Here is a 144,179-nt window from a genome sequence, read left to right on the forward strand (position 1 = left end):
GCAAGGACATTAAATGAAAAAAAGAAAAGCTTGAAAAAAAAAATCGAAAAAAAAGTAAAAGAAGAACGAAAAGCACAAAAAGATTTTGTTATAGTTGTTTTTTTCCCTATTTTTGTTATTTTGTGTTAAATAAGCTTGGGGAAATTTATTTTATGAGCATAGTTGGTATTTTTGTTTTGGATTCGTTTGGATCTTGTGGAAAAAGGTCCACCCGAGCTTCACATGTAGGTTTACCACCAATTTCAAAAGTTTTCCACACCTTTACTCTCTTAGCCTGTATATTACAACCTTGAAAGTCCTTTTGATCCTAGAGGGCTAAGTCAATTCATAGTGGCGGGAAATAAGAATCAAGCCTATAGTGCGAGTTTGCATAGCCAAGATGTTGGGTAACCTTCTCATGTTTTTAATTTCTTACTTATTTCCCGGTTCCTTCGTGGAATCATGAGAAGCTAACTTGAAAGTGGATTTGAAACTTGTAGAGAGGGCGTGGTTTGATTGGTTGGAACAAAAGGTGGAAAGTGTTTCCGTTAGTTCTCTATGCTTAGCATATATTATGCTTCAATCAACATTGGACATCTTAGAACGTGCATACCTTTATTTTTTTAGAAAGATTAACAATCTTAAGTGCTTATTCCATCATAAAAGTCCACTCAAGAACGCTTGTAACCTCTCTTTTACTTCGATTTTATTTTATTTATTTATTTATTGCTTTGCCTTGATTTTTGTCAAGAGTTATGGGTTAAACTCTTAGGATACCCTTACGAGAGCATACTCGTACTCAAGAGCGATCTAAGGGGTTTAAAGTGCTTGATGCATACGCTAAATGTATTCGTGATTCCTACGAAAGTGAGTTAGTGTATATTCTTTCTCTTCTAGTTTTATTTGTTTAAATAAAATACATCGTTTTCCCTTGTGTTTGTTTTGTTTTGCTCGAGGACGAGCAAAAGTTAAGCTTGGGGGAATTTGATAAGTGTCATTTATGTCACTATTTTTTAGGAGTTTCTAGTTAGTTTTTCATTGTTTTGATATCTTTTTACTTGGTTTTAATAAGGTTTTATTTCATTTGTCGTGTTTGCATGTGAAATGTCATTGTTGATCAATTTTGGCTTTTCTTGCATATTTTTGGTTGCTTCTTGCATTAGATTAAACTTTATTAGTTTATTCTTATGTTTAGGAACACTTGGATAAGTTCATTGCCCAAGATTGAAGAAATATAAAACATAAAAGAACAAGTAATGAAGAAATGTGCACTTGATTTGCAAAGATCGAACTTCAAACGCCTATATCTTTTGATCTACAAAACATTTCTGAGTGATTCCAATTGGAGATGAAATCTTATCTCAAGAGCTTTCCAACGACAGGTCATATGCTTAATTCTGATGTAAAACGAGGGAGTTATATTCGTTTGAAGTTGAGAAGTTTTGTCCAGCGCGCAGTCTAAGAGGAGCGCCCGCTCCAAACTTTTGAGAACGATGCTTCTCACTGTTGCAGCTAGGAGCGCCCGTGCACTGACGTTGGAGCGCTCGCTCCTATACGTGCTGCTCGAGTTTTTGCGGAGCTTCCTAGGCAATTTAGTAAGGGGTATAAATAGATTTTTTGCTCATTTAAGAGGGAGAATATTCATTTTTTCAGTAGTTTTTTTAGGTTAGTTTTAGGTTTTTAGAGAGAGAAACTCTCAAGGAGAGAGAAAGTGAGAAACACAATGGTTTTCATGGATTTTGGATAATCAAAGGAGGAATTTGATGATTTGAAGATCTCCATTTTATATAAATGAGCATTTCTTACTCTCTCTTCTCTTTATGCTTTATTTAATTGCTTTCACCATATTTGAGTAGTTTCCTTTCTACTAGGTGTTGAGTGAAGCTTTGTAATGATTAATTGAGTTATTTTAGATAAATTTGATGATAATTGTGTGATTAAATTGATTGAATTGATGATGGCATGTTGTTTCTTTTAGATTGGATTGATCTCCCATGATAGCAAACTTAATTGCATATTGGTTCTAGTTTGACAAGGGATTATGAATTAGAATTGATATATTTGATTGCATTTTGGGTAAATTTCTTCTTTGCACCTAATCAATGAGGGATCTAGGCTAAGAATTTGAGAGATTACTTTTGAGTGTAGTTAATTCCCATTTTAATTCTTTCTTTGCATGATTGATTATCAAATGGATTCTCATTTGCTTATTAATTGTTCAAAGTGGATCTTTTCCCCTAGTAGACTTTATCATACCTTGTTCTTTATGTGTGTTTTAGTGTAGTTGTAGTGTCCTCTATCCATAAACCGACTTCGGCATAGCTTAAGCATTAGGTCAAGAACAATCTAGCATAACCGTTCCTTGTGGTTCGACTCCGAACTTACCACTAGACTTGTTTAGGGGTTAGATTTAGGATTTATAAATTTATTTGACCGTTAGGAGGTTAGTCAACGACCTAATTTCCCCGCTTTCAGAGACTTATAGTCTTTTGATGACTGGATCTAGGTTCCAAATGCCAAACTTTGTTTCTTTCAAACTCGTTCAATCTGCCTGCATAGCATTAATCCAGTCTGCATCAGTCAAAGCTTCTACATGGTTTCTAGGTTCAACGGAGGATATGAATGCATAGAGTGCACAGAAGTTCCTAAGTTGAGCTCTAGTCTGAGTTCCTTTACCAATGTCACTTATGATTGCTTCCACTGGATGAGAACTTTGATGCTTTCAAGACTTAGGTTGAAAGTCTCCGATGGAATACAACCTCTCTTGTGTAGCATTGTTGACTGGTACTTCTGTTGGAACTACTCCTTGAGCTTCATTCTGAACTTCTTCAAGAACTTCCACTTGCTCTTGCTCTTGTATCTGGAGTAGAGTTCCTTGTGCTTCCTCTGTTGCTTGTCCCTCGTTTGCTTCACAATTTGTTTCACCTTCCTTTTCAGAGTGCTACTTTTGCAATGATATTGATTCTTCATCTGGATCATGTTTCGTACAAGTCCAATTTCAAAATCATCATCACCTTCCTGTACATCAATCAATTGTTAAGTTTCATCAAATATAACATGTACAAAATCTTCAACACACATTGTTCTTTTATTATAAACTCTAAAAGCTTTACTGTTTGAGGCATATCCTAAGAATACGGCCTCATCACTTCGCTCATCAAACTTTCCCAAGTTTCTTTTACCATTATTATGAACAAAACATCTACAACCAAAAGATCTAAAGTAAGAAATATGAGGCTTTCTCCCTTGATGAGCTCATATAGTGTCTTGTTGGTGATGGCTTTAAAAGTGACACTATTTAGTATGTAACATGTTGTATTCACTGCTTCCACCCAGAAGTTTCTAGACAAACCATTGGAAATCAGCATTGGCCATATCCTCAAGATTTCTATTCTTGCGTTCCACCATTCCATTTTGTTGTGGAGTCCTGGGAGCAGAGAAGTTATGTTCCATTCCATGTTCTTTACAGAATTCATCAAACTTATAGTTTTCAAATTCTGTTCCATGATCTGATATGAGATGCACTAATTGGTTACCTGTTCTTCTCTATTCTTTCTTCACAAATGCAACAAATTCATCAAATGTTTCATCTTTGCTAACAAGAAAGAAAACCCATGTAAACCTTGAGAAATCATCAAATATCACCATAACTTATCTTTTACCACTTCTGCTTTGGATTCTCATAGGACCACAGAGATTCATATGAATGAGTTCCAAAGGTCTTTTGGTGCTAACCATATTTTTAGATCTAAAAGAAACACGAGTTTATTTTCCTTTAACACATGCATGACAAACTTTATCATTTAGGAACTTTATAAAAGGAAGACCTTCCACAAGTTTCTTAGATCTAAGCTTATCAAGTAAGGAAAAACTGTCATGACCAAATCTCTTATGCCATAGCAGAGGATCATCCTCAATGACACTAAGACATGTCAAACTACTATTTTGAACCTCGTTGAGATCCACTGTATAAGTGTTCCCTTTGCGAGTTCCTTCCAGTATACTATTCCCAGTGTCATTGTTGATGATTCTACATGAATTAGAAGTAAAGCTAACAGAGTTACCTTTGTCATAGAATTCTGAAATACTTAACAAGTTGTGTTTCAGACCCTCGACCAAAAATACATTATCAATAGCATGGGAACTTGACCTTTCTACTTTTCCAATGGCAATAATTTCACCTTTCATGTTATCTCCAAAGGTCACAGTCCCACCATAGTAAGCGTCCAGAAAGAGAAATCTTGATTTTTCTCCAGTCATGTGCTTAGAACAACCACTGTCGAGGTACCACGTATTGTTCCCCCTCACTGAAACCTGCATGAAAAATCAAACATTAGTGTTAGGAACCCAGATCTCCTTGGGTTCCCGTGTAACAGAGGTAGAACAGATTTCCTAACCCATATCTGTCTAACATGATTTTCATTCTTTAGAGTGCTCTTATCTTTCTTAGGATATTTGTTTTGCTTATGTCCTGTCTTACCACAGAAATAAAAAATAATACTACTAGGCAAATCAACATACTTCTTTTCTTTCTTGAACTACTTCTTGTATCCTAGACCTTCAGTTCTTTTGGCTTGAGCATTAGCAATCCATTCTAGTACAGTGTACTCTATGGGTTGCTTGCCCTTCCTAGCTCTTTCAAGTTCCCCATCAAGTCTTGCTTTATCTAGTTTCAATTATTCTAAATCAGATTTCAATTTTTCAAAATTTGGATATTGATCAAGAAGTGGAACTCCAGAGTTAGAAGTAACACTACAAAGTTTCAACAAGGAAATTTCCACATTTATAAGTATGTTATCATGTTTTAATCGTTCAACAGTTTCTTTTAACTTAACGTTATCATCAAACAAATCAAAGAATCTCTGTTGAAAATCAAGTCTCATATTATCCATCCATTCACTGTGTTCTTTGTAAGTTTTAAGTGCCTTGTCACTTTGTGCCTTTTCTACATATAAGTCCATTAAATCACCTTGAAACTCCAAAACAACATTAATCGATTTGTCTTTAAATAAATGTCTTAATTCATTAGAGTAAACCATACCTCAGCCTCTAGCACCTTTAATTTGGCTTTTTATTTGTTTTGGCAACCAAACACGGGTGTGATGATCCTTTTGAGGGGTGTTCTTCTTCTTCTTCTGACTCCGAGTCTACCCAAGCAGCTATCATAGCCTTCCTTACATTCTCCTTTGAAAAGGATGGCTTATAGGCTTTTGAATCTTTAGCTTGGTTCTTACCTTTGAGCTTTGATCTATCATTTTCCTTTAGAGGACAGTCTCTAATAAAGTGATCTTTTGAACCACACTTGAAATAGGTAGTCTCTTTGGAACTTGAAAATTTCTTGTTCCTATCAAACTTCCTATAACCAATCATCTTCTTGAATCTTCTCACCAGCATGGCCATCTCATCTTCATCAACTTCAAATTCATTCGAGTCCTGAGCTTTTAGTGTAAGACTCTTATTCTTGGAACTTTTAGCATTGGAACCTAAGTGAAGTTCATGAGTCATCAAAGATCCAGCCAGTTGTTCCATGTTGAACTTTGTGAAGTCCTTGGTTTCTTGCAATGCAGTCACCTTGGATCTCTAGCGTTCATCTTGAGGAAGACTCCTTAACACCTTTCTAGCCTGTTCATCTATAGGAATATGTCTGCCAAGGGAACCCAGTTCATTAATTATATCATTGTATCTAGTAAACATTTCTTCTATGGTTTCCTTAGGTAGCATTTTAAATCTTTCATATTTAGACATTAGTAAATCAATTTTAGAATGTTTTACCTCGTTTGTACATTCATGAGTAACTTCAAGCAGATCCCATATTTTCTTAGCAGACTTGCATCTCATGATTCTGTTATGCTCATGGGGTCCAAGTCCACAGTGCAACAATTTAATAGCTAAAGCATTCAATTCATTTTTTTGAAAATCCTCTTTTTCAAAATCAGATAAAGGTTTAGGACCTACCTCGTTTTTCTTATTAGCTTTGGTTACTTCAAAATCACCAGACTCAATAATGCGCTAAACTTGGTAATTTTCAGCTTTGATGAAAATCTCCATCTTGTTCTTTGAGTAGGTATAGAACTTACCATTGAACATAGGTGGACATTGGGTACAATACCCTTCTTCAAGCATCTCTTGATAGTTCATCTCTCCTCAAGAACTTACTCAGCAACGTTATTTGCTTATACGCGAGAACCAGTGCTCTGATACCAATTGTTATTTGAGACGAACACTAAAAGAAGGGGGTGAATTGTATATGAGTTCCTAGTGAATACTTTTGCGGAATTTAAAACAGATTATAAGAGGAACTTGCAATGCACACAAGATTTTACGAGGAAACCTTCTAGGGACCAAGTGGAAGTAAAACCTTGACCCTCCAAGGGATTTCAAGCACCAAACCAATTCACTATAATAAGGTAAACTCTCCTAGTTACAACCTATTATAATCGGAACTTTACTCACAAGTTCCAGACTAAACTTGCTACATAGTAGAACCCTATTCTACCCAACCTAAGTCCCTAACTTAGATTCACTCGGCACTCCCTAAATTCTCACAGACTCAGCTTCAACCTTAAAGCCTTCAATCTGTATGCAATATGATATACACTCACCCAAAACCAAAACAATACAAACTCTTGACTCTAATATGTGATTGGAAAGCTACACATGAAATCTGAAACTAATATGACAAAGTTTAGACTTGGCAAACTTACACTTTGAGCTCTCTTCAGATTCTTCACGCATAAACTCACAAAGTTGTGCAAATAATGAATTCTACTTTATATACAAGTTGTACTCGTATGTAAAGTAGGGTTTTCAAAAGATAGAAATTATAAAACTACCGTTTTCATAATCACAACTTTTATGTAAATCTTTTTAGAAAAAAATCTCTTTAGAAAACTTATCAAAGATATAATTTTATGAAAAGAATAACATTTTGTAAAACCGGATTTTATAAAATAAAATCTTCCAAAAATCTTTTCATGAAATTAATACTTATCTTTTATAAACTTTTCATTTTTAAAGCTTGCCAAGCTTAGTCACGCTTCTTATAAATTCCATGCATAAACTTTCCTAAAATATTTACAATAATCCTTAGAAAAATAAACTTAACAAAAGACTTATATTTTCTAGCTGGATTATTTCATCAAACGCTGTATTGTAAGGATACTTGGGCTTCACGCAGACCAGGACTAAGTTCCTGATGTCCTTCACTCTCTAGCTCCTTGCTGGAACTTCACAGGCCAAGTTTTTATAGAACTTGTTGTCTTCAATGCAGACCAAGCCAGTCTACTTAGCTTGCTGTCAAGATCCTATTATGGAACCTCTCTTAGCATTCCTGTTAGGGAACTCAGTTAGTTCCACTAAGGAACTCTTCTTCTACTTTCTTTAACATTCCTTTGGATCTCCTTGAGTCTTCATAAACAGGTTACTCTTCTACTTCCAAAGTCAACTTCACCTATTCTAATCAAACACTTAGAGAAATCGCATTAGTTGAAGTTTTCTTTTATTCATCATCATCATCAAAACTCTTAAGCTTCAACAATACGTACCTTGAATAATGCCTAAACTCGACCACACTCGCTAGAAATCACCTAGCTCGAAGCTTCCTACAAATAAAAATACATAACTATAATTAATCCACTATTCTCACAAATTTCTAGCAACTATAATATACCTTAAACCTCAATAATTAACCCAATTTAATGGTTTAAAAGCCTTAAAACATTTTCTTTAAGTGGGTACTTAAAATCCTTTCAAAAAGACTTAGTTTTCGTGACTTAAATAAAATTGCAGCATACTTAATTAATAGAAAACATCACTAATAGACTAGAAAATCATATTTAAATCATTGATAACCTTTTCCCTTTTATGGATAATCAAACCATAATAATTAAAAAGTAGTGTGTATAATTAAATTCCAGCATTAATTGAGGGCTTAAAACTCATTAAAACATGTTCTAATCATTAATTAAACAACCACGACAACCTAGAATCAAACTCTAATCATAAACATTAATTCCTAAATTCTAGTGTTTGTAAATTGGGGGTTTTAATTAAATTAAAATTTGAAAATTATAAGAATAAATTAACAACATCAACTACCCAAAAACAACATCAAAATATAATTAAAATCATGCTTTGAATTAACTAAAACAAGCTAGAAATTAAATTAGGAGAAAAGAGTTTTTTTTCCTTTTACCAAACCGCAAGGAGGAGGAGAGAGGGAGAAGGAGGTGGCGCACGGTTACGCTGTCAGTGCTGCCGCTAGCCACTAGTGGTCGCCGGTGTTGGTGGTGCCGGTGGCGCATAGGAGAGAGAAGGAAGAGGCGTGGGAAAGAGAGGTAAGGGTGTCCATAATTCGGATTAAAACCGAAATCCAATCCAATGCAAACCGAATTATTAATTCGGATCGGATCCGAACTTTAGATTGGATCGGATCAGATTGAAATTTTTTAATAATTCAAATTTTCGGATTGGATCGGATTGACCCTAATTGGATCCAAATAAAACTGAAAATCGAATTATTAAATTAAGCTTGTATGAATATAGATATCTTTGTTTTATGATTGGACTTTTGAAGTTTAGCCCAAATACTTTCTACTACATAAAATAAATTAGGGATATTTTGTATAATGACTTGATGTTGAACTATTTATTTTAATCATGATTTTGAAGACTTGTATTCATATTAAGGCTTTATTTTTATAATCGTATTGGGCACTAAAAATTAACATACTTTAATTTGGATTTTCGGATCGCATCCAAATAACCGAATTTTAATTCGAATTGGATTGGGAGAGAAATTCGGATCGGATCGGAAAATTGAAAACCGAATTATATTTCGGATTGGATCGGATTTGGCCTAAATCCAAACCGAAAACCGAACGGACACCCCTAAAAAGAGGAGAAAAAGGGAGGAAAAAGGAGAGAGAAAATAAAAGGAAAAATTTGGGATTTTGTAAAATCTGACAATTTGATCCTTGGTGTTTTTTGGGGTATTTATATCCCCTTTGAAAAACAAAAACACTTATTTACAAAACTGTCATTACTAATCATACTCCTCCTTGAATTTTCCTTTGAGACCAACTTGTTGGGCTTTAAAAACTCTTTGAATCCCAACAAGTTAGTCCAACAATTTAATTGGTGTTGACCCAATTGAAAACACTTTATTTCCCAAATTAATAACTCATTTTATTTTATACACACTTACTTTATATTTAAATAATTAATTCATTTAAAATGAAATAAATCATTTTAATTTACAAATAAAATAAATAATTATATACAAAATATTATAAAAATACGGAGTATTACAGTCTACCCTCCTTAAAAGAAGTTTCGTCCTCGAAACTTGAGCATGAAAATAATAAAAGTTTGTTCAAAACTTGTTTAAAATTGCATTTTTTCACCCACTTAGTAAAAAAATTTCTTAATACTTATAGTTGTTGTACTTTTTGTAACCTTTATTGTTCTCTTTCTTCCTAAACTTTGTATAAAATTGTGCAAAATATACTAAAAATGCTTGAAATGAAGGTAAAAAACGCAAAATTCTACCGCATTCTACCCCCTTAAAGAAGACGAGTTATGACCTTGTAACTCAACTAACTTCAAACAACTCTGGGTACTTTTTCTCGTTTCATCCTCAGCTTCCCATGTCGCTTCCTTAGTTCCTTGATTTGACCACAAAACCTTCACTATCTTTACATCCTTCTTGCGTGTACTACGCACTTTACTATCAAGAATCTTTACAGGTCTTTCCTCATAGGTTAGGCTTTGGTTTGGTTATATGGTTTCAGGTTGTAAAACATGTGACTTGTCTGGGATGTACCTTCTCAACTAAGAAACATGGAACGCATCATGTACCTTACTAAGGTCCAAAGGCAATGCCAATCTATAAGCAACTTTATCTATCCTTTGCAAAATCTTATATGGTCCAATGTACTTTGGACTCAATTTCCCCTTTGTTCCAAATCTCATAACTCCTTTCATTGGTGAAACTTTAAGCAATGCTTTGTCCCTAACTTCGAATTCCTCTTCCCTACGCTTCAAATCTATGTAGCTCTTTTGCTTGTCTTGAGCTGCTTGAATCTTAGCTTGGATTTCTCTCACTTGTTTCGTGGTCTCTTGATAAGTCCTATTTTGCACATGTTTTAGGTGGGTATCTAAGCTCATTTTATTACAAAATTAGAGATCTTTGGTGCATATTTGCATTATTTGCTTAAGTTGTGCTCTACTACTCTTCGTTTGTGTGTTTTGATGAATTTCAGGTGATTTATATGCAAATGGAGTATGGTTGGCTAATATTGAGTATAATAATCATGGAGTATGAAAACATATTGCTTAAGAATATCAAATCATGTGTTCGAGACGAACTTGAGTGAAAATGAAGCAAAACGTTGATGAAATACTTGACAAATATGACACCTGTTCACTATTATGCTCATAACTTTTGATATACAAATGATAATGGAGTGATTCAAATTGCATTGGAAAGTAGACTTGAAGACCTTTCCAACGATATATTACACGCCTCAAACAGAGCTCCGGATATGAAGTTATGACTGATTTAAGATGAGTTAAATACAAACTATTTGCTGCAGCCTCTACGTGCCCGATCGGGCATGGTCCGCCCGGTTGGACCGGGCACATAGGAGTTAGATGATTTTTGGTATTTTCGAAGGTAGAAAGCAATTTATGAAGACCGCCCCACGCGCCCGATCGGGCAAGGTCAGCCCGGTTGGACCGGGCACGTGGTGGAAGAAGTGCTACGAAGGAAAGCAACTCCGTACTCTCACCGCCCGATCGGGAGGTGCTTGCCCGGTTGGACCGGGCACAGTTATGCGACACTCCGTATTATTATTTTCTTATTTTTAGGTCATTAAGGGTATAAATACCCCTTGTAATCTTCATTAGAAAGAAGTTTTAAGTTTTCCATTATTCCTCTTTCTCTCTCTAGAGTTCTAGTTTATTACTTTGAAGCAATTTTAATTCTTTCCATTAGATTTGAGCATTGTTTTTCAACAATTTAATTCCTTTCAATTGAAGAATCCTTGGTATTCACTTCTACTTCATTCTCTTTCAATTATAATTGCTTTTCAATTATGTTTTCCATATTCATGATTGTTATTGTTTCTTTCAATATGTGTGAGTAGATTTTCTATTCCAAGATCTAGGGTAGCCCAATTATGATTGATGCATGAATTAAAACTTTAAATTCCCCAATAATAATCCCAATTGACATGCTTAATTGATTGTGTTTATGCCAATACTAGATTAGGAATAATTAGTATTGTTATCATCCCTTTGTTCTTATTGCAACGGAAGTTGGGTATTAACGGGATTAGGTTATTCCAATTAAGGGTTTGAAGATCATCACGGAAGTAGATGATTGAATAATTAGGAATCTAGGCATGGTGTTTAATGTCCCTTATTCGCTTGATTCCACGGAAGTAGGCTTGATAGTTAATTTGGGAAGCCATTGATAACTCGGAAGAGACCTTTGGTATTATTATTAGGGATTGCTTTTCTTCTTGTCAATTGATTTATATATTGGGGGTAGATTTATTAGTTTATCAATCATAATCGTGGTAATGCTTGATCTTGGATGCTTTAGTTTATTGATTAATATTTCCTCTAGTTAATTGTGTTATTTAATATATTAGTTGATTATTATCATCCATTATTGATTGGTGACGTGCTTAGTGATTAATTGAGTCTGATTAATTGAATGAACCATAGTCTCTTGGGATTCGATCCTTACTTGCCCTACTACACAGTTAGAAGGAATAGTTAGGTTATTTTTGTTAGGTACGCGATAAGCCTATCAAATTTTGGCGCCGTTGCCGGGGACTAACGGTTTTCATCTAATTATTTGTGATTCGTTTTTGCTAAGATTTTGGTTTGTTGCTTTGGCTATTATTAACTTCTTTTTCTCTTATGAGTTGATGATATACATGCCTTGGAGATGGATGATTTATTGTCACGTCTTGCATCTGGCCATTGTTCTTGTTATTATCTTTATCATGAAAACCCTGATTGCCCTTATAGTGAGTATTTTGTTCGAGCTCCGGATGATTTTAGAATCTTTCCATTCATATATGATTATTCTAAAAAACGGTTTGTTCTAAATGAAATTTATTGGAGGATTCATGATGAATATTATCATAATTTGTATAATACGTCGGAGGAAGAATCATTTGTTGAAGAACCGATGGTTAAAGAGTCATTGGTTATAGAATCAGTGGTTGAGGTATCATTGGTTCCAATAGAAGAAGAATCATTAGTTGTAGAACCATTGGTTGAAAAGTCATTGGTTGTAGAACCAATGGTTGAAAATTCTTTTTCTTTTGCTAATGAACTTATTCGTGAGCGTAAAATAATAGAGACGTTATTGGGTGATGATAAAGAACAAGACTACCTCCATGTTCGTTCTATTAATTCTAAATTTTTAGCGGAGGAAGCAGAAGGTTGTGGTGTATCTTCATCTTTTTCTTTTGATTTTTCTTTTTACCTTGAGTTATCTTTGTGTGCTCCTAATCTTTTCTATGTAAGGATTACTGTGCTTGCAATTGAGCCCTATATAGTGCTTAATGAAATGTTTGCAGGAGCGTATGATAAGTTACTCAAGGCGTTAAATTCTTCTGATGGAAGGAGAATGGTCAAGCTTAAGACCTTGATAAACTAGCGCTTTGCGGGAGGCAACCCGTATTTCATTATTTTTATTTTAGTCTTTTCTAATTTTTGTGTGTTTTCATTTTTCTTTGATTCTTAGAGAGGTAAGGAGAGTACATCTTATGCTTGTGGGAGTTCTCTTGGTGCAGATTTTGATCTAAAAGGCTGATTTAAAAGGAGAAGAATTCGCTGGACTGCGTTCGAGTTCGATCAGGAAGAGCTCGCCCGATCGGGCGCGCGTATGGATCAGCAAAACTGCTCAATTTCGACATGCCATAACTTTCTGGTTAATTATCGGATTTTTGCATGTGACCTATCGTTGGAAAGATCTTTAAGTATACTTTCCAATGCAATTAGAATCACTGCATTATATTTTATACATCAAAAGTTATGATCAAAACAGTGCACATGACTCAATTTTATTCTTTTTCCCACTAACACTTTGTTTCGTTTTTGCTCAATTTTGTTCCAAAGAGATGCATTGCAATCCTCGAGGCTTTGGTGACATTATTTTGGGTGATGATGAAGATGAGGTTTGACTACAAGTTTCCCTTTAAGACAATGAGGACATTGTCTGATTTAGCTTGGGGGGAAGTTCTTGTGTACACAAGGTACATCTTTCACTCTCTCTTTCTACTTTAGTGTGTTTTCACTAGCAGTAAGGTTTAATGCTTTCTTCTGGAAAAAGAAATGAAAAATAAAAGAATCATGATAATGAACGGCCAACGGCCATTGAACTACTTCCCTGTGCCCCTATCCTTTATGCCAAAAGGTTTTGATTTATTTTCGATTGAAAGACTTGCATAGTGGACTAAAAGATCATGATTTGACCTTGAATTTGTTGATCCCTAGTAGGAGTCAAGGTTATTTAACTATGTATGATTCAGGAGCTTGACTGTGTTAACCGTGAGGCTTGAGCCTTATATATTCATTCTTGTGTGTGTTTAGTTCCTGGTGTAGCATTGATCTTAGTTTTGACTTTAGACTCTTAGTAGTGTGTCGTAATGCATTGCACGTGCACATTGAAATGACGAAGGCCATGTTCATTAGGTAGCCTCCAGACAAAATTAGAACATCAGTTCCCTTCTTGCTTACCCATGTTGTAGCTTGACTATATTTTTCATTAACTCCACAAAAATTACCCCTTGGCCCCAATTTGATTACTTTTCCCAAGTCTAGCTTGGGGGAGCTATTTTATGCGGTATTTTTGCGTGATTCTGTTTCAAGTTGCAATTGATGCGAAAATATTGAAAAGAAAAGGAAGAAGAAGAGAAAAAGTGAGAAAAGGAGGTTTGATTGAATTACTTGAAAAAAAAAAAGTAACATTTCTTGAAAAAGAAAGAGAGAAATAAAGAAAAGAAAGAAAAATATTTGGAAAAAGTTTCAAATGAAAAATTGTTGGATTGAAATAAAAAAAATAAAAAGATAAAAAAAAAAAAATAAAGAAATGAAGCAAACAAGTAAAAGAAGGTTGAAGAGTTGAGAATGTAGGTGGATGAGATGATGGTTGTGTTTTCATTGTAATTGGGTTTGTGTTTCATTGATCGAAGTTGATGAATCGAGGTGTGACTCATCGCATTTGATAGTTCCCCCCGGTTAGACTATTATAGCTCTCATTCCCCAAATTATTGTCCTACCCATTCTTATTCCCGACCTACGTTACAAGCTTCACAAAGTCCTTCCGATCTTCGTGCATAGCATTGCGTTCATGTGAATTGAGTCTTTTGTCAAAATGCTGGAGTATATGTTGCATTTCAAGTCGACATTGACTAGGTTGAGCGTTATTATAACCCTCTAAACACGCGAGTGTTGTGAGATGGGGGGATTGCATTGTTGGTGGGGATGGTGAGAGATCGAGCTCATTTTTAGCTCGCCACATAAAAAGTGTGTTGAGTGACCACCGATGTGAGATACTCTAGTCTTCGATTCTTGAATTATAAATGGTTGGTCTCATTTGACGATTAATTAGGTGGATCGACGGTTTGAGTAATTTGATTGGTTGATTAGGATGCATGCTCGTTTGATTTCGATTTTGAATCCTTGTTTGATTTTGCATTATGGGGTGAAGCATGTTGTTTGGTTGTTGATTGTTGTTGATTATTGTTAATTGTCTTGCTTGAGGACAAGCAAGAGTTTAGCTTGGGGGAATTTGATAAGTCCTATTTTGCACATGTTTTAGGTGGGTATCTAAGCTCATTTTATTACAAAATTAGAGATCTTTGGTGCATATTTGCATTATTTGCTTAAGTTGTGCTCTACTACTCTTCGTTTGTGTGTTTTGATGAATTTCAGGTGATTTATATGCAAATGGAGTATGGTTGGCTAATATTGAGTATAATAATCATGGAGTATGAAAACATATTGCTTAAGAATATCAAATCATGTGTTCGAGACGAACTTGAGTGAAAATGAAGCAAAACGTTGATGAAATACTTGACAAATATGACACCTGTTCACTATTATGCTCATAACTTTTGATATACAAATGATAATGGAGTGATTCAAATTGCATTGGAAAGTAGACTTGAAGACCTTTCCAACGATATATTACACGCCTCAAACAGAGCTCCGGATATGAAGTTATGACTGATTTAAGATGAGTTAAATACAAACTATTTGCTGCAGCCTCTACGTGCCCGATCGGGCATGGTCCGCCCGGTTGGACCGGGCACATAGGAGTTAGATGATTTTTGGTATTTTCGAAGGTAGAAAGCAATTTATGAAGACCGCCCCACGCGCCCGATCGGGCAAGGTCAGCCCGGTTGGACCGGGCACGTGGTGGAAGAAGTGCTACGAAGGAAAGCAACTCCGTACTCTCACCGCCCGATCGGGAGGTGCTTGCCCGGTTGGACCGGGCACAGTTATGCGACACTCCGTATTATTATTTTCTTATTTTTAGGTCATTAAGGGTATAAATACCCCTTGTAATCTTCATTAGAAAGAAGTTTTAAGTTTTCCATTATTCCTCTTTCTCTCTCTAGAGTTCTAGTTTATTACTTTGAAGCAATTTTAATTCTTTCCATTAGATTTGAGCATTGTTTTTCAACAATTTAATTCCTTTCAATTGAAGAATCCTTGGTATTCACTTCTACTTCATTCTCTTTCAATTATAATTGCTTTTCAATTATGTTTTCCATATTCATGATTGTTATTGTTTCTTTCAATATGTGTGAGTAGATTTTCTATTCCAAGATCTAGGGTAGCCCAATTATGATTGATGCATGAATTAAAACTTTAAATTCCCCAATAATAATCCCAATTGACATGCTTAATTGATTGTGTTTATGCCAATACTAGATTAGGAATAATTAGTATTGTTATCATCCCTTTGTTCTTATTGCAACGGAAGTTGGGTATTAACGGGATTAGGTTATTCCAATTAAGGGTTTGAAGATCATCACGGAAGTAGATGATTGAATAATTAGGAATCTAGGCATGGTGTTTAATGTCCCTTATTCGCTTGATTCCACGGAAGTAGGCTTGATAGTTAATTTGGGAAGCCATTGATAACTCGGAAGAGACCTTTGGTATTATTATTAGGGATTGCTTTTCTTCTTGTCAATTGATTTATATATTGGGGGTAGATTTATTAGTTTATCAATCATAATCGTGGTAATGCTTGATCTTGGATGCTTTAGTTTATTGATTAATATTTCCTCTAGTTAATTGTGTTATTTAATATATTAGTTGATTATTATCATCCATTATTGATTGGTGACGTGCTTAGTGATTAATTGAGTCTGATTAATTGAATGAACCATAGTCTCTTGGGATTCGATCCTTACTTGCCCTACTACACAGTTAGAAGGAATAGTTAGGTTATTTTTGTTAGGTACGCGATAAGCCTATCATCTCTTCTATCAATTGAGGACCTTGAATTATCGTCTCACTTATGTCACTCCAACATAGTGGACTTCTACACTTCCTTCCATACAAGGCCTCAAATGGTGTCATGCTAATACTTGCATGGTAACTATTGTTGTAAGAGAATTCTACTAAGTTTAAGCTATCTTCCCATCCTCCTTGGTAATCTAGAACACACGACCTTAACATGTCTTCCAAGGTTTGGATAGTTCTCTCGGATTGTCCATCCGTTGCAGGGTGGAATGATGTACTCATCTTCAATGTCGTACCAAAGTTTTCCTGAACACTTTTCCAGAATTTTGAAATAAACCGAGAATCCTTATCTAAAACGATATCCTTAGGAACTTCATGTAGTCTCACAACATTTTTGATGTAAGTCTTCGCAAGTTGTTCCATTTTCCAAGTCTCTTTCATTGGTATAAACACTGTCGACTTGGTAAGTCTATCCACCACAACCCAGATGGTATCATTTCCGTTATTCGACTTAGGTAAACTAGTGACAAAATCCATCGAGATGCAATCCCACTTCCATGTTAGGATCTCGAGCGGTTGCACTGTTCCCTGTGGTCTCTTGTGCTCTATCTTAACCTGTTGACAGGTTAGGTATTTAGTTATAAACTCTGCCACTTCTAACTTCATTCTAGGCCACTAATACACCTTTTTCAAATCCTTATAAAGCTTATCTCCTCCTGGGTGTATTGAGTAGGGTGTATTATGTCCTTCTTATCAACTTCTTCTCTAACTCCTTACACTTTTGTGGCACACACCATCTCCCCTTAAATCGTATACTTCCATCATCATGGATTTTGAAATCATTCGCCTTCCCTTGCTTGATCTTCTCCCTTATGCGATCTAATTTCACATCCCCTACTTGGTTATCCTTAATCTCATCAAATATCGTTGGTTGAATACTTAAATTATTAAGCATTCCTTCTAACGCTCTATGTTGTACAACTTCAAGGTTCAACTTACACATTTCTCTACAAAGCTCATCTGCCACAACTAAAGCGTTCACCCCATGAGTTGCTTTACGACTTAAAGCATTCGCGACTACATTCGCTTTACCCTCGTGGTATTGGATGCCTAAGTCATAGTCATTGAAGAATTCTAACCACATACGTTGCCTCATGTTCAATGTTGATTGCGTGAAAGATACTTCAAACTCTTATGATCGGTAAATATCCTAAATAATGCCTCCATATTTTCAACGCAAACACTATCGCTGCAAGTTCTAGATCATGAGTAGGGTAGTTAACTTCATGTTTCTTCAATTATCTCGATGCATAAGCAATCACCTTCCCATGTTGCATCAAAACACATCCAAGTCCATTATTAGATGCATCACTATACACATCATAAGAACCACTCCCATCAGGTAAGGTTAACACTGGTGTTGTTGTCAAACTTTTCTTCAAGGTTTGAAACGCTTCCTCACACTTATCACTCCATATGAACTTAGATTCCTTCTTCATCAACGAAGTCATAGGTCTAGCTATCTTTGAAAGTCCTTCACAAATCACATCTAATATCAAGCTAGGCCTAAGAAACTTCGAATATCCGACACATTCTTGGGTGTTGGCACCCCTTCACAGCTTCAATCTTTGCAGAGTCTACTTCCACTCCTTCCTTAGATATGAACTGTCCAAAAATTCTACCTTCTCCAACCAAAACTCACACTTTGAGAATTTGGCATACAACTAGTTAGTCCTTAAAGTAGCTAACGCAGATCTCAAATGCTTAGCATGGTCCTCCTTATTCTTTGAATAAACCAAAATGTCATCAATAAACACTATAATGAATTAGTCTAGGAAAGGTTGAAACATTCTATTCATCAAGTCCATAAAGATTGCAAGTGCATTTGTCAACCCAAAAGGCATTACGGTAAACTCATAGTGTCCATACCTCGTCCTAAATGTCGTTTTCGGAATGTCCTCTTCCGCAATTCGTAGTTGATGGTATCCAGACCTCAGACCAATCCTAGAAAATACTGTTGCACCTTTCAACTGGTCAAACAAGTCATCTATCCTAGGTAAAGGGAATTTGTTCTTTATGGTTACCTTGTTTAACTCCCTGTAATCGATACATAGCCTCAAACTACCATCCTTCTTCTTTACAAACAATACAGGAGCTCCCCATGGTGACGCACTTGGTCTTATGTACCCCTTCTCCAACAAATCCTATAATTGTCCCTTTAACTCACTCATCTCTACTAGTGTCATCCTATATGGTGCCTTAGAGTTAGGTGTTGTTCCAGGTACTAAGTCTATGGTAATATCTATGGTTCTTTTTGGTGGCATACCTGGAATCTCTTCTGGAAACACATCTAAAAATCCATTCACTACTTCAATATCCTCAGCTTTAGATGGTTCCTCATACTCCAAGTTTCTCACACTACATAAATAGATCGGATTCCCTTTCTTCATATACTTTGACAACTTCATCACATAAATGATCTTAGTGTGCCTAGGTTTTCCATTCCTCTAATGGGTTACAAGCTCCCCCTGTGTCGTTTTCAAGTGGATTTTTTGTGACTGACATCGAATCATAGCATTATAGCGACATAACCAATCCATCCCTAGAATTATATCAAGGTCTCCTAGTTCAAATTCGATCAAGTTGGACATAAATTTCTTTCCCTTAATCTTTATAGGAACCTCCTTATAAATCCTAGTACAATGAACTACACCTCGAGTTGGAAGTTCTATAGGAATATTTATGTCATATACAGTTTTTTGGACAATACAACAATTTTGGAAGTATATCCTTAGAAATGAATGAATATGTTGCACTAGAATCAAATAAAACTTTAACAGGAGCTGAGTTTATAGAAAATCTACCAGTAATGACATCTCTCGCTACATCAGCCTCACGCGAACCCATCATATTAATTTTCCTTGGTGTTCCACCCTTTACTTGTTTGTTCCCACCATTGGTATTCTTATTCCCACTCTGAAACTGCGCCCCGTTGTTCACTTGATTCCCATTGCTACCCTGACCTCTTTTCTGCTGGTTTTAGTTCTGTCCATTACCCTTAAACTGATTGTTTCCTTGACCCCCTTTATTCTTAGAGAAACACTCATATGCCCTGTGTCCTTGCTTGTTACACAGGTTATAAGTGACTAAGTTACCCTCACGGTCTTATCCTGGGTGATTGTTAGAACATCTCTTGCAAGAGTATATCCTTTGATTACGATCTCCAGATTGGTTCCTATTTCCCCTAGGAAAGTTACGCCCACCTTGGTTGTTCCTATTGTTCTGGAATTTATTACCTTGGTGGTGATTAAACTTTTGCTTCTTAAAGTTATTCTGGTTCTTAGATGGTCCAGAACTAGTCATAGGCTCTTTTCTTTTCTTCCTAGCTTCCAACTCAGCCTTTTCCTTCAACTCCAACGCATGTAAATGCGTTGCCCTACCATACAACTCATCCAAGCTATCAAACACTTGCCTTGACAACTTGCCTTGGAGAGAAAGAGGCAATCCCCTCTCAAACCTTCTAACTTTCTGCCTATCAGTAGCCACACTATCTTCAGCAAACCTAGACAGCTCGATGGACTTAGTGTATTACTCTGTCCCCGACATACTCCCCATCTTAAGTTCCAGGAATTTATCCTTTTGCAAGAACATTGGGTAGAACTTATCCCTCACTTGCTCATTGAACACATTCCATCCAAAGTTAGGTAATGCTCTCACAGTTTGCTCATTTTGCTGCCACCACAAATCTGCTTCACCCCTTAAGTATTAAGCTGCACTACTCACTTTGGACTCATTAGGACATGCTACTGCCATAAACAACTTATCGAACTCTCTCAGCCAATTTTCAAGGATAGTTGGGTCAGGTTCTCCCTGGTATGTAGGAGGTTTGCTTTGGGTTATCTTCTTAAACAACTCCCCAATAGGGTCGGGATTGTTATTGTAATACCCCGTATTTTTGAAACGTATTTTCTAATTAATTAATTATTATTAGCCTAAAAAGGTTATTTTAGTAATATATTTTACTATTTGAATTTTGGAGCCAAAATGATATTTGAATTTTGGCGCCAAAAGTATTTTTAAACTTTATTATTTTTGGATTTTGAATCATCTATTTATTATATTTTAAATACCAAATTATTTATATATATTTCGGATAATTTAATTAAGCAAAATTATATTTTTTATTTAATTTAAAAAGGCCGAATTTCCCTAATTAATTAGCTAGGATTTTTGAATTTTCTAAGTGTAGAAAATCTGATTTTCTTAGTTAAATTAATTAGTGAATAATTGGTATTTTTCTAATTAATTATTTTATACAAAAATATATTATTTACACAATCATTTTTATTCCTTAAAAACTAGAAAAATAATTACCTAAATATTTAAAGGGAGGTCCGAAAATATGAGCTTAGGAAAACTCAAATTTTCGGCCACCATATTATGTTTTGAGCAAAATTATTTTGGTAATTTTTGTGTTTGAATTATCTTCCTCAATTCTATTATTTTCCTTAATTCTTATTTTCCATCTCCTAAATAATTGATCATCTTATTTCCCTACCTTAACTCATTCTTGATTATTCTCCAATCAAAGCCATTTACCATTTAATATTTCATGACTACATACTTACCTTATTTCTTCATTTCTTAATCACCATATCCTAGACTTTCCATAATTCTTTAGCTCTCTTCTCTAAGTAATTTCCTTAAACCAATTTACCATAATTCTTCCTACATTCTCCTACCATAATTCTTGCATGAGCTAGACTAAAAATACCCCCTCATACCTCTCATATTCTTCACACCAAAAACTCAATTCTCTTCTTCTCTCTTACTCTTATTTTCCCTAAACCTTTTCATACTTTTCTTTCTATACTCTTTTCATACATAATCAACCCGTATATCTTTGGAGCCAATTTTCGAGAACTTCTGGTCAGTTTTGGGGTTTTTCTATTTCACAAAAAATTGTTCCTCTTGAAAAATACTTGAGGTTAGTCTCAAGAATCACCCAATTAGGAGTTATACTGAAGGAGTTATGGCCTCTGCAAGTTCTGCTTATTCTTTCCAACGCAAATCCAATTCTCTCTAATCCTTTCCTTTATTTTCTTCATGGTTAGTTTTCTAAAATATAAATACTTATTTCAAAGCTATAATTTTATATTAAAGTATTATTTTTAAAAGAGTTTTATAGTCCATGCACATTAGATTTGGGTTTATGTCTAAAGATGTTGTGATAACCTTATGGTTATGTTAATTGCAAGGTGTATTCGTGATTGAAATTTGAAAGTGCAAAGTGTTGATTGATATTCGAAATCAAGGTACGTTTAGGTGGCTAGATACCTTCGAAAGTGATTGGTTTGAATAGCATGTTTTATATGATTTTATTAGTGATTGAATTAAATTGATTTGAATTAAGATTTATGAAACAAAGTATGGTTGGAGGAATTGATTTTTATATTTGTTTTAATAAGTGTATTTTTGAAGGATTGATTTTAATATCATTTTTTGAACGGTTTGAAACTATTTATTATTTTTAAAGGAATTTTGTTTTAAAAAGTATGTTGGATTGTTTTAAAGAGTTTTTTAAAAGGTTTTTCAAAGGAAGAATTATTGATTTTGAAAAGTTATTTATAGAGATTTAATTCTCAATTATTTAATAAAAGGTTGATTTTGAAAGCATGTTGAAGTAAATAAGGATTTTTGAGTTAAGCTATTATAAAGGTTGATTTATTCAAAGAGGAATTTTATGAGGATTTATTGAATTATTTATTAAAAAACTTTACAAGCATGGTTATTATATTAATTCCACTATGCGGATTCATTGAAGACTATGGACTTTGTATGACCTAGTCTTTCATCAAGAATAACCTTGAAATCGTAGGAGACTAGCTTGGGGGGTGTGCACACTTAGAGGGGAAATTGGGTTTTTGAAAAGAATTGATTTTAATAATCATTATTATTGAGTTATTGAAATTATTTTGAGAATATTTGAGAATTGGTTTTCAAAAGAGGAATTGGTTTTCAAAGGAGGAATTCGTTTTATAAATCGTTTCATCGAATTATTGAATTATTGGAATTGATTTGAAATCATGAGTTTTGGAATTCATTGGATTAATTATTGGAATTGGTTTTAAAAGCATGTTTGCAAATAAATTGAATTTACTTTTCTTGCACTTATCGTACTTAGCATATTTTGCTAATCCGTATTTCCTATTTGTTTTGGTTCGCCCTGTATACCTTAATGGTAAGCAGTGTTGACTATTTTCAGGTGGAGTCAAGAATTGAGCATATAGGAGTCCCGGGAATGTTCTTCACCTAGATTAGGAATGTTGGTCTTTGTTTATTTATGAGTACTCATGATGATGGTTTCTGTTTATAGTTATTATTAATAAAGAAAGAGTTTGAGTTTCCGCTGCAAAGTATTGGTTTTGATTAGTAGTTTGAGTAGCCTTGCGTAATCACGCGGTGGTAATACACCTATGTTTATCTCTACGGTATAATTATACGTATTATACTAGTATTTCCGTGAAGGGAGATTTGGGGATGTTACAGTTATTGTTATTCATTTTAGCTAACTGTTGAGCTACATCAGCTAGTTGCCTTACTACTTCATTCAGATCATTGTTATTGTTATTTCTCCTTGCCATCCTAGTCCTTCTGAATAAAGAAATGACTACTATGAGGTTGGTCACAACTCTCTATTAACTAGACAACAACCAAACTACTTTAAACAAGCACACAAGCAGTCATTTTGAATTATAGTAGAAGCACTTACTCATTTCTCCTACTAATAATTCAACACATTGTATTGGTTGTTATGCAACCATTTCACTTACGTAAGCACATCACAAAAACATTTTGAGTCATTTCCCTTGGTACCATTAACAAAAATAAAAGTAAGAAATGACACCTGATAGGCTTGGTTGAAGATTGAAATGAAGAAGAAAAGAATAAATGGTATTTTATTGCAATAATGAAAAGAAATGTTTGGAATATCCCAAATGTAGCTTTGCTACTTATTACTCAAACATAATACTTTATTAAACTGCAACTATAAATAAAGAATGAAATAAATGCTTAAAACACTAAGGAAAAGTTAGTCTAAGATCTTCAAATGTTGACATTGTCAATCTCGTCTTTTATCTCCTTGTACTTCTTTGGATTATACTCAGGATCACTCCCATCATCACCATCATTGCCATCATCACCATCTTCCTCAAGATCCATGTTTTCATCAAGGTCTTCGTCAGACTCGTCAGATTCTACATTAATTAATAATTACTGGAGGGCTGGGAGGATTTGGATTAGGAACTACTCAGCATGAGGTTTCATTATCTTGCTCCCTTATTGGCTCCCCTTGACTCTCATAAGTTTGTTCAGGTTCCGACTCAGACATCGAATCATAGTTTTCTGAAAAATAATAAGGTGCATTTTGTTGTGGAGCTTGTGAAGCATTTTGTTGAGGACTTGATGATTACCAAAGTTATGGTAAGGTGGAGGATAAGCAGCATATTGAGGGTTAAGATAAACAAATTCTTTGTGATCAATGTAACGGTATAAGTATCTCCAATGCGCTCCCCACTGACCATTAGAGTCTTTATATTTGGTATAATTAGCAACACTATTAGGCAAATGAAAATCACGAAAGCGACTCTTAATAGCTTCATAGGGAGGATAGTTAGGTAAGCAATGAACAATCATGGCAGAGACATAGTCAGGTTGGTCAAGATGATGCTCTCCAAACACATCAGATCTATAAGAACAGTAAAAAAGTATCCTGCGAATATAATCCCAAACATGCTCATAGTCTTACTTTGCTAAAGTGTCCATGTCAGTGAATCTACTTGGTAATTCAAACATCCTGCAAGGTATTTTGGGTCATGACTCAATAAAGAAAATTCTTTTTTAAACTCAAGTATACAGTTCCATGTAAAGATTTAAGTTTGGTGTTCAATCATACAATTTTGTATTAATTCACATAAACATGCTTTCACTTAAATACATATCATCATACAACATGCTTAAACACCTTGCATAAATAAATGTGCACATAGGAAGACATACAATTCTAGCCTATACTCTTTCTTTCCTACCCAATCTCACCATATGCTTTCAAAAGCAATTAACACATAATTATATACCTTAATTCCTTCGCATACCTGCACACATGAAAAGGAAAAATTGCTTTAAATAATACGAACTTTACCCCGTCTGCAAAAAACAAGTTAAACTTTTGTTTATTTCAGAATAATACGAACTTTGGGGGGTGTCCGCTTTAAACAGGTTATGACCTGTTGTTCACTTGATTAATAGATATATGGGACACGTGTCAATGTTTATTGGGTTAAATAATTTAATTTGTTTTTTATATTTAATATTTTATTTTTTAATAGGTAATAATATTGATTATTATTTTTTTTTTTTTAAAGAGATTATTATTATTATTATTATTATTATTATTATTATTATTATTATTATTATTATTATTATTATTATTGTAAAAAAAAAAATAACTCCAAGGATGGGTTTTTGGTGGTTTTGCGGGGAGGGAGGGTTATGGGGAAGGGAGTTCGGTGGTTAGCCACCGGAGCAGCAGCCCACAACGTCAGCCAGAACATTTCCGGTCGACGCACGAGTCCACGACGCCGCCAGCCAGAAGGTGGTGGTCGCAGCCAGGCCGAAAACCCACCACGACCATTTTCACAACAACAACAATAATAGCAGCGGCATCAACAACACCAAAACCACCACGCAACTCTCCACCACCAACCAGTCGCACCTCCGAAATCACCAAACATCGCAACTCTCCACCACCAACAAGTCGCCACCCACACAGCCCCACAAATCGCAGCAATTCGCACCCCAGTGCCACCCTTAAACTCCCTGAACACCGCGAAACCCTCGCCACCACCCAAAACACCAACCACCACAAACCCTCAACATACCAGACCCACTAACCACAACAGCAACAACACTCACAAACCACGACTCTCCCTCGCAACCAGCAGCGCCGCATCCCCTCCACATTCACCACCGAAATCACCATCCCCTAGTTTCGGTTAGGGCGGTTTTGGGGCTGGGTTTTGGAAAGGGGGGTTTTCAAATCAATTTGGGGGTTTTGTGGGTGAATTGTGAGGCTCCGAAGAACTTGTTGCTAATTGGTGGTGCTGCGACGACCGTTGGTGGTTGTAGTTAGGCTCTGCTGGCCGGAGCTTGCTGCTGCGTTGCGTGGTGTGTTGAGTGGTGGGGGAGCGGTGGTAAGGGAGGAGGGTGATGGGTGGCAGGGGCAGGAGGAGGTCAGGGGGAAGGAGGAGGGCCTGATATTTTTTTTTGTTTTTTTATTTAATTATTAATAAAATCATAATTAAAGTTGTTATTAAGATTAATTACATTGTTAAATGAATTTATTAAAAAGAAAAAAAAAATTAACCGGTTACTCGGGTTGTAGGTAAAATAACCTGTTTAAAGCGGACACCCCCCAAAGTTCGTATTATTCTGAAATTAAAAGTTCAACTTGTTTTTAGCGGACAGGGTAAAGTTCGTATTATTTAAAGCAATTTTTTCTTAATTTTAAAATTGAACTTTATGTGCAAAAACTAATTGCCCGAAATAAATAAATAAAATTCGGACCCCTCAAATAAAAAAAATTCGGACCTATTTAAAATAAATAAAAAAAAGGTTTTTCGGTCCTTAAAAAAACAATTCGGACCCCTTAAAAATATTTGTAAAACTATTTAAATAAGTACTTGGCCAATCTTTAAAAATAGGTACCTAAAAAAACGTTTTTGGCTTTAGTGGTAATTAAAATCCAACCAAAGCTCCAAGATACCACTTTGTAGTACCCTGGAAATTTCGTCCTTTTAAAATACTCTTTTACTCTAAATAAAACTCATTTTAGGAAATAAACAAAATATTACCGCCACCTTGATAACGACTATGGCTATTTTCAAAGTCACACAGCGAAAGTCTAAAACTAAAAACCAACTTTTCAAAATAAAACCTGAGTTCACAACCTCAAAACATAAGTAAAACAAAACGTTCACAAGTTGGAACCAATATAAACATGGCCCTTTCAAAACCAACTTAAAATAAAGCATAACAACGTTAGTTCATGAATAATAAATCAAACAATTCAATAAATAAAACTAAGAAAGCATAACAAGTAACTCTCTGCACACATTCCCTTCATGCTCTTCATGCTTCAAGTACCTGCCACTTTCTTTTTATTTCAACCCCTCTACACACCATATAAATGGGTCATAGTAGGGTCAATCCAAAGGAAATCCAAACACAAACACAAAAGTACGAATCAACAAAAGTTGAGTACATATGCACTACACTAACATGGATATCCTAGCATCAATAAATAAAACATGCTCGTCATACAATTCACAAGTCAACTTACCTTTGACTCATAACTAACAATATTAATTATTAATAAATAGCTTTGGATTACGCATTGAACAGGTTTCCTTCTTTAAAAATAGCCCAGTTAAATATTGAACTTCCAATTAGGGAGGTACCCCAATTGACACCTACAATGTCACCTTGTGACTGAATTCCATCGCATTAATAATAAAAGAAAGTACAGCGTCCTGTACCCCTGTAGAAGCTATGATCAAATATAAAGTCACATAACTCCCCCCCATGTGTTCATACTCAAGGTGTATACGTTCTAAGAGTTTTGGTACGTATCATCTTACATTTTACGTGATATACCAATTTAATCTGTGATGACTCCAACCAATCAATCAAGAATAAACATATATACTACTACAAAAAAGGCCAGAGGAACCAGTCATAAGGCACCATAAAAATCACTAACCCGGTTTCTTTGATAAAGGAACCATACATGAGAGATGTTCGGTTCTTAGGATAGTAATAGGAAACCATATATCATTAAAATCTGGTTTCTTACATCAAAGGAACCTTATATGAGAGATTACGGTTTCTTGGAGTCATTTAAAATCAGATTTTAAATTCATTTAAATATTTTATTCATACTTGTATTCTCCTAGGTTAATATATATAAAAAAAAAAAAAAAAAAAAAAAAAACTAAAACCCTGCCTAGTCTAACTGCCTCCCACTACTCCAATTCCTCATCCCCTCTAAACTCCATTCTATAACCTTCTTTGATTTCCTCATCATCTCTCTTATTCATTTTTATGTCAAAAAATGAATTATCTCCTTTCTTAACCTTTTAAAATGGTTTTCTTCTTCATCATCCTAATTGTCAACGTCTATTCACCGGCTCTACAATGACACAGCGAGACCGCTATTTAAATCCCTGAGTTTTCTGGCAATCTCAAGGTAAATCTATTCTAACTTTACGAAATTCAAGCACACACACCAGATCTTAAGTTTTCTTGAATAATATTTTTCGAAATTATGATTTTTTTATAATTTAAATTTAATTGAGCAATGTGTAAATGCTATTTTTTTATGTTGAAATTTGATTGATTTTCTATTTATTTTTGCAGTAATACGGCGTTTAGATTCACCAGGTCGCAATAGAAATGATAAATGAAGCATATGCAATTGAAGGAATTACAAACAAAAAACTCATTTGATTGAATCCAAGAATGAAGGATCAAATTGTAATTCGAGTTTTATGTAGTTACTAGAATTATATTGTAAATTTAATATATGATAGTTGGAGTTATTTTAATATGAATTTACAGTAAAAACAATGTAATTTAGTTTGTTAAGTACGGAGTATACTATGTTTATTTCGTCTGAGAGTTTTGATACAGTATACAATTTTCACTATTGTTCATTGCTATGTTTTAAATGTATTTTACAATTCACTATGTTTATTGCTTCTAATTATGAAAATTAGAACCTCCTGCATTATAATACTTTCACATGTATTAGATTAATGAGTACTTTTTATTAAGTCTTAACTAATTCATATGTTTTGATTATATTAGATAGATGCATAGATCTAAAATAAGTGATGATATACGCGTGAACACTAATCATGGGGGCAAAGCAACAACCACAAAAAAAAATTATATAAAAAATAACCAAAGAGATCGGTCATCTCCTTAAACCGGTTTCTTAGACTATTTTTAGGAAATCGATTATCCACAACATCCGGTGCCTTTGCCTTGGTTGTTTTATGGTCTATGAAGAATCTAAGAAACCTGTTGTAAGGTAGAACATATTTCTTTGCTTAATCTAAGATACCAAAAAAAATATACAGTCTCTTAGGCTAAGAGACCTACTACCTAGGCACCGGAATTTTTCCGGTTTCTTAGGCATATATTGCCTGGTCTCCTAGGCCATTTTTGTAGTAGTAACAATCAACACATACTTCCATTTCATTCTTGAATTAGTTAGTGAGCACAAACTATTTACTTTAATTAAGGTTCCTTGCCCGGTTTTGTGCACAAAATTGCACTATTACTACCTTAGTGCATAAGATGCACTAATAAACTTCCTTGACTCAATCTCAACTTACATTAGTGAATAAATAATTAAACTAACTTCTTGACTCAACTCCAATAATAAATGGGAGAGAAATAAAATCATGAATCAAGCTCAATAATTCTAACTTTAACTCTTTTAAACATACATAAGCAAGGCTTATTAAATTCATGCTTCCTTGATACTTGAAGATAAAACATACTTCCATGATTCATACTCGTTCAACTTGTATCATGCCTCAAATAACATGTTCACATGCTTGCACAATAGTTCATGATCAACCAACATCCAATTCAAGCATATAATCAACCAAACATGCTACTAATCCATCACTTGAAACATACTTTACATTCCTAGCATGATACTACGTATACGTAAGTATTTCTATGCGCATACGTACCTTGAATAGTGCCTAAACTCAGCCACACTCGCTAGAAATCACCTAGCTCAAAGCTTCCGACATATAAAAATACATAACTATAATTAATCCACTATTCTCACAAATTTGCAGCAACTATAATATACCTTAAACCTCAATTATTAACCCAATTTAATGGTTTAAAAGCCTTAAAACCTTTTCTTTAAGTGGGTACTTAATACCTTTTCAAAAAGACTTAGTTTTCATCACTTTAATAAATTCCAACATACTTAATTAATAGAAAACATCACTAATAGACTAGGAAATCATATTTAAATCATTAATAACCTTTTCCAATTGTATGGGTAATCAAACCCTAATATAATAATTAAAAAGTAGTATGTAAAATTAAATTTTGACAACCACAACAACCTAAGATCAAACTCTAATGAAAAACATTAAAATCCCAAATTCTAGAGTTCGTAAATTGGGGGTTTTAATTAAATTAAAATCTGAACATTATAAGAATAAATTAACAACATCAACTACCCAAAAACAACATCAAAATATAATTAAAATCATGCTTTGAATAAACTAAAACAAGCTAGAAATTAAATAAGGAGAAAAGAGTTTTTATTTGTTTTTTTCAAACCGTAAGGAGGAGGAGAGAGAGAGAAGGAGGTGGCGCACGGCTGGGCTGCTGGTGTTGCCGGTGGTGGTGGTGCCGGTGGCGCGTGGGAGAGAGGAGGAAGAGGCGTGGGAAAGAGAGGAGTAAAAGGGAGGAGAAAGGAGAGAGAAGATAAGAGGAAAATTTTGGGGTTTTGTAAAATCTGACAATTTGATTCTTGAGTGTGAAATCCTTGAGGTTTTTTGGAGTATGTATATCCCCTTTTAAAAATAAAAACACTTATTTACAAAACTATCATTACTACTCCTACTCCTTCTTGAATTTTCCTTTGAGCCAACTTGTTGAGATTTTAAAAACTCTTTGAATCCCAACAAGTTAGTCCAACAATTTAATTGGTGTTGATCCAATTGAAAACAATTTATTGCCCAAATTAATAACTCATATTAACTCATATTATTTTATACATACTAATTTTATATTTAAACAATTAATTCATTTAAAATGAAATAAATCATTTTAATTTATAAATAAAATAAATAATTATATATAAAGTATTATAAAAATACGGAGTATTACAGTATGTTCACAACACCTTTTTGCATGGTGATCTTGATGAGGAAGTTTACATGAAGCTTCCTCCCGGGTTTGAGAGCTCGGATCCTTTTTTGGTTTGTCGATTGCGTAAGTCATTGTATGCTTGAAGCAAGCTCCGAGATTTTGGTTTTCTAAGCTTGTGACAGCTTTGAAAGAGTACGGTTTTCTTCAGTCTTATTCTGATTATTCTTTCATTTACTAAGGCTGACATTCAAATAAATGTCTTAGTATAGGTTGATGATCTTATTATTTCTAGGAACAATTTCGCTGCACTTCCTACTTTCAAAGCCTACACTACTACAAAAATTCTCAAAGAGACCTTAAATAAGAGATCCATTAATTAAATAAAGGGTCTCTTTGTTTCAAGAGACCCAATATTTTAAATAATTTTCTCTTGGGTACAATCTTAGGGAGATGAAAATGAAGGAGATACCTCTTTTCTTAAATAAATGGTCTCTCTTTTTTTATTTATTTAATTTTAAAAAAAAAGGAGATACCACTTCTCTTAAATAAATGGTCTCTTTTTTTAATTAATAAAAAAGGAGAGACCACTTCTCTTACATACACGATCTCTCTTTTTTTATTTATTTAATTAAAAAAAAAAGAGACCATTTTTCTTAAATAAATGGTCTCTCTTTTTTTTATTTGTTTTTTTTAAAAAAAAAACCTAAACCCTAAGTTAATAAGCCCGGCCGCCACCCTCCTCATATCACCATAACCACCTATAGCTTTCTCTCTCTACAATTCTTCTCTCTTCTCCCACTGCTCCTCCTGCTCCCTCCCTCTCCCCACCACCGCCACCATGACATCCGAAACCTTCATCTACTGCTCTAATGGCGGCTTCTCCTCCACCATTGATGCATCTCTTCACTACTCCTCCGGCGAACACCACTTTTTCTCTCTCCTCTACTCCAACCCTTCCATCTTCCCTTACTCCGCCTCTCTCTTCCCCTTCTTCACCTCCTCCCTTCTCATTCCCACTCCTTCTCTCCTCACCTCTTCGGTCTCCTCACTAATAGAGACAAATTTAATTCCGATGAAAAGGATTTATCTAGGATTAGGGTTGGAGCTAGGGCTATGGCCATGGCGCGGGCGATAAGAAATAATAGAGATTCCGAATTTGAGTCCGATTTCGATTGTTAGTTGGAGGAGGTTGTGTTGTGTTTGCTGATTATTGATGCTGTTGAAATTAATTTTAATGGTGTTAGGGTTGGAATTGGGGTTTATGATTGCTGCTTCTCTATCTTGAATTAATCGTAGTTGTTCTCCGAATTCGTGTTTTCGGTTTGTTCTGGTTTCGGAGGAGGGTTTCAATGATGATTCTTTGTTGTCGTCGGCGGCAATGCGGATTATCCCTTGTGGTGATGCAGCTCATGTATTTGTTTTTTGTGTTTTCAAATTGAATTTTGTGTTAGTGTTGCTGAATTTTTTGAGATCTAATTTTAGTATTGTGTAGGGAATTTTTCATCTCCGCCCTACATGAAGGTTATGTTTTTAGGCATGCTAGCGCTCCAAGGAAAATAAGCTAGAAAAAGAGAGTCTCCAACAAGTTTTAGGAACTTGTAAACCGTTCACGATTGTGAAGGTTACACCCCATTCACAATCACAAACATTGATAACTCCAAAGTGGTCTAGAACCATGATTGAATATTCAGGGATGATAGTACGAACTTAACCTTAAAGAGGTCAAACCCGCTCTAAAATAGGTCTGTACTTGATTCTTATTGATATTCATGCACACTTTTCGATCAACATACATACATCAAATTAATCCTAAACCTGTTTAATCTACGTTGGTTGATTATTAATGCACAATTAAATCTAATACTTAAGATCACTTGAATTAAAATCATGTTAAACCTAAATCCGATTATTAATTATCTTATTAGGCGTGATTTCAATTACAAATTCCCTTTAAACCTTTATAAAAGGGCATGATCAAGCAATAACAATAAATCATTGATAATTAAGCAACATATAGTTATCATAATAATCATCATAAAAACATCGTTAGTAGCAAGATCCTAGGCATGATACTAAACAGATTAATAACAATCCTAGCATGTTACTAATAATAAAACCAACAAATAATCCTAAGCATGATTTCTATTAAGAAGTTATTAAATTACTTACTTCGATGCTTCGACTTTCTTGCTACAAAATAATACACACGTTAGTAAAGTTCAAGAAAGTAAAATCAATAAATTAAATAATAAACTAAATTAAATAGGAATAGAAATATAGATTTGGGTCCAAACCCTCAGAAATATCAACCTTCCACATCACGGTCGAAGACAACGTCGAGTATGGTTTGGTTTGGAGTATTCGAATCACGCAAAGGAAGTACGGTGAATGATTGGGATATGTTTAGGCTAAGAACATGGAATTTAGGAATTCTGGGTTGTGTATTGATAATCAGATTGTTGTGTGTTGATGATGCTTGTTGATGATTTGAATCGGGGAAAACGACCTCTATTTATAGGAAAAAAAAAGAGTCGAACGATTGGAAAAAGATCAGAAGTCTGAACTATGATAAAACTTCTTGTCGCGTCGCGACAGGGGTATCACGGCGCGATGAACCTGTTGTTTTGCGATGGTTCATAAGGATAGAAAAGTTCGTACAGAGTTTGGTTTCTAATGGGTTTTCTCTACAAAATATATCCGAACGTCTTTTGAAAAATTAAGGATTATCATAAGAATTCTATTCAATCTCAAACTCTTGATTTTTATCTTTTCGAGAAGGATAGATTAGAACCTTTTAGAAGATTCAAGAAGTCTTGGGTTAGTAATATGATCATATGGGGCCTAAATAAAATATTTGGACTCCATATAAACACTGGGTCGTACTAAGGGTGGACCTAGACTCGGTTTGGACTCGATTTAGTATTTTGGTCATATCTCACTCGTTTTAAGTCGGATTTGGGCTTATAATATATCATTGTAAAGGTCTTTTCGAGCCCCATCCAAACAAACAATAATTGGACTGCTAAAATAAACAAAAATAATCAGAGTGGACTTTTTTATAATGTGGGCACGAAATGAATGTTTTTTAGGATACGAAATGAATGTTTTTGGATTTAAGGACACAGAATGAATGTTTTGGATTAAAACATTTTGGGTAAGGTTAGAAAGATGGTCTAGGCTTAAGGAAACTTTGCGCGACCTTTCAACTCTTTTCCGAACTCGTCAATCAAAATGTGAAAGACACTCGTCACTAGGTTTGGTGTTTGGGGAGATACAATCAAGTGTCTACATGTTGCTTTGTGGTTTTTTATGCAGATGGAAGATAGAAGTGATAGTAATACTTGTGATTTGGCTAAAAGGTGATGAAACGAACAAGAAATTATTGATGTGGTGATCGATATGGGTGATATTCAAAAGGTGTTCAGGAAGAAATACGAGGTGGAACATGGAGATGCAATATTTTTAATTTTATTATATTTTTCAATTCGATATAATTGTTATAAATTTAGGATTAAATGGCGGTGGTGTGAGGTGGGGATTGGTGGGGATTGGTGGTGGCAGTGGCGTAGTGTGAGGTGGGGTCTTGCGGTGGTGGCGGTGGCGTGGTGTAGGATTAGGTGAGGGGAATGGTGTAGGTTTAGCTGGGTTTTGAAAATTTTTTATAAGAATATTGATTGTTAATGTTTGTAAGTATGTATTTAGTATGAGTTTTACATAAATTTCTTGCAAGTATAAACTACTTTTACCATCTATTTGAAATAGGTAGTCTCAGTTTTTTAAAAAACCAAGACCATCTATTCTAAATAAGTGGTCCCTCTTTTTAAAATAAGAGACCACTTTTGATGAAGTGGTCTCTTAGGCCAAAGAGACTTCTTAGCTAGAAACCACACCTAAAATGGTCTCTTTGGCCATTTTGAGATGGTCTCTTTGGACAATTTTGTAGTAGTGCTATCTTAGTGATTATTTAAAAATGAAGGATCTTGGTCCTTTGAAATATTTTTTGGGTATAGAAGTAGCACGAAGTTCTGCAGGTTTATTTCTGTGTTAGAGAAAATACACTCTAGACATGGTTCCTGAAGCAGGTTTGTTGGGGGATAAACCGAGTAGGTTTCCTATTGAGCAAAACCACAAACTCGGTATAGCTAATGGAGAGTTTCTTGCGGACCTAGAGTCCTACCGTCGTCTTATGGGTCGTTCGATTAATCTTGGTGTCACTCGTCCTGATTTGGCATAATATTATCTCAATTCATGCAAGAACCTTGAATCGCGCATTGGGATGCGACGTTACGAGTAGTTTGGTATTTAAAGGGCACTTCAGGTCAGGGAATTATTTTACGTGCTGATTGTGATTTGAATTTGCAGGGTTGGCGTGACTTAGATTGGGCAGTTTGTCCTCTCATTCGCCGATCCTTGATAGGATGGCTTGTATTTCTAGGCCAATCATCTATTTTGTGGAAGACAAAGAAGCAACATACAGTATCACGTCTTCTGCAGAGACCGAGTATAGATCTATAGCCGTGATTACTTGTGTGCTTAAGTGGCTTAAGGGCTTATTGTTGAGTTTGGGTGTGCAACATCCAAAGGCGATCAAGTTATTTTGTGATAGTGAGTTTGCATTACACATTGCAAAGAATCTTGTTTTTCATGAACGAACAAATCATGTTAAGGTTGATTGTCACTTTGTTCGTGATGCGATTGATGAAGGATTGATTTCTCCGTCCCATGTTTCGACTTCTTCTCAACTTGCAAACATTTTAACTAAAGCTCTTGGCAAAACCCAGTTTGACTTTCTTCTTTCCAAGTTAGGCATTTTGTAACCACATGCTCCAACTTGAGGGGGGGTATTGAGATAATATCGTATAATATATTTAAGAATATCTCGTGGTATATTTGTTAGGATATATTCGTGATATTATTATGTATTTTGGGTGATTATCCTAGTTTCCTAGTATATCATTTATTCTAAGGTTAGGAATATTGTAACATTATATTCTTTAATGAGCTAATGAGAGAGAAGAGTCAAAGTTTATACAAATTCTTCATTAGGACTATCATGTTAGTGTGCTAGTTCTGTAGATGTATATGTACTCAGCTTTTGCTGATACGTACTTTGTTGTTTCTGTTTGGCTTTTCTTTAAATTGACCCTACATTGACCCATTTCAATGGCGAGTAAAGGGGTTAAAATAAAGTGAAAACGACTGAAGCATGAATAATATGATGGGATGAATGTTAAGAGTTAATTGTTATGCTTTCATAGACTTATTTATGCTTTTGGATTATTGTTGATTTATTATTTGACTAACGTATTTGATTACTTACGTTTTGATGGTTGGTTTTATGGGTCATATTGGTTCTAACTTGTGAATGGTTTTAATTTATTTTGGTTTTGAGGTTGTGAACTCGAGTTATTTATTTCAATTATTTTTATTTGGTTTAAGACTTCCGCTATGTTACTTTAAAAAGCTATAGCTATTATTACGGTCGCGGTAAAATTTTGGTTATTTCCCTAAATTATGTTTTAGAAAAGGTAAGAAGGGTAATTCAAAAAAAGGAAATTTCCATGGTATTACAGTTGCGTGCAGTTACATTTCTCACGTGCCCCATTTGAAACTTTACATCTTTATAGCGTGGTTTAAGAAAAATATTTCCTTACTTTATATTTCTCAATATGACAACAATTAAGAATATACTTGTGAGTAATTTAAGGTTTAGTTAGGGATCTATTATGTTATATATGCGAATAAAAAGACAAAAACCTTATCATTATTCATTATACCTATTCCAAAATAACTACTTACGACAGATTACAAATTTGCCCTTGGATCACTAGCTTGCTTGAACAGATTTAAGAGAAAAGACAAAAGATCCATTTTTCCTATAGGAGTAGTGTCCTTCAGTCAAGTGTATTATTTTTATAAATGGTTCAGTTAATTGCGGAGTTAATTATTCAGTCAAGTCAAGTGATCGAAATGCTTGGTTGGAGGCCGTTTTCCATCACTAAGAATAATATAATTAGTCTCACATCTTGCTCTTGACTAAACCTATTGGATCACACCTTAAGTACAAATTCAACCCGTGAAAAGAATTGGGCCAAAGGCCCAAATATGTCTATAAATATAGTTTAGATAAATACATTGGAATTTAGACTTGGAAGCGTCAAAGTCCAAACGTATAATCGTTAAATATTTTCAAAGGAATTAGTTAACGAATTGAAATAAAAATCAAGTGACGCCTAACAAATAGATCAAGCACACAAGACCGAGCCAACGTGAGGCCTTGCGTGCGCCCAACGACGACCGACCGCAAGGCTAGCCTCGCCTAGGCACGCATGGGCAAGGCACAAGCCCAGCCACATGCATGCGCTAGCCAAGGCCTAAGCCTGTAACTACACGTAACGCAAGGCCCAACAAGCTAGCAGCATCGCAAGGCCAGGCTTTGCTGCTGCCTTGGTGTACAAGGTCCAGCCTTGCCACATGCCTTGGGGCACAAGGCATGGGCCTCACGTGCGTATGCATGTGCATGTGGGGTCCACGTGTCACTTCATGATTAATTGTACACAAATCTTATTCCTACTAGGTTTATGCTTTTAAAAGGAAGGAGATTATTTATTATAAATATCCCTTGATCATAAGATGATCATACAATTAATTAAGAGAATTAATATTGCCTCCTAAAAGTGAGAACCTAGATTACACATAGCCTTGAGGAATCTTGTCCGGTATTCTAAGCCAATACACTTTAGGAGGGTTTGATCGTGTTGTGGACTTTCGATAGAGGGATTGCACTTGCGGTTCTTAGGCTCTGTTCGTACTAACAAGCAAGCTTCAAAGGTATAATCTTTAGAAATATTTTATGTTTTAATTAATCTTTTGAATTATATATGGATCCGATCACTTGGTTGTTTCCACACTCATAATTAAATTAGAGTAAAAGTCAACATTCCCTTATTAGTATCTATGATAAATGTCCTCCCTTTTAAAAAAATGAATACAACACTATTTTCTCATATAATAACGAAATTTGAAATTATTATTGCTAGGATAAAGATCATATTATGTTTTATTAATCTATAAAATTAAACCGACTTTCATCACAAATATCTATTTTATAAATTTTAACATCATCATATTTTTATTTAAAAAGTTTCATGAAAATAAGATACATGTATTCATGCTATGTTTTAATTATTAAAAGAATAGGTCTTAATCGTCAAAAAAAAAAATATGTAATACCCCATATTTTTATACGTATTTTAATTTAAATCATTATTTTATGAAATATTTAAATAATTTGAAATAAATTATTTATGGTATTTTATTAATTTAAAAAGTTTTATTTTAATTAAAGGTCCATTTTTATTATTTAGAAACTTAGGGGCATATTATTTTATAAAAGAAAGTTTTAAAGTCAATGGAATTTTTAAAAGAAGTCAAATGACTAGTTTGAATAGGAGAATGGATCATTAAAGGTAGAAAGGGAATTTAAGGTTAGGAGGGTTTTGAGAGGGGGTATAAATACCTATCTTATGAGCAAGTTAGATCTTACCTAAGGTGGAGAATACCCAAAGGTAAACTCTCTCTCTCCCTCTTCTCTTAATTTCTCTCCCTTAATTTTTCCCCCTCCCCTTATTTTCTCTCCCTTAATTTTTCCCCTTCAGCAATAGCCGACAGCAGCCGTCGGCGTGGAGGGCGGCAACAGCCCCCTCCCGTCGTGCGGTTGTGTGTGTTAAAAAAATAAAATAAAAAAAACTCTTCTTTGTTTTAATTTTAATCTAGCCTTGACTTAATTATTATTTTTGGGTTCTGTGATGATTTTCATTATGTTTGATTATGATTATTATGTATATAATTTTTAGATTTAGTTTTTGAATTAAAAAGCCCCAAATTGAAAACCCTAGATTTTTAAATTAATGTATATTGATGGAAATTGATTGTAGTTGGTTGGAATTATTGAAACAGGTGTTTTTAAACATAATTACAGCAATTTTACATGTTTTTGTAAAGCTAGAATTTTTATATAAAGGTTAGAATTATGTTTCTTGAAAGGATTTTTAATTACCCATTAATTGGGAAAAAAAGTAGGGGTTTTAAATTAATTTTCAGCTTGTTTTAGAGGGTTGCTGAAAATTTATATTGAATAGGTATTAATGTCTCTTTGTAATTTGGGTTGTAGGAGATTTCCAAGTGAGTGATTTCGTGTAGTCGTGGCAATTTTGAGATCATATTCGACGTACGTTCACGTACCCGGTAATCATTTAAGTGTATAGAAGCATGCTAGACTTTGTTTAATTAATTCCGAGGTAGTATCATGATAGGTATTGGTTGAAATTGTTTATTGGATTGATGTTGTGATTGAGTTGTGAAGTATGAATTATTTGTGGTGAATTGATGATTGGGATTAATTATGTTGTCATGTTGAATATGAACCACACTTTTATTATTGGCATGATTTAGAGCATGTTTAATTAAACTAAATGTTTAATTTGGTTTGGAATATAAAAAGGGAATTTTATGATGGTTCATATAATTTTATTGATGCTTTAAGGATGGGAATTGAGCTATTAAGTGTCTTAGTACACAGGAGTAAAATGTATTGCGGTGCCTAAGCGGACTTAAGGTAACGCCGAGGGATAAGATTTGCGGTGCTTTATGCGCTTAAGGTGTTATCTAACGTCGTGGTAGTTTAAAAAGGGTTTCAAGAATTAAATTGGTGTATTTAATTGCTTGAATGATTTGTTATGATTATTGATTGTATTATGGTTTGAAAGTCATCACCAAGTCTAAAAATATGTAAATAACGTAAAGTGAAATCGATTACGCACCTTGTGTATATACCTTGGAACGTATATACCTTGTGTATGAACATATGGGGGGAGTTATGCGACTTTATATTTGATCATAACTTCTACTAGGAGTACAGAACGCTGTATTTTCCTTTATTTATTTTATGCGCAGGACGTCTAGTCACTTTCATGTGGCATTTGCCTACCCGGTTAGCTCCCGGTGTAGTTTACCTCAATTTATTTGGGACAGGGATTTGGTGGGAAACCTGTATGATACGTAATCAAATTAAATAAGCAATTTATTTATCTATTTGTTTATTGGCTGTGTCGTAAGCTTGTAAATAGGTGCAACAAGGTAAGTTGTGTGTTGATAGGATGAAAGCATGTTAGTGTGTACTATTTAAGTTTATGTACTCAGCTTTGCTGATTGTGTGTTTGTATGTTTGTTTGACCTTGTCTTTATCTTGGCTCTACGACGATCCATTTCTAATGGCGAGTAGTGGGGAAAAAGTAAAGAAAAGCTTTTCAGGTGATGAAGCATATTCATGATGGGCATGAGTGAAAAGCGAATCATGCTTAGTTTCTATAAGAATATGATGTGGTTTATTATTTTTATTATCATATATTTTGCTTGTGAGACTAACACAAAGGTTTTTAAAATTCGTTTTGGGTTTCGATAAGGGCCTACAATGGTTCCAAGTTGTAGGTTGACTTCATTTAACTTTGGTTTGACTTTACTTTCGTTTGGTTTGACTTTTTAAGTTAACTTGTTTTGAATGGTTTTTAAAGTGAGTCTTTCGCTGTGTGTCTTTGATAATTGCCTTAGCCATTTTCACAATAGCGGTAATGTCTTAGAATTTCCTACTTTGTATTTAAAAGGAGCAAAACATGTATTTTAAAGGAAATGAATTTCTAGGGTGTTACATAATAGGTCTTATGTGAATAGATTAACATTAAAAAAAATCATGTAAACCATTATAATACTTAAAATCATTCCCAGAAATTCAAAAATTCTCAATTAAATTTCTCTCTCCTCTCTCTAAAACCCTAGCCTCCATTGCTTTTTGTGTGCCTTTTCTCTTTGTTTTTGTTTGTTTTAGATTTATTATAACTCTTTCTCTTCTAAGAGGAAAGTTTTTCTCTTGAAAGAAAGGATTTTTTTCTCCTTCGAAAGACAAGGTTTTTCTTCTTTCTTTTGAGAAAGGATTTACTTTGTTGGTGATGGATTGCTGTAAAGTTATTTCATGGATAAAGATTTATGCGGGATAAAAAAAGAGGTTAATATTTTGATTACAATCAGACGAATCTGACGAAAATTTTCTTCACGGTTAAAACATCTCGAAAGCCCTAAAAAATGCATGGGGAAGAAGATATCGATAGACCCCCTTGTCGAAGTAGACTGTAAATCATAGCGATGCGAAAGAGGTTATGAAGAATCTATTACGATTTGCAACAACGATCGTAGCTTTGCTAAAATGATTTTTTTATTTGATTCAATTGTCATATATTTGTTAGATATAAATCTCTTTGTAAATGTCGTATGACCTTTTATTTATGAATCAATATTTATTAAAAAAATGACTTAAAATCATAAATTATCGAGCACTTCTTTTGCTGCTAATTATTTGCACCATTTGGAGTTAATGATTGCTAATGTATAAGTTTAATTAATTGCACCATTTGGACTAATCATATATGGTCAGTATTTAGAATCCGTTATGACTGTTAAGCTGTCGCTAATTAGCAATTGTTGCATTATCACTTAGTAAACAGCGACAAAGTGGAAAACGGTCGGCAAAACTATTTCGTTAGTAAAAATTTGTCGACAATAATACAATTGGTAATTTTGTATTTACCAATGAAATCTTTACTGGTCGTCTTACCTACAAATAACAGTTGGTAAATTAATGAATTTTCAGGTATTACCGATGTATTTGAGATCGGTAAAATGTTGTTTTCTTGTTGTGGTAGAAGAGTTGTGATGAGTGACATAAATGTCACTCTTAGGGGATAGTTTTAGAGTCATTTTTGTGCTTTTCTCTTATTTTTCCTTTATTCTCTTATTATTTTCTCTTTAATAAAGTTTCTATTTAATTTCTTAATTTTAGTATGTTTTAGTTTAATTTCTTTATTTAATTAGTTTTTAGTTTATTTTCGTATTTTATTTGCTTTGAGTTTATTTTATTTCGTTCTTTTTCTTTGAAAGTATTTTATTTACTTTTTTTATTTAATTAGTTTCAAGTTTATTTTGTTATTTTATTTGCTTGTATAGTTTTATTTAATCTCTAGTTTAAGTTTTATTTCTCCTAATTTTATTTTGCTTTATTTTCATTTTATTTTATTTTATTTTACTTCTCCCTCGCTTTTGGTTGTTTATGTAGATTGTGCTCGGAGCCTTGGGTCTCAATTCAATCAATTAATCAAGCAAACGTCATCCTAACACCCTTTGCTGCTACATAGCGCCCAACTACCTGCCACAACACCGCCAGCCCCACCAATTGCCACCAAGCGCAGCAGCTTGTCATGGGTCGTCTCCCTTACCAAGGATGGGCGTCAAGAGGGTCACTAAGCAACAAGGCAACAATTAGGGCTAAGGGACTTGCCTTGGTGCTCAGCTAAGCACTTCCCCCTATAGAGCTTTATATTGCTGTAGCCTTGTATTTCTAGTGAACACCCACTTGACAGTAACACAATAATGGGCCATTTGGACGGGATAATGGGCCCCAATTTGGGGGTCCACCATATTTTGGGCCAAGGAAGACCATGGTGGTGAGGTCCTGAAGTATGAGTTTGGGCAGCAAAGAGTCCAGAAAACGCGAGATACTTCTAAAAGGTTCCGAGCTTCTCTAAAGCGTTCTTTTGAGGGAGTATTCTAGAGGGTATGTCTCTAGAATAATCAAGGGTCATCTTGTACATAGTAGGAGCTTCTAAGGTCTTCTATGTATGTACATAAGTAGTGTACGTTCTAGAATTTTCTAGGGTGGTCTTCGACATTCTAGCTTAGGAAATATGTAGAACCTCCTTGTATGTAGTTCCTTTGGAGGTGGGAACGTTCTAGAGAGTAGTGAAGAGTTGTAGTCTAGAACCCTCCATTTGAGGAGGTTAGGAACTCTCTAGAATCCTAGGGTAGGAGCTTGGATGCCTATAAATAGGCCATCCCATTCATTTGTACATTTCAGCCAACACCTTCAAATTGTAAAGTTATCTCAAGTAATCAAAGCTTTCCTTGAAATCTCTTTCGAGCATCTTTCTTCTCTTATATAGCCAAACTCGTAGCACACTTAGCCTAGCAAAACAAGGGGGAGTCCTGACTAGGAGACTAACGAGTGTTGTCGACTAGTGGACCGCATGCGAGGGGATTTAGGCAAATAAGTCAGCACGTGACAAGCTGCTCCTTACATTCCCCAGCTCCAATTCAAACAACAGTAACACCTAACCACCTGACCACCTCCATGCCATCACCAGCAATAAGCCACACCAACCACCCCTCTCTACCGCATACTCTACCAATCACACCCCCACGCAACCAATTCCCCTTCTCCACCGCATCTCCCTCACGACACCAACAGCAGCCCGTAACAACCCCGCATCTCCAGCGCACCACTACTGCCACCATACAAACAACAACAACTTGCCGCACCACCTGTCTCCCGCACCTAACAGCCCACCAATTCCAGCCCTTTGTCACCGAACACCGCCTAGCTCCTCCTCACCACCTCACGCAACAATCACTAGCGACAGCCCACCAATTCCAGCCCTTTCTTCTCGCCAACAACCGTGCCCATTAACAACTCCCCTGCAATTGCAAAACAGAGCAAATCGCATATCAATCGGGTTTGGCCGAACTGTTGAAAAGTTCGGTCGAACGGCCAAAAAAGTCGGAAACATTGGAAGTTTTCTCAGTTTTTACAGAACCCACCCATGGTTCGATTGAACAAACTCATAGTTCGGTCGAACCTACCCTCGGTTCGACCGAACCGTTTTATGAGCTTGGCACGAGATTTTAATGATGATGAACAATGGTGATTGAAGATGATTATTGCTGATGATGGTTGATGAAGATCGAGCGGTGGTGATACATTGCGGAGTTGCGAAAACATGGGATTGAAAGAGCAGGGCAGCCAATTCGAAGAGAGAGAAAGGAAAGGGGGCTGACTTCCTCCTTGTAATTAATTTAGTTTTCTTTTATTTTTATTTTCTTATTTTCATTTCCTTTTCCTTTTATTTCTTTTTCTGATTTCCTTAGTTAGCTTTATTTTTTCTTTCTTTCTTTCTTTATTTTCTTTTTACCTTCCTTTTATTTATTTTTATTATTTTTATTTATTTTCTTTACTTAGTATAAATACCCATTTTTAGGTCAACAACTAGGATCAACTCTCTTAATTAGATATTTTTAGCTCTTTCTTTCTCTAATTTTTAGGATTAGCTTTAGGAGTAGTTTTTAGAGAGAGAAAGTGAGGAAATCAATGGTGGATTTTGGTTGTTGAAGATTCAAGAGCAAAGCTTGTATTTGAGCCTTCCATCATAAATCAATGAGCAATTTCTTACCTTCTCTTCTTTATTTTATTTATTGTTTTTAATTATTTTTTTGGTATTGCTTGTTAATCATGTTAATGCTTGTTAATTTGTTGATTAACCTTGTTGTTAGCATGATTAATGAGTAGTTACCCTACTAAGGGGATGGTGGTGGTGTAGTTGGATCTTGAGCATGTTTTAGGGTTTGAAATTGATTTGTTTGTGATTAAAATGAAAGGAATGGTGTCCTTCCAACAAGTGTATTCTTCCGATAGAGGGTTCAGAATTATTACGGAGCTAATTCTTCAGTAAGGTCAAGTGATCGGAATGCCTAAGTGGAGGCCGCTTCCGATCAGTACTATCGAGGTACAATTGATATTACAGCTTGATCTTAACTGAACCCTTCGGGTCGAACCCAATCGAATCACCGATCCGAGACGACGAATTAATCCGAAAGGATTTAATGAGTCGACAGAGTTTTACGAATACAGACGTCGGAAATCGAGCCTAGGGCGTCGAGACCGAGAGTCGCAAAATCACAAAGCGACAAGTACGAACATAGCCCTAGCACCACACTGGCCTAGCCATGTGGATGCTAGGCTAGTTCAGGCTAGCATGCACCTAGCACGACTAGGCGCAAGCCCAAGCACACTAGGTGTGCTAGGCAGCCCATCGCAAGTGCTATGCGCACCATAGCACACCATCGCAGCCCATCGCAAGCCAATGAGCATCACTAGGCGCACCATGCGTGCCCTAGGATGGCCTGGTGCCGTCGCGGCCTAGCACAATGCTGGGCGCATGGCAGGACCACACGCACCAAGCACAGCTAGTGCTAGGCACTGGCACATGCGTGATGCGTGGTGCTTGGCCGAGGCATGTGCGTGCATGGTGCATGGTGCATGGCCGAGGCTGATGCGTGTGGTTGTGCGAGTGTGTGCGAGGGGAGCTAGCAAGCTAGCAGCGTCAAGCCAAGCATGCGTGGCTTGCTAGCAGCACGCATGCTAGGCATTGCGTGCGAGAGGGGCTGATGCATGGCGCGCATGGTGTGCGAGTGTGATGCGTCTGGCTGGCGAAGCAAGAGGCCAGCATGCGTGGCTCGCTAGCAGCACGCATGCTGGGCCATGCGAGCATATGGTGCAGCGATGATGCGTGAGATGCTGGCACCAGCGCCAGCACGCACCAGCAAGCACCAGCGACAGCACGAGCAAGCACCAGCGCTGCTGCTGGGCTTATGCTAGCATGCTGGGCTAGCTGGCACAGCCAGCTGGCGTGCTAGCTGGCAGCTGGCCAATAGCCTTGGGTGATGCGGTTTTGTGAGGGTGGGACCAAGGCTTTGGGAAAGCCTTGGGGAGCAAGGCATTGGTCCCCCCACCTCTCCATGGTCCTCACCTAATACTCTCTCTCTCCCTTTGACACTTGTCGAATTGTGATTGCATTTATTTATTAATTTATTTTAGAAATAAATTAATTAGCAAATTATACATTCTCCCACATTGGTTGGGGAATGAAATGCAAGGGTTCATTTCCCTATAAATACCAAGCTTGGGTATTAGGAAATGAACAACCTTGAGTGGAATTAAAAAGGCAACTCTAAGAAAAAGTAAATCTTTGATTCGTAAAACTCATAGTTGATTTTGTCCGGGTCTTGACTAACCTTCAAGACTTAGGACGCTCGAATCGGGTCGGGGGTACGATCCGTCGGAGATCTCGTCTTTTCGGGATTTTAAAGTAAGAGCTCTTTGGGAGCGAAGCACGCGTCAAAGGTATAATTCTTGTTCTTAATCTTGTTTGATTAAGTTTATTATGCTTGTTAATTGCTTTAATTAAGGGGCGGGTCTTGGTGGGTTTCCTTCCGCGTAGTGTCGGGTCACTACGAAACCCTACATAAAATGCTTTATTTTCCATGTTCTTCCAATTATTTCATTTGAGAGGCCATCAATTGTTGTAGTTGGGTGGTTGAACTAGGTTATGGCGATAACGTGATCTAGGAACGTCCATTGAATGATTTGCTTGATTTGTACCTCGATTTGTGTGGCTTATGACGATAGCGTAAGTTGTGCTTGAGTTGAGAAATCAATTAGCCCCGATAGGTGGCTAGATTGTACTTTGAATCATTGAATGTATATGAGTTGCTTAGTTCACACTTTAATTCAATTTCATGCTTGATCGTGCTTGAGTGAATGCTATACCTAAACCATTTCCCTTAGTGCTTTATTTATCTTGATTCTAGCTTGTTTCATTTCTTGCTTTAGTGACTTTAGTTTACTTAACTTCTATCCCGGACTAGCTTGATTGTTGATAATACTTGGTGGCCTAGTGCTTAGTTGTTCCCTGTGTTCGACCCCTATGCTTACCTTATACTCATATTAGGTTTGCTTAGGTTTTATTAATTGTATTTCATTTAGGTGTATTCATTTGATGACGTGTTTATTCCCTTATCAAGCTGTCTATGGTTAAGTTGAATCAATTCTGTTAGTGTTTTGTAACATTTTTTGTATTCACTGGATATACATACAAATTTGAAATTGCTAGAAGAATGAAAAATCAAATACAAACACATATGTCAGATCAATCTCATAAGAATATTTAAAGCTTTACTATAATTGACAAAAAAAAAAAAATTAAAAAAATGCCTCGTTGCAGCTAGAAAATGGTGGTTACACATATATACATTTATTTAGAACTTTTATTTGATGATTATTGTATGCTTTAAGAATACCATCATTTGAAAACCTACTTAATGGAAGGCTAATAGAACAATGAAGGATGATATATACCTTTAAGCATGCAATTTAATAGGCCTCTAAACATCCTAAAAACTATGAGAAATCTATTTTTAAAAAATAACTTAATTGCTAAACATCTGAAATCAAGAGGAAAATGTTCAAGTAAACTTAAATAATTTGTTGAGTACCTTGAGAAAGAAGTAATTCTCAACGATCGTCAAACTTACACTCCTTTACTATGCCAATTAACAAAAATATTAACCTCTAAACCACGAAAATTAGGTCCCAAACATCACTGCACTGTACCATCAAATCTGCTTCCTTAAGCCTCAAACTTAGCCAAAGTAAAGCACATACATTCAAAGTGCAATTAGACAATGTATATACTCAGCTTCACAATCATAGCTTCAACCATTGATCCTACACCCACGATCGCAACCTTTCTACTTCCTGTGAACACTTTTGGCATCACCATTGAATTTAACCCATGCATAGACCTAAATTTAATCTCTCCTTCATTGACATCGATGTTGTACATTTTTAATCAATATTTTGTCTTTGACTGAAATTGAACTTCCATGGATATGAAATGGAGAAGCAAGGAAAAGTGAGAGATAATAGTGTGTGGTAGAAGAAAGGATAGATAAAATAAAGGACTTAAGCACAGAGTTCGATAACAGTGCGTAGTAGAAAAAAAGATAGAGAAAAAAACTCAAGCACAAATGACGGATTTAAGTTTACAATGGAAACTAACATAGGGAATATCGCATTGGAAAGTTAGTAATACGTAGTCAACTTGTTATATTATTGTTATTAAAGAAAACTTACCATGAGTTTGATTCATCGTATACATTATTGTCATAGTCTAAGTGAAAGACCTTACGAAAAAAATAGTATTTTATCAGTATTTGCCATACCTACTTCTCTTTTACTCCATGTGTCTCAAAATGATGTTTTACTAAGTTAGGTCCCGTGCAATGCACAATAATTTCACTACATTTAATTAAAAAACGATTTTTTTTCTATAATAATAAAACAAACATAATACAATTATAACATATCTACACTTCTATACTTTGTATTAAAAAACTCAAACCAGGAAAGATGCATGTCCCCATCTTATTACACATTCCCATATTCTCTTTTTCAAACCAATGTGCCACGTTACATTTTTAACTTTTAGAAAATCCCCAATAATCCAAACTAATTATACTTCATCTTCCACGCATACTTCATCTTCATCTCCCCTTTAATTTAACCTTTTCTTCTCTTTCCCTCTTTAATTTTAGTCCCTCCACCTTTTTTATTTTAAGGCTCATTTGAATTAAATTCCCAAAAATTCCTCATTTGAATTAAATTCCCAAAAATTTCTCAAGAGTAAAAAACCATGCCATGAGAGATGGAGGAGTCCAAAAATGAAACAAAAAAATAATGACATGAAGATGTGGATGCTATATTTCAAATAATGTGATTTCAAATAGTTACCTTAAACATGTAATCAATAATACTATTCTAATCTATCTTCCTAATTATCGATTGGTGTTCTATCCCATGAATTTCAACATAAAAATGTTATTACTTTGCATAAGAAAGAAAGAAATAGAACAAACTATTATTAAAGAGTCATAGTCTTATGAACACATTGATTGTATGAGATGCAAAACTAAGACTGCTTACAAAATAACTAATGATCAATAATCACCCATGTATCCATGCTACTATTTAATAATTGAATACACTACATTCAGTAAAGTTTCTTATCCCATTTACCCTTTCCAAATACAAATAACACTCAATATTTAAAATCACACACACACAGAAAAAAAAAAAAAAAACCCAAAGATAAGCCCGTTCGGTGTATGTAGGGATGTCAGTGGGGCAGGGCAAGTAGGAGACCCACCCCATACCCGCCCTAGTGGGGTGGGGATGGGTCCCGGTTTGGCCGGTGGTGGGGCGGGGATGGGGATAAAAACCATACTCGCTTTGGGTGATGGGGCGGGGGTGGATTTTAGGTTGTACTAGCCCCATGCCCGCCCCGCCCCATTTACCCCACTTCGTACCCGCCCCATACCCACATGTATATATTCAAAAAAAAAAAATGTATACTACGTAGTGTTTAAAAAAAAAAAAATCAAAAGTGTAATATTAACAATGATTTATTTATTTATTTTAATTTATTGTAATTTATACTTCTTATTTTGTAGTATTGTTGTATTTGGAAGGTGGGGATTAGGAGGATCTTAGGTGGGGGTGGATATCCAAGAAGGGGGTGGGGCGGGGAGAGTTTTGGAATTGTACCCGCTAGAGTGAGGATGGGGATGAATTTTGGACCCGCCGTGGGGATGGGGATGAGAATGCTAGGTGGGGATGGGGATGGGAAAGCCAACATCCACCCCGCCCCACCCCGTTGACATCCCTAGTTGTATGGGCCAAAAGCCTAATCGTCGTATCCATATCTGTATCCATTTTACTGCATGCAACATTATATAAGGAAGTACGATGTATCAATATCCGTCACCGTATCCATATTTGTCATCATATCCATATTTGTATCCATTTTACTACAACCAGCTTGAATACGGAATCTGATGTACCTTTTATAAAGATATACGACCTATCAATATCCGTCACCATATTCGTATCCGTATCTATCTTATTGCAACTAGCTTGAATACAGGATACGATGTCCCAAACCAAGTACCATGAACCATACGACGTACCAATATCTGTCACCATATCTATATCCGTATCTTACATTAGGAATTCCCCTTGTGAGGAGGGCTTCCTAATGTTTAATTCTTCTTACCTTTTCAAAATAAATAAACAAATAAATTATTTATATCCGTATCCATGTTCATTTTGCTGCAACCAGCATGAATACGAAATACAGATGTCCCAAATCACACAAATTCTCCAAAAAGGCGTGTGTACGTTAATTTATTGTAAGATGGGTTAAAATTATCTTAAAAGTATTTAAAGTTACCCTTTATACTATAAAAGTTATTATTTTTCTAATAATAAATTTTATCTTACAAAAAATTATAATGTATTAGATTAATCATATTAGCCTTTATATTATGTAATCATAAATCTATAGGAAATTACACATTAAAATAAAATGTAAACCAACAACAAATTAAAGGTTTTCCATAAAAAAAAATGGTTAAAGTTACCGTAATAAATTAAAATTACCCTCAACCTGACCGCTTTGTAATAAAATTAAGATCCACCTACCTTATACAAGACATAATGCTCAAACCAAGTACGAGTACCATTAACCATAATACTCGTACTCCCTCAAGTATGCTAATTTTCATTTTGTAAGAGAAAAAAAGACTAAAAAAAAGCCTTTTAGCATTCGACGTGTCCCTTCCTTTCATTCAGGCGCCCTCTTCTGAAACCCCTCTCTCTTTCTCTCTCTATCATTCTCTCTCTTCCTCCTCCTTCGTTCATCTTCTTCATCTTCTCCGAGGGCTCCGATTTCGAGGCCTCGAATCCCACCATTTTCCGATCTCTTTCTCTGTAATCTGCTGCTTTCGATTCTCTCTTCATTCAAGATCTGTTCATTTCTTGCTTTTCGCGAATTCATTTTTCGTTGAGTTGTGCGGAACTGAATCTTGATTTGGAATTTGTTTTGATTTTGGGGGTTTTAATGCTCGTGATTCAATCGTTGATTTGTTGTGTTGATATTCGAAATTGCCAAGAGATTTGTGGTTCCTCGCTATTGTTGTTGTAGCTGTTGTTCATCGTTTAGGGTTTGGCGATTTCATCGTTTTGCATGTTGTTACGTAGTTTTATTCAGAGATTGATCCCTGATTCTTGATAATTTTGTTAATGGATATGGATTTTAATGGAGATTTGGTAGCTCTTGATGCTGAACTCTTGCAATTGCCTGAGGTTTCGCCGTTGGCGCTTAAAGCGAATCCGTATATTGCACAAGACCTCTTTGAACAATGGCTTTCGCTCCCCGAAACCAATCGTCTGGTAAGCATTTCTCAAAATTTTGTTTCTTGTTTTTAGTTTTTTCTTGGTGTTGTGTGAGTATAAATCTTGCTTGTTAATTGCTTGCATTTACTTGTGTTCTGTTAGATTACGGAAATTAGATTCTAGGTAGGTTTGTTTCTTTCATTAAGTTATCGAAATGATCAATCGGAGGGTTAGATAAACTGTACACTGGAATTATGCTTTCATCTGAGGTTGTGGGAAGTTTCAGCTGTGTTGATGTTTTGGCAATGGTTCCCAGTATCATCTGGTGGTGAGAATTTTTGTATCAAAATGTTTATGGAAAATAAGTTTATCATCTGAAATGGTTTTTTGTTTCTTCAAACAAATGGGATATTTCTCTCTTCTTAACATGCTTCACACAAATGGGAAGTATCGTGTAGGAGCCTATCCGTCTGAATTTCCAGTGTACGCATATCTTTGTTATTTATGTATTGGGAAATTCACCGGCTGAAGGATCTTAACAGCTGGTCATTTTCATTTTGAGGGCAAATCACTTGTTTGTTGAGCAGTTCCTGATATTTAAAGAGAAAAAGTATCTTTAACACATGTGGGTTTCAAAAGATACTAGAAACGAAAATGCTTTCCTTCCTGAATCCAGTGGTTAAGTAATTTTATGTTTATAGGCATTCATTTGCTATTGGTATCGTCATCTCTACTTTGACCTATGGTTGGTCAGTGAACACCAGGGGCGGAAATTGATATGATTTGGGATTGTCATGTATTCGTTTTATTGATCTTCCTTTGTAATTACTAGGACTAAGATATTTTCATCTAAAGATGATGGAAGCTGTACTTGCAAAAGCCAGCTTAACACTAGTGGTTGCTACATGCTTACTGAACTCTTGGGATTGGCAGTTCGTGTACCTTGAGTGGTTGAAGGTCAGTTTTGGTTTAGATTTGATCAAGGACAACATACTTTGTAATTTGCATTTCAGCTGCAGAAATTAGCTGTTTGTTTTTATGAGTTTTATGAAAGTTGGTTTCTGTGAGATGTTGTTTACAACCTACTTCATTGGTGCTGAAAGTAAATACAGTTAATTTATCTGGGGTGTGCAAATGTATGATGGATGACTTAGTGATCAGTGTCTCGATACCTTGATATATGTGGAGAGCCTTTTCTGGAATGAGGGAGTTTTGGTGCTAGACACTCTCATCAACATCAGCTATTTCATTGTAATTGATCTATAAGGAGCATGGGCAAAATGTGGAGGACATATTTCTGATGAACTCTTTGGTAATGGCATTGTGCCATCACTTTTAATCGGTGCAAGGTCTTGTAAGGTTTGGAATCTAAACATTGACTAGACCTAGTTGCATAAGTCATGTTTGCCCTTTTCCAGGTTCTCTCATTCTATGATGAGCTGTGGAAGGGTCAATGAATAGCTCAATTATATAAGGTCAGCTTCTGAGATTCAGTTTTAACTTGGAAAATGGAATGCCTTTGCTTGTTATGAGAATTTCAAGCAAACTTTTCTTACCTAGTTTAAGTCTTGTAACTGAGTTGTAATATTTGAAGCAATGGCATTCTAAATTTGAATGCTGCTTTTAACTGAGGTTGTTCATCATCCAAACAAGCGTCTTTATAATCTAGTAGATGTTGGCATTCATGATGAGGTCATTATTGTTGGACAAACTTGCTTCAGATTGTCGTGAAGAAGAGTGACCATGAAAACAGGAAAGTTTTGTTTGTTTGAGAGATTTGGGAGAATATTTCTTAATTAAATGAACTAGAAGTATGTATTAATGTTGGAAACACTTGCTTCTAGCTGTCATGAAGAAGAGTGACCGTCAAAACAGGAAAGTTTTGCTTGATTGAGAGTTTTGGGAGTTTATATTCTGTTGATTAAGATATAGACTGGGGGGTGTGATGTAACCCATCCCACCCCCCTCCCTCCCCCCCCCCCCCAAAAAAAAAAAAAAAAAAAAAAAGAAAGAGAGAAAAAATCCCCCTTTATATGGGTGATGCACTGAACCCCCTTTTATATGTTTTTTATTAAAGGAAAGTAAGTCATGTACAGCAGTCTAATATGGAAAACTTTATATCCAATGTGTATTGTTCTTCAATTTGCTTGTAATTTTTTTTTTTTTTTTGGTTTGTTGGGGGATTTCCAGCTATGTCAAGTGCTGAGAGTACATTTCTGTTTGGTCCTTTTGTATGTGGGAGATATGTTTTGGTGTCAGCTTAATGTAGCTTCTCTATCCCGCCTGTATGTGAATCTATATTTTAGTTAGGTTAGTAGCTTGTTCTGGGAGTTTATTTATGGTGAATGATAAACAATTTGAATTTTGTAATAGTAAGCTTTAACGCTTTGTTGCCTTTGCATGAAGTTGCTACCTTTTTCTTCAACTTACCAACTTTGGCCCTTCATTATAGCTAAATTATTCTATGCGATTTTCATTTGATTTCTTTTGCTGCTCTTAAATTCCTGAGCTGTGGTATGTTGCATTTTTTTTTTGGTGTATGTGTGTCATAAAGTGCTTTGCTTTTTGCATATTAACTCTGGTCCGGCTGCAGGTGAAATCACTAGTCAATGATGCAAAATCTGGGAATCCTTTAAATGTCGCCGGAAATGCTTCTAGTACAAATGCTGCTGCTAGCAATTCAATACCATCCATGTTTCCTGCTGGGAGTGCACCTCCTCTCTCGCCGAGAAGCTCATCAGGTTCACCTCGTATTATGAAACAGAGGGCCGGTCCTTCTTCCTTAGGAAGCCCACTTAAAGTATTGAGCGAGCCAGTGAAAGAGCTGATACCACCGGTTTGTTGTCTTTGTCTCCATCTTTTTTTTTGTTGATTCTATCTTAGCCTTTGTTGTTCAAAAGAGCTTGCCATTATATGTGAGGGTCTTTATCGCGACTTCTATGCATACATTGCAGTTTTACTTCCAGAATGGCCGTCCAGCACCAAAGGAACTGAAGGAGCGGTGCCTGTTTAGAATAAATCAGTTTTTTTATGGTCATACAGAAGGCCTTCCAATGAATGGTGAGAAACTTAAATTAACTGTGGTTGATAGTTTTGTAACAGATCCGACATGCTCATTTTTTTTCTTCTGTAGCAGAGTTCAAAGCTGTTACGAAAGAAATATGCAAGCTCCCGTCCTTCTTCTCTACTGTCCTCTTTCAAAAGATTGATAACAGTGGCACTGGATTTGTCACCAGGTATATAACTAAATCCTAATCTATGTTATTTTATATCCTTTTTTTCCTTTTTGTGGGTATGGTTTTTGTCAGATATGATGTGATCAGTTGTCATTTAACAGCTATGTGACTCTCATTTTCACTCGTTTCTTCAATTCCGTCTTGTTTGCACAACAATGACCTTGTTACCTCTTATTGATCAGCAGTTCTTGCATGTATTCGAGACACCCAAGTTTGAGGCTTTAGTATTTGTCTAGATTCCAGATATCTGTAGTGGTGCCTATCATTTTGGATAGAGAATTTGATTTTGAATTTCAATTGTATGTGTCAAGAATTTGTTTTTTATTTTATTTATTTATTTATTTATTTTTTTGTTGCTGATGCTATTGGTACTTGTTGGATTGGCTGTGGCCTGAAGCACAGGGATTTAGGGTGGTTAAATGGAATTAATAACTGCTTATTAACTGAAAATTTTGGTTATGAGACATTATTATGGGCTTTTCATACATGTGCTTCATGCTGCGTAGAAGGCCTAGGGCTATGGAACTTGATGGAATAAATATTTTTTTAATTTTTTTTTTTTTTTTTTTTTTTTTTGCTGTTAAAGTGTCCCATAACAAAGGATTATTAGGTTTTTCTTTAAAGATTGTTTTTTCCATTGTCGCCATATGATTTATATTTTCCATGCATGTGTCACTTATCTAGTTTTTGGTTGATGCTTAAGTCATTTTTTGTTTCAAGTATTGCTCATTTTCAAAGGCCGAGAGCCCGAGACCTTAAACAGCAGTATTTGATTAAATTTTCCTATTAGCCTTATGAGCCTCCAAACTTTTTATTTTATTAATGTTTTAGCTGATGCCTAAGGGAGTACACTACAGCATCTCTGTCTAATGTATTAATTTGTATTGATTGGTATGTTCTGGAATTCTGCCTTCTGCCAGAGTACCTTTTAATTTTATCTAGAATAAATGGAAAGTATGTGGAAAAGGAAGAAAGCATATTTCAGAGAGTGAAGATGGGTATATGTGAGTCTTGTGGGCTTGTGGCTATCATTCAGTGATGTGTTTACCATATTATTGCTTGCATGATTTGCTACCTCCTCTCATGTGTCCTTACAATGAAAGAATATGCCAGTCTAAGAGAAAAATAAAGAGGAGTACTGGGATTTTTTTTAAAGAACACCGCATCAATCATATGGATTGTATGTTTTCCTTTTGCTCTTTTTATTTTTATTATATCTATTTGTTTATTTATTTATTTATTTTTATTATTTTGCCTTTGTGTTTACCATTAAAACGTTACCTTTGCGCTCTCTTCTGAATTGGTCAGTTTCCAGCCTTTCTTGTATAGGCTGCTTGAAATGTGGAGTTTGAGGTCTGTTTCAATTTTCAATGGATGTAATTTGTTTTAACCTAAGCATATCTTTGTAGGGATGCTTTTGTTGATTATTGGGTCAACGGTAATATGCTGACCATGGACATAGCTACTCAAATATATACTATCATGAAGCAACCGGACTGCAAATATATGACACAGGTGAATTTAATGATTCTTTTTCATTTCTTCTTTCTCTTTTTTTTCCCCCCTAATATGTCGAACAAGTTTACAATTTCCACTTCCCTTGAAGCTGTTACTGTATTAATGAAAGTGGAGATACATAGCATTCAGGACCTAAATTTTATTAGTTTAGGTTTTAGGTTTCAAAGTTTATAACTTGTGGTTTAAGGTTGTAAGGATCTGGCTTAATTTTTCATTTGAAGTTCACATTTTTCTTGTCTTTTGAATGCTTGCATTTTGAGTATTTTCCCTTGTAAATTAAGTGGCAGGCTTTGCTTATAAATCTTAGTTATCTCAATTCAGCCATGGTCATAACCCTGATATTTTTATTTCCACATCTATGTAATTTCGCGAATGGTCATTAAAACGCCAAGAACAGAGGGAGTGGGAAGAATGATAGAGCAAGACTAGCAATGGTGAAGAAGCAAATCAATTATTTATTAACCAGAATGTCCTGTATTTGCTGCATAAATTGGTCAACTTTGCTTGTAGGAATTTAAGGACTTTTCTAATGTGTGGTGTTCTCTGAGTTGCTGCCCAGATTCCTTATTTTCATGAGAACAGTGAAATAATAAGCACTGGAAGGGAAAAAATGCTGGTGTATTGTACCTTTGCTCATGTATCTTTGATTTAAAGATGATTTTCTTAAATATATCACAAATGAGAATTTTTGGGTAATTCATATTGTAGTTGCCTGTTCTCTTAAAAAGATTCTGTAAATTTCTCTTGATGGTGAAAATGATTTGCTCTCCATTGGGTGTGTTTTGAGTCATTGTTGATTTTCTTTTCAAAATTGAATGAGTGAGCCATAACTAGGAAGAAATCTCAGTAGGAAGAATTAGTGCCAAGGGATGATAGCTCAACAGTACATAAATATCAAATACATTGAAAGCAGAATAAGGTGTTTTTAAAAGTAACTGCTTCTTATTGTTTGTAAATGAAGTACCAAAAGCAAGGAACAGAAAACCCAAATATCTATTTAAAACTTTATATACCACATTTTTTACTTGTGACCCACAATGGAGGTCTAGAGTTCCATAATAAAATGCATAAAGCTGTTGTAGTATTGTTGTATTAATATGGTCAAAATGTACAATATTCTAGAATTTATTTCTTGTTTACGGATTAACATGGTTGAATTTTTACTGTAGGATGACTTTAAGCCTGTACTTCGAGAGCTTTTGTCAACTCATCCAGGACTGGAATTCTTGCAGAGTACGCCAGAGTTTCAGGAAAGATATGGTATTTTCTTGATTTCATTCTCCTAGTATATGCTTCATGTAGTATTCAGATTGAACTTCTCAGATTCATTTTTTGCATTTTACCTTATAAAAATGGTTTCACCTTTGTGTTGTTCATTTTGCTTCATGAAATGAAATCTGAAGTGGGTTAAGCTGGCAAAACTTTCTTGTTTTACTCATTTTTTTGGATTAGGTCGGTTTGGAAGTTATCAATTTAGCTTGTATAATTCTTGGCTGCTGGTGCCTTGTTGAAAAGGTGACATTGAAGCTACATTCCGATAGTGTGTTAGTCGCAAGTTGTAGCATTTGAGGATCTATAAGCTATTTTGGGGGTGTCTGATTAGAATACTTAAATTTTATTTTTAGCTGAGATCTTGAGGCTGATTGTGAGGATTATAATTACACTACTCTGTTTTTCCAGTCTGTACAGCTTCTTCAGAAAACCTCTGCTGATGTCTTGGTGTCCATTCACTCATATTTTGGATTCTCCTGATTTGATCTTGATTTTTTTTTTTTTTTTTGAACCATAATATATTTTTTTCAACATACACCATTGTCATATGGACTTATATGTCAGGGTCATACACAAAATGTGAATGCCAAATATATCAGCAAATTACGACCTCTTAGTTTGTAAGATAGTCCATGTTGTATATATCCATGTCAAATGGCTTCATCTGGTTTATTTATAGATTTCCTGATCCTGGAATGCTTTATCCAACAAGCCTTTTTTTTGGGAAGTATAAATTGTGTTTCGAACATCATTGATTGTCTTAGTCTCATGGTTATATGGACACTTCTGTAGTTGCCAATTTGGTATTATAAGCTTTTTTACTTAGATATGGCTTAAAGTATCCAACATGGGTATGTGTCAAGTGTCAAACATGGCCTTTTAATGAAAAAATTGCTGTCCAAAATGAAGTGTTCAAGTGTCATACCCACATCCACGTGTTGAGCATCCTACTCGGGTACTTGAGCTAAAATGAAGAGTCGGGAGTTACATAATTCATAAGTGAAAAATTGACTAAGCTATGAGATACCTAAAGGCAAAGCTGTTTATTAATCTTTTTCAAGGATTGAAGGGTGTACTGTTTTATCGTTCCAAACTTCCAATCTTCCTTTACGTTTGTTACTATTATTTCTTCTCGTCTAAGTTTATCAGCGTAAGGGTATTGTCTAGGTTGATGTCTGTGTAGACCTTGTATGAGCTGAATGTGTTGATTGGGTGAGTGCCATGCCCCTTTTACGTGTAGAGTATTTGACATAGGTACTTGAGTTAGAATGAAGAGTCGGAGTAACATATTATAAATGAAAATTGGCTAACTTATGGAATATTTATTGTAAGTGTTTCTAATCAGTTTCTGGGTTGAATGGTGTACTATTTGTGTTTCAAGCCTCAATTCTTCGTATTTCATTTTTTTTTTTTAATTTTTTTACTATTACTTCTTTGTCAAACTTTGTTTGTCTTTTTATTTTTTTATTTTTTAATTTTTTTTAACTATTGTTTTATAGGGCTGATGTATCTGTAGACCTTTTATGTTTTGAGTGTGTTGATTTATGCTTGATATGATGTCTTCTACTCTAAAAATATATCTGGCCAGTTGACCTTTTGAGTCTTGTAGACAAGTCTTTCACCAGCATTAATATATGAAAGGTTCTTAATTTTATGAAAAAAATCTATATTTTTGTATTTGTATTTTTAAACAAATCAATATAAACATCTACAAAATTAATAATCAAAATAACCAAAAATTTGATTAGATTTAACTAGGCTTCTTTTTAATTAGACCCTCTTGACTTTTCTCTTTTCCCCTTTGTGTCATGGTATATATTAGAGTTTTCATATATGTCTTTTAGTTTGTAATTTGTTTTCATTTGGTGATGGGACAGCGGAAACTGTTATATACAGAATTTTTTACTACATTAATAGAGCCGGAAATGGTCAACTAACCCTCAGAGAGCTGAAGCGTGGAAATTTAATTGCTGCTATGCAACAAGCTGATGAAGAAGAGGACATTAACAAAGTTCTGAGGTAGAGTTGAGCTGATTTTTTTACACAAGATACTTCCTCTGTTTTTTCTATACTCGCAACACACCTTTTTGTCACGCTATTTGAGTAAGTGATTAGAAAAGATAAATGGACTGATTAAGTTATAAAGTTTAAACTGTAACAACTTACCACTTTCTTTTTTATCGGTGGCAAAATATATCTTATTAATTTGTCCGTTTACCTAGTTAGTATCTTCCTTAAAGTGCGTGCCAAAGTGGTGTGTTGCAAGTTAATAATTGCAGAGGAAGTATATTTTACTGCAGTTGTAGATGGTAGTGTTATCTTCAAATTTTAATAGTGAATTATGGTGTCTTATATGGCATGTGTGATGGTGCCCATCGTAATTACGCACAAGGCTGTTAAGTGATCTCTAAGAGGTATTTTGTTATTGGATGCATGCTGTAGAAGGTTTTAACTTATTTTCTAGATCATGGCTTATTTTGGGATATTCTAGTATTTGTATGTCCTTAAGACATTATAGTTCTCATAGACTCACCATTTGATATGCTTCTGACAGTCCTTGTTTTTTTGGGTTCTTTGTTCTGTTGAAACAGCAGCAATTAATATATAGAATCTAAAGACCTCATTTTAGTTTCTATGCAATTTATAGTTTGAAAGATATGGGTTGTCATAATTATTTTTTTCATTTTCTTGTTGGTGGTGGGGGAAGGGAAACGTGTGGTTATCTTTAGGTGACTTGTTTGATCATATTTTGTCATTACTGTTGGGTTTTTAAACTTCCCATTCCAATGTAGTTTGTAACCCTTATTGAGCTCTCATCGTATGTTCCAGTTAGGGAACTTTCTCTTTTCTGCACTTTCTAACTATTGCAATGTAGGTATTTCTCCTATGAGCACTTCTATGTGATATATTGCAAGTTTTGGGAGTTGGACACAGATCATGATTTCTTCATTGATAAAGAGAACCTTATCAGATATGGGAACCATGCACTTACTTACAGGATTGTTGATAGAATATTTTCCCAGGTAAAATGTCTCAGTAGTTCTTTGTTCTCTGTGTACAAAACCTTTTCCCAGAGAAGGCTTTTACCTGTTTACACTTTTACGAACTAACTCCTTGTGTGATCTTCTACCAGGTTCCCAGAAAGTTCACTAGTACTGTTGATGGCAAGATGGGATATGAAGATTTTGTTTATTTCATATTGGCAGAGGAAGATAAATCTTCAGAACCCAGTCTTGAATATTGGTATGTCTAGTCAAACATATTTTTCATGCATCTTTTACAGTTTGGGTTGGCAGAATTTCTGGTGCCTTCAATTTATGACCTATGGGTTTGGAAGAAGTTCAAGTCGAGTATTGGTTAGCACCTTTATATTCTATTCCAGTGGTTTGGAGTTGGGGTTCCAATGCTCACAAAGGTTGATGTGGGAAAAAACTTGGGGGAGGGGGCAGTTGTTTAGTTTTGGATTCTGAGAGATATCATCAATCAGGAACTCATTTTCTGTAAAAAAGAACGTTACATGAAATAGTGATGGTAGATATTAGTTTTATTTATTTATTTATTTATTTATTTATTTATTTTATTTATTTTTTACTTCCTGGATCTAAGTATTGTCTTTCTTCTCTGGGTTTCTGAGTTTTTCCCATTGACAGGTTTAAATGCATAGACCTCGATGGAAATGGCATCATCACAAGGAACGAAATGCAATTTTTTTATGAAGAGCAGTTACATCGAATGGAGTGCATGGCTCAAGAACCCGTGCTTTTTGAAGATATATTATGTCAGATCATTGATATGGTTGGACCTGAGGTTTGTCTTCTGGCAATACTTGATATATAATTATAATTTATTTTTTATTTATTTATTTTTATTATATTGGATTGTGAATTTGTAGTGAGTGAGCTTGTCATACATGTCTGAATTTTTCCTGGTATTATTATTATTATTATTATTATTATTATTATGGCACTTTATTTTTCAATTTCCCCAAAATTTTGAGGATCTTTTAACAAATGAAGATCACACTTGAAGGGGAATATTTAAACCCTATCTTTGGTAATAAATATGAAAATTTTAAGGAATGTTTCCAATTATGTAGGGTGCTCCCACAATAATTCAAATTATGTAATCCAAAATAATTTTATATAGAAAGCGATTAAGCATGTTTAGTGGTATTTTTCGAAGCTCTGATTGGCCTTTCCCTCTTTGACAGCGACACTGGCAACCACCCTGATACCCCCACTGCCCACTCCACCATCCCTTCTCTCTGCTATCTGCAATCACCTGTCCTTGGGAGGGTGCCTCCTTCAATTTAGTAAAACTGATCTATTTCTGCTTATATATACTAAGATTTCTGCAAATTGATAGGCCTATAAGTAGTCTTAGAAGCCTGCCAGACTTAAAAAGCTTTGTAAGGGAAGGGGAGCGGAGACTGAGAGAAAGGTTGGAATTTATTTACAAAATGCGATGAGTAAAGTTGCTCGGGAAGGAAATTTGGTTGAATTTTGGGTGAAATTGGATACATGAAGTTTGTTGAGAGTTGGCTCAATTTCATATGATTTTAGGTAACAGCAATGGGATTTGGGTTATAGGCTTATGGCAGTGGTGGGAAGTTTAGCAAAGTGAAGACTGCTAGAGCTTTGTTCTTCATAGGTGCATTGTAAATTTAAAATTACAAGGGCGAATGAACTTAGCTGTAGTTTTGTGGTCGGTAGACATTTAGGCACATGAAATGGTCATTGTAACATTGCTTTGGTGATGGAATGAGAAGAAAAGGTAGAAGGATTAAAAAAAAAACAAAAAAAAAAAAAAAGAAAAAAGAAAAAAGAAAAAAGGAAAAAGAAACGATAAGCACAGGGCCTTTTTAACCTTATCTGTGATTGTATGAGAAAGTGAGTTGGGGAGGGGTTGGGCAGGAGGGAAGAGAGAATGCAAGAATTATTACATGCTTTGGGAGTTTGGGTTGCAACTTCCAACTCACACTGGATCATTTTGGGAAGGTGAATTATATAGTTGGGATTATTCTAGAATAACACACATCTAGGATTATTATTAGATCAGAGATACTTGAGGCTATAGCCTATTTATTATTTCTAATACAGGGTGTATTAGGAGTTATTCTCTTCACCTTATTAGATCAGAGATACTTGAGGCTATTGCCTATTGATTATTTCTAATACAGGGTGTATTAGGAGTTATTCTCTTCACCTCATTTTTGATCTGAATTTTAGTCTGGTCTGATTTATTTTTATGGTTTGAATCCATTGTCCTTAATATATTGTCTAATCTAGTCTAAATTTTTCTGGTCTGTTATGATGTTAACAAGAATAAGATGAAGAGAACAATGCCTAAATGTATAAACAGCTTGTCACTGGACACTAGTGTGAGACATATAGTGACACTTAAAGTCTACTGAGAAGAAACTATTAAGGCTTGAAACGGTGCTTGTATCATATATGCACTTTACTTATTTAATTTTTAAATTAAAAACCTCTCGGGTTGTTTGCATGAGCAAATCGTAATGCTTTGTATCATACTTGCCAATGCAAGATTCCAATATGTGATGTATTCCATATTTTATTTGCAGAACGAGAGTTATTTCACCATTCGTGATCTGAAAGGAAGTAAACTTTCAGGAAGTGTGTTTAATCTACTTTTTAATCTAAATAAGTTTATGGCCTTTGAAACTCGTGACCCGTTCCTTATTCGCCAGGTACGTCAAATGATCAATTGCTTTTCTACAATTGTGGATATGAGTTAGATATCATGGTAGCTTCTGTGCTTTTTTTATCTCACTAGACATGTAAATACTTGTATGTTTTAAACAGGAGAGGGAGAATCCAACCTTGACAGATTGGGATCGGTTTGCACATAGAGAGTATATTAGACTTTCCATGGAAGAAGATGTTGAAGATGCTTCTAATGGAAGTGCAGAAGTATGGGATGAATCTCTTGAGGCTCCCTTTTGAGTTGGATATGGTAATGTTACCTTTCAATTATTTGGGTTAAATTTTGTATATACATGTATTTGATCGCATGAATGATACAGCTGATTGCTCAATTATGATGGTAGACGGACTGCAAAGAGTGGCTTTTCTTAAGGTTGTGATGTAATTTGGTTTTGTTTTACTATATCACTCTTACGAGGGGAGAGAACTAGTAACAAAAGTATAAACCTAAGCATGCTTGAAATAGTTGGTTTTGTAATATTGCTATATTATGTCTTACTATATTTAATTTGTATCTCATGATTTATTATGTCTCTATGGCAGTTGCTTCACCACAAGATGCGAGTTCTTTCATAAAGCAGGCCATCGGATGGGAGCATTGTCAATTTAATGGAGTTGGCCTAGTTAACGACACTCATCTTCATCAGTCACGGATGCCTAAGCTGGGTTATTGATGTATACCTTAAATATAAGATGCCTCGAAGATTTTATCTGATAACAAGCAGTGCTTATTTTGTTGGCTCCATATCGGATCCCGCTGGCCTCTTTGGGGAAGAGGAGCGGTCATTTGCTGACAGGTGATTAGTTGAAACCAGGAAATGGTAGTGTTAGAACATTTGGCAATTCTTTTGGGTCTTCGCTGTAAGATGTCGTTTGGTCTTTTTCTTTCCCTTTTTTTTTTTTTTTTTCTCATCTATTCTTTCAATTTAAATATTTTTCTTAAGTACTCGTATCTTTTTAAGGAGGATTTTTTTTATATGTATCAAAGATGTCCCTTGTTATGCAAATGGCTGGGTTACTTGGACAGTTTATCTCTTGTGATATATTGAGCTATTAGTTTAATGTTATGTTCTTGAAGTGGCAAGGTCAAATGAGAACAGTGGTAAGACATTCTGTTGCACAGAATAGGCACTTAGTCACTAAGCGAACACACTTAGGCGTCAAATTTTTCATCAATGTGCGAGGACTGTGATAAGTGACGTGAGCCACCGAGAAGTTGGTCTAATGAAATTAGTTTTATGGGTTGAGGAGTAGTTCAGATTTTTGTGGTGTTTTTTGAAATTTAGTTTCCTGAAGAATTGTATGGTTAAGTTTGGTTTAGCCGCTTAATAGGAAATGAATTGAAATTATATTTGATAAGAGGAGTAAGTTAGCCATTTGGTATGTTGCTTGTTTGGGATATTGGTTACCCTCCAAAATTAATTGGCTCCAACGGTTCTCCATTTCCCCTTGAAACCTTGGTCCTTGAGTGATAGTTTTGATTTCTATTTATTGTCTTTAAGTTGATTTTTAATGACTTCAATTAAGACAAAAGTTTTAGTCCCATAATGATATGCGGTTAGCTAACATAAAGAACTATCTGTGAAGTTAAAAAAAGAAATGCAATATAGAAAACTTGAAGAAAGTAAACACAGCAGCAAGATGTGTTGGTTCTACATCTTTTTTTGAAAGAAGTCCTGAAGGACGTTGGTTCTACATTTTGATAAGGATCTACATAGTCTTTGAAATAATATTGTATGCAATAATATTTTTACACTTGCAATATCCTTTGATCAAGGTGTTGAAAGTAATTATGTTAGATTTGCAGCCATGTTTTATCATCAAAGCCACTAGATTTTCTGCCTCATCCATCTGCCCACGTAAACAATATCCGTCCAATAAAACATTGTAAGAAATAATATCGGGAATCTGACCTTGACTTATCATGGATTCAAATATGGCCAGTGCTTCATCAACCATTCCTCCTTTACAATAGCCAATGATTAAAATGCTGAAAGTAATAACATCCGGTTTGCAACCATCTTTTACCATCAAATGCATAAGCTTTTCTGCCTCATCCATCTCACCGTGTGAATAATATCCGTCTAACAAAGTATTGTAAGTGATGATATCGGGAACCAAACCTGTGTTAGTCATGTTCATAAAAATGTCCCGTGCTTCACCAACCTTGCCTTCTTTACAATACATGTCAATCAAAGTGTAGTAGGTGTCAACATTAGGGGAAATTCCCTTGACTTTCATCTCCTTGAAAAGGCGGAGAGCCTGAGGCAATAACTGGTCTTTAAGGAGACCATCAATGATGGTGTGATAAATGACAACATTAGGCATAAAATGGCCATAAGACTCCATATTTCTAAGGAGCTTGAGAGCACCGGCATTATCACCGGACCTACGGAGACCTTTGAACATAGAACCATAGGTGACCTTATCAGGTAGGAAGCCAAGCCTAAGAATTTTATCCAGCAGATGAACGGCTTTGTCTAATTGATGAGTATGAACGAAGCCGTTAATGAGGGTATTAAAGGAGACAATATTAGGTTTAAAACCAAGTTTAATAGTGTTGGCGAGAACAGAAAACCCAAAATCAACAAAGTTCAAACGACAGTAGCAATTAGCGAGGATGTTAAGGGAATAATCATCTGGACGAACACCTAGGAAATGGAGCTGCCTATAGAGAGAAATGACAGTGGAGAAAGGTGGGTGGGGTTTAATCTTACAAATGGTTGAAAAAAGCATATTGAAATCGATAATACCAGGAAGAGGGCTAATCAATTTCATATGATCGAAAAGAGAAAATGGGGTTTCAACATCAGTAAACCCTAATTTGGATTGTTGTCTTACAAATTTAAGGAACAATTTCGGGTCATAAAAATCAAAATCAACATCAACATTAAAATAATTGAAACGATAAGAGTAAGATCGTGAATGAAATAGAAAAGGAAGAGGAGAAATAATAAAAGGCATGCAAGAGGAAAGAGGGGAAAAAGAAGGAAGACGAAGAAGATTACCTAAAAATGGGGAAGAAGCAGAACCAAGTGAAAGCAAAGCTTTCCTCATCATCATCGTCTCACTCTCACTTCTCACAGTGACTCTCTCTTCTCAGACGAGAATACCTGCTAGTGTTGGCTCTGCGTTTGGTAATGAGCGTTTTGGAAAAGTTTTTTTTTTTTTTTTTTTTAAGCTGTGCCCCAAAGTTATTGAATCCATGCTTTTTCAAAATTATAAGTTATTTTATCAACAATATCACAGTCATATCCGTTAACGAATGTTAAGTGGCGTTAGTAATTTGACACGTGTCCTGTTCTAATTGATCTAACACTTTAAAAAAAAATTAAAAAATCAGAAAATAAAATAATTAAAACTTAATTAAGAATTAATTAGAAAAAAAAACCAACCACCCCTCCCACCACCACAACCCAACCCATCAGCCGACATCGTCGCTGCCGGCAACCGGCTGCCCACTCTCGCCCAGACAATTCCTCCCGCCGACGAGCCCCCGCCCTTTCCCCCTCGCCCTCTTTCCTTCCTAACACTCCACGAACACAACCACGTGACGCAACCCAGCCCAAAAAATCGACCACCCTCATTCCTTCGTTAAACCACCACGAAAGAACCAACAATCCCTTCCCCCCACCTCGAAACGACCCTCCCTCGCCGTTTCGGGGTGTGGGAAAGGGAGTTGGGGGTTGTTTCAAGTGGGGGAAGGAAGGAGGAGCGCTGTCGGCTGGGTGGTTGGGGTTTCAAGAAAGAAGGTGGATGTGGCGGGGGTTAGGGGAAAGGGAGGGGGTCGGAGGTGGGTCTGATGGGGAGGTAGAGTACCAGTCGGCCGATTTAGGTGGTTAAGGTGGAGTGCCGGTCGGTTTTCCGGCGAGTTTAGGAGAGGGGTTAGGGTTTGGGGGAGGGGGGAAGGTGGCCGGGAAATTTTGATTTTTTTTTATTTTATTTTTTATTTTATTTATGTTTTTATATTTTTAATTAAACGGTTTTAGTAACGCCACTTAACATTCTCTAATGATTAACTATTGTGGCTGTCAAAGGTTATTGTTGATAAAATAATATGAGGTGGAGGGCACATCTTATAACTTTGAAAAAGCATGGGTATAGCTGAAAATTCAATAACTTGAGGGGTATAGCTTAGAAAAACCCAAAAAATAAAATACTCCCTCCGTCCCTAAATTAGTGGCCTATTTCTCTTTAGTATGTGAGTAATAAATATTAGAAATAAGCCACTAATTTAGAGACGGAGGAAGTAGCTAATTTTGCTGTTTCTAAGACGTTGCTTTGAGTAGCATTTTGAAAGAAAGGGTAGCTGATGGTGTTCCAAATGTCCTTTATACCCTTGCTCCTAAAAACTATTGCAAAGATAATTGCTTCTCCTCTAACCTTTACACTGCGTATTCTAATTATATGGGGTGCAAAAAAAATTTTGATTTATAGTTAGTGGTAAAATAAAACTTTTTAAAGTTTGGTGGTAAAAATAATTTGGTGTTTTTTTTTTTGTGGTAAAAGTCAAAAAGACCTAAAACAAAAATAATGATTTATAAACCTTGACAAAAATTTGGAAAGACAATGGGACAAAAAGATAATTGTTTTTTTTTAATGTTCCATATTATTTCTACTCCCTCTGTTCCATAATATAATTCTTGTTTTTCTATTTTGGAGATCTAAAATATTGTTCCTGTTTCTATTTTTGAATAATATGTAAAGACCATCATACCCTCACTTTTTTAATTTCATTCATTGTATTTCCTAAATTACCCTTAAATTTGCACATGCCTTGTACTTTTTTCCACTTTCTCTCTCTCACTTTTGTCTATAATTGTGCTTTCACTTTTATTAATGTACTTCATCTACTTTCTTCACCTATTTCTTAAGTACCGTGAAAAAACACAAACATGAACTATATTATGAGACAAAAGAAGTAATTTTTAAGCTTACATATAATGATCAGGTTTACTTATAATTTGATGAGGTTTATTTTGATCTTAATTGTATTTCTATTATACAAAGGACTAAATTAGGAGTGGAAATCCGGTAGCGAAATAGAAATGCCAAAAATTATTGAATTCCCTATATTATTTTTAATCAAAAACAAAATTAAAAAAAATGATTTAGGTATTTAAAAATATTTAGTAAGTAATAGACCATGAAAGTTTTTACGTCTTATCATCATTGATTAAATAATATGAAGATGTTGGCGTGCATAAATTACCAGTTACTCATAAAACAAAGAGAAAATTTTAATAGCACATGCTCTATGCCTATATTAGTCTATTAACATATTCCCTTCCCTTTCTTTTAATGTTTTTCAGAACTAGTTGTGGGAGCGCGTGCCCCTTCAATCTAATCTAATTAATCTCGAAAAGTTATTATCTAAGTAAAATATGTAATAACGATTGCAAATCAAAAGTTACTGATTTGTAGTGGCTAAATAAGCACCTATATTGGTGTGCTAGACTAAATGATAGCTAGTGTTGTTTTAGTACGATGTTTAGGATTTGTGTAGCTGAACATTTAATTTGATATTTGTGAGTGGTCGAAGTCGCTAATAACCCTTTCTCCACTCTATCCCCCTCCCTTTCAACACTAAGAATACATCTAATAGATGGTGGCATAAAACCAAGATAGAGTTGGGGAAAGATAGAAGCAAGTTATAAGATGTTTCCAAGAAAGATGTTTCCTATTGTAATGATAGATTCATAGAGCATGAATTCTAATCTTATAAATCATACGGGTATTCTCAATTAAATATATATTAAAAAATTACAAACATAATCAATTTCTAAATCAAAGAAATACAAAAAAATTCAACAAAAAAGTTTCAAGAATATCTTCACTCAAACAGCAGAAAACAAATACACACACAAACAGAATCAACTTTATCGATTACTGGAGGTGGGCAAATAGAAAATAAGTTAAACTTGGAAATCAGTGTTTAATGCATTCCCAAAATATAGTCCACATTTCCCCAATTCAACTTCAATTAAACCACATATAGCAGTCATATCATCCCTAAATCAACCAATTAAGCTGACATTACCAATTGACTGCAGAATCGAAATGAATATAATTATATAAGCATTATAAAGAATTAAAGTAAGTCGTCAAGTACTCCTACCACTTTAGCCTATTGATTTGGGTTCAAATGTGATTTTTGTTTTTCTTTTTCCTTTTTTCAATTTCTTTGGGGTTTGGTAACTTTTTGAGAATAACAGAAAGCAGCCTAACAATTACACTACTTCAACTAATTCTGTAAAAAAAAACCCTAATCACTCACAACACTTAATTTTAACTAACGGCAATCACCAATTCTTAAATACTACGTAAACAAAGAATTGAAAAGAAAGATGAAAAAAATGCAGCATTAAACAAAAAAACAATTGATAGAAATAAACAACAATCCAATCCGATCAAATAAACAAGCAATAATGAAATGCAAAAAGTCAAATGATAAATAAAAAAAAGGATCAAAAAGTAAAATTACCTGATTGAACACGGAGTATGTCAATAATTGTGCTGCACAGTGAGTACATAAACCTAGCCTGGGCATTGGAGGCTTGGGGACTGCTATTTTATCCTAGCTATCTGACATAGGGATAGCAGATGCATGTCACTGCCATTGGAATCGCCGATCCTTGGCTCAAAGAAGTACTAAAAACAAATCTTGCTGCTATAGATCGTATTGCTAGTAACACACAATCACCTCCAAGCACCTAAAGAGTCCAAGACAAATTCTAGCAGCTAACTATACTCTTCCATTATGTCAAATATGATTACTCATCATGGTTTAGATAGTAAGATATAGCTAAACTTGAGCCCTACATCTTAATATTCAAAGGCTAATAAGAAAACAAATGCAACTCGTTGGCAGATACCAAGTAAACACACACAAATTAATACAATAGGTCAACCCACATCTGCTTCCATGAGCACCATTCAAGTAAAAGCAAGCCCAAAAAGAAGTAATATCAAATGTTCCAAATCACAAATGTTAATGCTTTTTCCTACAATCAATCAAAAGTTACACATTGACTTACTGTTTATATGTTTTAGTCATTGCTCCTTCCACTTTTCCTAATTATCGCTCGCTCAGTTTTCTAAAAACTTTTTCAGTAATTCCTTGTCTTCATCACCAATATTTGGATCATTAAGTAAGCTCACAAATGACAATATAGTGTGATTATCAGTAGCAAACTCTTTGTTTCTCATTAAGCTGATAAGCTCTAAAGCTCACATAACATCCTTTCCATCTATAAACCATCTAATAATTGTATTGAAAGTCCATTCATCTGGAAAGAATCCATTGTCCTCCATATTCTTCAATAATTCATTGGCTTTTGCTAGCAATCCTTCTTTACAAAACCCTTTTATCATTATAGTGTAAGCACGCACATCATGCACCCCTGTAGTTGTGAGAAAGGAAAAGATGTCCACCGCTTCTCTAAGGCGATTAGCTTCACACAAACTATCCATTACGATACTATATGTAACAATATTAGGGACCACTCCAGTATTCCCCATTTCCTTCATTGTTGCAATTGCCTCGTCAATTTGTGCATTCTTACACATGCCATCAAGCAATGAGTTCAAAGTGACTACATCTGGCTTTAGTCCATGAGCTTCCATTTCCTTTAAAAACTGGTGTGCACGCTTGAGCTGACTGTCTTTGCACAAGGCATCTATAAGAATGTTGTATGTGATAACACTAGGGGTTAATCTGTTAAAATGCATCTCTTGGAGCAGACAAAGAGCTTTGTCAATCCTTTTAGACTTGCAATAGCCATTGATTAAGCTGTTGTAAGTAACTACATTAGGTTTGCAACCATTTTCAACAATCAAATCCATAAGCTTTTCAGCCTCATCCATCTCACCACGTAAACAATATTCATCTAACAATGCAGTGTAAGTGATGATATTGGGAACCAATCCTATCCCAGTCATGTATTCAAAAATGTCCCGTGCTTCACCAACCTTGCCATCTTTACAATACATATCAATCAACATGCTGTAGGTCTCAGTGGTAGGAGTTATGTTGTTCCTTAACATCTCAGTCAGCATTTCTCGAGCCTCTTTCTGTTGCCCCAAAGTGCACATACCTCGAATTAAGGTATTTTAGGTGACAACATCAGGGGAAATTCCCTTGACTTTCATCTCCTTGAAAAGGTGGAGAGCCTGAGGCAATAACTGGTCTTTATAGAGACTATCAATGATGGTGTTGTATACGACAACAACAGGCATAAAATGGCCATAAAACTCCATATTTCTCAAGAGTTTGAGAGCACCGGCATAAACACCGGACCTACAGAGACCTCTGAACATAGAACCATAGGTGACCTTATCAGGTAGGAAGCCAAGCCTAAGAATTTTATCCAGCAAATGAACGGCTTTGTCTAATTGATGAGTATGAACGAAGCCGTTAATGAGGGTATTAAAGTTTAAAGGTGACAATATTAGGGGGGTTTCAACATTAGTAAACCCTAATTTGGATTGTTGTCGAACAAATTTGAGATTTAATTTGGGGTCATCATCATCAACATCAACATTAGCATGAAAATCAAAATGTTTGGAACGATAAGAGTAAAATCGGGAATGAAATAGAGATGGATAAAATTAAAGAGTAAACGAGGCACATTTGTACTTCTCAATCATGGATTTTAAGAAATCTCTAAATTCCTTAACTAGTGAAAAATGAAAAATAAGCGTGTAAACGAGGGAAACCCCTTATGGCTAGTTTGTCCGCATATTTTTCAACATCCTACTACTCCCTCTGTTTTATATCAATCGCAATACTAGAGTATTCACAAAATTTAAGAAAATTTACTACCAATAAATTTTTTTATAAAATAAAGTATTGTTGGTAAGAGAGAAAAATAATAATAAAAAAATAATATAAGTGGGGTTGGTTGGAAAGAGAAATAATAGAATATTTGTGATAGTGGGTTTAGTCAGAGAGACTGAGAGAGAAATTATAAAATAATGGTAGGTCATTTCCAAATATAGAAATGTTGTAATTAATTTGAAACAGATATAAAAGAAAAGTGTTGGGATTAATACGAAACGAAGGGAATATTAAATTGTTTTTGTAACTAAAAATGATGGAAAACAATAATATTGGTCAATAGTAAAATAAATAAATAAATAAATTAATTAATCATTAGTTTTAAATTTCATTTTTATTTAATTAAATACGAGGTTTTTTTCGTTAATAAATCTTACATTTCTTTAACTCCCAAAATTAAAAAACCAGTTTATTTATCTCAATTTAGACCTATTGATTTTTGTAACACGAATTACAAACTGGTCACAAAGTTGATATTTTCTAAGTTGAAGCTTGTACAGGACGAACTTATACTTTGTCAATTTCCTTTTTAATACTCCCTAGTGGGTTTCTTATTTGTGAGATTTATATTGTAATATTTCTCACCCTAATAAATTAGGGTCCTTTACCCTAATTTAAATATAGTGGGTTTATTTTTCAGGTGCACTCGTTGTGTGTTATTTTCTTAATAGCTTTTCTCTTGGCGTTTATACTTTGTCAATTTCTCGACTAATTGCGCTTCCGCTAGCACGGTTAAAGTCCGACTCTTAATAGTTAATACCTATTACAAACCTTATTCCAAAATAATGCAAATCAAACACCCCCTATCCCTCATACCAAATGCCTAGTAAAGTTTACATTTATTTTTATCTTTTTTGGTGCGGAGAAAACCGAGACACTAAAGGACAAAATTCAATCTCAAGTCTTGTTCACCATTTAAGATTTTAACCAACTAAGTTAGTTGACATCTACCAATTATTATCAATACCCCAACTGGTAGATGTAAATGGGTGATTTTATCTATTGTTAATATATCGCCAATATGTTAAATAATCCTGTATGTTTTCAACGGCATCATCATGCAGAAGTACCATATAAATCATAAAAATGTTGAAGCATATAGATGGAAAATTAAAGAGTACTTGCTTTACAACTTACAAAATGTAAGATAGGATAATATTTATAGTTCACAGAATTTTATTAAACGTGATAAGCTTCTTGAATGATCATAAAGAGTCAAGATTTAACAGCCTACAGATCAATCACCGAATCAGTAAGTACTGAAGTGCAATTCAACGTCTCTCACTCCTCAATGTGTTCAATTGATGCTCCAGTTACTGCTTGCTGTCATGTTCAATTAGATGAAAATTCTTAAATCAAATATTGATAGAACATGTTTCTTTGAAGAGAACAAGAAATAACAGGAAACATTGACAAATATTAATCCAAAGTACTACCTGACTTAAAAAAATATTCTGAATTTTAACATTTGTTTAATAAAATTATGAGCTACAATTTGTTTGGAGAAAATAGTCACCCTTAAAAGCCTTAACCTATGTTAATTTCACAATATGAATGTTAATGGTTCCACAAAATGCTATATTCGCATTTTTCAACTAATTGTACCTTAAATACCGATATTTCTTTGCCCATGTAATTGTACCTTATGAGCACGTGAGCAAAAAAAACGTACTTGGATTTCTGCTAATTGTCTAACAAATTTACTAAGAGTAAGATAAAAAGAAAATTAGGTAGAAACTGTCAAAGAATGGTCTCAAGTCTAATATTACCTTAATGCATGACAAAGCGTATTGCACATCACTTGTTGTGATTTGATGGTGAATAACAATCCTAAATCTGAAAAGAGTGTAGATATACGTCACTACCAGAAACGAAGAGAAATGCATGTCAGCAAACCTTGATGATGTCTAGAAGAATGGAGATAATCACCTGAATTTGTTTTCTAGCATGACCAATACACCATGCTCTTCCAAGCGCTTGCAAAGTTTTGGTGCAGTTGTGTTCAAATTCTCAGATAAATTGACAAACACCTGATGGAAAAGGGAAAGCAGGAACAGTAAGATTGATGTTTTTATCTTTTGAGCGCATTGACAAATTCTTTGAGAAATGAATAGCATTTAGTTGAATCAAATTATCTTCATGGCTTCGTGATAATCATGACACTCTAGTCTCTATATGACTTGGGTCATATATAAATCCAGTAGTCAGAGGTTTTGGGTTTTAAGTATAACCATTGTTCATTGCAATGAGTTCAATTCAGTATAATGTGGATCAACAAAACCCAATGCTATAAGTTATGCTGCAGACTAGGGGAAGGGGGTAGGTGAAAAGATTGTTACTCACAATATTCGTCTCAACTGAACTAATATCAACTTTTAGCCCTGTAATCTTGTTCAATCCATCTGTCAGACAATGTAAAACCACAAACTATATCAAACAAGGGAAAATTTGCAGGCACTCTGAAGCATGAATGTAGGCCAGATAAGGAAACAGTTCCAGAGGTAAGATTAATAACCTGCTAATAGCTTAGTGTTCTTATGGTCATCCTCAAGCTTTCGTACATTGTCCTGCAATGCAACCAAGGCAGCAGCACACAATATACCAACCTGTCTCATCCCACCACCTAAAGCTTTCCTCATTATCTTTGCCTAATCATTTAAATGTAGAGAAGGCCAAATCTAATTAGAGTTGATATATAAAGGCAAAAAAATATGCATGCGGTTAGAAGCTTAAGCAGTACCTTTGATATAAAGCCTTTTGATCCTACAATCACAGTTCCTACAGGCGCTCCAAGACCTTTTGACAGGCATACCTGAAGTCGCGCAGTGTATCATGAAAAAAATGTAAGGAAAACATGTAGAAAATGTTTTAAAGGAAGATAATAATAGGCATAAGTTTGGCAGAATGCTGGTTCAAGTTGTCCAGCAAATTACAAAAGGCCAAAGTTGGTATTCCCCTTGAAAATTTTGCTTTTGGAGTGATGCTTAAAATTCACTCCGTATTTATTTAAAATAAATTCTTTGACTAAGAGTGCCTCTTTGGACAAGGTCATAATTACCGAAACTGAGTCAGCTGCTTGCACCAGTCTATCAACAGGAACCCCAAGTGCCTGCCAACCAATGTATATGGAATTATTTAGTCCGGCAACATATGCAACTAAAAATCATTATTACAGTAATACTAGAATGGGCGTCAACCAGCAACTTCGATCGATAATTCTTGATATAACTAAAGATCAAATGAAGAATGAAACACTAACAATTTTGCTGTTGGTAAGACAGTAATAGTTGATAAATTTTGGTAAGCATTCGATCCCAAATTTTACTCATTACTGAGCCGTTATCATTCAATATTTTATAGCAAAACAACCTTGATAGTACACACAATTAGCCATATGTCAGTATTCCTACAGAAAGCAGATGACATACTCCACTTTTGCCATCAGAAAACAATACTAGGTACAATTACTATTGAGTATGCATTACCCTTTCTATAATTTGATCTTTTTCGTTTCGCTGTAGCTTACCGTCTCCTATGTCCTATTTACTACTCTATTATAAATGCTTAATTTCTTGGAATGAAATCACAGTTTAATTTGGTCGAGAGGACATTAAGTATAGCCATGATTTCATGATTCAAAATTAAGTTCTAGAAGTTTCCACTTACTGTTGCAGCATTGAAGATTCGGGCCCCATCTATATGAAGCTTCAAACCATGCTTCTTTGCCAACTCTCCAATCTTGTCTGTGTACTCTACAGACAGGCATCGACCACCAGAGCTGCGATGCAGCATCAATAATGGTTATTGGTTGTTACAGAAGTTAGAGGGAAGGAGTAGTAGACTACTGAACACTAGTTATCAATTTACCAAGCAGCCACCTGCATTATAAAAAAACACTACTTCTCTAATTAACGGACATAATTTACTAGATTGAACATCCAGTAACAGTTGCCTTAGAAGATAGGTCATTTCCTGGAAACATAGAAAAGAGTATAGGCTGCTATTGCAGCTAGCAAGAGAAGCAAGGTTCACTTGTATGAATTTACATTTCAAGGGATGTAAAACTATAATACTGGAAGGAATTGGAAGAAAAATGCTGGTCGTTCCTTCCTTTTCTCTTCTTCTCTCCCTTCCCCTTCCCTCCACCTTTGTCATTCAAACTTATCGTAAGAAATGTCGGATAAAGTCAGGGAAGATTGAAGGATACAAGTTTATACATACTGTAATTCTGTAGTGTAACAACTACGCACAATCCAGCCCATTCCTGTTCTAACAAAGTAAAGCAAGCACTTTTCCCTAGTTCAGGTTTCAGAATTCCTTTTATCACAAGAAAAAATCTATAGCAAAACTAGAACAGAAAAAATCTATAACAAAAATAGAACAGAAAAAATCTATAACAAAACTAGAACACCCATTCTATGCAAATAAAAAAGCATAGCAATTGTTCAAAGAAGAATACTTACTTTGCATGCGAGTTTTCAATACAAATAAGTCTAGTGATGGGATACACAAGCTCTCCTTTAGGATCTCTGATGGCAGCCTCAACCAAATCCAAATCCATAGTCCCATCCTTGTTATTCTTAACCGTTCTCGGATGGACCCCACCGAGAGTTGAAATACCACCATTCTCATAAATGTGTATATGAGAGATATCTCCAAGAATGACTTCACTTCCCCTAACATCACAATGCACAAGTACACTAATGAGATTACCCATAGTCCCAGAAGGAACAAATAGCGCTGCCTCTTTGCCCATGATTCTTGCCATCTCTGTTTCGAGGCGGAGAGCAGTTGGATCATTACCCAATACATCATCATCAACCTCAGCATTTGCCATTGCTACACGCATTGCTTCGGTTGGCTTGGTAACTGTATCTGATCTCATGTCCACCACCCTTTTCACCATCTCGGCATTATCTGAAGAAAAAAGATAATGTTATTTCGGATGAACTACTACAAGAGGGGGGGGGGGTGAATGGTAGTAGGTTCCAATCGCGAAACTTATGCGGAAATTAAAAACAAAACGTAAAGGAACTTAAAGCACAAAGCAAGTTTTACGAGGAAACCATCCAGTGCCTAACTGGAAGTAAAACCTCGGCCCTATTGGGACTTATAAACAAATTCCACTATAATAGGCAACTCTCCTAGTACAACCTATTACACAGACCTTTGCTTTGCAAGTTCCACCACGGACACTTGACTCTATGATAGGACACTTCCTACCAGACCTAAGACACTTCTCAGGACCCTTTTTCTCCCTTTACCCAGGAAACTTCCTAGGTGACCCAAGACACTTCTCAGGTTCCTTTCACTCACTGTGCACTCACAGCTACCACTCGAATTTTACCAGATTTCAAACTCATACACAAGCGTGAATTTAAGAGAATTCACAATCTCACCCCAAAATACAAAACACTCAAAACCCTTTTTCCCATTACAAGATCTCATCGAATATCCCTAAATACATATCTATGAATAAAGAGATAAAACTAATATGTTGAACACTCAAGATCTGTCTGGAACTCACTAGACGTACTGTAACCAAAAACCTGATAGGAACTTTGACCAGGAGGACTGACTTAGCTTCGTGGTGAAGGATAAAACCATTAAGCACGACCACTACACTTCGTCAGCCTCAACTTTGAATGAATGCATATGAGCATATTTATAGTACACTCGAATTATTCATTTCATCTTGAAAAAGATAGATTTTCTGAAAAGATAAGTTTAAAAGATATTTTCTAAAAATCAGTTTTCCGAAAATATATCTTTTTGTTAAGAATAAAAACTGTCAATAATAATAAGATAAACTTAGCATAAAATCAGATTTTATTCAAAACTTATCTTTTTGTTTAAAATACTTTTTAAACAATCTTATCTTTTTCCAAAAGGGATTTATTAGAAGATAAATATCTTTATTCAGTAAAACCAAATCCCTAAAAGATATGCACGTATAAGGTAAATATATATATCATTAAAACCGACTTTTAACGACGTTCATACTTAAGTTCCTATTAGGTTCCTGAACTCTGACAGTCTCTGAGTTCCTGACAAGTCAGTTACTCTAATTTCATTGACTGTTTGGAATTCACCTTGGTTCTATATAGACTTGTTCCAGACCGACTTTTATGTCCAACATACTTACATGAATCCTAGAGCAATATACTTCTATTTCTCTGTCTTCATGTTGCTTCTCTGAAACTCTTGTTCTGGAATCCTGTAGTCTTGATATATTCTGGATCTTAGGGTTTTCCCCAGCATTACACCGAAACCAGGTCGTTACAACCCGTTTTGAAGTTCCTGTTAAGAAACTTCTGGAAGTTCCATTTCTGGAACTCTTCTTCTAAATTTACTTGTATCCTCATGGATCCTCTAAAGTTCCTCTGTTTCAATTCCTACTTCAGCCCTCAACGCTTACTGAACCTGCAAACATCACAACACTAGAAAATCCTTATTAAATGGAAGTTTGCTCAATTCTTAACATCATCATCAAAACCTCATAAGGATCAACAAGTTGTCCCTTTTTGATGATGACGAACTGAGCAAACTTCTGAGAATAACAAAGTAAAACAGAAGATTAGTTTTTTATTTATAAAAACAATAAAGAAAACTAAACTAAATTAAAAGACTCCTACACATACATAACCTATATATGTATAGGATACTTACCTTATGAAGCTAACATATGTAAACACATGTTTACATAGTTACCTTCATGGTCCCTTAGCCATCATCATGCTTATCAACCATAACACTTATCGTTGTTCTTGTTCCTCTATTGCTTATCCTATATTGCTCAAGTTCCTTACATATATACCTGTCATTACTCAGGTTCCTTGTATCCTGTTCCAAGCATAATTTGCTTTTTCTATGCACAACTTAACATACACGTTAGATAGATAATCATCATTAGTTTATAATCATCAAAACCTAATTGCTCAACAATTTCCCCCTTTTTGATGATGACAAACTATTGATGCTCATCACATATTAAAGGATAATCGTTGTACATTTATTCCCCCTTAGTTTTTCAAGGAAATAACATTTAAACAAGTTAAGAACATACACAAGAACTTAATAGTTAGGAACTTAGCAATACACATCATTTATCAATATATAAATACTTTCAACAATCATGATGTAATAACTTTAGACTTAATTACTGCATACCATAAGCATCATACATATTCTTCCCCCTTTTGTCATTATCAAAAAGGGTATTGTTCCACACGTTTGTTTTTCGTAAATTATATGCACTTAAAGTCATATGTCACACCTACCACCATATAATAAGTAAGTATATACTAGTTAAACACTTGTTGTTCCTAAAAGCCTCAAGGTACTCACTTTTCAAACACGGATACCATTTCCACACTAACTTCCAACTCACAATCCAAAGGCCCAACTTCAAAACCCTTAATTGAACTTGACAAATAAGAAGTTAAAATTCAAGTAAAGATCAGAGCTAAAAAGTTAGAAATGGATTGCATGAATAGACCAATTAAAGCGCAAGCTTAAAGGATATATAAAGAAGCATATGGAACAAAATAAGTAGAGGAAACGTGAAGTGGAATTTGTGCTCTTCGTTTAAACCTTTTGAGATGAGAACCGCCACATTGTACTTTATCTCAAACTCTTGAATCTCCTATTGAACACAACACATATTCATCTTGCCAATTGATAACCAAGTTCCCTTACCTTAACCACCAACTTCTTTGAGGAACATTCTCCATACTGGAACTTAAATAGATTTCAGTTTCATCATAGTCAAGTTCCTTCATCGTTTATTATTGTTCCTTCACTAGCTCACCAAGTATACGAGTACATGACATCAACATAGTCAACATTCTTCATATATAGATATCTAGGAAATTAAATATTTGATCACCCTTTTTCCTTTTCTTTCTCTTTTTTTTTTTTTTTTTTTTTTTTAAAGGGTGTCATTACACAAATTTTGCATGATTTCCTAGTATAACACATTTTAAATTAATGAAGAGAATATTTACTCATACACTTGAGTTCCACAACCAGATCTGAACCATTTTGAATTCTTGGTTCCTACCTTATTCCCCCTGAGTCCCTTACCATTCTTCTTCCTTTTCAAGTACTTACTTCTTTCTTTTTCTTCAACTTCCCCCTCAACATGTAATCACCCTTTTTCACATTTCATTGAACCATAAAAAGATGGTGAACAAACTTAGAGCACATGGGAATTAAGAATAAGAAGTAAAAGTGTGTGAACGGAAAGAGGAAATTGAATTGGGTTAATAAGAATCTTCGATTTTCTAAATATGGGACAATTAAAGTATATGCAACACGGACACACAACTTAGAGTTGTAGAATAATGTTGCGATCGAAGATATATGGCGTAGATGCTTGAAAGTTGGCTAAAAGATAGGTTAGTTCCCTCTGAAATTTAAACAAGTGAGTTACAAACGGTCTGGGAACTTACCTGTCTTGTTCCATCAAAGTTTCTTCCATTGTTCCTTTGGCAACTTAGGAACTTCGTGTTTGACAGCACCCATAGTTCTATTATGAGACCACTAATACTCTTAGGCAAGTGAGTATGTCTTTTACAACACAAGAACTAAGTGTGACACATAAACAATAAGCGCATATTCTTTACTTTAAGTATAGCATAGGAACCCCAGCTTGACATAACTTATGGGAAAAATACTTTATACTCATGTTATGTTTCATCAAGTCTTGTTCCACTGAGCAATAAACAAGAATATGACAAATCAAGACAAGACCATAAGAGAATCAATTCACAAATTCACATATTGCATTCATACCAAAAATATATAAATTCAATTCATCTAATGCCGACATGTGAAAAGGAACTTATATCTTATTTAGTCTCTTACCAGTAAAAATATAACTTTAAAGCATTGGTTGAGTATGATGGCTTACCTTGGAGTTCTTGAAGTGGTTGTTATGTTCCTTGATGATCTCGAATCTAATATGAACTTCCACTTCTAACTCAAGTTCCATTGTCAGTGGTTAATGCTTACAAATATATTTTCTTATCATAAATTAGCAAAAACCAATTCACAATGGCTCGTTAGTAGTACCAGAGATATATCAATGTAAACAAGTACTACTAATAAATCAGTTCATCTTGAAAACAAAAATTGATACTTTTTAAAACTCAATTTTCAAGAAGGAACTTGGATAGCATTCTATCCTAGAGTATGTTCCACATAGACGTCTATAAAAATTCATATCAAGACATACGGGACATCCATGTGGTACAACTCTAATCCCATAGAAAGAACAAATATTATTCAATTTGCTTCAAGTCTAGCTACACACGCAACAAGTTCCTTAAAGACAATACATACCTTTGTATTGGTTGTTTCTTTTAAGAACCAACCTGGCCTTGTTCCATTCACGTTCCTTACTCAACATATGTAGCTAGCCCTTGCTGTTATCCTTAGTGACATATTTCTTTACTAGGAACTCTGTTAGTTCTTCAAGAACACATGAGTTCGTCTTTTATAACCTGTTTGATGGGAACAAACTTGTCAGTCTCAAAATATGTTCACTTATTGCACATTAACCATGATAGTGTAGACTCTTTATGTTTTACTAGTCTAGGCGTTTATGGATAAATCGCCTTGGAACTTCTATCATCAAACATCCCTAAGTGTAACATAGGGTGTCTTGTTCATCAAAGATCTATTGCTTCAGTGTTGATGATGTAGCAAGAGACATTGAAAACTATTCCAAAGAACCTGCAAAGACCATTAGCATATAACTTTGTTTTCTTCGTGTCAATCCTGTGTTTCGGCAACAAACATCAACCATTACTGGAACTAGGTTCCATTGTTAGATCTATACCTTCATAAATGATGAACGCTTAGCCACATACCCTGTGATAGAAAAGACTTTCAACAAACAGTTCATCATCTCTTCTATTAAGAAAAGAAACCAAGTATTCATTTGCTTTCATTACTTATAAACAAGACATTTCTTTCAATTATTCTCTACATATCACATGGTAAACATATCCATATCACTAAGATCCAATGGATTAGTGTTGCTTACCATCTACCTGATATTGAAAGAGAATGTAACATGTGTTTGATTCTCATGCTTCTCGATCTTAACCTGTTTGGAACTTACATATACATATACCTATTATCGAGTTCCTACTAGGTTTATCAAGCATGAAAAGATTTACATGTTCACAGTTTGAAGCATAGAAGTATCTCATCTTCAATAAAACCTAGAAATGTCAGGTTGTTGTTAGGAATCACCTTGAGATCCACAAATGATGTGTTCCCTTTTTGATTCCCTTCATATGTGACATTTCCACTCTTTATTGATGATGTCATATTGAAGCCATGAAACAACTAGAGTTACAAGCAATTGAAAACCAGAATGTGCATTAAAAACTCGACAAGAAAGATATTCACAATGGGATAGGAACTTGACTTACTAACTTCCTGTTCTGTAGAAATTTTACCTTTCGTGTTAGTATTATAAGTCAAAGTTCTTCCATTGTAGGTTTATAGCAAGAGATACCTTGATTTGGCTATCATCATCTCTTTTGGAACCTCGCTGTTGAGATAATGCGAGTTCCCTCCTATTATAAACCTTCGACTCTTCCATGTTCCTTTTGACATAAAGTTGGAACATGTCCTTCTGATCCTTTAGACCATTGTATCTTGGGTAGAGGAACGTGTTGATTTAATCTCAAATTCTTCAACACCTTGTCAAAGTCCCTCATATTATCATTCAAAAGATATAACCTGAAAGTTCACAACCCAAGAGATTCCTTTGTGCCTTTAAAATGTCAGTAGGTTAGTCAAAAGAGGTAGATAAAACCTAAAGCATAAAAGTGTTAAAACATAAAGTTCCTGTAAGAATACTCCCTTTTAGATGTCGTTCCATCAACGAAATGATGAATCTCCAACACGAAGTCAAAGATAATCATCTTAACTCATCATCCTTCATAATAGTCTGCTACAGGAATTAATGCTTTGTTCCAAGGAACTTTGAATAATAAGAACTTAACTGGAACTTGAACAAGAATCTTTACATGAACGTATACGCTAACTCCTATAGCACCTTGATATAGAAGCTTTGTTATTCCTGTATCCCTAATTCGTTTTATCATTCCAAGTTTACCAAGTTCCAACCAATTTAAGCACTGAGCTCCTAATGGAACAAACTTTTACGCACCAATTTGTCTCAATGGACAAACCTATAAAACAATCATTAATAACTTGCACAAAGCTAGAAGAGAAGTTAGTTTGTCATGATATACATTATAAACATCCAAACAACTTCTCTTTTCATCCATTCACAAATAACCTTCATAAGATTAGGGAATTGAATTTCAATAGGAATTTGTGAAGGATTAATACATACTAAAAGCACATGACCAATATTTACAGAGAGATGTATAGGCGACTTACACACTTATCCATGTTGTCTCTTCACCTACTACAAACCTCTTATAAAGGCTTTCTAGTGAGAGGAATTCGCACATAATTGCTTATATACAAACAACCAAAGATCATCATTATTAATAAGTTGTCTCCACGCACTTAGCCTGCAAAATCAGTCATCTTTTGGCTTTGGTTACCCAATTTATATTGGGTACCTTCATGTTAGTAATAGACATCAATAATCCATAATTAAAACAACTACGGTTAAACCAACTATCTTTACTAACAATAAACATCATGTGTCTATATAATAAATATTCAGAAAAACACATACACATGATAAGGTCATTCTTTGGCAAATATTCAAATATACGTTCATTACCTTGCCCAAAGAATTAAGTTTCCATACAGGGGTAATCTAGGTTCCAAGAGACCAAATATGCATAATTCTACATAATACGTTCCTTGAACTATTTCCAGTAAACCGATTCTTTAAAAATAAATCAATTTGTAAATCTGACAAATAATTTTCACTCTATAAATCAGATTTGAGGTTACACAAAATTGATTTGCAAACTTTCAAAACAAAATCCAAAATTTAACTAGAAATACTAAAAGGAACTTGTACACATAATGTCATGCATATAATCAAGACTTCAAAGACGAGACACTTACCTCAAAGATGTTCATCTTTGAATCACATCTGCTTCACAAGCAGACTTTGGTCTTCACGTGGTATTGGGAACGTTCTAGGGTTGAGTTCCATTCGCTGCATTACTTGTAGATATCCATCCTAGCCTGGAACTTGCTCCTCGGGGTTTCCCGGTTTATCAAGAGCACCGGCTCTGATACCAATTGTTATTTCGGATGAACTACTACAAGAGGGGGGGGGGTGAATGGTAGTAGGTTCCAATCGCGAAACTTATGCGGAAATTAAAAACAAAACGTAAAGGAACTTAAAGCACAAAGCAAGTTTTACGAGGAAACCATCCAGTGCCTAACTGGAAGTAAAACCTCGGCCCTATTGGGACTTATAAACAAATTCCACTATAATAGGCAACTCTCCTAGTACAACCTATTACACAGACCTTTGCTTTGCAAGTTCCACCACGGACACTTGACTCTATGATAGGACACTTCCTACCAGACCTAAGACACTTCTCAGGACCCTTTTTCTCCCTTTACCCAGGAAACTTCCTAGGTGACCCAAGACACTTCTCAGGTTCCTTTCACTCACTGTGCACTCACAGCTACCACTCGAATTTTACCAGATTTCAAACTCATACACAAGCGTGAATTTAAGAGAATTCACAATCTCACCCCAAAATACAAAACACTCAAAACCCTTTTTCCCATTACAAGATCTCATCGAATATCCCTAAATACATATCTATGAATAAAGAGATAAAACTAATATGTTGAACACTCAAGATCTGTCTGGAACTCACTAGACGTACTGTAACCAAAAACCTGATAGGAACTTTGACCAGGAGGACTGACTTAGCTTCGTGGTGAAGGATAAAACCATTAAGCACGACCACTACACTTCGTCAGCCTCAACTTTGAATGAATGCATATGAGCATATTTATAGTACACTCGAATTATTCATTTCATCTTGAAAAAGATAGATTTTCTGAAAAGATAAGTTTAAAAGATATTTTCTAAAAATCAGTTTTCCGAAAATATATCTTTTTGTTAAGAATAAAAACTGTCAATAATAATAAGATAAACTTAGCATAAAATCAGATTTTATTCAAAACTTATCTTTTTGTTTAAAATACTTTTTAAACAATCTTATCTTTTTCCAAAAGGGATTTATTAGAAGATAAATATCTTTATTCAGTAAAACCAAATCCCTAAAAGATATGCACGTATAAGGTAAATATATATATCATTAAAACCGACTTTTAACGACGTTCATACTTAAGTTCCTATTAGGTTCCTGAACTCTGACAGTCTCTGAGTTCCTGACAAGTCAGTTACTCTAATTTCATTGACTGTTTGGAATTCACCTTGGTTCTATATAGACTTGTTCCAGACCGACTTTTATGTCCAACATACTTACATGAATCCTAGAGCAATATACTTCTATTTCTCTGTCTTCATGTTGCTTCTCTGAAACTCTTGTTCTGGAATCCTGTAGTCTTGATATATTCTGGATCTTAGGGTTTTCCCCAGCATTACACCGAAACCAGGTCGTTACAACCCGTTTTGAAGTTCCTGTTAAGAAACTTCTGGAAGTTCCATTTCTGGAACTCTTCTTCTAAATTTACTTGTATCCTCATGGATCCTCTAAAGTTCCTCTGTTTCAATTCCTACTTCAGCCCTCAACGCTTACTGAACCTGCAAACATCACAACACTAGAAAATCCTTATTAAATGGAAGTTTGCTCAATTCTTAACATCATCATCAAAACCTCATAAGGATCAACAAGTTGTCCCTTTTTGATGATGACGAACTGAGCAAACTTCTGAGAATAACAAAGTAAAACAGAAGGTTAGTTTTTTATTTATAAAAACAATAAAGAAAACTAAACTAAATTAAAAGACTCCTACACATACATAACCTATATATGTATAGGATACTTACCTTATGAAGCTAACATATGTAAACACATGTTTACATAGTTACCTTCATGGTCCCTTAGCCATCATCATGCTTATCAACCATAACACTTATCGTTGTTCTTGTTCCTCTATTGCTTATCCTATATTGCTCAAGTTCCTTACATATATACCTGTCATTACTCAGGTTCCTTGTATCCTGTTCCAAGCATAATTTGCTTTTTCTATGCACAACTTAACATACACGTTAGATAGATAATCATCATTAGTTTATAATCATCAAAACCTAATTGCTCAACAGATAAAGTGGACTCATTACTATAATTTTCATAGAGAATTTGTTTCTTATAACATACAACAGTTACTTTCACTTGTATCTAACTACAAGAACATGATTTAAAGTGGACTATATAATAATCCCAACTTTAAGCATCTTAGACAAAAAAAGCACTCTAAGCAGAATGTCTGATGACCGAGATTCATCTTTCTGACCACATTTATTCTTAACACAATTTCTATAATCTGTCAATATTAATTTTATCAACATAGCTTGAGAAACTATGAAGAGTTGCAATGTTTGTGACTAGTTCATTTTTCTTCTGTTTATCCCATTTCATGGTTTTCTATCGACATTCTACGCTATGTACATAAAGTATAAATACTACCCAAAAAAAAAAGGCACGAAAAAGAAACAAAAGGAAAGTTTTATAGACAATAATAAGTTATGATTGCTAGTGTCAAACATGCAGAAACTTAATTAACTGATGCATGGTACGATTTTTATGGCCCCTTTGGTAACCGGTTATAACTAGGAATGGATTTGTACGTAAATTTGGAAAGAAAATCCATGCCTATTCCCATGATCGCTCAAGACGACCCCCAAATTGTCTATTTTTCTTCAAATATTTCCATTCCCACCTAATACCACCACTCTCAAGTGGTAATGGATGTTAATGGAAAAACATGAAGAAAAGACACAAGCTTGGAGGATAAGAGTATGTTCCCATGGAGGTTGTTTTCCATATTAAATTAAAATTTAAAATCCATTCCCACTACCGCAATTTATTACTGGCTAGCAAACGGACCGTTAGGAGTTTAGCATATATATATATATGTATATATATATATATATGTATGTATATATACATATATACATATATATATGTATATATACATATATATATATACATATATATATATACACACATATATATATATATATCAACACAAGAAATTCAATGAACTCTCGTCTATATCATTGTCCTTTGAATTAGTATTACACAATATAGAATCTAACTTTCCTTCACAGAATCATCAATTTCAGAGAATTGACAATATTCTCAAAGCTTAATATAGAGTATTAGATAAAAATAGCAATTCTGTTTTTCACTACAAATTTCACTATCAATCAAACCAATGAAACAAGCAGAAATCTCCCCTGAGAATTAAATAAAGGAATCAACCCCATAATTTGCATATTAACCCTACTTAATGCCTTTTGGTTTACATAAATATACATAAGAAGTAGTCAAGTAGAAGTTCATGGGAAGCAGAAAACACTGTAGCTAATTTGGTTGATAAAAACAAGAAAAATGTCCCACAAAATAGAGAATTAATACTTGTATAGAACGTCTCGTTACTTCCCATGATCAACCGAACAACATTATTCAATTCCTAAGAAATATAACTACAATGGAAATCAACTTCCAACAACTTTATCATACAGTTAGTACTATACAATAAGATCATACAGTTAGTACTATACAATAAGATCATACAGTTAGAGCAATACAATTATTTAAAACCACCTAAATAATCACGCATGCAAAATATATGAAAAAAATCGATCAAAGAAAGAGAAAGATCAGATAATTACCGTTTTGTGATGCAACTTCACCCATTTCACCTGAAATTTCACACAAAAATATAAAAATATCAAAAAATTTCAAAACAAATTTGTGGGTTCTATTTCAAGATTAAATTCTTGCAAAACCCTTAAATTTGATTTCTTGATCTCTTATTTTTTTCTAGCACTTTCTTGAGAAATATGAACAAACACAAAAAGGCAAGTATTTTTATGTAAATGTAAGTGAAATTATGAAGGAAGAGATAAAAAAAGGCGTTACCATAATAAGAAGACACGTAAATTTAATGAAAAAGAAATGTGGACAAATTGGATGCCACATCAAAAACAGAAGTTTTGTGTGACAGTGAAAAAGTTGAAAACAAACAAATCAAAACAAACAAGCAAACAAATGTGGTGAGCCCAAAATTAAAGGATCAAACTACTTTAGACAAATTCAAATTCCCCACCTTAAAATTCAATTTCATTCAATTTTGGTCTAAATTCTAAAAGTGGTAAGGATTCCACGTATGGTTATGGTATCAATTGATTTCTGCATGCACCAAACATGTGTTTTTATCTTAATTAATTACCTTAAAATTATGATACAATACACTTTTGTCACAGTCTATTGCATGAGATTTTTTTTTTTTTTTTTTTTTGATTTTTATCCTATGATCAGAATGCGATACCCACTTTTAAAAGTGTCTCATTAGTCATTGTCATATATTCTATTCATTTTATTATGTTCGTTATCATCCAATTTAGAATATAATTCAGTTTAGAGTGAAATTTTTTGACAATGAGTATTCATCAATATATAAGAAAAAAAATATGAAACATTCTTTTTTTCAAAAAATTGATTGTTCAGAGATTTTTATCTAACAATGCTTCCCAAATGCAATTTTTGGGGCTCATTGCCCACTAATTAAGTTGAGTCTTAATGTCGTGTCTCATCCCATTAGTCATTGTTGCGACTCAAACTATGTTACATGGATTCGGGTAGTGTCAACATAAAGGCTTTCACAAATGAACATAAATCCTAAAAGAATATTAAAGTTATGAACATGACACTCCAAAGCAACACATAACATGTACTACTAGTTTAAATTATTGATCATACCAATTGATTTAGTTTTTAAAACATTAACACGATTAAACTGAATCGATGAATAAATGTATCCATATTCACTCAAATACATAGTAGTACAATTATATTCTCAAACAATGGAGTAAAGGTGAAGGAGGTAAAATACGTACCCATTTGGATCAACAAGGAAAGCGTACTCTTTCTTGTCTGCTGAACTTTCAATTCTCCAATTATATTAAATTTGAATCAACCAATATATTGAACACAAATTTGAATTAGTATTAGTAAGTAATTTGAACAAACTGAAATTAGTAACCACTCTTTTCAAAATTTAAAATAAATTCTTAAACCAGAGAACATGGACGTATGTATTTATTTCATGTCTTTAAGAAAAGAGTAAGAAATATAAGTATAAAATGGCCCAAGTTATTTGGGTAAGAATGCCAATTAGGAGAAGATTCATTGTGCGAGTCATTGATGACCAGGAAAATAAAGGTGGGAAAAGCTAAGTTGTTATCTACCACGTAACTTTACAATTATTTTGCAAATTGAGAAAGGTTGTGGTTGGGATGTTAAAAGTTTAAATTGTGCGGAATTTGACTCAATTCTAATCCAAATTGAATTAAAAACTATGGATTTCGTGGAGATAATTATGAACCATTTCTTCTTTTTTTTTTTCTTTCTTACACCATTATATAACTCAATGAGGTAGGTTGAATTATCAACTATAAATAATTGGGGTTAATATTTTTTTGACGTAATTGTGGGGTTAATAAATAAGGAAACAATTGGTGCATAATGATAAATCAAATAATGAAATTTAAAATCATTGAATTAATTTTCATTTCAAATGACATCATGCAAGAATAATTTAGAGATATGATCTAAATCAAATAGAAAATATAAGCATGATTGATAATTTAACACCTTCTATATAAACTCGAGTGTACATAGGTGCACCCAAGGACAATTTTTTTTTTTAATGCTTATTTTATTATTATTTTTTTTATATGAGCAAAAATAAAATATATTAAATGAGTAAAAAAAAATTATTTGGGTGCACCTTGCACCCTGTGTGTACATAAATTTTCTTCACAATTTAGTAAAAGAAGATAATAAATAAACTCAATTTTTTATGATTTCCTTTACTTTTTAGTTATCTAAGAGAAGAGGTATTTGTTTACTAGATGGAAGCCCGTGCGATGCACTGATTTTTTATCTAAGATTTTTAATTATTTGATTTATTATATTTAATATTTTCAGACAAATTACAAAAGTTTAATATTTATTTTTTTACTATAATTTATAATGAATTTATTAAATATAAATAAATTGTAAATATGATATTTTTTCCGTTATATAAAATCTTTAATGTGAAATGATAAATTTTTTAATAATTTAAATCCTAAATCATTATTCATTGTTTTACCATATCTTTTATTTCGATAGAATCACCAACCTCATCTACAACCAACCTACTACATCAATGGATAAATTGAACTGTGAAATGTTAGCCAAATTGAAATTGATATAAATTAATGTTTACCTTTATATAAAATAAATCAATATATTTACCATTAAATTAAAATCTGTTGCGACATAAAATCAAATCTATGCATTGGATTTTTTTCATCATCTCCAAAAATAACCAAACTCATCCATATATTAAGTCTACAACATCTAACTGTATGTCATTACATAAACAAATAATCGTTAAGTATCCTAAATAAATACAATGTAACTAATAATTACAAATATAAATTTAAACATAAGATTTAAAATATTACCCGGACATTGATGACCTAAAATTAACACAAAATTACTAACACAAAATTCACTTGATGGGGTTTTGTATTGATACGGAATTTTATTTGTGTCGTATGATGTGTTAGATCTGCATGTAAGAAAACATTTAGTAATTAAAACATAAACATATAATCGTTGAGTATCCCAAATTAATACAATGTAAGTAATAATTAGAAATATTAATTTAAACACAGGATATTAAAAATTAAGCTAAAAATTATCCGGCCATTGATGATAAAAAATTAACACAAAATTACTAACACAAAATCGCTTGATGGGGTTTTTTATTGATACGAAATTTTGTTTGGGTCATATGATGTGTCAATTTATAATGGTAGGTATCACAAATTTTAATTTAATTATAATTAACGAACAATTTGTATTTCTTATTATAAATACTATCAAAATTTATGTTATAATGATAGGTATCAAACTTTATTATAAGCGTTTATCATTTAAATATTTTTTAGTATATTTTTTTTGGATTTCTTATACTCGTAGTATTGAATTAATAAATTTATCTTTTCCTATATTTTTACTTTATTTTTTTCATTAAAATAATTTTATTCGTGGATTATAATCTACGTGGCATTAAAATTTTAGATATATCAAATCTAATTCGTCACTTTTATCTAGGTGGCGACATAATTTTTTAATTCAAAAATACAAATCTTTCTTCTTATTGGTTGAAATAAGTATATTTCTTATGTGGCACTTCGAATGCTCTTCAAAAATGCCTACTATATATATATATATATATATATATATATTAGATTTGATCACGGCATGATTATCTATTACCAATCAAAGTTGCTATTCATATTATTTGTAACTTTTATAAAAAAGGGATGCCACACAATATTTGCAACAAATTTATTCTTTCCTTTTTAGGTTGTTATTTTTCTCTATCTCTCTCCTCATCACATGCATCGATATGTTTTTCTCTCCATTTTACACTCATAAACAAGTTTTTCCTATGAAATCGTGCGGTCTCCAAAGCTGCAAATAATATAGAGAAATTCTCTTTGGCACTCACATGTTTTTTTAATTTTCTCTTTGAGTAACAGAAAAAATTTCATATATCTTTGGTAATCATGAATTATTAGTATATATATTAACAATATAAATAATGATATATTTTGGTTAAAATCTTTAACTAGGGTTAGTTTTATTATTCTTTTAATAATTAAATAATTTATAAAAAAAAAACCCACTACCCAATTCTTCCCCCCGATCCCCCTGCTTGCCCAATGCTGGTTGCGCCCGCCTAGACCTCCTCTCCGGCGCCGACTGCACCCACTTATACCCTCTCCTCCACGCCACGCTAGTCGCCGCGACCCCCTGAACCACCTAACCCTCCTTCCCCGAAACTCCCTCCCTTCTCTACAAAACACCCTAAAACCAGACCCCACCCTCAAAAACCTAACCAGCCCTATCCCACCCTTGCTACATTAGGTTTGGTTAGGGTTTCAAGGGTGGAGGCTGGTTTTAGGGTGTTTCGTGGAGGGGGGGGGGGTTAGGGTTTCGAGTGAGGGATGGAGATTGGGTGGTTCAGGCGTTTGCGCGACAAGGGGATGAGGGTTCAACGTGGCGCATGTTAGGAATTTACAACGATTTCAATCAAGAAAACACTTAAATATTGTGTGGGAACAAATCCTAAAATATATGATTACAATTCCAAATTGTAAATAACAAATACTAAACAAAGTATTACAATCAAGTATTTGAATTGTCAATGAAATTACTGAAAATATACAAAGACTACACTAGTGTGAATAATCAAACTTGCCTTTCCTCCAAGTTGACAAAACCAACCACGAACATGAGAATAACGGTAACCACGTAAGTCTCAAATTTTGATACACTGTCAAAGGCGTGTAAACACTTTCCTAAAGAGGTTTATTTCCCCCAAACGGTACTTGGGTTAAACCGAAAAATCCTCTTTGAGATACAATTGACAGCAATTTCGTTCTTAGTACTAGAATCGAAATCAAGATGACAAATTCACAAAAATTGGATTAATTGAAAGAGTTTCCTCACAAAAGTTTGCAAGAAATTTGAGAGAAAAGTGTGGAGAATACTGCTTGGGGAGAAGAAGAATGATGTTTTGTTCCTTTCTTTCACGAATTGATGCCTTTTAATAAAAGACTCAACCGTCAGAAAAACCGCAAAACAGGGAGGCGCGGGCGCTCCACCATGAGGCGTGGGCGCGCCACCAGGTGGAGCGGGCGCTCCTCACAATATCTGCAAGAATTCACAAAAAGGCAGTGAGGGGCGCGGTTTAGGCACGACCAGCAGCGCGGGCGCGCCAACCAGGACGCGCAGGCGCGCCATCCTCACCCTTCCAATTTGCCAAATTCCAGAGAGGTACGCGGTTAAGGCGCACTCTCTGTGCGGCCGCACCAACCTTGCACGGGCGCTCCTTCATGGTCACGATTGCGCAACCATCAACACTCTAAATATTCAACAATCCTCCCCCATTTAGAGTGTTCCTTTAAAATATTCTCCACTTCTAACAATTAAACCACATCTCATGCATCAATGCCAATGTCCCTTCGGATTGAATTGACACCTAGTACAACACACTTAACGATGATTATATCCCATGATTTCCATACGGATTGAATCACACGGATATATCCAACCATTCGAAGGTGAAGTACACACAAGACAAATCGAATTTATCATCACTTGACACTTTTATACAGCCATGTGTCCGTATCTTTCATAAGTTCATCAAAGTCTATATGTCCATCTAGACTTCTTGAAGCGGCTAAACTTCGAACTCATATAGGTAGGTTCTCATATACGTAATAGTGCCCTTGTGATAAGACACCTTCATTTAGAGCTTCTCAACTATAAATCTTTGAGAACTATAAATAGACACTACCTTACACATCACAAGTAACATAACAATATGGGTCATCATACATTGCTAACAAACAACAAAAATGCAATTCATCCACATTGAATCTAAGACTTGATGTTTCTTCAAGCGTTAGATTGGGTTTCACAAATTCGTATTTTTGGACATAAACCCATTCCATTCATGGCAAATATGATGGAATGCTTTGGCATAGCCTTTGTAAAGAAATCCGCCAAATTTAACTTTGTTGGAACATAGTCAAGTCTTATGACCCCATCATTGATAAGCTCTTTCACTAGGCTATGCCTTAGTGAAATATGCCAAAACTTACCATTGTACACTTGACTATAAGCCTTTATCAACGCCGAATTGGAATCACAATGGATTGCCACCGGTGGCATTGGCTTTGACAATAAAGGAAACTCTATCATGAGATTCCTCAACCACTCAACCTCTTTACTAGCTGAAGCAAGAGCTATAAACTCTTCTGCTATAGTGGAATCGTCCGCAATGCAAGTTTGTTTCTTGGAAGACCATGAAATGGCACCTCCCCCAAACATGAATACCCAACCACTTACAGAAGAGTCATCCTCTTTGTGAGTGATCCAACTTGCATCAGATATCCTTCTAAAACTGAAGGAATTCCACTATAAGTTAGACCATAGTCTAATGTACCCTTAAGGTACCTCAAGACTCTTCTTATTGCAAACCAATGCTGTACACCCGGGTTACTAGTAAATCTACTTAGTTTCCCTACAGCCAATGCAATATCCGGTCTTGTACTAGTCATGGCATACATCAAGGATCCAATTATCCTTGAATATTCCAATTGGGAAACCGTTTTCCCCGAATTCTTAACCAATTTAACATTAGGTTCCATGGGGGTGTTCACGGGACACTTATCAAACATATTAAACCGTTTGATCATCTTCTCAATATAATGAGATTGACTTAAGATAAGTCTTCCATTGTCCTTAATAATCTTGATGCCCAAAATGACATCCGCCTCCCCCAAATCCTTCATTAGAAAAGACGAGGATAAGAATTTCTTGGTCAATTCTACTTGTTGTAGACTTGTACCAAAGATAAGCATATCATCAACATATAGACGAATGATGACACCATGACCTTTGTCATCAAATTTGCTATATATACACTTATCAGCTTGATTCACTTTGAATCCAAAGGACAAAATTGTGTCATCAAATTTCCGATGCCACTGCTTTGGTGCTTGTTTAAGTCCCTACAATGACTTAACCAATTTACACACCTTATCTTCTTGTCCTTCCAAAACAAACCCTTCGGGCTGTTTCATGTACACTTCTTCCTCTAGATCTCCATAAAGGAATGTCGTTTTGACATCCATTTGATGAATCACTAGATTATATACCGAAGCCATTGCAATCAGTAACCTTATCGAGGTAATTCTTGCAACCGATGCATAGGTATCGAAATAATCAACACCATGCTTTTGCCTAAAGCCTTGGATAATCAATCTGGCATTAAATTTCACTATGGAGCCATCCGGTTTCCTTTTCCTAGTGAAAATCCACTTGCAACCAAGAGGTTTGCAACCGGGAGGTAAATCCTCTATGACCCAAGTATTATTTCCCATGATGGAATCCATCTCATCATTTATAGCTTCCTTCCAAAATGCACTATCTTGGGAAGATATGGCCTCGCTATAAGTCTTTGGGTCACTATCCACAATAATATGGAGTAGTAGAACTAAGGACATCCCTAGATCTGTCAACTAAATAAATTATGAAGTCATCTAGAGGATTCCTAATTTTCCTTTCCCTAGTACTTCTCCTCACTTGAGGAGTTTCAACATTCTCATTATCGAATGTACTTTCATGAGTTTCAAGTTGATCATTCAACTCTACTATCACCCTATCATTGGCATTGATTTGTAGATCTTTTGGTCTACTCATTGATGAAAATTGATTTTCATCAAAAATTGCATCTCTTGACTCAATAACCGAATAAATCGATATATAGTCATTTTGTTCTATTACATAGAAACTATAAGTTTTGCTATGCTCAGTGTTTCGGGGTTTTTTGATGTGTCCTGCGGGAGAGTTACAATTCCAAGAATGCCCTTCGACGCCTGTGCCTGCAAAATCACGAAGACTCCTGGGGGTAGGAGCTCCGCCTCCGACGATCAAGTTAGTAAAGATACGGGAGGTAGAATGCACGTAATGTAGAAGTTACTTCTCGCGTAATGGGAGAATTCTGCAATTAATATTGCTCGGGGTAAGTGTTTTTCTTTTTGAGGAGTATTCAATGTGAACAACAAATGTTCCAGCCCCCATTAATGAGGGTCCTTCCACTATTTATAGTGGGGAAGGGATGGTTTCCCTTTTAGGGTTTAGAGGACACGTGTCAGCAGAGGATTGGAGCACTGCTGAACAACGGCTGGATGCCACGTGTCACTAGGCCATTGGGCCACGTGTTTAGGGTATTTTTACCCCAAACATTTGCCCCTCACTGGTGTTGACGTGGCAGGGTGCCACGTGGCGCCGGTGAAAGGTTTTTTTTTTTTTTTTTTTTTTTTTAGATTCCTTTTGAAGGATAGAAAAGCAGAAGGCGAAGAGTTCACGACTTTTCACCTTCTGGGACAAATTCTATAAATAGGAGAAGATGTCCCCCGAGCTCTCATTTACAAACTTTGCCAAATTTCTGAAGATTTGAGAGCAGCCGGCAATTTGAGAGTTGAGAGCATTCGGCGTTGAGATTCGTTGAGAGCAACCGGTCTGCAGACCGTCTGGGTCGTTGCAAGCTAGCCAAAGGTTTTCGAGAGGGTAAACAGAGAAACCCAGCCGGATTTTGAACCGCCTGCGTCTTCGCAAGCATCCCAGAGAATTTCCAGATTTTCTTCTAGGTACCGTCTCTATTCTTTCTAGCTTTTTCATGTATTTCCGTTTGAGTCTTTTACTCGCATTTTTTTTCATTGGTCCCATAAGTAGATGGACCCCTTATACCCATACCCGGAACCTAGCTGTGAACTCAGCCGGTTTATTAGTACGGCTGAGTCTAGAACTGGGTCTGCCGCCTCTGTTCTTTGGGACACCCCTTTTTCAACACCCATATCGACCGACTCTGTGTCTGTGCAGGACACAATGGCCAGAATCCGGTCTACTGCCAGAGATCCCAACTACAGAAGTGGGAGCTCAGATGAGCAGCCGCCTGAGGTCCCAGCTTCAGGCGGTGAAGTAGAGCATGGAGAGGTAGAGCAGAGAGGCTCACCCGGGGGTGCTCTCAGCACCCCGGGTGATAGCATTTTAAACGAAGAGAGTGTTCCCCTCCAGGAGACCAGAGAGCAGGTAGGCTCTGATGAGGAGGTCTCCAACACCCCAGCCGGCTCTGATGCCGGTCACGTTCAAAGTAGCAGTAGCAGCTACTTAACCGAATCTGAGGATAGCGAGGAGGCGGAGAGGCCTTCTTGGGACAATAGGAACGATCCTCTCATGATCGCCGTCTCCTCTAAGGACCGCGAGCTCATGCGGGCTGCGCTGCCAGATTTTATCAAACGGCGGCCGCTGGGGGGTGACTATTCAATAAAAATCCCGGCTGCTCTGGGAACAATATGGTGGGAGGATGGACAACCGAACGCGAACGCTTGGTTCGGGTGTTACGAGGCGGCCTTCGTGGCCGGAGTCCGCTTCCCTCTCCACGACACAATAAAAGCCATACTTAGGGGGTATGGCCTAGGTCTCTGGCAATTAACCCCCAACTCATGGGTAAATATTTTAGGGTATATCGCCGCCTGCGAGATGCAGGGCCTCAACCCCGGCTGGGAGGCGTTTGCCCACATGCATTACTTGAGTAGGAGCCCAGGCGGCTGGAGAGCCTGGTATACCTTGACCACCCAGCCCAAATACCTTATGACCTTGGACAAGCCATCCAAATGGTCGGACTGGAAGCACCGGTTCTACTTGGTTAAGGCCCCAACTACGGCAGAGAACAGAGAATTCCGGATCTACAACTGGAAACCAGAACTCTTGGGGACCAAGTGCTGCCTGCCCCCTGTCCCGGAGGATGATAGAGAGACCATCCTTGACTCCGGGTTTTTTTAGTTAGTTCCAGACACCCTCTCATCCGGAGAGATAGTAAGGGTACCTAGAAACTGGGTGCCCAAACATGAATTTTTTAGGGACGAATGCTTCTTGTCCGCTTGTGGTCTAAGCAGCATGTTTAAAAAACGTATGTATTCGGAACTCAGCCGGTTGCTTTCGAACCGGATGCTTTTATTTCCTTGTTTAGTTATTATTCTAACCGTGTGCCTTCCCCTGCAGAAGAAGCCAAGAAAATGCTGCCCACCGAGAAGACACCGGCTAGGTCGGCTGCAGACATCCGGAAAGCCAATCTCGAGAAAAAACTTGCTGCCCAGGCGGCGAAGAAGGTATAACCGTCTGATCCTTCTCGTTTATTTCAATCCTTTTATCCCAAACTTATATTTTTCTCGTTTACAGGACGGGAAGCAGATGCCCCGGTCCCTTCAAAAACAGGTCAGGCCTCCGCCGACCCAACAAGAGTCTGCATCCAAGGTGCAGAAGACAGCCGACCGGCAAACTACCGGCGGCAAATCAATAAAGGTCCCAAGCGGGCCTGGATCTGCGGATGTGCTTTCTGCCATCCCATTGAGGACCGCAACCGGTCCCTCTGAAGGCCGTTCGGGCCGCCAAGGTAACCTCGACCTTACACTGCTTGATCTGCCCATGCGGGTCAAGTCTTACTCACAGTCTCGATCGCAGCCGGGGGATTCTCCAATCAGCCGGCAATCTATAGGCAGAGCATATGCGAGTTTCTCACCGTCTGTTTCTGGTGCAGATAATTCTCCCCGCTGGCCGGACGGGGCACAATATGCCCGGGCCATGCTGAAAGTCGTCCCCAGGGACGAGAAGGAGGCGATCCCTGGGATCAACTCCTTTAATGCCGACCGGGTGCTGGTCGACCTGGCCGACGTATGCTCCAACAACCATGCGGTAATTTTCTTGACGTGCATTTTTAAATATGCAGTATTAACCGGCTGTATTTTTGCAGGCTATGCTGCGCGTAGAGGGGCTCAAACGAGCTTATACCCGCAAGTCTGAGGAGGTAAGGAGAAGCAAACGGGCTGTTGATGACGCCCATAATGTTGCTGACTACTCTTTGTACATGCATGGCTTAGAATCTAAATCTATACGCATGGAACAGGCGGAGAAGACCAAGGCCCTCCAACAGCAGATTGATCAGCTGAAAAACCAAGTTGATCAACTGCAGGCGTCCCTGGATGATGCCAATAAAAAGTTGGCGGAACAGACAGAGCCCCTCCAACGGCTGAGCAAGGCGGAGACTGAAAATGGCCGCCTTGCCAAAGAGAATGAGCGCCTGCGCAAAGAGGCGGCTGCTGCCAATGAGAACTTCAAGGCCACCTTGGAGTCGGAGCAGGAGAGGCTCATTGAAGAGAATGAGCATGACTGTGCAAACCGGATGCAACGGGCGTTTTCCCTCATCCACCCGGAGGCGGACTTCACCGTCTGGGAACTCGCTTTCAAATATTCTGATCTTGCCATTTTGGCCGAGGAGGCGAATGAGCCGGGGCCCGGACCTTATGACGCTTGGGTTAAGGAGGAGATTGCGCGACGGCAGGCGGAGGCTGCTGAAGAGGAGGAAGTCGTTCCTGAAGCCGACGCAGCCGTCCACCCTGATCCAACCCAGAACCAACCGGAATAGGACCGGTTCACTGTTCGCCTGGAGTAGCAACTACTTCCCGGCCTGCGCGCCCTGTATTATCTTGTAATAGCACCGGATGAGATGGGCTAAGCTGTAATAATTTTTTTTTGAATATTAACATTTTCACCGGCTGAGCCGGCTTTTGAATGCTTTTTATGTTTCTTCACTTCAATACTAGAATTCTTGTTATTATTTTTTTTTTTGTACATATTTCTGCGAGGATAACCAAAAGAACCCCGCCGGTAATACTACCGCTTGGGTCTTCGCCAACTAGGCGAAGAAATTTGCAAGGGTTGCCAAGAAGACCCCACCGGTAACACTGCCGTCTGGGTCTTCGCAAACTAGGCGAAGAAATTTGCAAGGGTTGCCAAGAAGACCCCACCGGTAACACTGCCGTCTGGGTCTTCGCAAACTAGGCGAAGAAATTTGCAAACTAGGCCAAGAAGACCCCACCGGTAACACTGCCGTCTGGGTCTTCGCAAACTAGGCAAAGAAATTTGCAAGGGTTGCCAAGAAGACCCCACCGGTAACACTGCCGTCTGGGTCTTCGCAAACTAGGCGAAGAAATTTCGACCCAAAACCAAACCGGATGGCGTCTGGGTTATTGCCCCTGGATAGCGGTCTGGGTCTTTGCAAGCCAGGCGACTATCCATATGATATAGCTCGAATATACACTAAGTGCCAACATTAGATTCGGGAGCCAGTCGGTTTATACTGAACTACCGGTCGGGACTTCGCAAAAGAATCACGCCAGATTAGGATGTCCATTCACCGGTTGGGCCTTTGCAAGCATACCCCTGAATGAATTATGGCCTAGACCAAATGTTTTTAGGCCTGCTCTTAGAGAGTCAGGCGGCGGTACTGAGTACCGGCTGTCCTTCCAAAAAGCGAGCCGGCTGCAAGTTTGGGGTTGCTAGCCTGCCCTTTTTTGGTACGAAGGATCGTCAGGCGGAGTTGTCCGCCTGTGTGATCGCTTAGAACAATTTACCACCCAAATGGGAGATGTTCTCTTCGATGAATTCACCCGTATGGGTGTCACCGGATGAAAAAATTAGTTACTGGTGCCGCTTGTGGTAGGCACAAGACATGGCGGCTGTATACAAAATTGAATGTAATTCTCATTAATCATTTGAAAATTTTCAAAAGATGTACAATGCTTAGAAGTAGTATTTTTTGAGGTTATCTACATTCCAAGTTCTAGGCAACTTTCTTCCGTCTGGAGTTGCCAGGCGGTAAGTGCCGTCTCGTACTTCTTCAAAGATCCGGTAGGGTCCCTCCCAATTTGGGGTTAATTTGCCTTGTTCATTGGCCCTACCGGTTGCCTCCATTTTGCGAAGCACAAAATCTCCTTCTTTCAAAGGTCTTTTACGAACCCGCTTGTTGTAGGCTCTAGTCATACGCAGACGGTAGATCTCATGACGCAAGGCAGCATTCCCCCTTCGCTCTGGAAGAGCGTCTAATGCCAGCCGCATGGCTTCCCAGTTAGCCTCCTCATCATATAACATAATGCGTAGAGTAGGCTCATAATGTTCAATGGGAAGAACTGCTTCAGTGCCGTATGTCATGAGAAATGGGGTCTCACCGGTTGCCCCCTTTTCGGTTGTCCGGATAGCCCAAAGGACATGAGATAATTCCTCTGCCCATAGTCCACCGGCTCTCTCTACTTTCTTCTTTATCCCGTCTGAGATCAACTTGTTAAAAGCCTCAACTTGACCGTTTGCCTGAGGACGGCCAACGGATACAAAACAATGGGAAATTCCTTGGTCTCCCAACCAGGTCTTCAGGACAGACGTTTCGAACTGCGGTCCGTTGTCGAAAACCATGGACATTGGAACCCCGAACCGGGTGATGACGTTTCTCCAGATGAAACAAATCACGTCTTTCGTTTTAATCCCTTTTACCGCCTCTGCCTCAACCCATTTGGTGAAGTAGTCTACTGCTACAAGAATGTAGCGGCAGCCGCCTGACGCAGGCGTATAAGGTCCCAAAATGTCCATGCCCCACTTAGCAAACGGAACCGGACTATGGATTGCCGTGAGTTCTGTTGCCGGTTGATGTATCAACTTAGCGAATTTTTGGCACTTGTCGCATCTCCTTACTAGATCCATGGCATCCGCTTCAAGAGTGGGCCAGAAGTACCCTTGCCGTCTGGTTCATCTGGCCAGGGACCTGCCGCCAATATGCGAGGCACAAAACCCCGCGTGCAGATCTTCCAAAACTTCTCTCCCCCTATCCGGGGTTACACATTTCAAAAACGGCTGCAGGTATCCCTTCCGGAGGAGTTCCCCTTGATGCATAACAAAACTTAAAGCACGCTTCTTGAGCGCTGATGCTTCTGAAGGGTCATCCGGCAAGGTACCATCCGTCAAAAAGGACCGGATGGGATCCATCCAGGTAGCAGTTCTGTCCAAGACTCCAATGGGATCATTCTGAATACTTCGTTTTTCAATGACTTCCCAAAAGACCGTCCTAGGAGCATCACCGGAGGCTGATGATGCCAACTTTGAGAGGGCATCCGCCTGATTGTTTTCAGACCGGGGCACCTGTCGCAGATGAAATTCATCGAAGGACCCAGCCTCCTCTTTGACCGCCTGCAAATATTTGATCATAGCCGGATGGGTGGCTTCGTAGTCACCGAGGTATTGGCTAACGATCAGCTGTGAATCTGAGCAGGCGTCGACCTTTCTTGCACCGGCTGCCTTACACATGCGCAATCCGGCTAGCAGGGCTTCATACTCTGCCTCATTGTTGGAGGCTTGGAACTTAAACCGTAGTGCATATTCAAACTTATCCCCTTCCGGGGAATGACAGATAACACCTGCACCACAGCCGTTCACCGTAGAGCTGCCGTCTACAAATAACTTCCAGACCTGATCAGGGTTTTCCGGGTGCACCGGCCTAGTCATCTCGACAATAAAGTCGGCAAACGCCTGACCTTTCACTGCCCGCCTGGGTTCAAAAGTTATCTCAAGGCCTTGTATTTCAACAGCCCACTTGATCATTCTACCGGATGACTCTATAGCAGTCATCGTACGCTTGAGCGGCTGATCTGTGTATACCACAACCGGATGTGCCAAAAAATAAGGCTTCAACCGCTTGACTGCTACGAATAAGGTCAACCCAAATTTTTCGATCATGGGGTACCGGAGCTCAGCATTTTTTAAGACATGGCTGATGAAGTACACCGGCAGCTGAATGCCGTCTCTCTCAGTGAGGAGAACGGCACTAAGGGCGTGATCAGAGACGGCTAGGTACATGTACAGAACCTCCCGGGGTAGGGGGCTCACTAGCCTTGGCAAAGAATGCAAGTGCTGCTTAAGCCTCTGGAATGCCGCCTCTGCTTCTTCACCCCATTCAAACCTTGACCTCTTCCTGATTGCCTGAAAGAAATAGAGGCACTTGTCACCTGACCGGCTGAGGAACCTCCCCAATGCCGCCAGACAACCGGTCAACTTCTGGACTTCTTTTACAGTGCGGGGAGACTTCATGTCAATTACCGCCTGTATTTTTTCCGGATTAGCTTCGATGCCTCTTTGGTCAATCAAGAATCCGAGAAACTTCCCAGACTCAACACCAAATACGCATTTCTTTGGGTTAAGCATGACCCGGTGCCGCCTGAGTGTGGTGAAGGTTTCTCGCAGGTCTGCTAGGTGATCCGTCTGTAGCTTGGATTTGACTATCATGTCATCGATATACGCCTCTACATTCCTGCCAATCTGGTTGATAAAAACGGTGTTTATCATGCGCTGGAATGTAGCCGGTGCATTCTTCAACCCAAACGGCATCACCGTATAGCAGAATAACCCCTGATCAGTGACAAAAGCCGTCTTCTCCTGATCTTTCTTCCAGAGAGGTATTTGATGGAAGCCGGAATAAGCATCCATAAAGCTCATTAACGCATGGCCGGCTGTTGAGTCGACTAGGCTGTCAATCTTTGGAAGCGGGTAGCTATCTTTTGGGCATGCTTTGTTCAGATCTGTGTAATCCACACACATCCGCCAAGTACCGTTCGGCTTCTTTACTAGAACGACATTTGCCACCCAATCCGGGTAGTAGCATTGCCTAATGAATCCAGCATCCAACAGCTTTTTGACCTCAGCCGCTGCCGCTTGAGATCTTTCTCCACCATGATCCCTCTTTTTCCGCCTAACCGGCTGCTTTTTGGGATCTACGGCTAGCTTGTGGACAGCAAGATCCGGGCTGACGCCTGGCATCTCTTCCACTTCAAAGGCAAAGATGTCTTTGGATTCCTTCAGCAGCTGGAGTAAACCTTCTCCCAACCGTTCGAAGGCTATCGTCCCGACCTTGACTGTTCTTTCAGGACGGCTGTCATCTAGGATGACATCAAAGCAGTCACCAGCCGGCTGAGGTCGTTGGTCATCTGACCTTTCCCCGGCTAGTGATTGCTATTTCTCCTTTTTGACGGGTGCCAGTTGGTCCGCCTTTCTTTTCATACCGGCTGCCCTTGGAGCCGGGACTGCTGGGTCGCAGCTATCAATATCTATGGGCTCGCCCTGGCCGGCTGCACCCATAGTTGTCTTGACGTCAGAGAGATAGCACTCTCTTGCCGTCTTCTGGTCCCCGCTTAGGGCACCGACTGTACCATCATCCTTTTGAAATTTGACCAACATAAGCGACGGGATGATGACAGCCTTAGATGCGTTGAGGGTAGGACGGCCAAATATCATGTTGTAGGCGGACAGCTCCTCCACAACTAAAAACTTGACTATCATGTGGCGTCCTTGCCCCTTTTCACCCAGCCGGATCGGAAGATCTATGCTTCCGACCGGATGCACTACTCCACCCCCAAAACCGACTAGTGGGTGAGGAGCCTGGTGCATGTTACCGGATGTGTACTTGAGCTTGGTCAAGCACTGATAACTGATTAGGTCAGACGAGCTCCCGGTGTCTATTAGGATCCGGCCAACCTTCTGGTTGGCAACCTTGCATTCGATGACGATGGGGTCATCATGAGGCCGCCTGACCTTGCCCCGGTCCTTTTCAGAAATAAGGACCTCAGGGAAGATGTCTTTCGACGCCTGGCCCTCATCCACTGAGTTGACCAGCTTCCTGATGTTGTCTTTGGTGCCCCGGATGGTGGGACCCCCTCCGGCAAAACCGCCTGCTATGGTGAAGATGGTCTCTTCATCCGTCTCGGAGTTTACTGGGCCGGTTTTTGCCGCCTGCCCTTTCTTGGCCTGGGTATTACCCTTAGCCTTGGGTAGATAGGATTTTAGGGCCCCCTCATCTGCCAGACGGTCCAATAGCCGCCTGAGGCTATAGCAGCCATTGGTGTCGTGGCCAACATCCTCGTGGTATTGGCAATACTTGCTCTTGTCCCGTTTATTCACGGGGCTTTTCATTTCAGCCGGTTTGTCGAGAGACATCCGGTCTTTGATTTCCAGGAGGATGGTGGAGCAATCTTTTGTGAACTCGTATTTGGGGACATACGGTTCTGACTTCCGCCTGATCTTCTGGGCCGGCTGTCCTGATCGGTCAGCTGCCCAGACCCCTTTTCTCTTTTCTTCTTTTCTTGCCGGCTGATGCTGTTGCCGGCTCTCTTTTTTGTCAGACTTTATATAATCTGACGGCTGCTTAACAGCACAAAGCTCCGTCGCCTGTATATAGGCTTCAGCTTCAATTAACGCCTCTTGGAGGGTAGCAACCCTCTTCCGGACGAGGTCAAACTTAAAGGTCGACCCATCCTTCAGACCTCGAAAGAAGTCTGTATAGGCCACTTCGTCTGATAGTCCTGGAATCTGAATTCTCATCAGATTGAACCGTCTGACGTACGACCGGAGGCCCTCCCGGTCGCCCTGCTGTATTGCCCCTAGGTCGAGGCTAGTCTTTTTGGCAGGAATATTCATTAAGAAATTTGACGTAAACAAGTACGCCAAAGTTCGAAAGCTGTTGATGCAACCGGCTGGTAGGTTACCAAACCACCGCTGGGCTATGCCCTTGAGGGTAGCCGGGAAGCATCGACACCAGACGACATCATCTAACCCCTGGAGGTACATGAGGTTAGAGTAGGCCATTAGATGGTCTTCTGGGTTGGTGGTGCCATCATAGGCCCCCACCAAAACATTCTTGATCTTAGGCGGCTGTGCCGCCTGGGTTACCTCTGGTGAGAACGCCGTTGGCTGTTCCCCCAAATTTAGCAGGCGCAGCTGCCAATCCGTGGGTTGGAACGGCTGCTGCGCTTGCCCACCGAAAAGACCCGGTGACATGAAAGGGGATCCACCCAACCTATTCGGTGTGCCGAATAGGCCAGGCTGGATCACTTTGGGTCCAGACCGGGCAGAAGCTTCGCCCGTCTGGCTCCTAAGGTTCGTTCCCGTACGCCTGTGTGAGACGTCATGGAAACTGTCCGGGAAGGTCGACGTTGAGGCCGACGCAGACGCCTGACCTCGCTTCTCTTGGAGAAATGTGCGGGCGTCTGAGAATGTTTTTTTGGAGCCATCCGGCTGTACGTGCCGGATGGCCTTTCGCAGCTCCCCTTGAGGAAAACGGAGTCTGCTCGGGTCAAACCTTAGGCCCTCCCCCTCCTTTGGCTTTGGGTGAGGGGTAGGAACTCGTTCTTTGACCGCCTTCTTTCCAGAAGGCTTCTTGGCCGGCTGACCCTTCTTTGGAGTAGCTGACCGGATGAGGCTCTTGATCTCACCCTTGAAACTATTCATGAAAGACATGAGTTCGTTTCTTGTGACGGGGGCTGAGCCCTCCACCGTTTGGGCAATTCCAGCCGGTTGCCCGGCTGGGTTGTTGGGAGCAGCTTGGCTGATTTCCCGTTCTCTTCTATCTTTAGCACGAGGGTGCTTCGTTCTGAAAGACCCATCCGGGGCCACATATGTTTCAATTTCGTCGCCACTTTCATGGTCCGTCTGGACCTCAGGCTCGACCACAGGCCGTTTGCCCTGATTTGGTGACACAGTATCAGAAGTCATTTTAGAAGTACTCTCCCCACAGACGGCGCCAAATGTTTCGGGGTTTTTTGATGTGTCCTGCGGGAGAGTTACAATTCCAAGAATGCCCTTCGACGCCTGTGCCTGCAAAATCACGAAGACTCCTGGGGGTAGGAGCTCCGCCTCCGACGATCAAGTTAGTAAAGATACGGGAGGTAGAATGCACGTAATGTAGAAGTTACTTCTCGCGTAATGGGAGAATTCTGCAATTAATATTGCTCGGGGTAAGTGTTTTTCTTTTTGAGGAGTATTCAATGTGAACAACAAATGTTCCAGCCCCCATTAATGAGGGTCCTTCCACTATTTATAGTGGGGAAGGGATGGTTTCCCTTTTAGGGTTTAGAGGACACGTGTCAGCAGAGGATTGGAGCACTGCTGAACAACGGCTGGATGCCACTTGTCACTAGGCCATTGGGCCACGTGTTAAGGGTATTTTTACCCCAAACACTCAGCATAACCTATAAATATGCAATCCAAGCCCCTTTCACCGAGCTTTCTTTTCTTGTTGCCGGACACTCTTACGATTGCCCTATAACGCCAAACCTTGAGATACTTCAAGTTTGGCTTTCTTTTGTACCATAGTTCATAAGGAGTAGATTGTTTTCCCTTAGTGGGAACCCGGTTAAGAATATGACAAGCAGTCAACATTGCTTCATCCCAGAACCCTTCACTCAAACCAGAGTAAGATAACATGGAATTAACCATTTCTTCAAGAGTTCTGTTTTTCCTTTCAGCTACACCATTTGATTGTGGTGCATAACCAGCTGTAGTCTCATGAATAATACCCAATGATTGGAAATAAGCTGGATCATAATATTCCCCTCCCTTATCAGTTCTAATTCTCTTAATTAATGACTCTACTTGCAATTCTAATGCTCTTTTATAAATATCAAACTTTGTTAAAGCTTCATCTTTGGAATGCAAACGATACACATAACAAAACCTAGAATAAACATCTATAAACGTCATCATGTATCTTTTGTTCCCCAAAGAAGGAACACTATGAAAATCACACAAGTCACTATGGATTAGTTCTAAAATATTAGAACTTCTCTCAACTCTCTTAAAAGGAGTTCTAGTAATCTTGTTCAACATGCAAGTAGAACATTTATTAGGAGAAATATCACAAGAAGGAATCAATTCTTGTTTGGACATGAAAATCATTTTATTGTAATTCACATGTCCTAATCTAGAATGCCACAAGTCAAACATATTCAAATCAACATGATTATCATTGTCATCAACATTCAAACATAAACCATCATCAAATACATACTTGTCTTTCAAAGAAAGTTTAAAAGAACCATTATCTAAATAACATCGACCAACAAATGTAACACCCCTAGTAATTATGCATCTATTAGCTTTAAATACAAGCTTATAGCCAAGACTATTCAGGGTAGGCTTGGATACAAGATTCCTACTAATTTCCGGAGCATACAAAACATTCCTAAGAATAATTGCAGTCCCCGAACTAAACACAAGCTCAACTTGTCCTCTTCCAAGAACCTTGATGGTAGAATTGTTCCCCATGTAGAGGTCTTCTCCATCAACAACCTTTTGAAAGGTTTTGAACCAGTGTTTACTCTTACACACGTGCCTTGAAGCCCCCGAATCAATCCACCATGAGTCATCATCTTGCACCATAAAAATGTTAGGATCTGTTGCATTTAAATCCAAACCGGAATTAAATTCAACCTCATGAATTGGATTACCTTTGGTGGGTGGGTCCTTGCTTTCATTAGCATGGCCCTCCTTGGCTTTCTCCATCCTTTTCTTAAAAGAAAAACAGTCCTTCTTGCGGTGATCAACTTTACCGCATTCCCAACAAGCAAACTTGTTATTGTTTGCTTGCCTTTTGGACTTTCCTTTGGAAGAATTATTATTCTTCCTTTTTCCACTAGTAGATGCACTAGCTCTCCCTTCATCTACCATATTCACGGTAGATGTGTTAGGATTTCCATCCTTAGCTCCTTCCATGGCACGAATCCCTTCTTCAATTTGAAGATGGGTGGCCAAACCGGACAATGTCATGTCCTCTTTCTTATGTTTCAAGTCATGCTTAACACTTTTCCAACTAGGGGGTAATTTGTCAATAATGCTAGAAACAACAAACAATTCATTCATGGCTATTCCATGTTGTTCCAAGCTACCATAAATACGTTGCAATTCATGAAATTGGTCCATTATGGACCGACCATCAACAAATTTAAAATTATTAAAATTGCTAACTAAGAATTTCTTACTTGATGCATCTTCTGCCATGTATTTGCTCTCTAAGGACTCCCAAAGATCCTTAGCCGACTCAAAGTTTTGATAGACATCAAACAAGTCATCCTCCATACCATTCAAGATATGACCACGACAGATGAAATCATCATTGTCCCATTTCGATCTCTCCCGAATTGATTCTAAGGTCTCATTCTCATGTTCATCCGGCCTTGGAGTACTAATCACGTAGGCAACATTAAGAGATGTAAGAAGAAAATACATGTTCTTCTTCCATATCCTAAACTCAACACCATCAAACTTCTTGAGTTTGACAAAATTTGTTGTTAATTCCTTCACACTAGACATACTTGACAAATTCTAAGAATAAACCTCTTTAGATTGCTAGGAATTTACAGCGATTTCAATCAAGAAAACACTTAAATATTATGTGGGAACAAATCCTAAAATATATGATTACAATTCCAAATTGTAAATAACAAATACTAAACAAAGTATTACAATCAAGTATTTGAATTGTCAATGAAATTACTAAAAATATACAAAGACTACACTAGTGCGAAAAATCAAACTTACCTTTCCTCCAAGCCGACAAAACCAACCACGAACATGAGAATAACGGTGACCACGTAAGTCTCAAACCTTGATACACTGTCAAAGGCGTGTAAACACTTTCCTAAAGAGGTTTATTTCCCCCACACGGTACTTGGGTTAAACCGAAAATCCTCTTTGAGATACAATTGACAGCAATTTCGTTCTTAGTACTAGAATCGAAATCAAGATGACAAATTCACAAAAATTGGATTAATTGAAAGAGTTTCCTCACAAAAGTTTGCAAGAAATTTGAGAGAAAAGTGTGGAGAATACTTCTTGGGGAGAAGAAGAATGATGTTTTGTTCCTTTCTTTCACGAATTGATGCCTTTTAATAAAAGACTCAACCGTCAGAAAAACTGCAAAACAGGGAGGCGCGGGCGCGCCACCAGGTGGAGCGGGCGCTCCTCACAATATCTGCAAGAATTCACAAAAAGGTAGTGAGGGGCGTGGTTTAGGCGCGACCAGCAGTGCGGGCGCGCAAACCAGGACGCGCGGGCGCGCCATCCTCACCCTTCCAATTTGCCAAATTCCAGAGAGGTACGCGGTTAAGGCGCGCTCTCTACGCGGCCGTGCCAACCTTGCGCAGGCGCTGTAACACCCCCAAATCTCCCTCTACGTAAATATTTTATTTATACGTATAAATTACCGTAGAGATATACTTGAGCGTATTACTGCCACGCGAAAACGTAAGGCTTTTTAACTACTAATAATGACATCGGAAAAATAACTAATTTTATTAATAATGTAATAGCTACATTATATAGTTTGAAAACAAACAATAATACTCCAAGTAATTCATGACTGACACGAATAAATAAACTCCTAACTAGCTAGTGATCCCAATCCCGACTCAAGTATGCGCACGATCAACTTCACACTTGAAATCAAAACTGCTTACCAATATTGGTAAACAGGGCGAACCAAAACAAAAAGGAAAACGTATTAGCAAAACGCTAAGTACGTATAAGTGCAAGGCATGTAAATGCTTTTATTAGACAAACATGTTTTCGAAATAATTATTCCAATTCAAACTTGCCAATGGTCACTTTCATAAATTAGACTTTCCAAACCAATAAATTCCAACTTTTAGAAGAATTTTCCAAAATCAATCTCCCTCACCTAAGTGTGCACACCCCCCAAGCAAGTTAAACTGTACTCGAGGAAAGACCAGATCATACAAAGCTCATGGTCTCACTTAACCAGTCCCGCGTAGAGGGACAATAAAATATTAAATACTCATGCCCATAATGAGCTGCAAATTTTAAATAAATTCCCTTAATTCAATAACATGTAATCAAGTGGTTGATAAACAACTTTTATTAGATTAAACAACACTTTTAAAGATCAAACTTTTAAGTCGTAAAATTTTATTTTTAACTCATTGAAAATCATTAATCAAATCTTCCATACGCAATATTTAAACAACTATAAACATTCACCAAAACACGTATTCAAAACTTATATCAAGGACCTAGCCACCTATACGTACCTTGATCACGAGAACAAATTAAGGTATGACTACTATGCTTGACCACGATCAAGGGAATCCTCCTACACAATTAAAATAACCTTAATTAATATAAGGTTAACAAAATAACACAAAACTATAAACAATACCCTATTTGTGCATGAACCACCTTAATATTAAATCTCGAATTATGTTAATATCAGATTAGTACTATTGGTATTGTAGTTGTGACGTTAGTATTAATACTTTAGCTTTCTTAACAACATAGCATTAGTATAATATAATAATCATAGTGGGTTAGTAGCATTAATTAGTATAAAACTCTTGCTGACAAAAGATGGAGGTACGAGAAAGAAGATGCTACTGCACCTTCTGGCAGCAGCGGTACGTTGGCTGTGTGACAACAAGTGGGTGATGTGGCGGCAGTTAGGCGGCAGAGGGTGATGGCAGTGGAAGATGGTGGCAGGTAGATAGTAGTAGGGTGGTTGTTTGGTGCCAACAATGGTAGTGTGGTTGCGGTACGGTGTTTGTTTGAGCAAACAAGAAGGAAATAGAGGAAGAGGAGGGCGTGAGATTGAGAGTTGGGAAGAGGATTTCTTTTTCTGATTTTGGTGTGAATTTATGAAGGGGATTAAGGGTCTATTTATAGGTGATTAAGGGTGGAAAAGATAGAGTTCAAGAGAGTGTAGAATTAAGATAAGTTTGGTTAGTTAAGTGAACTTGAATGCAATTTAGTCTAGGTTAGTTTATGAAGGAAATTGAATGAAAAGATGAGGAGATAAATAGGATAAGTGTTGATTGGTTGAAGTAAAGATTGAAATCAAAATTATCTTAAGAAAATAAAAATACTACCATTTGATATTAATCCTCAATTGTACGTGAAAACCTCTTTTTTTTTTTAATTAAAACCTACGAAAATTAATAATTAATTAGGAAAATAGTTAAATATGATAATTAAATCAAGTTTATCCTTATAAAATATTTTATATAATATCAAAATCTAAATTAGTTGTAAATCATAAGATAATTAGGCTAAGGTTATTAATTATTATTGAGATAAAACCGGAAAATAATATAATTTAGTTCAAAACGACGTACATTATTAATTAATAAAATGTGGACCGACCAAGATTATAATTTAATTTAGAAATATGAAAATATTTAATTTGTTAAAAATATTCTTGGCGCCAAAATTTAAAATTTACTTTGGCTCCACATTATTAAATAATTAAGAAAGTATATCGAAAAATAGGGGTATTATAGGCGCTCCTTCATGGTCGCGATTGCGCAACCATCAACACTCTAAATATTCAACAGCGCAGACGTCGGTGAGGAGGTCTGGACGGGTGCGGCCGACACTGGGCCGGGAGCAGGGCGAATCGGGGTATGTAGGGGGTGGCAGAGGAAGAAATGAGTGGTGGTTTTTTTTTAAAAAAATTTAATAATTAAAAAAATAATAAAACTAACCCTAATTAAAGATTTTAACCAAAATATATCACTAATGCTATTGTTAATATATAATAATAATTCATGATTATCAAAGATAATTGAAATTTTTGCTGTTCATCACAGGAAAGATTAAAAAAATATGTGAGTACCAAAGATAATTTCCCAATAATATAAGATGGAGGTAATATTTCAAGTTTTAACGTAATTTAAGTTCTTTAATTATCAATTTTCATAATTTGGAAATGAAGTTCTTCAATTTTATCAATTTCTATAATCTGGGAATATTATTCGGTCATTATTTTGAAATTGTCAATTTTCGAAATTAATACACACAAGTGTATAAGGCCAGAGTACATATTTAAAAATATTTTTCTTTGTTTTTGAGCAATAAAAATTATGTAAAAAGTGAAATATAAGAACAACTTTCAAAACAAATAAAAGTATGTACTTTGCATTACTATTTACATAGTACCATTACTATTTACATAGTACCATGTTGTGTAGCACAATGAAAAAAAAATAGAGATACAAGGAGGGAGGCAACTTTCAATACTTCCCCAAACACCTCCATGCCCCTCCTCTTTTAAATTAGCCGCCCATTTGTTAAAGGGGATTATTGATGGATAAGGATTTATTAAAATTCCTTGTATTACAATATCCCTATTTGTTTGAGAAGATACATATTATCCCTAGAGGTGGACAGCGTGTCGTGTCTCGCCGTGCCTGGTGGTGGCTCGTGTCGTGCCGTGTCGAGCCACCATTTGGCACACCCCAGCCCACATGTCGGGCCGGGCCGGACACCGTGCCGCCCATAATTTTTAATTTTTATTTTTTTTTTAAAAAAAATCGATATATTTTTTTAACAACTTTTAAAATGGATATACTATTTAAATAATTTTATTAATTTATGTTTATGTTATTTTATTATTATATTATTATTGTTCTTTTTGTTATTCTTATTTTTATTATTATAGTTCGTTATTATTATTTATGTTTATTTTATTATTAATTTACTATAATTAATTTTATTTTTTATTATTAGACATCTTTATTATTATTTAGCAAAAAGCAACAATGCATATAGTTAAAAAATTTACGAGTGCGATAACACAAGAATATAGCCGGTAGATTGTGGAAAGTAGCCGTTAAAAACCAGTTGTTGCAAATATGGCCGTTGGAAAAAGCCGTTTGAAGCAGCAATTTGCACGGGCTGTGCCGTGCTTGGCGTGCCGAGTGCCATGCTGGGTCGTGCCACGTGTCGTGCTAGGTCGTGCTGGGGGCCAAAGTATCGTGTCGCCCGCCTGCTCGTGCCGAATTTTCAAAATCGTGTTCACGGCCCGGCCCACAGCCCACTCCTTGGTCATCATGCTGTGCTCGTGCCGCCCGCGGGCCGGCCCAGCTCATGCCCAGCTCTAGTTATCCCATATAAAAGGGATGGAGATAAAATAGGGGCTTATCGACTTATCCCTCTATTTCTATAACAAGTGGGGCAACGGGCAGATATAAGGATTAGAATAAAAATTGAGATGTAAAAGACAATTTTATACTTAATGAAAGAGGAGGAGGAAAGAGGAGCGAGAAAGGTTAGTAAGGATAGGTAAGTAATTTTACTAGTTATCGCAATTTAATTCATAATTCATAGGAGTACAAAACAAGCTAATAAGTAATAACATCATTTCTATCACTATCCCACCTATTAATTATCTATCCTTTCTCACTTTCTAATCCTCGTTATCCTTACTCCTCTTGTCAAACACCCGATAGGATTTTAAAATTTAATTTATTGTATATAATACTACGAGTACATTTGTTTTTTTTATTTAGTTATATTTTCCTTTTTTTCCTATTTGGGTAACACTTCTGCTTTAATTTTTCTTATCTTGAAAATTATTTTGTCACACAAATCTCACTATCATTTCTCACATAACCTTACAAATACACCACTTACAACAACAATTCTTCCCTCTTTTCTCACTTTTTTATACTCTTCTCTTGGAAATTGTTATATACATCGGGTGCACCGTACACCCAACTAACTCAAGGTTGGTTTTTGCTCTTTATTTGATAATTAAATGAAAAACAATCATCAAAATAAATATAAAATACTCATGGGTGTACGATACACCCGGGTGTATATAAAAATCTCTCATTACTCTCCCAACATTTGTTTTTGTAGCTTGTATAAATTTATATACCGTAGTACGTACTAATTCTTTTTGACAAGGAATATTAAAGGCCGCCAAAGCAAAAAAGCCTAGGAGGTAGAAAACATTCTTGTAGTTTCTTATACATCAACTATATAAAATTAATCATAGACCAAAGATCTAAACTTCTTATTACAACCAATTAATTGAATAACACGAACTCCATAATAATCATTCACATATGCAAATGATATTTCTCAAACATTAAAATAAATGAAGTTGGTGGTAAGAGGCATACCAATTGAAATTAACAATTGTAGGAACGTATTTTTCTTGCCTTTGCTCCTCTCCAACTAACTTTGAAGTTTGATGCAAGATAAGCTACCAAATTGTTGAGCACAAACTTAAATAGATGTATTAGTGAGTAAAATAATTAAATTTGTAGTTGCATTGAAACCCATGCATATAATTTTCCGTATTTTTTAATATATAGTTGTAGTTCACATGTACCAAAAAAATAAATAAATAAATAAAATATATCTTTAGTTTTGGTCTAAAAAAAATTCACAAAACGGCCCAACTTTTAGGGTAAGAATGCTAGTGTTGGTAGCTAGAAGATTCAAGTAGAGAAAAAAGGTCGAGAAGCAAATGAATCTAGATTCTATGTATCTCATTGAATCTGTGAGTAACCCGTGGTGGCTGGTCACACGATTTAACCCCTATAATCCCTATATTACTAATTGAGGGGTCGTTTGGTTTGCATGGGGTAAACGAAATGGAATGAAAAAAGAGAATGGAATGAAACCCTTTCAATGTACTTTGTTGTTTGTTTTAAAAAAAACAAAGGGAATCACCACCACCACCACACAACCCCTTTTTCCCACTTCTCCAGCCACTCCACCGCCCTGCCACCAACTCACCGGAATTCACCGCCCGTAGTTGCACCTCCTCCACCCCTCGCCACCCCTAGCCGCCCCCGTAAATATCTCCCCTCCCCGAAAAACCTTCCCCTACTCACGCAAAACTCTAGAAAACCATCATCCTCCCCTTAAACATGTCGGTTGTCCCTTCCCCTACCTTCCCTAGCAGTTAGCGTGCGTCTTATTGCTGCAGATTCGGGAAAAGTAAAATCGGAATCCCCAAAAAACGCCGATGATTTTGTTGTTGTGGCTATTATTAATTGAAGTCGTCGTTGTTGATGACGGTGGCTGGAGGAGGGTGGTGCGTGGGCCGAGGGGTGAAGCAACCATGAGGATCGAAGGAGGGAAGCCGGTTTGCTGGCAGTTCCAGTGGAAGAGAGATCTAAGAGGAATAGATAGAGAGGATGAAAGAGAAGAGATAGCAAAGGGGCGGTGGGGTTGTAGAGATCTAAGAGTAAGAGGAATAGAGGATGAAAGAGAAGAGAAAGTGGGGAATTAGGGTTCACTAGTTTAGGGGTTGAATTTTGAGGAGAGAGAAAGATAGTGGAGAGAGGAAAGAGAGAAAGAGGGGCGGTGGGGTTCAGGGGTTGAATTTTGACGGATCGATTTAGGGTTTTCTAGTTTGGGTATTTGGGCTTTGGGGATATTTGGGCTTTCTAAAGTTTGCTGGTTTGTGTATTTTATCAGATATCCGAAATCCGATATCCGATTTTTTTTTCGGATATCGGATATCCGATTTTTTTGGATCGGTTATCCATAATTTTCGGATCGAATACGGATCGGATTTTCAGATAGTTTTGCCCAACCCTACAAAATAAAAATGGGTAAAGAGAATGAAAAAAGTGACAAATTAAACAAACAGCAATAAAGGGAATGAGACATGTTCATTCCCTTTCCCTTTGATTATTAACCCCAACCAAACGACCCCTAAGTAACCTCTATAACCTTAATCGAGTAACTCATGGTGGCTGGCCACACCGAGTGGCCAGCCAGTGAGTAAGTAAATTTTGGTCAGTGAATATCAGCTAAATAAGGGCTCTCCCTTTTTTTCCTTGTCATTTATTGTCTTTCAGGTTATTAAGTAGGAAAAATTGTAAAGAATAATCTCAACTTTAATTTGCTGTATTTTCTTTTAATAATCCTAATTTTGTAAAGAATAATCTCAACTAAAATAATCCGTACTTTGAGGGCTGTTTACTTTCGTCAATCCCAAATCGGTCAAAAAAAGTCGACCTATTATATCAGGTCACTTGACAAGTGTCAAATCCTGATTGGCACAAAAAATTAAAAAAAAAAAACAAAAAAAAAAACAAAACAAAACCAAAAACAAAAAAGAAAAACAAAAAAAAAATTAAAAAAAAAATCACAAAACACCAGTCAACCTCCCCTTCCCCACCGGCCCACCTTAACACCAGCCTGCTGCCCAGATCGCTGCCTATTCCGTGCCGGCCAGCCGCCCCTTTCTAACCGTTGGCGTCGCCGATTTCCCCCCTCCCCAAAACCCCCTGCCATTCCCCCAAGAAACTAGGAAACAAACCCCTCCCCCACTCCCAAAAACCCCAAACCGCCCTTCCCCCCACCTCGAAACCCCAGTGGCTAGGGTTTTCGATGGTGGGGGGGGTGTTTGGGGGTTTTTGGGAGTTGGGGAGGTGGTTTAAAGGGAGTTTCGAGTGGTGGTGGTGGCTGGAGCACGGTTGACGGTTGTGGTCGCCAGCGAAAAAGGAGATTCGTTGACGGAAAAGGAGGGAAGGAAGGTGGGTCGCATCACCGGCGCTGGGGGAGGGGGAGTAGCAGCAAGGTTTGGGTGGCCGAGATTTGGGGTTTGGCTGGTGAATTTTTTTTAATTTTGTTTGTTTTTAAAAAAATTTAACCAATCAACTTGTGATACTTGTCACTTTAAAAAAAAAAAAACCAATTAAGCTCTCATAATGTATAATAGATTAAATAATTTAAATTAATAAAAATTAAATAAATATAACGCGTCTTCAACTATTAGAGTTCTTATTATCCTGTATTAATATTTGGTTATTTCAACAATCATTTTCAAACATTATTTGGAAGCAATGATTTATGACCAAAATCGAATCAGTTATGTATGCAGTTCCTCGTCGTAAGAATGATTCTTGCGTATCATTATACACTTCATGACATAAATCATAATACTTGAATTTTATTGTTTGGCGAGAATCATAAATTTGTTTATAGTTTAAAAAATAAATGGGCCGAGCATGAGATGATAAAGTACAATTCTTTTATTTGGATAATCATCATGTAATTAAATTGATCAAATTTCTGAGTATGTATTTGTTTTTTTAATTAATTTCTGCATGCACCAAACTTGTGTAGTTGTGTTCTATCTTAAGTACTACGTAGTTGCCTTCGACTGTTACATTATCGTCACTCTATGATGACTTTATTTATTTTATGAAATCATATAATCTGAGTGAGATACACCACGACTAGTGTATCTTGCTCATTCGTCATTATTATTGCATATACTTCGTCTGTTTTCTTTTGTTTACTTCTTTGAGATTTTTTCTATTTAAAATTTATTATTTTTTAATTTGATATGATTTAAAATAAAGTGAACTAAACATAGCCTACGTCATAATTTCAGTTGTCTTTTAAAAAAAGATATATATGTAATATATTTTAAGCTTAATTTAAACAATTACGTTCATATAAGTTTTTTTAAAAATAAATAAATTATGGCATACTCATGAGTTTAGCAAATTATATATTAGGCTCGAATATATGACATCACTTAACAATAGAAAATCCAGTATTGATCTAACATTATTTTAGAAGATCTATTTTCTCATTGATATGTAGAAAATAAATTAGACAACTATTTTGTTTATGAGAAGGTATTGTGTGCGGATTGTCGCACGCATAATTACCTGTAACAGGTTTGGCTGATATGTTTCATTTGTTGGTTGATATGTTTCGTTTGTTGGCTGATATGTATCATTTGTTGGCTGATATATTTTTTTGTATTGGCTGATAAGTTTTTTTTTTTTTTTTTTTTTATTTATTTTTTTTAATGTTTGATATGTTCCTTTTGTTGGCTATTATCAGATATCAATTGACTAATATGTTTCTTTATAATTGGCTGATATCTTTATTTTGTTGGCTGATATGTATATTTTGTTGGCTTATATGTTTCATTTTGTTGGCTTATATGTTAATTTTGTTGGCTTATATGTTGCTTTTGTTGTTTGATTTCATCCTTTTGTTGGCTAATATGTTTCATTTGTTGACTGATATATATGTTTCTTCTATTGGCTGATATGTTCCTTTTGTTGGCTGATATGTATCTTTTATTGGCTAATATGTTCTTTTTGTTGGCTGATATGATTTTATAATGTCTGATATGTTCCTAATGTTGGCTGATATACATGATATCATATCTAATTATAGAGGATATCATCCAACTTATAGATAGATGATATCATTTAGACAATGGAATTTATTTTATAAAAATTAAATAGTTAAATCAACAATCTAAGTTGCACAGAAACGGAAATCAGGGAATCGGGAAAACGGAAATTATTAAATTGTGAGAAACGGGGAAACGAAAAAGTAAATAAATAAAAGATATTTATTTAAAATAAAATACCAATGGATTAAAGACCAAACTTTTCCTCTTTTCTAATACAATGTTACCACTGTCATTCATCTCTCTCTTCTTTAAGCAATAAGAATATATATGGAGACAATTCATCAATTGCGAATAAATACTAAAAAATTTCATACGGCCATCCGGGAGTCACGCAGATGAACAATGAAGAAGACGGTAATTTGTAAGATTTCCCTTTTTTTCTCGAATTAAAACAAAAAACTAAACCCCAAACCATCAAGGTTTAATTGCGTTATTCAAGGGGAAACGCTTTTTTATACCCTTGATTAAGTTTCCCCACGGTTTCCAAACTTTCAAATGGTGTGAGACGTTTCGCAAAATCAGGAAACTTTCAAATGCGTTTCGAAACGTAAAACGTTTTGCGTTTCGGAAATGATACGGCAATGAATTTTCATGTTTCCGTGCATCAGAGTCAACAATCAACCATTCTAATTCTTATAAACTTTTAAAAATGAATGCAATCACATGATATTGATATAGCTTCAATTAAATAAGATTCTCAAATTCAATCAACCCCGACCTCAACTACATCAATCTAGCAAAACATACCCATTTCATCCAATTTCTGCCACTAATAAACATTTTTTTCAATACAATTGCGTTGATTAACTAGGAAAAAGAACAAACCAGAGATCAACAAAGTCAACCCTCAAACAAATCAAACTACCAAAGATTCAATCAAAAACAAAAAACCGACGGACGAAACTACGCTGCTAAATAACGCGGAGGAAATCGGCAGTGGAGAGCTAAGGAGAGAGAAATGACATTGACAATGGTCGGCACCGACGCTGCGGAAATCGTCAAAGAAACCACCATTAACGGGGAAGAGAGAAAGTAATAGAGAGAGCTTGCTTGGTTCTTCTAGTTGTCACACGAAATATTGAGTGCGGACTGCAGTACCAATAGTTTGTGTTTGTTTCTACAAAGAAAATACTTAAACAAAGTTTTGGATCATCTCTCCATCCCCGGATCCCCCTTAGAGATTGTGACCTCGTACCAGATAAAAATGACCTCTTTATTGGTGTTAAATTTTTGGATTAGATAAATTCAAACGTTACTAAAGAATTTTTTTAATAGTAAAATCAATTTATAAATAAAAAATCATACAGAAAGATATTTGTATTTAAAAAATTCATAACATATTCAATCAATTAAAGAATTCTTTAGTATAAACTACGATTGTCGAGTAGCTCTTGTATTGTTGTAGTTGTGATGATGATTTTCATCATCTAATTCATCTAATTGTACTTGAGAAATGGATAAATTTTGCGATACCTCGTAATTCTTCACCAATGAAATAATTACACAATAATTCAGTAAAGAGAAAAGGCAAATCCTCCCTCAAAAGAATAGAAGAAAAACTCCACCTTTCAAAGGAGAAAAGAACCTTCTAGAGAAGAAGAAAAATCCTATCTTTCAAGGGAGTAAAGTTTATCGAAGAAGGAAAATTAATATAAACCTAAAAACAACAAAAGTTAAAGAGACTCAGAGATCCCTTTCGTTTTTTCATTGCATTTGTTGTTGTTTTTTTAAGAACTTTAAGGATTAATCCCTTTTCTGACCATTGTAAAAAAAAATATAAGACAACTTTTGAAGGATATAAGTGCTACCACACAACTTTTAGTCTTCTACAATTCATTTGGAAAATAATGGAGAAAGGTTGCGGTTAGAATATAGTCCTCTAAGAATTGTGTTCAAACTTGGCAATTACAAAAAGATGCATCTTTACCTTTTAAAAAGTTTGAGTTAATTTTAATGAATTGTGTTTGGATAATTATACTCTCTAAAATGTTTATTTACTTATTTACCCTTATTAATGTTAATTGCCTTTTTTTTTAATAACTCTTAAGAATTGTATGCAGATATTGATACCCCTAAAAAAATTAGTTTATATACATTCCCTCATTAATCCTACCAGCAACTAAAATTATAACATAAAACTAAATGTAAAAAAAAAAAAAAAAAAAACTTCTCTGAGTTAACTAGCTATGCATCACGCATCAGCCACCCTACTCCCTACCTTTAATAGTATGAGTAAACTCTTATAAATAGTGTTGAGACGATATATATATCCCTAAGAATGTTTATTTATGTATTTACCCCTTATAAAAGTATGACCACATTTTTATAAATAGTGTTGAGATAATTATGTCCCTAAAATGTTTATTTATATATTTGCCCTTATTAATATTAATTTTTTTTACTCTTAAGAATAGCATGTGGACATTTATATCCCTACCTTTTCTAAAGTATGAGTTAACTCTTATGAATAGTGTTGAGACGATTATGTCCCTAAAAATGTTTATTTATGTATTTACAGATTTTCCTTCATTAACGCTACTAATAACTACAGTTATAACATAACGCCGAACCGAAAGAACTTCCTGGACATGACTAGCTATGGAGCGCGCATTGCGCGCGTTAGCTGCCGTAGTAATTGATGCATACAAAACGGTAGAAAGGAGAAAACTTATCCGTAATTTACATCTATGGACAAGCTACACTACATAGGTACTCATATTGAGCAGCAGGTAAGGATGAGTGTAGTTTGACAAAATTTGGCAGTCGTAACTCAGCATTTAGAATCAATAAAAAATTGGTTACCAAGTTTAAGAGACTGGAATAACTCATACACTCTGTATCATCTATAATACGATGCCAGGATGAAGAGAATGATGGCTGATAAAGAAGTGACAATTAGTTCCTGTTACACCAACAAGAGTAAGAATAAGATTTTTAAACAAATTTTCCATGATTCAGTTCAGCTGCAACAAAGCAGAGCTAAGAGGGAAAGAGAGAGGAGGTAGGATTTACCTGACTATTGTAAAGGGCCGCAGGTATGTAATTGCCAGAATACTCTATCAGATTCAGAACACCAGTAAAAGCCTAAAAATAGGAAGAAGATCACATAAACAGGAGCACAAAATGTACAATGGGAGCATAGAATTAAGCGCAACCTATTAAATTTGCCCTGGTTTTAACAATCTATGCTTGATAACCATGGAAAAACTCTGTTGTATATTCTCTGTCAAGTGTTTTGAAAATTGGAACCATGAATTTATACAAGTACTGATAAAAAAAGTTTAGAATGTTAGTTAAAACAATGATGTGTTTGTGGAACTCATATTTTGAACACTAACATAGGTCTGACTTGAAACCTGTTAGTATTAGTTAAATGGCAGACCTTGATAACTATAGAAAGACAGCAGACGTATAAGCGGAATAAGTTGCTATAAAAAAGGCTACATACCAAGGAAGCAAGACCAATACAACCAAACACTAGGCAAAGAGATCGAAGAAGGCGTTTCCCCATTCGTAGACCCCGTCCATCATCCTCACCATCTTCCTGCAATCAGGTCATGTGCAAATACTTAGCAGAAGTTCAAGATAATATGACAGAAGTGCAGAACAGAACCCTCAAAAATAAGCACTGTAAACTCCTAAGCGTTCTTACAGTGAACGTTGGAGACGCTGGTGGTTCAAAGGCTTTTAACTTCTCAAAAATTCGATACACAAAAACAAAACCCAGAAATTGTATTGGCTTCCATTCAGCATTCTGCTTGATGAATATCCAAGCTATCTGCATATCAATACAGCTAAATAAGTACGAAGTATGTGAACTTTGTTTTTCAAAAAAGTATAAGAGCTTGAATGTAAAATACAATTAATAATCATCATACGACACTCAAAGAAACTGCATTTCTTATCTCCAAGTTCTGACCATTGGTGTCTATTTATAGACAACAAATGTGAATAATGACATGTGCCAAACAAGACAGGGAAGCACAGAGCAACTGGTCAAGCAGCACTTACAAATACAGCAGATATAGCCATGTTGATACGTATATCCTTGACATCAGACTTACTGGACCTGAAAGCATACCATAGTTCATTTAATAGTTAGATGAACTGGTAAAGAAGACGAGAAGAGATGATAATGTAGCCCATTTGCAAATAGGTCAATTTATATGACAATTAATCAGCATTCATTACAATTATACAAATTTACCCCTCGTTATATGTGCTACATCTACCTAATCACCCACCCATCCAAAGCACCCAACAACAGGTGCTACCAAGGAGGATAAATCAGTGTATAAAAAAAGTGTGCCTTAGCGCTAGGCGATTAGGGTAGAGAGCTTTTTTTTGCTCTAAGAGAGGCGCACATAGACAAATTCTCTAATTGTTTTATATCGTGCGCCTCACTTCAAAGAGGAGCACCGAGGCGTGCCTACGCGCAGCAGGACCTTCATCGCCTCATTGCGCCTTGAGCCTTTTTATACATTGGGCTAAATGGGTCAGCAAAACCCCCTCTGCTAGAGGTGCTTGATGCATGGAATTTAATATAGGTGAGAGTCTGATTTCAGTTTATTAATGATGTGAGAGGATAAAAAACGGGATGAGGTGAGAGAGAATCATTCTAAATTGTTGTAATTATCCTTTGTGTGGGAGTATTAGCCTCTTGAAAGATGATTACCGCCCTTTTTAGGGCTTATCAGCACAACCTTCCTCTGCTTTTCTTCTTACATTAATCTTCATTGCATCTCAATCCTTCTCCAGAAAACCACCTCTTCTATATTTTCTCTGTTCTCTTCAAACCTCTAATACACTACAGCAAACCCTTGTTGAAATTTTTACTATTTTATTAAGCTCATAGGTATCAGCTCTTAGATAAAATATAAAACTATAAACCATGGAAAAGGATTATATCCAATACATCAAGAACAACATAAAGGAGAAACAAGAACTAAACGTTTCACAGTACACAAGCAATAAAAAACTAGACAATGTCCAGAGAAAAAAGCCTAAACACAAACCTGGGTCCCCATGATACCACTGGCTGCTTATCAGCATATTTAATATCCTTTGAAACCTGTAATTTGCAAGAGCACCCCACAGTTAATTAAAAGTGCTCAGCAGACTCAGGCCTATCAAGGAGAAAGGGAGAAAAAATTGGATTACAGAATAAAACTGCAACTCAAGCATGAAACAAGTTCCTTTAGCTTCAAAACACACATGAAATATGACTGAGCTCTTGGAAAAAGAAAATGACAAAGTACAATCAAGCACTCTAAGTACCATTGAAAGATAAAGTCTATCAAATCTACCACCTAACTTCCTTCTAAAACCTTATCTCACAGTCTCACACTACCAACCAAATCTCAATGGGGAACCAATTAACAAATCATCGCACAAACTATGATAGGAAAACAAGCAACTAGCTATAAAACATGTGCAGCATGCCAAGGAGATATAACAATAGCAGCTAATGAAAACTAAATAAAAATAAATAAATAAAGGCAGAGGTCACAAAAATATTATCAGAAAGATGTACCTTAAATGAGCCAAATGTCTCCCCTTTCTTCCTCTTAGTTAATTGAGCCATCATGATCTTGTCATAAGCCCTTTCTAGCTGAAAAGCCACAAATTAGTTACAGATATGACCAAGTACTTAGATCAGGAAAACTAGGACAATAGCATTTATCCAGAAGAAGAAAAATGCATATTTACCATAGCAGCAGTGGCTTCATCACCTCTCCGTTCAGCGTCTTTGCGTTTTCTACTATAGGCCGTCTTAATCGTGTCAAATCCTTCAATGGGGCTCACTCCAAGCACCTAAAAGATAAAATCCTAGAAATATGAAACCAAAATACATGCCCACTAGACTGGAAGTCACAATGAATTTTTCAAAATAGTACTTGTAGTAGATAAAGCTAGCATGGATCATGAGCAAGTGTTTGGTTTTTGTATATGGATTGATAAAGGAGAAAATAAGCAATGGTTCATCATATGGCTAAGACAATTGTTCTTGAAGCACCAAACCTTTCCCCTACAAACTGTCCCTGCCAAAGATTTGAAGATTCAACCCAAACACAACGAAATCATAATCCACCTAGATTCACAATTCAACAAAAGATTATTCTGTTCACAATTCGTTCCTGCCATTGGAAAGACCAATATTATCAAATACCTTAGTATTGTTTTCGATGAACCATTATTAATTTATTATCACACATAATCCTAGCTAGTTTTAATTATGGACAATTATCATCATATACGCATCTTCCTTAATTTTTTTTTTTTAATGGACCATTTTTCTTTATCATCATATGATCATATATTCCTCTTGCTACTTCTTTTGATGGACCATTATTATCATATATTCCCCTCTCACTCGTTTTCTATTATGGAATCATAAATCCACATTGCTAGTTTTTTTTACTTTTTACAAATACTATCATCATATATCCTTCTTACTCGGTTTCTTTTATGGAATCATATACCCACATCACCAGTTTAATTCTTCTTATCGAACATCATCATCCCATAACCCCATCTAGCTAGTTTTTTAGATGAACCATTATCATCCTACACCCACATTACTAGTTCTTTTTTCCATACAGTAACAAACACCCACCCATCTAGCTATATCTTTCAATGAACAATAATCATCAAATTCAAGTTTAATATCCGACTCGACCGCATATTATTTACCAACACAATAATCCAAACTCCTAAAAATGATCACAACTCAAATGATAGAAAAAACGAATAGAAACTACCTCATAAGGGTTTAATTCGCTGTCGGAACCCGAACTCCCAGCAGCAGAACAAACAACTCTTCCATAATTTTTAGGGGCAATTCGATTAACCCTGATTAAAATCATTTCAATTCATTCAAACAAATGCAAAACAATAACTCAAATCACGAAAAACAACAAATTAATGAGAATTACTCGGAGAAATATACCTGAGATAAGAAGATGAAGAAGAAGGATAAGGCGGGCGAAAAGTGGAGGAAGAAAATGCGAAAGGAAGTGATTTTTTGCGGGAGAAATTCAATTTAGGGCTGTGTAAGAAGAGATTTGGAGTGGTCAACGCCATTGTTGTTATGGAATTTTTGGTCAGAGGAGAGAGAAAGAGAGAGAAAGAGGGGGGTTTTAGTTAGGGTTTATGTGGAGAAATGTAGAAAGAGAAGATGAGGAAGAACAAGAAGTGAAGAAGAAAGGAATCAGCCATTAATCTGGGTTTGTTGAAGATGAATTTTACTGATTTTTGTTTAAATAAATAATTAGGGAAATTGAGAATATTGAGGCGTTCGCATGGCCTAATGGATAAGGCGCTCGCCTCCGGAGCGGGAGATTGTGGGTTCGAATCCCACTGTGAACGTTTTTATTTTTTTCCCTTTTTACCTTCGGTTTAGAGAAGCATATTCACATATACAAAGGTAAGACATTCATCAATGCCTATGATTTGGCGGCTTCATTTGGGAGGATTCTTGAACAACCATTAATTATTTGAGTGATTATTGCTGCCTAATTTAGATTAGTGGTGAGACTTAAAAGGTTCTTATCATGTGTTTTTTTATTTGCTTGACATTTTGGTATAAACATAATTGCAATATAATCAATGATGAATGTCAAAAACAAAAAAAAAAAAAAATTGACGATAGGCTAAGCCAATCGAAAATTGCCACACAAGAACGTGTTTTACATTTGTACATTTGCAACTCCCAATAGGCCATGGTGCATTATACTTAGAATAGAGGAAGGAAGACATACAGTAATTAACATGTAGTCATGTAGAGTAATACTTCAACGCCTATGATAAGAACATTCATCAACGCCTATGATTTGGCGGCTTCATTTGGGAGGATTCTTGAACAACCATTAATTATTTGAGTGATTATTGCTGCCTAATTTAGATTAGTGGTGAGACTTAAAAGGTTCTTATCATGTGTTTTTTTATTTGCTTGACATTTTGGTATAAACATAATTGCAATATAATCAATGATGAATGTCAAAAACAAAAAAAAAAAAAAAAAAATTGACGATAGGCTAAGCCAATCGAAAATTGCCACACAAGAACGTGTTTTACATTTGTACATTTGCAACTCCCAATAGGCCATGGTGCATTATACTTAGAATAGAGGAAGGAAGACATACAGTAATTAACATGTAGTCATGTAGAGTAATACTTCCTCCATTTTATTTATTTTTTTATTTTTTTATTTTTTAGTTGACACCATTTGACTTTTACACTATTCACTAACTACACTTTGACTAGCTTTTGTAATTTATAACTATGAAAAAACATAGTCAAGTGGGATCTTGTTTGAATCGTCTCAATGTATATTTTATTAAAATCCACTTCTTATATTTTACAATGTCGTGATTTAGAGATATTTTTTTCCCTTTTTACCTTCGATTTAGAGAAGCATATTCACATATACAAAGGTAAGACATTCATCAATGCCTATGATTTGGCGGCTTCATTTGGGAGGATTCTTGAACAACCATTAATTATTTGAGTGATTATTGCTGCCTAATTTAGATTAGTGGTGAGACTTAAAAGGTTCTTTTCATGTGTTTTTTTTTATTTGCTTGACATTGTGGTATAAACATAATTGCAATATAATCAATGATGAATGTCTAAAAAAAAAATGAATATTGACGATAGGCTAAGCCAATCGAAAATTGCCACACAAGAACGTGTTTTACATTTGTACATTTGCAACTCCCAATAGGCCATGGTACATTATACTTAGAATAGAGGAAGGAAGACATACAGTAATTAACATGTAGTCATGTAGAGTAATACTTCAACGCCTATGATAAGAACATTCATCAACGCCTATGATTTGGCGGCTTCATTTGGGAGGATTCTTGAACAACCATTAATTATTTGAGTGATTATTGCTGCCTAATTTAGATTAGTGGTGAGACTTAAAAGGTTCTTTTCATGTGTTTTTTTTATTTGCTTGACATTGTGGTATAAACATAATTGCAATATAATCAATGATGAATGTCAAAAAAAAAAAAAAAAAAAATATTGACGATAGGTTAAGCCAATCGAAAATTGCCACACAAGAACGTGTTTTACATTTGTACATTTGCAACTCCCAATAGGCCATGGTGCATTATACTTAGAATAGAGGAAGGAAGACATACAGTAATTAACATGTAGTCATGTAGAGTAATACTTCAACGCCTATGATAAGAACATTCATCAACGCCTATGATTTGGCGGCTTCATTTGGGAGGATTCTTGAACAACCATTAATTATTTGAGTGATTATTGCTGCCTAATTTAGATTAGTGGTGAGACTTAAAAGGTTCTTATCATGTGTTTTTTTATTTGCTTGACATTTTGGTATAAACATAATTGCAATATAATCAATGATGAATGTCAAAAACAAAAAAAAAAAAAAAAATTGACGATAGGCTAAGCCAATCGAAAATTGCCACACAAGAACGTGTTTTACATTTGTACATTTGCAACTCCCAATAGGCCATGGTGCATTATACTTAGAATAGAGGAAGGAAGACATACAGTAATTAACATGTAGTCATGTAGAGTAATACTTCAACGCCTATGATAAGAACATTCATCAACGCCTATGATTTGGCGGCTTCATTTGGGAGGATTCTTGAACAACCATTAATTATTTGAGTGATTATTGCTGCCTAATTTAGATTAGTGGTGAGACTTAAAAGGTTCTTATCATGTGTTTTTTTATTTGCTTGACATTTTGGTATAAACATAATTGCAATATAATCAATGATGAATGTCAAAAACAAAAAAAAAAAAAAATTGACGATAGGCTAAGCCAATCGAAAATTGCCACACAAGAACGTGTTTTACATTTGTACATTTGCAACTCCCAATAGGCCATGGTGCATTATACTTAGAATAGAGGAAGGAAGACATACAGTAATTAACATGTAGTCATGTAGAGTAATACTTCCTCCATTTTATTTATTTTTTTATTTTTTTATTTTTTAGTTGACACCATTTGACTTTTACACTATTCACTAACTACACTTTGACTAGCTTTTGTAATTTATAACTATGAAAAAACATAGTCAAGTGGGATCTTGTTTGAATCGTCTCAATGTATATTTTATTAAAATCCACTTCTTATATTTTACAATGTCGTGATTTAGAGATATTAAGCGTTAAAATAGTGCATTGACAAGCGTAAAAAGAGAAAGGTGTCAACTAAAAAACACAAGGTAGTATTTATCTTATTACATAATTATATACTCCCTCCGTTTTTTTTATAAGCTAGAGCTACTATTTTCACCCTTTTTTTTATAAGGAAATTCATTTTTGAAAATCTCTTACAATATAATAATATATATCTTTATCCACTAATGTCCCCACTCTTTCTTACTTTATCATTTCTCACTCTTCCAATGGTCCCACTCTCTTTAACACCGCTTTACTTTTCAATAAAACGTCCTACCTCCAGGCGCATAGGAGCTAGTTTTCCAACCGTGGAAAGACGAAAGGCGGAAAAAGGCTCTTTAACCGGAATTTCATTGCCTCTCTTTTGTGGCTAAGGGAAAATAATTTTATCTACCCACTAACATTTTATTTTATTAAACCACCTAAAACTACGCGGAATCTCATCTCTAACCTATAAAAAAAATAAAAAATGGAGGGAGTATGTCCTATTTAATTTCTTGTACTATCGACTCCCCAGTATTTCAATACAAGTTATATAAGATAAGAAGAATTGTATTTGATTTTACTTGATTATTCACAGAGAAAAGTACAAGCATCAAATAGAGTTACAATGATACTAAGATAATTACAAAAGATATGATATGAGCAATTATCCCTAAGATTAAGGAAACTAAGCTAAGCAATATTATACAAGATAACAACTAAACAATATTTGACAAAAGATAATGACGAGCAGCAGAGTAGCACGAGATGAGATAGCTGTACATCATCGATCATTATCTTTATCCAACATGCCCCCTCAAAACGGACTGTGATGGTAATAACAGGCCGATTTTGCGTATCAGTGTAGTAAACATGAGCTTAGGCAGAGGTTTTGTAAGAGCATCCGCTAGCTGGTCATTTGTTGATATGTAGGCTACACGAAGCTTACCAGCTTGTACATTTTCGCGCACGAAATGGTAGTCTAAGGCAAGATGCTTCATACGAGAGTGAAATACAGGGTTTGCACTTACGTAAGTTGCCCAAGCATTGTCACAGTAAATGACCGAAGTAGTGGTCAGAGGATGACGCAACTCGTGCAATAAATTTTGAATCCAAAGCAGCTCGGTGGAGGCTACAGCAACAGCCCTGTATTCGGCTTCTGTGGATGACTTTGCTCTTGTCTTTTGTTTGCTGGAGGACCACGAAATAGCATTTTTACCAATGTACACGATGTATGCGGTAGTTGAGATGAAATCATCCGTATCCCTTGCCCAATCAACATCAGAGTATGCGTGAAGAGTCATAAGAGTGGACTTGTGTATGGTAAGACCCATAACAGAGGTCCCTTTGAGGTACCGTAGGAGTCTATGGAGAGACCTCATATGAAGATCAGTGGGTTGTTGCATATATTGTGCCAATTTGTTCACAGCAAAAGCCACGTTTGGTCGAGTGAGACTCAAGTATTGCAAGCTACCAATGAGTGCCTCGATATCGAGAGGGGTCTGAGAGAGGGGTGCCCGAGTGTGTTAAAGGAAGATGAACAACAAGGGGTGTGGATGTGGGTTTTGATTCATCCATATGTGCGCGACATAGGATGTCATTTATGTAACGTTGTTAGCTTAAAAACAGACCATGGTTATGAGGTATAACTTTGACTCCTAAGAAGTAGGAAAGTGTACCAAGATCCTTAAGTGAGAACCGGTTTGAAAGCTGAGAGATGAATGAATCGAGGTAGTCGGGCATATTTGATGTGATGATTATATCATGCATCAACATAGACTAGAAGATATACAGTGATGTTGTTTGCAAATAGCGTAAAAAGAGAAGGATCAGAGATAGTGTTGCGAAAGCCAACTTGAAGGAGATAATGACGAAGTTCGGTGTACCAAGCTCTAGGATCTTTCTTTAAACCATATAGAGCTTTATGCAATTTGCAAACATGGGCGGGATATTGGGGGTTTACAAACCCGGGTGGTTGAACAGTGAAGACATCATCGGTAAGAGTGCCTTGAAGAAAGGCATTGTTGATGTCTAATTGACGGAGAGGCCAGCCGTGTGAAACGACAAGAGAGAGGACTAGTCTGACTGTGGTAGGCTTGACCACGGGACTAAATGTTTCCCATAGTCGATGCCCACTCGTTGGGTGAAACCACGAGCTACAAGACGAGCCTTGTATTGTGTAATGTCACCGATTTTATTTCGTTTAATACGAAAAACCCATTTACAACCCACAACATTTTGGGAAGCAGAAGAGGGGACAAGAGACCATGTGTTGTTGTGTTGAAGAGCTTGGATTTCGGCCTCCATAGCTTTTCTCCACACCGGACTCTTTAGGGTTTGAGTGATGTTTTTAGGTAGGGTAGTCTAATGGGCTTAGACATTGAGGTTTAATTTGTTTATGGGCTTGCGGATACGATGTTGAAGACGAGTGATTATTTGGGGGGAGGTAAACCTGGGCATCGTGCCGTGCCAGGCGTGCCCAGGTTTTCGTGTCATGTCGTGCCGGCCAATTTCAAAGGCCAGCCCACGGCCTGGCACGGCCCTCGTGCCTGGCGGGCTCGTGCCGTGCCGGCCTTCGTGCTGGCCTGGCGGGCTGGCCTTGTGTAAATAATTTTTTTTTATTATTTATTTTTTGTTAATGGTTAATAACTTATAAATTATAAAATTATAATTATAACTTATAACTTATAAGTTATAAAATTATAAGTTATAAAATAAATTAAGTTAAACATTTATGTTTTATTATTTTTTATATTCAATATTTATATTTATATATCTAGTTTATACTATTACTTTAAAATTTAATGTTTATGATTTATTAAATATTTTTTTGTATTATTAATTGGTATAATTTTCTTTTTGTTATATTAATATACAAATTATAACAAACGGGGAAAAAAGGCAAATTGGACTTTGGATGTGAATAATGCATACTTCATATTATTATTACTTGAGTTGAGAAAATTATACAATGATAACAATGAAAATTGGATAATGATAATATTGATAAGCGATAATGATTAAAATCGTACAATATACAAAAATTGTCTATTCTTCTTGTTGCTGTCTTCGTCTTCGTCGTCGACTTCGGCTTCGGCTTCATCGGCTAGTTGGATAGATTGGGAACTAGCCGAACCCGAACGGTCGGAAGTGGAGGTTCCTTCATTGTTGTCGTTGTCCTCGTAAGAACGGTCTTGTGAGCGATTTTCCGCATCCAACCAATTTTTGAAACACATGCACATTTCTAGTGTTTCGGGTTTTAGACTTGTTCTTCTATCGTCCAGAACCCTTCCGGATGCGCTGAAAGCTCGTTCGGAGGCAACAGAGGAGACTTGGATACCAAGAATGTCTCGTGCCATTTCCGCCAAAGTTGGATGCTTCTCGCTTTGTTGTTTCCACCATGCAAGGAGGTCGAGGTTGTTTATCTCATCGTCGTCCATGCCTTTGGTGAAGTCGTAACTCAGGTACATTTGCAACTCTGAGACGTCGCTTTGCGTTCTCCTGATTGATGAATCACCTGAAAACCTTGAAACCAAGTTAGTAGCTTGTGAAAATAAATGTTTGGCTTTCTTACTTACATTTTTGGATGGCTAGGAAGGGCCTAAGCGAGGAACGGTGCCATATTTGATTTCATAGACTCTATCTAAAGCAAAAAACTGATCCTTCACATGAGTCTTATAGGTTTCCACATCATCGTCAAGATTCATGCATTGAAAATAAATGTCAACTAACATAAATGTGTTTTCATACTTTTGCCTAGGATCTAATATGGATGCAAAAATATAAATCAAAGGAATTTCACTATAATATTTACGCCACTTTGTTTCCATTGCTGAAAGATACTGATCATAATCACTTTGGCTGCGATGATCAGCGAAAAGTTGGGCGAGTAAACATGCATTAGAAAGAAAGTTTTGAGCACAAGGATTGTAAACTAAAGAAAAACAATACGTCATGTTATATAATAACTGTAAAAATTGCATATATCTTTCACAGTTATACCAATCATCATCATATAAAGCAGTTTATGGAAATTTTTGGTTGTAAAATATTGTTAACGGATTCTTGTACTCAATTGCCTTGGTTAACATGTCATAGGTAAAATTCCACTTAGTTGGGCAATCGATTTTGATTTTTATTGCCCTTATCTTTTGTTGTCTTAGAAAACTCTTCCATTCTTGGTACCTCATGTTTGAGCTATTAATAGACATAATAGCATCTCTGATTTTGTTGTAGTATGGGCCAATTACCCGAACTCCATCCTGTACACATAAGTTAAGTACATGGCAAACACATCTAGTATGAAGAGCATCACCGTCTAATATTACATCGGTTAAGTTTTGTTTGACAAGATTAGCTGTGTATGTCATAGAGGTTGCATTGTCAAAAGTCATAGACATCATTTTATCTCGAAGGTTGTATTCGTCTATTGCTTGCATTAAATGGTGAGCAATGTTAATACCGGTGTGTGGGTATTCCAGCATTTTGAAATGTATTATTCTTTTTTGTAACAACCATTGATCATCTACCCAATGGCAAGTCACACATAAATAGTGATATTTATAACTACTATCCCAAGAATCGGGTATCAAAGACACTCTACAGTTAAGGTTACTCAATTCGGCTTGTAACCGCAATTTGTACTCTAGGAAGTTTTTCATGGCGCGGAACGAACGGTTTTCCTAGAGATTCTTTTATGTTGGGGTTGTAGTGCTTTGTTAATGTAAGTGTTAAATGGGTCACTTTCCGAGAAAAGAAAAGGTTGTTCGGCGTGTACTATCATTTTCCCTAGTTCATCTCTATCCCTCTCATAGTTGTGGTAAAGCCGTGTGGATGGTACTGGGAAATTTTTGGCTGGGTTGGATCACTAGCTGGTTGTGCACAAGTTTTCATGTGTCTACTTAAGTGTCCCGTCCCGGAGTTGGATAATGCCAAGAATACACTATTACATGTTTTACATTTTGCATGTGTTTGGGGGTTTATTTTGGAGGAAATGACGCCATACATCACTCTTTCGGTTTTTCAAAAGTAGCATCTCACTTTCGGTTAACCATTCATGATGTGTGTTTGGGTTAGTAGTAGTAGAAGGGGTAGAACCGGAGGGAATTTGGGTATCTTCTTGGCTATTTTGGCTAGAATAATAGTTTTGTTGATCACCAAAATAATTAGGTGGGAATTGACCGAATTGTAGGAATTGTTGTGGTGGTTGAAATTGGTTTGATGGTGGAAATTGGTTTGGTGGTGGTGGTGGAAATCCTGACATATTATAGGGTTGAAAACCGAAAGTACCATCGTGCCTAAATGGCTCATAGCCCGGGGGGAAGTAACCGGGGTCATTGGTTGGACTCGGAATTTGGGGGCTCGTTGTATTAGGTGGTTCCCTAGAACTACTACTACGGCCAAGTCGGCCTTCCCCCCCCCCCCCAGATGATGGGTTGTTCGATGCCATAATTAACAATTAGATTTTTAATAAAAACTGATTAACAATAATAATAATTAATAACAACAATTTTAACAATAAAAATAACAATAATAATAATTAATAACAACAACAATAATAAATAATAACAATAATTGTAACAATAATAATAATTAATAACAACAATTATAACAATAACAATTAACAACAATAATAATTAAACAAGATTATTCTAATAATAACAATAAAAACAATAATAAATTAAAGATAGTTTAGATCTTACAACCGTGCTTCAACGCTCCACTAATTAAGATTACGAACTTTTTAATTTTTTCCGATATTAAGAAAATAATTAGAGAATTTAAGAGAATTATTAGAGAATATAAGAGAATAAGATATTAAGGATTATTAGAGAATATAAGAGATTAGAAGAAGAGATTGTGATTTTGTGATTTGGGAAGTGAATGGAGGTGGGTATTTATAGAAATTTTGGGGAGTAATTTGGCTAAAATATAGCCGTTAATGGCTATTGTAAAACGGTAATATTACCGTTATTAACTGCAGGCACGCGGTCCATGCCGGGCCGGCACGAACTTTGTGCCTAGCAGGCCGTGCTTCACACCGTGCCACGTGCCGGGCCAACGTGCCAGCACGCCGAGACACGGCCGTGCTCGTGTCAGGTTGTGCCTGGAAAAACCAGGATCGTGTCCGTGGCACGAAATTCGGTGGGTGTGCCAGGCCGGGCCTGGGGTTGGGCCGTGCCGTGCTGCGTTGAATGGCGGGCCGTGCTGGGCGGCACGCGGGCCACCCCGGCCCGTGCCCAGCTTTAGGGAAGAAGAGATTGTGATTTTGTGATTTGGGAAGTGAATGGAGGTGGGTATTTATAGAAATTTTGGGGAGCAATTTGGCTAAAATATAGCCATTAACTAGCCGTTAATGGCTGTTGTAAAACGATAATATTACCGTTATTAACAGCAGGCACGCGGGCCGTGCCGGGCCGGCACGAACTTCGTGCCTGGCGGGTCGTGCCTACGTGTCGTGCTTCACACCGTGCCACGTGTCGGGCCAACGTGCTAGCACGCCGGGCCACGACCGTGCTCGTGTCGGGTCGTGCCTGGAAAACCAGGATCGTGTCCGTGGCATGAAATCCGGTGGGCGTGCCAGGCCGGGCCTGGGGTCGGGCCGTGCCGTGCTGCGTCGAATGGCGGGCCGTGCTGGGCGGAACGCGGGCCACCTCGGCCCGTGCCCAGCTTTAGGGGGAGGTTAGAGAGGGTTGCGGGGTGGGTGATAGGGAATGTGATGATGATGATGATGAGGAAGGATGGGAGCATGACGAAGGAGTAGGGGATGGAGGTGAGTTACGAGAGGCAGAAGGTGAGGATGGGTTGATGGGCGAGCTTGGAGATGACGGTGTCGTAGGAGGGTTATGCAAGACAGTAGGTGAGGACGTGTGTAGAGACTGGATGACTAAGGGAGCCCATTGTTCGAGGAGTTCATTTGTGGAGGTGCATGGGGAGTGCGTTAGTGATTTATAAGGAAAGATAGACTCAAGGAATTGAACATGTCGTGATGTGTAGATGCGCATGGTCGATGGATCAAGACAGTAATATGCGCTTTGAGAGGGAGAATAACCAATGAAGATACATGGTTTCAATTTTGGGTCGAGTTTGTGGGTTGTATATGGTTTAAGCCAAGGATAGCATAAACACCCAAAACTACGAAGTTTAGTATAGTTTGGTTTGGAACTAAAAAGTTTAAAATAGGGAGAGACGTTGTTTAGAGTGGGTGTGGGAAGCCGGTGTATTAGATAGGCGGCCGTAGAGGCGGCATTAGACCAGAAATCAAGAGGCATGTTTTCATGGGAGAGTAGAGAGAGAAATGTTTCGACTATATGCCTATGTTGACGTTCAGAATATCCATTATGTTCGGGGGTATGCGGAGAAGTGGTGAGATGGGAGACACCATCAATGGTAAGATAATGTTGTAGGGTGAGATATTCACCTCCATTGTCTGAATAAAGAATTTTGAGCGGTAGTTGAAAATATTTTTCTACAAGAGCTTTGTAGCGGATGAAAACAGACTTAGTATCCGATTTTTGTTTTAAGTTGTATAGCCAAATGTACTTGGAATAATGATCAACAAAGATTAAATAATATTTGTAGTTGTCATGAGAGTAAACAGGGGAAGTCCACAAATCAGTGTAAACATATTCAAGGGAAGCAAAGGATTTAATAGAGGAGATAGAGAAAGGAAGTTTGTGACTTTTATTACAAGCACACGAATTACAATCTAAAACGGAAATTGGAGAAACATTTAATTTATTTTGTGAAATAATATGCTTAAAGATAGCCCTAGATGGATGACCTAGACGATGATGCTAATCAATTGAAGACGATGTGCTCATAGATGCCTCGACTAGTTTTCCCTTGAAATAGCACTATCTCCGTTGAAGGGTCCTTCAAGAGAAAAGAGTTAGATTGAAAAGAAATAGATATATTGTTATCACAACAAAGCTGAGAAATAGAGATTATATTTTTGGTCATAGATGGAACAACTAGGACATTTTTAAGTATTAGATTGGAAATAGTGCAAGAGCCAATATGAGAAATATGAAGACCCTTACCATCCCCAACGATTAATTCTTCAGTGCCATCATAGGGTGCATGAAGGGAGAGATTAGTGAGGTCATTAGTGACATGATGAGAGGCGCCACTATCAAGAAGCCACGAAGTAGAGGAAGAGGAAGGAGATGATAGTTGGGTATGGTGTGCTTGCGGCTTAGGTGCAGGCCGAGAGGATTGCTGTGTGGAGGAGTGACGTGGTGGAGGTGGTGAGGCAGAAGGGAATTGTTGTGCAAATATGGGACAACAAGCCACTACATGACCCTTTTCTCGACACCATTGGCATTTTCCTAGGAAGGGGCGGGGATTGGTTGTATGGGAAGGTGTGGGAAGCAGACCGTGGGACGGCTTAGGGGAGGGATGGTGCTGCGGCTTTGTATAGGTAGCAAAGGCTGTTGCGGGAAGGGCCGAGGCCGTTGTAGATTGGGTTTGAAGGATGGAAAGCTCTTTGTTAATGAGCTTCTCGTGAAGCTCTTCAAAAGAGATGGGTGTGTCTCGGCCATTTACAGAGTCTATGAAGGACTTGTATGAATCATCAAGACCGGCGAGGACACGGTCTATGAAATCCTCGTGGTCAATGGGCTTTTCGAGAGCAGCTAGGTGATCAGCACACTCTTTGAGATAGCGCATATAATCAGAGATGGAGGAAGGACCTTTAACAATACGGTGAAACTTATCACGTAATTGTTTGATATGGCCACGGGAAGGAAGGGCATAGGTTTGATGTAGTTTTTCCCAAAGTTGAGCCGAGGTTTTGGCCTAGTTGATGAGAGGAACTAGGTTGGGTGAAATGGTACCAATTAGGGAGCCAAAGAGAAGGCGATCTTGGCGAGTCCAGTAGATATAGTCAGGGTTTGGATTGTCAACACCATCAGTTGTAATTGTAGGAGGAGGGCAACGTGTACTTCCATTGAAGAAGTGAAAGACATCATGCCCAACAAGCAAGGCTTCTACTTGGAGTTTCCATGATAGATAGTTGGTTGGGGTAAGCTTGAGGACATTATGCATGTTAACAACAATGAAAGGTTTCATGGGATTGGACGGGTTTGACAGTTGGTAGGAGGTTTCGGAGGTGAAGAAAGTCATGGGAAGGCAGCGGAAGAAGACGTGGTCGTGCGTGTGTTTGGTCGTCAGATCAAGAATCTGATACCATATAAGATAAGAAGAATTGTATTTGATTTTACTTGATTATTCACAGAGAAAAGTACAAGCATTAAATAGAGTTACAATGATACTAATATAGTTACAAAAGATATGATATGAGCAATTATCCCTAAGATTAAGGAAACTAAGCTAAGCAATATTGTACAAGATAACAACTAAACAATATTTGACAAAAGATAATGACGAGCAACAGAGTAGCATGAGATGGGATAGCTGTACATCATCGATCATTATCTTTATCCAACAAGTTATACCAAAACAACAAAACATCATCGTAGTCATTAACCTTTAGGAGTTGTGCAAGAGAGACTGGACTAGCTGAAGAACTATTCTATATTGTTGTATTTAAAATTGGATTTGATAATTGAAATGAACTTCCAACTGGACTTGAAGAGACCTCTTGATCATAAACTACTTGTTTAGCCTTTTTTCTTCAATTTGATATGCCAATAATTCTTTATCTCATTTAATGTTCGACCAGGTAATCTAGCTGTAATAGTAGACCACCTAAGAGTTTGAGGAAAAAAAAATAATAAAAAAAATCAATTGAGTTAGCAGAAAGATAGACGATAATATTCGTAAACCATATACTTCCTCCGTTTTTTAAATATTGCACCACTTGTCTTTTAAGGAAGTTTTACAAATATTGAACCATGTTCATTTTAGGAAAGAAAATATTTGTGTTCACACTATAAATACCTTATATACCCTTACCTTTAAACTCTTGATTCTTTTTTTTGAAACAAAACCCTTGATTCTTTTTTTTTTGAAACAAAACCCTTGATTCTTTTTTTTTGAAACAAAACCCTTAATTCTTTTTTTTGAAACAAAACCATTGATTCTTTTTTTTGAAACAAAACCCTTGATTTTTTAGTTTATGTTTCAATCACATGGACAATTTTATACTTTTACCTTTCTCTCCTTTTCTTTTTCTTTTTCCCACTACCAAAAAATTTGTATCCAACCCTATGATGCAATATTATTAAATTAAAAAAATAAATAAAAAAGAAAAACAAAAATAAAAAAACAGAGGAAGTACATTAAATAAGTGATAACGTAAGAGGGCATATATGCCTATTTCCGATTATTTGATGCATTTTGATGATGGTTAATTCTTCTTCAACGCTAAAATGGCCTCGTTTGATATCCGGTCTCAAGTAGTTTGTCCATCGAAATCTGCAACTTTTTCCGCATCTCATCAAACCTAAATACATCACATATTGACATACTTATTAGCTTGTATGAAGCATATTGGAATATCACATATTGACATAATAATAGTTGCTAAATTTCTGAAATAAGTAAATGACCCAACCATATTTTAATATTGGAAAAGTATTTAAATTATTTGGTTCGTTTAAAAATATATTTTAATATTGGAAAAGTATTTGAATTATTTGATTCGTTTAAAAATTATCATGTTATTTATTATTTGTATTCTTTAGCTTCATTCCTAAACGAAACATGTGATTGTCCCACTACATTGATAACAAAAAATAGAGTTAAACACTTCATAAATTAAGAGATTACTCTCTTATTATCATATGATTGTGAGATGAAATCCTTTAATTTTGAGAATGGATTCTCTCTCTTAATAATGAGTCGGTACACTCATGTATTTAAGGTGAAAAAAGCTGGGATTAAGTAAACCATCGGTCCATCAATTGTGTTTTGTAAATTTGTTTACTACAGAATACAAGATATCTCCTTTTCAAGAATGATGGTCCAAAATCTATATAATTATTATACCTTATTTACTCTTATTTCATACGAGTAGAATATACATCTATATATTGCTCTAACAGATGATTTTTTTTTCCCCTTTAATAATGTTCTATACCCTCCGTTTAGTTTACCTTCTGCACTATTTAAATACATCAATTTGACTAAGGTTGATACTTTATGCATAAAATTAAACATAGCTATGTTGGTATTTAGTAGAATTGTCTCAATATATACTCTTTCAGCTTTTACTCCCTCCGTTTTTAAATGCTTGTTCACTTTTCATTTCCGATCGTTTTTAAATATTTGCTTCATTTTCTTATTTGGAAAGTTTTTAAAATATTTAATTCATTTCTTTCAACTAATAGACCCAACATAAATCATATTTTATTAATTTCATATTATCTCCTCCAATTCTCTCAATTACTTTTGCTTTTTACTATTTTTTTATTCTTTCACCTATCCCACTACCTCCATATTTTATTACTTTCTCAAATTTCTCCTAAAACTTAGCGCATAGAGAAATGAAGCAAGTATTTAAAAACAGAGGGAGTAATAGTTTATTTTACTCCGTACATTTTGATAATTATAAATACTATTAGTCAAAGTTCCACGTTAATGAATGTATTTGTCAAATTGAGACACTTAATTTTGAAACAAAGGGAGTACATTGGACTTAATTTTCATTGATAAAATACGATTTGATGGAAATACTAAAAGAAGATAAATTAAGTAAATGTAACAGCTTGCTTAGGGAGTGCCTGCCAATTAGCATGTCCAAATCTTTGAATATACTCTCTCCGTCCCATAATATAGTTCCTGTTTTCCTATTTTAGAGACCCAAAAATGTTATTCTTGTTTTTATTTTTGGATAGTATGTAAAGACCATTATACCCTCATTTCTTTTAACGTTATTCATTGTACTTCCTAGATTATCCTTAAATTTTGCACATGCATTGTACTTTTTCAACTTTTTCTCTCTAATTTTTGTCTATAATTATACTTTTAACTTTTATTAATGTACTTCTTCTACTTTCTCTTCTTATTTCTTAAATACCGTAAAAAAACACAAACAGAAATTATATTATGGGACGGAGGGAGTATGAGATTAGAATTTTATCTTCTTCCGGTGCCCATTGCCTTTTCTTCAATCCCATGTTCTCACAACATGGTTTTCTTACCATTTTCTTTCCTCTTTCCAATGTACAAGTTTGGTAGGTTAACTATTTTTAGCTCTTTTATGTATAGTACTTATAAGTCATTACAAATAACTATATATAGACATCTTCCATCTCCACTTTCTCAAAAATGCTCACTATATTTAGTGACTTTATAATAGATATATGCTCACTATATTTAGTGACTTTATAATAGATATCATGCGCTAAAACAATTTTAAGCCACCTTAATAATTACTCCCTCCATTTCTATTTATTTGCCCCATTGTCAAAATGTGGATCAAACTTTAATAATTTTGAGTCTCATAAATTCTCATTGTTCTACCAGAGGAAATATAGTCATGTGGAATCTTATTTGGTTCATCTCATTATAAATTTTATTAATGTTAACTTTTTATAATATTTACGCATATGGATATTGAGATATAAACGTTTTTATACGTGCCTTGAAGACCGCATAATGTCAAATGGGCAAAATAACGGGACAGAGGGAGTACTCACTACCAATTGGTTGTTGGTGTAGTGGTGATTGAGGCTGCAGTTGGTAGGGAGGACCGCGTGTTCGATCCCCCGCAACAATAATTAGGAGAGGACTGGAACCTAACCACTCAGAACTGATCACTGAATCCAAATTAGCCCAAAGGGTGAATCGGGTGGAATACCCCAAAATTGGTGTAGTGGTGATTGAGGCTGCAGTTGGTAGGGAGGACCGCGTGTTCGATCCCCCCGCAACAATAATTAGGAGAGGACTGGAACCTAACCACTCAGAACTGATCACTGAATCTGAATTAGCCCAAAGGGTGAATCAGGTGGAATACCCAAAAAAAAAAAAATATAACTCACTAAAAAAAAAAAAAACAGGAAAAAAAGGTATGCCCTCTCTTGCTTTATACTAGTTTTATTTGCACGCATAAGTAAAATTAAAAGATAAATAAAAAAGAGAATATACAATCTAACATCAAGCTGGAGGTTGGTTTTTTTTTTGTTTTTTTTTTTTTTTCAAATGGATAGGAGATTATGTAATTGCATTATCATCTGAAAGCACACCTACCTTGACGGTTTTGATTAATAATATTCCTTTTGTTTTCTTTTGATGTTTCTGGGTTTATTTTGCACATTTTTCAGTGCATATTTTTTATCAATAATATATTGATTATGTCTTAGGGCATTGTTGGATTGAGGGAGATGTATTATTAGGGTAATAAAAGTCAAACTAAGCAAATTGAAAGTGAATATAGGGAAGGAGGAGATACTGATGGTGTGATTGTAAGGAAAATTATGTAGTGATGGTGTGGTATGAGATGAAGAAAAAGAAACTAATACCCTCATTTTGGGGGTAATAGTTACACTAGGGGGAGGGTGGGTAACTATTACCCTCATTATGAGGATAATAATTCCTCCATCTCTCTTTTTTCCTCATGGCACAACTATCTTATTTCATTTGTAAACACCTTGTCTCCTACAACAACACTTCTAATTACTTATGTTTTTTCAAGTTTGACATTTATTACCTCCTTAATATGTTACCTTCAATCCAAGCATGCCCTTAGTGAGAATCAAATATGACTAACATCTCTTAAAAAAAAAAACCTTAACGTAATTTTTTTTTTTTTTCTCCTCCTTCTTCTTCTTCTTCTAGATTAAGTATATCCGTTCAATTTCATTTTGAAGAAATTAAATAAGCAACTTTTAATGTTCCAAATTCTCAAAAAAAATTATAACGTGTTGGCAATTGACATATCTTTATCAACCATACAACTTTCCTTTTGTTTTGGTAACTCTTTTCCAAAAACCCTAAAATACTTTGAATCTACCAAAACCACTTAGATTTCAATTAAGCAATCACTATTAGATATACATGACTCACATGACTCAACGCTGGTCAAAATTCAAAAAGTGATTTTTCTGTGTGGCCGGGGTTATTTATTCATGGGTTACTTATTTAGTAGTTACTTATTTAGGGGTTACTTATTCAAGGGTTACTCAGTCAGTCAAGGGTTATTTATTTTGGAGTTACTTATTTAGGGGTTACTCAGTCGGTCAGGGGTTACTTATTTTAAATTTACTCAGTCGGTTAGCGCGTTTTCCGTATGAGAGTAACCCCTGACCGACCGAGTAACTCCTGAATTAGTAATCCCTGAATAAGTAACCCCTGAATGACCGAGTAACACTTGAATAAGTAACCCCAAAATAAGTACCTATAAGTAACTCCAGCCACACATTGTTACCAGCCACATATAAGAATTTGTGAAATTCGAAACTACCCGTATTATCTCTCTTTTGCTTAGTCTTCACTAGTCACTCCATTATTGGGTTTAAATAGAGGTGATCAAGCTGGGGGCCGAGCCACTAGCCCGGCCTAATTTTGGACGGGTTTTGGATGTGAAAATTCGGCCCTGATCGAAGTATTTGTTTGAACGGGCCATGCACAAGCAATTTTATGTTTTTAAGTTAATTTTTAAAATGACTAGTAAAAAGTAAAAACCTAAAAAGCCCGGCCCGTTAGGCCCACTCTAATTTATGGGTTTTGGGCAAGCATATTTGGCCCGAATTGAACCTTGGCCCGGCTTGCCTCATAGCCATCTCAGCTCTGGATTTAAATACTACCTCCGGTTTTTATTACTCGCAACAAATGGGTATTATTTTTGGTCTTTCAATTTCTTAGCTTTTGAAGTAGTAAGCAATCTTTGAAGCATAAATTTCAAAAATACGTGTTTGAAAATTGGTTTAATATAAATAAAGTATGTGATGTATAATACAATTTTTTTTTTTTTTTGAACAAATAATACAAGTATATATAAAGGCAAGATAAGGTGAGATTAAGGTATGGCACAATGACAAATAGGATTAGATAAGTCCAATTTATAGAAGAAGAAAAAAAAAACAACTTAATTCAATTCAAAAAATATAAGGGACATTGAAGTTTAAATCACATGCGACAAAAATAAATTCTAACATTTTCAGATAAATTTAAATCAAAGAAAGTAAATTGATTAGATCCTTAAAAACAAAATATTGGAAGAAACGATTACTATGACGATTAAAAATTTCCCCCTTACTCTCATTTGAACTGTGTCAATAGATAACAGTACACTCATAGTCTCATAACTAGTGGTGCTTTTATAGAACATATATAGAAGTAGTATTATTCAGAAGTAAGTTGTTTTTTACAAGTAAATCAACTTCCTAGGAAGCTAAGAGAAAAATTTTGTTGGTTGAAGAAAGTTAACTTACCTAAGGTGGGGAATGAGACGGGATAGTAATATACGAAGTACAATCTATGTGAAATAGAACATTCTAAAACAGGCAAATTTCTATGATTCGATCAACTAAATATTTCAATTTTAATATTTTAGTGCTCATTTTATTTATCCTACCAAACAAACACTCAAAACATTTTTTAAATTACAATTAAAATAATTTTAAAAACTTCTAAACAAACACCCAAAAGAATGGGAATTAGATGGATAAGCAAAAGCTGCAATTAAATATTGATCTAAGAAATCATTTATGTTTGTTGCAAAAAATATCATTGATTTGTTCGCATGGCCTAATGGATAAGGCGCTCGCCTCCGGAGCGGGAGATTGTGGGTTCGAGTCCCATTGTGAACGCTTTTTCATTAAGCTTAAGAATGCTGCGAGAAAAAAAAACAATGTTAAAACTTTTTTTTTCTTTTGAGAAACTTGTAGCTTGTACATGTTTTCGTGTAATTAGGGGTGAGCAAAAATTCAGGGCATCATGAATCGAAATCGGAACCTGTTAGGAATTGTAAGTTTCGAAATCGGACCTATACAAGAAGTTCCGGTTCCGGGTAGTAAAATAGAGAACTTGTTGCAACAGGTACCGGTTTAGGTTCCCGATATTTTGGAACTGGAACTTGTAGGGTACCTGTAACCTAATAAAAGTGTTACTTAAGCCCAAATCATATATCAATTTAAGCCCAATTTTCACTTAATATAAATAAAAATAATTGTTATAACTATATGTATTAAATTTGGTAAACAACTATTTTTGGTTTATTATATTTGCAAACTGTAAATTTATGAACCTATAATTTTTTAAAAAAAATTGCAAAAAAGTACGAAATATAGAAAAAGACATAGTACCCTTGTATTGGAACAAGTTTCGGTTCTGATTTCCAATTTTCAGGAATCTGTTCAACAAGTTCCAGTTCCGGTTCTCATTTTTAGGAACCTGTTGCAACAGGTTCCGGTTCCGATTCCAAAGAATTTAACAGGGTACCTTGTTATGCTCACCCCTATGTATAAGTAATCAAGTAACTTTTTGTAAAAAAAAATCAAGTAAGTTGAGTAATGATCATAATTGTAATTTTGTAGTCTTGTTGATTGACTACTATATTTGTTTTAATTTTATTTTTTTACCCTATTCACAAATTTTTTGTCGTTTATAAATTGTAATTTATATTTGAGAAA

At 36.1% G+C, this 144,179-nt stretch overlaps 5 protein-coding genes, 1 long non-coding RNA gene and 2 other non-coding genes across 8 annotated transcripts; 4 read left to right on the forward strand and 4 right to left on the reverse strand.

Annotated features, from left to right (window-relative positions):
* The first annotated feature begins 49,751 nt into the window (after positions 1-49,751).
* On the forward strand, positions 49,752-63,187 carry LOC110704566 (serine/threonine protein phosphatase 2A regulatory subunit B''beta-like). The gene is made up of 13 exons (XM_021882375.1): positions 49,752-50,461; positions 52,998-53,240; positions 53,359-53,464; positions 53,541-53,640; positions 55,050-55,155; positions 56,328-56,418; positions 58,308-58,449; positions 59,306-59,453; positions 59,564-59,673; positions 60,081-60,237; positions 62,015-62,140; positions 62,256-62,406; positions 62,700-63,187. The coding sequence occupies exons 1-12, from the start codon at positions 50,312-50,314 to the stop codon at positions 62,394-62,396; spliced, it is 1,620 nt and encodes a 539-aa protein (XP_021738067.1). The 5' UTR covers positions 49,752-50,311; the 3' UTR covers positions 62,397-62,406; positions 62,700-63,187.
* Positions 63,188-63,866: 679 nt separating this feature from the next.
* On the reverse strand, positions 63,867-65,219 carry LOC110704539 (pentatricopeptide repeat-containing protein At5g16640, mitochondrial-like). The gene has a single exon (XM_021882339.1). The coding sequence runs from the start codon at positions 65,217-65,219 to the stop codon at positions 63,867-63,869; it is 1,353 nt and encodes a 450-aa protein (XP_021738031.1).
* Positions 65,220-69,386: 4,167 nt separating this feature from the next.
* On the reverse strand, positions 69,387-70,250 carry LOC110704540 (putative pentatricopeptide repeat-containing protein At1g12700, mitochondrial). Its single transcript, XM_021882340.1, has one exon. It carries the CDS (start codon positions 70,248-70,250, stop codon positions 69,387-69,389), a length of 864 nt encoding a protein of 287 aa, XP_021738032.1.
* Positions 70,251-72,069: 1,819 nt separating this feature from the next.
* LOC110704567 (probable low-specificity L-threonine aldolase 1) lies at positions 72,070-88,286 on the reverse strand. Its single transcript, XM_021882376.1, has 11 exons — positions 88,064-88,286; positions 86,837-86,866; positions 75,459-75,912; positions 74,662-74,773; positions 74,054-74,104; positions 73,736-73,807; positions 73,511-73,643; positions 73,339-73,397; positions 72,925-73,025; positions 72,765-72,831; positions 72,070-72,318 (listed from the first exon to the last, which is right to left on the reverse strand). The coding sequence occupies exons 1-11, from the start codon at positions 88,065-88,067 to the stop codon at positions 72,277-72,279; spliced, it is 1,125 nt and encodes a 374-aa protein (XP_021738068.1). The 5' UTR covers positions 88,068-88,286; the 3' UTR covers positions 72,070-72,276.
* An 8,630-nt stretch (positions 88,287-96,916) lies between these two features.
* LOC110704544 lies at positions 96,917-97,438 on the forward strand. The gene is made up of 3 exons (XR_002507971.1): positions 96,917-96,970; positions 97,041-97,254; positions 97,399-97,438. It is a non-coding gene; the product is annotated as an uncharacterized LOC110704544 (long non-coding RNA).
* Positions 97,439-120,056: 22,618 nt separating this feature from the next.
* Positions 120,057-124,912, reverse strand: LOC110704568. The gene is made up of 10 exons (XM_021882377.1): positions 124,439-124,912; positions 124,251-124,341; positions 123,199-123,303; positions 123,023-123,100; positions 122,505-122,560; positions 121,501-121,558; positions 121,142-121,267; positions 120,938-121,033; positions 120,502-120,573; positions 120,057-120,391 (listed from the first exon to the last, which is right to left on the reverse strand). Exons 1-10 carry the CDS (start codon positions 124,570-124,572, stop codon positions 120,329-120,331), a joined length of 879 nt encoding a protein of 292 aa, XP_021738069.1. The 5' UTR covers positions 124,573-124,912; the 3' UTR covers positions 120,057-120,328.
* TRNAR-CCG lies at positions 124,785-124,857 on the forward strand. Its single transcript has one exon. It is a non-coding gene; the product is annotated as a tRNA-Arg (tRNA).
* An 18,372-nt stretch (positions 124,913-143,284) lies between the features above and the next one.
* On the forward strand, positions 143,285-143,357 carry TRNAR-CCG. The gene has a single exon. It is a non-coding gene; the product is annotated as a tRNA-Arg (tRNA).
* The last annotated feature ends 822 nt before the right edge of the window (positions 143,358-144,179 follow it).

The sequence above is a fragment of the Chenopodium quinoa genome, unplaced genomic scaffold (assembly GCF_001683475.1).
Source record: "Chenopodium quinoa cultivar QQ74 unplaced genomic scaffold, ASM168347v1, whole genome shotgun sequence".
NCBI classification, from domain to species: domain Eukaryota; kingdom Viridiplantae; phylum Streptophyta; class Magnoliopsida; order Caryophyllales; family Amaranthaceae; genus Chenopodium; species Chenopodium quinoa.

Bases quoted from the DNA above. Each gene is read 5' to 3' on its own strand.
- LOC110704567 (XM_021882376.1), bottom strand. The intron at 74,105-74,661 runs GTAAGTGGAAAC...ATTGGTTGGCAG, and splicing joins GAATCTTCAATGCTGCAACA to GCACTTGGGGTTCCTGTTGA. The intron at 73,026-73,338 runs GTGAGTAACAAT...CTTTTCCATCAG, and splicing joins GTTCAGTTGAGACGAATATT to GTGTTTGTCAATTTATCTGA.
- LOC110704568 (XM_021882377.1), bottom strand. From the start codon at position 124,572: ATGGCGTTGACCACTCCAAATCTCTTCTTACACAGCCCTAAATTGAAT. The intron at 124,342-124,438 runs GTATATTTCTCC...GATTTTAATCAG, and splicing joins TCTTCATCTTCTTATCTCAG to GGTTAATCGAATTGCCCCTA. The intron at 121,268-121,500 runs GTAAGTGCTGCT...ATTGATATGCAG, and splicing joins TGGCTATATCTGCTGTATTT to ATAGCTTGGATATTCATCAA.
- LOC110704540 (XM_021882340.1), bottom strand. From the start codon at position 70,250: ATGTGCACTTTGGGGCAACAGAAAGAGGCTCGAGAAATGCTGACTGAG.
- LOC110704539 (XM_021882339.1), bottom strand. From the start codon at position 65,219: ATGATGATGAGGAAAGCTTTGCTTTCACTTGGTTCTGCTTCTTCCCCA.
- LOC110704566 (XM_021882375.1), top strand. From the start codon at position 50,312: ATGGATATGGATTTTAATGGAGATTTGGTAGCTCTTGATGCTGAACTC. The intron at 50,462-52,997 runs GTAAGCATTTCT...GTCCGGCTGCAG, and splicing joins TCCCCGAAACCAATCGTCTG to GTGAAATCACTAGTCAATGA. The intron at 62,141-62,255 runs GTACGTCAAATG...TGTTTTAAACAG, and splicing joins ACCCGTTCCTTATTCGCCAG to GAGAGGGAGAATCCAACCTT.